Source organism: Schistocerca nitens, chromosome 5 (assembly GCF_023898315.1).
Source record: "Schistocerca nitens isolate TAMUIC-IGC-003100 chromosome 5, iqSchNite1.1, whole genome shotgun sequence".
NCBI classification, from domain to species: Eukaryota; Metazoa; Arthropoda; class Insecta; order Orthoptera; family Acrididae; genus Schistocerca; species Schistocerca nitens.
Window position 1 is genome coordinate 325,419,114 of NC_064618.1, and position 144,179 is coordinate 325,563,292.

The following is a 144,179-nucleotide window of genomic DNA, read 5'->3' on the forward strand; positions in this document are numbered from 1 at the left end:
ACCCTGTATCTCTCCTTCCGCTCAAGTATAATTTTCCGCCACTCCTAATTTTAATTTGCGACAGATATATGAGATTTTAGAAATAATAACTATAAAATGTACATAATGTTGCAATACAGTAATAATCAACTGCTTATTAAACTAACAAACATAAAATGTTTTAGTATAATAACAAGAATTTTACATAAGTTCTCTGTACATCGCTTTAGCATAACGTTCAAGAAATAGCAGTTCATACACATATAACATTTGAAATCACACACTGAAAATTTGAGAAGTACAACTATCACGCAATTAATGTAAGAAATTTAATAGCAACAAATTCTAATAACTTTGTAATCAGCTGAGGTAGTCACTATGGAGACAGAGGGTCTGAACCCTTCAGTGTTGTAGATCTTATTAAAACATTTATTTGACCAAGATCACAATATACAAAACAGTGGTCACAGCCCCTTAAATGGTTTCTTCACATTGGTATGCAAACATGTGGTGTCTAAATCAAGAGATAGGTAAGACAATTTATGATTATAGTTTTGACACCCTCAAGGCAATGTCAACTTATATATACAATATATTTAAGTGAGGCATATTGTAGAAATATCGTTATAGTAATTTGAATACGACATAAGATAGTCATAATACCCAATCACAGTCAAAGTTTAACAGACCTAGGTAGCCTGCAAAAAAATAAATAAATAAATAAAATAAAATAAATAAAACATTTTCAAATCCATGATGCGTAGGCTGCCCTGCACAACAGGCATGTTGTGGGAGTAGTATTGGCCTGCTTTACTGACCAGTTCTGCAGCGGCTACATATGCAAATGGTCACAGTTGGGAGAATGTTAAGATAGGTAGAGAAGGGGGTGAACACATTGCTGACATCATTACATTTGGTGTTGGAATAGCTGGTGACACTGAGTGACATCGAAGGGTGGCTATTGCATCATCATTTCAACATACTGAGGGGTAACAAACTATTTTTGATATTTTCCAATGTAACTGAGTTGCGCATGCAATGTCTAATTCCCTGGCTTGGAGGGCTGGATGGTGGGATCAGCTATTAAAAGGTGATTCAATTTAACTGATTTTATAGGGCACAATAAGGAAACAGATGCCAGTTTGCGCCCATTTAGGTGTATGCAGTGTAACTTGTTAGGGGACAGTGTTCCATACATCCAGTCAGTTATAGTCATTTGTTTGAAGTTTCTGAGACCTGGATATTCCATTATGAAATGTAGAGAATGCCCATGGTTGGCACTCATTCATAAGAATTAGACGTTTTCACTGTTAAGAAATGTGACTGTGGTGTTGGTATTGTTTCCTTCCTGTTATAATGTTTTTTTTTGTTTTATTGTGGATACGGCTTCTGCAGTGAGCAAACCAGTGGTAGAAGGGGTTATCACTACAGAGGCGGTTCAGACCTCTTTAAATCAGATGGTAAAAATGCAGGCAGGTAATACGAAGTTACGCAAGGAGACAGATGCATTGAGACAGGATAGGTTCTCGCTCAGTACGCCACTATCCATCTTAGATGTAAGTATCGCTACCATAGTTTCTCCTTTTCTGGTAGGGCAGAAGAGGATGTTTTAGCATTTATATACAACTTATTAACAACCGCTAAGCTGGGTTGTTGGTCGAAGAAGCATTGTTGCATTTTGCCATCTTACGTTTAGTGGGAGATGCTGAAATATTCATGATGCATCAGAAGAAGTTGAGGAACACTCAGACATTCGAAATTCTAAGTGCATGTTGGGTACAGCGATATAGGACGAAGAATAGTTACGTGTATTACAAGGAGCAGCTGAACAATGGTCCGCAAAAATTGTGTGTGTGTGTGTGTGTGTGTGTGTGTGTGTGTGTGTGTGTTTGTGCAAACACGCGCGTTTGCATGTGCATATGCGTCAAAAATAGTCTAAAACAAGCAATGTTGCTGTCGAAGCAGTACTTTTCCTAGTTGCAAGACTGATTCAACGCAATCTCTGTGATAGTTCACTCCTATCGACTAAGTTAGGGAAGGGCGGGGATGGGAGGGGGGAGGAGGGGCAGGGGAGGTTGAAACGTAAAAGCAATCAAAAATTAATGATATTAACTGTCGAATTAACGAAACAACGCCTGTAATAAGCTTGTAGACACAAACAAACGTATCCATTGTAGTAGACTTAGGTTGTATCAAGTGAACATGGAGCGCAGAGAACAATGCATTAATAGGTATCTTATGTAAAGAATATTTTCTCCTCTTGTAAATACTATAACCTTGTAATAAATCTAAAATTATGCTTTTGTACACTGTTAAACAAGTTGACTTTTTCATAACACATGAGGATTTGCAGTATTTAAAGCTGTACAAGATATGAATACCAGCATCTGAAATTAGTTGTGGATAAATTAATCGTTCAATGCAAAGATATAAAACTGCAGCCGGCCACGGTGGTCTAGCGGTTCTAGGCGCTCAGTCAGGAACCGCGCGACTGCTACGGTCGCAGGTTCGAATCCTGCCTCGGGCATGGATGTGTGTGATGTCCTTAGGTTAGTTAGGTTTAAGTAGTTCTAAGTTCTAGGGGACTTATGACCACAGATGTTGAGTCCCATAGTGCTCAGAGCCATTTGAACCACATAAAACTGCAACCGCTCAATTTTTTTCAAATAGTTATTTATTTATTCTATAAACTGGTTTTCGAACCTTTTCAGGCTCAACTTCAGATGGTGTACAGGAAGTTAAGTAGCTATTTCAAGCATTATTTTGGGTACTGGCTCTGTGACAAGAAAATGGAATATGGTTTAATGCATCGCAATGGGTATTATTTTCCTGCCAATTTGGATCCAAAATTTAGTTTTGTACTTACTGCGACTGTGTACTATAACTCTGGCTTATTCTACTCCTTGGCATTCATGTTAATTCCAATCTTGATAAAGTATTTGCTCATAAATTGACTATATTACATGTTAATATAAAAATAGAAATAAGACACCAGATCATTTGAAGTTTGTTCTTGTAGTACTTTATTTATATACTTTATTTTGGTCTTTCATGTTAACACCAGTTTTGACTAAAGTATTTGCCCATACATTGACTTTAATACAATCAAAATAATAATAGTAATAATATCTCTGAGCAAAGTAGGCCTACGTCATATCTTTGAGTGAAGATTGTTTGTAACAAGTAGCAGTTCTATATCACGTGCTGGATGCTGACAAAGTTTCGTTATCACAGTATATATGCCTACATATTCCGCAAAAGTGAGTGATGTGGTACTAGCTGGCCATCACACAGGAAGCAGACAGATGGATATTAAGCACAAAAGCAGCAGTAAGTACAGAACTGTCGCAGTTAGCACAAAACTAAATTCTGGATCCAAATCGGCAGATGCATTGAATATGTCCCATCTTCTTGTCACAAAGCCAGCACCCGGCGTTATACTTGAAATAGCTATGTAACTTCCCGTACACATCTGAAAAGGTTAGAAAGCTGGTTCATGGAATGAATAACTAATTATTTGAAAAAAAAGTGACTGGTTGCAGTTTTATGTATTCGCATAAATAAACAGTGTTGGGTTCTCAAACATCCGTAATGGATAAGCTTAATTAATCGTTCACTCGAAAAAATTTCGTTTTGTTACAGTGTTTTCCTCTTATTACCAGTTATTAACAGATAGCTCTTTATTATGTTTCAGTTTTGTGTTGTATTCATCAAAAAAATTCTCTTGCTCAAAATCCAAGTTCGCAGAAAGCGAACCCTCTATCACCGAACAGTCGTAGCTTGTACAAGGTAACTAGCTGGTACGCGTTGATCGTCTGTGTTCACATGCCGTTATCTCTAAAACAATTAATATGGGCAGCACAATATGAAAAATGTAATAAAAGTTTATTAAAATAAGTATACAGAATACTCAACTTTGAGCGTTGAAGTTGAGTTTCGCTGGAATTTAAGCACTAACGCTAATCTAACCTAACAAACTGAAAGTGAACTGTCTATAGATGGCCACTAGGAACTTCGGTATTCAACAGTTTGAGTCTGACTCAAAACAGTATGTTTAAATGCGCTTCACACTTGACACGATCTCTCGTTTATAGGAACTGGCTATCGCAGCGGCAACGGACGATCAGCATGTTGTGATTTGCTTTTGACACTAGGCATATTTTATTAAATGAGGTTATTTTTTCTTCCAAACGAATTCTGTAGCGTAATATATGCTCAAGACAGATGGGCACTGTTAGGCACTTGTCGAGAACGCTTCTTCAGCGTGCCCATTCCGTGGAATCCGTGGGTGGCATATATGACCTTTGACGTGTTTAATTGGTCCTGGAGTTCCGGATATCGTCCAGTGTGGAAAGCATAGATGCAGTAAAACGTCATAATAAGGGGAGGATCCGCAACTGAGATTCGAATGATAGTAAGGTTTATTAATTATTTATTTGTAATGTAAGACAGTACCTCTCGATGTGATGGACCGAGACGAAAATTTTTATGTAAACATAGATAGTTTTGATATTTTGAAGAAGCAGCAAAAAAAAAAAAACAAAAAATAATAATAATAAGTCGACGAAATTTGAATGATAATAGTAGTAATAATCAAACAATTGATGACACTATCGTCAAACGATCGTAGTCGAATAACTGCTGCTGCTGAGGTCAGACAGTAGTATTCAGCTGACTTTGCATTGCACCGAAGTTTCAGTCGAGTTCTAGGCACAACTAGAGTCAGTAGCACCGCCAGTAATAATATTTGTTATAATTTGTAATGATTTGACACTTATATTAATGATATAACCTAATTCGGGATTTCGTTTATTTTGGAAATTGATAAATAAGATTTCCTAAAACCCAGAATTTTATAGGACTTCCTTTATTACTCAAACCAATAAATAAGATCTGCTAGCATCTCAGAATCTAATGATTTCTTGACGACTGCATCCAGCCTCTTATTTCAGCGATACCTATCGAAGCAATCTTTTGCAGGGACATCACGAATAAAACCGACAAGTGACTTTAAGCTACATAGAGTGGATTTGGCGAACTACAAGCGAGAGAGTGAGCAACCAAACTAAGGTCCTCTAGACAACGCTTACAGAGACGTGAGTCCGGCGCACGAGTAATGTGAATAGTGACAGTATATATATATATATATATATATATATATATATATATATATATATATATATATATATATATATTAAGCTGAGCCGTCACATTCATGAATTATTATTACATGTAGTAACCCATTCCATCCAAAAGTAAATTCCTCCTTCACCATATATATATATATATATATATATATATATATATATATATATATATATATATATATATATTTTAAGCTGAGCCGTCACATTCATGAATTATTATTACATGTAGTAACCCATCCCACCCAAAAGTCAATTCCTCCTTCACCATTGTGTTTCGCATGTGAAGTATCCCCATGTAGTTCCTGTATATACATATATATATATATATATATATATATATATATATATATATATATATATAATATGGTGTCAAACAAATGGGTGCGATGATATCCACATAATAATATTAATGGCAGAGATGGTTCTCTCAAACCTCTCGTAAAAAAAAGGCACAGAATTCATAATTGCATTGTGTTCTGTAGTTCCTTAAAAAGGAAAACCTTCGGTGATGTGAAATGAATCAAAGTACACATTAACAAAAGACAAGCGACTTGTAGGAATTTAATTTTCTTCCTTGGTCTTCCTGTATCTTTCGTCCCTATAAGTCGGTAGTCTATAAACGGTCTGACTATTCTTTCTGTCCCTATTCTTTCAATATGGTTCTTCCATTCTGTTATCTCGTTTTTTATTCTTTCACTCATACAAAATATGTTAATTCTTCCCTGATTTCAGAACTCTTTAATTGATCTCTCAGAATACATCTTTCTATTTTCCTCAAAAATTTCGTTTCAGATAATCGTATCCTTGTTTTGTCTTTCTTGTTATCGTCCAGGTCTCACTTCTATATGTGTACGTAGGTGATACCATTACTTTGTAGAATACTGTCTTTGTGCTTGCTTGATTTCATTGGATAATGTTCTATGTATAGTGCAACATTTCATTCGAAACTTTTTTAACTTATTGGCAATATCATTATCATATTCATAATTTACATCACATAATAATAGCTGAAAGTGAGATACTTTTTCTATTGATTTTTCCATTTAGCGTTATTTTAGACCCTACCGGGTATTTTCCTCTAAAACCTATAACTTTGATTTTATTGTCTAATATTTTCAAGTTAGAGTTTCTCTGTTGGGTTCACGAAATTTAATCGGTAGTTTATATTAACAATGAACGTCCAGTATCCTGCTAAATATTATTTTTGCTACGCCAGTTAAATGCAACGTACTACATTAGCAGGAAAGACTCCCCTTTCGAAAGAGCTGCTGCTCCCTCAGTTATATTAAACAGTTGCGATAACCTTCTACTGCTAGTTTAACAATTGCTTCATTACACCAGTAGACTGCAAAGCAAATAGTTATCTACATTTGTAACAACATACACCCATATCCATTATCCTCCCATTTGTCGTGCAGTTTTACAATGAGCACTGCTACTTACCATTTAGCAGACAGGAACTTCCAATCCTTGAATTTAGAAGAAGCTTAAGTGGGGCAAGTAGCACGGAACCTAAGCTACTGGCCAACGGAAATATATAATGTGGTTCGACATGTCTACTTTTATACTGTTCCCTACCAAAAACTTGTTTATTATGGAGTATATCACGAGAAGTGTACACACAGAACAGTTTGATGAGAAAGAGGTCTTCTCTGGACTCCAACGTCGCTAGATCTGAATTTCATCAAGCCATTTTCGAATATACCGAGAAAGCATTTTCCCCTCCTCTGGCATCTCTCATGAATTTTAAGCAGCTTCTTTGCAAAAAATGCTACCAAATCCTGTCGGTTAGAGTCTACGATTTACATGCATCGATTCCCGCAAGAACTGCGGCTCTTCTTGATGCCATTTGTGACTAACAGCCTGTTATGTTAGTTGTGATTATTTAGTTCCACTTCTGCATAGACACTGAACATTTTTAAGTAAGTTTGAATAATTTATAGTATTACATCCTGTCACAGTAATAGTACAACAGTAAATTTCTGGTTCTTCTGAAGGGCATCCTGCGCATCTCCTCACAGATTATCTATCACCTTTCAAAATGGTTCAAATGGTTCCGAGCACTATGAGACTTAGCATCTGAGGTCATCAGTCCGCTAGACTTAGAACTACTTGAACCTAACTAACCTAAGGACGTCACACACATCCATGCCCGAGGCAGGATTCGAACATGCGACCGTAGCAGCGGCGCGGTTCGGGACTGAAGCGCCTAGAACCGCTCGGCCACAGTGGCCGGCTATCTATCACCCTTGAATTGTTTAAATCTCAGAAGAAAAATTTTGAGTCAGGTGTTCGTTGTTGTCTTGCTTTCATAATTTTCAGAATTTCGGTTAACAATTGCATAAATATTTCTTGTGTTTGCTGTTATGCAGCTTCAATAAATTGTATGAAATCATATTGATGTAGTAGTGATCCACCAGAGCTGCCTTTTTGTGTTATTTACCGCTTTCGAAATGTGGTGCTACAGAGGAATGCTGATGATTAGATGGGTAGATCACATAACTAATGAGTAGGTATTGAATAGAATTGGGGAGAAGAGGAGTTTGTGGCACAACTTGACTAGAAGAAGGGATCGCTTGGTAGGACGTGTTCTGAGGCATCAAGGGATCACCAATTTAGTACTGGTGGGCAGCGTGGAGAGTAAAAATCGTAGAGGGAGACCAAGAGGTGAATACACTAAGCAGATTCAGAAGGATGTGGGCTGCAGTAGGTACTGGGAGATGCAGAGGCTTGCACAGGATAGAGTAGCATGGAGAGCTGCATCAAACCAGTCTCAGGACTGAAGACCACAACAACAACACACCGAACCTTCCTGGCAGGTTAAAACTGTGTGCCCGACCGAGACTCGAACTCGGGACCTTTGCCTTCCGCGGGCAACTGCTCTACCATCTGAGCTACCGAAGCACGACTCACGCCCGGTACTCACAGCTTTACTTCTGCCAGTACCTCGTCTCCTACCTTCCAAACTTTACAGAAGCTCTCCTGCAAAGGTCCCGATTTCGAGTCTCGGTCGGGCACACAGTTTTAATCAGTCAGGAAGTTTCATATCAGCGCACACTCCGCTGCAGAGTGAAAATCTCATTCTGGAACAACACACCGCTTACGGCTTCGAGCGATGGCTGACTCTCAAGCGGTACCTAGGTACAATCAAGCTATTGTCAGCACATATTTGTAAAAAGACTGAATTTATGTTTAAAGTTCCCTGGAAGCCTCTAGGTGCTCTCATTATCAAACACAAGTTTTAAGCAAACGCTAGTTTTTCACGTACCTCGTTAGCAAAAGTAGAAAGAAAGAAAAAAGAACAATTCCTCACGCTGCCATTCACGGAAAATATTTCTTAAAAAATAATTAACTCATTTCGTAATACTGATGCTCAAATTAGCTTATGCACAGAGAATAATCTAGGAATCAAGATAATTCACAGAACAGACAAAGCTCAAATTTACGATCAATCAGAACATATAAAATTAAATGCAACGACTATCTAGTGTAAATTTACTACAGGATACAAAGAGCACATAAACAAATCCAAAAACAGTATGTATGGACGAGAAAATCGACACTTCACAGTAGATATGAGCCCTGTCCTTTCAATTATTCATAGAGTCGAAACAGAGAATTTTGAAGGAAATAGGAATCTATACACATTTGGAAAAAAATCTGAATAACAACTGAAACGAACAATTGGAACTCAAAAACAAAAACTATATTGAGACTTTCAACAAAATTATTATTGGTTAGAGACAATTCGGAACAAAACAACCCTTTTCATATCAATTGATTTTAATCAAAGATATGAATTTAATACCAAACCATATCTCTGATACACAAATCGATAATGTAATAATCATGCTCAAATATGACAAAACAAAAGAAGCTCATATTTGAATAATAACAGTTAAGATCTCGTAACGTAATTAAAAAATTGTAATACAATCAAATATTATACATTTATATACACATACATATACTGGGTGATTAAAAAGTCAGTATAAATTTGAAAACTGAATAAATCACGGAATAATGTAGATAGAGAGGTACAAATTGACACACATGCTTGGAATTACATGGTGTTTATGCAGGATGGCGCTCCACCCCATATTGCTAGACGCGTGAAAGATCTCTTGCGCTCGTCGTTTGGTGATGATCGTGTGCTCAGCCGCCACTTTCGTCATGCTTGGCCTCCCAGGTCCCCAGACCTCAGTCCGTGCGATTATTGGCTTTGGGGTTACCTGAGGTCGCAAGTGGATCGTGATCAACCGACATCTCTAAGGATACTGAAAGACAACATCCGACGCCAATGCCTCACCATAACTCCGGACATGCTTTACAGTGCTGTTCACAACATTATTCCTCGACTACAGCTATTGTTGAGGAATGATGGTGGACATATTGAGCATTTCCTGTAAAGAACATCATCTTTGCTTTGTCTTACTTTGTTATGCTAATTATTGCTATTCTGATCAGATGAAGCGCCATCTGTCGGACATTTTTTGAACTTTTGTAATTTTTTGGTTCTAATAAAACCCCATGTCATTCCAAGCATGTGTGTCAGTTTGTACCTCTCTATCTACATTATTCCGTTATTTATTCAGTTTTCAAATTTATACTGACTTTTTGATCACCCGGTATATTTGTGCTGACAGTAACTTTATTGTGTCTAGGTACCGCTTGGAAATGAACCATCGCTCGAAGTCGGAAACAATAAATGAAATACAAAAAAGCAGCTCTGATGGATCATTATTACACCAGTATTCATTTGTGTAGATGATGCACCAAATCAAAAAAGGAAGGAGGAACTGGGCGTTTTAACAAGACAGTTACTAACAGCTGGAGGTACCTCCGAAACAATCAGGCAATAGTTTCTGCATTATATATGTTTTTCCCTGTTTGTGTTTACAAACGCTGTGATGTGTGGGAAGATGTCGCCGTTGAGTGACTGTAGGAGAACACAAGACGACTTAGACAAAATTTCTATTTGAAGTGATGAATGACACCTTGCTCTAAATGTAAAAAAATGTAACTTAATGCAGATGAGTAGGAAAAGCAATCAAGTAATATTCGAATACAGCATTAGTGGTGTGCTACTTGTCACGTCGATTAAATATATAGGCGTATCGTTGCAAAGGTATATGAAATGGAATCAGCACGTGAAGACGCATGGAAGTATGGAAAGTCATTAGTCTCCTTCGGTGTATTGGAAGAATTTTAAGAAAGTGTGGATCATCTACACTCATGCTCGTAAATTCAGGATAATTGCAGTATGTGGTGCCACACAACGTGGCACAACACAAAACTGGCGCTAATAGCTTAGGCACATAGGGAATACACACAACACAGATCTGAAATTCCACGGTATTGGTGATAAGTTGAGAAAACCGTCTCGAAACACATGTGCTACAAAACGCCACTGTTTCTTGAGCATGTACCCCGACATCAATATGGGATATCATCACCATGCACACGTACACAGGTCGCACAACGGGTTGGCATACTCTGGATCAGGTGATCGAGCAGCTACTGGGGTACAGCCGCCCATTCTTGCATCAGTGCCTGTCGGAGCTCCTAAAGTGTCGTAGGGGTTTGAAGACGTGCAGCGACACGTCGACCGAGAGCATCCCAGACGTGATCGATGGGGTTTGGGTCTGGAGAACAGGCAGGCCACTCCATTCGCCTGATATCTTCTGTTTCAAGGTACTCCTCCACGATGGCAGCTCGGTGGGGTCGTACGTCATCATCCATCAAGAGGAAATTGGGACCCACTGCACCCCTGAAAAGGCGGACCTACTGGTGCAAAATGACGTCCCGATACACCTGACCTGTTACAGTTCCTCTGTGAAAGACATGCAGCGGTGTACGTGCACCAATCACAATCCCACCCCACACCATCAAACCACGACCTCCATACAGGTCCCTTTCAAGGACATTAAGGGGTTGGTATCTGGTTCCTGGTTCACGCCAGATGAAAACCCGGCGAGAATCACTGTTCAGACTATATTCTGAACTCGTCCGTGAACATAACCTGGGACCATTGTTCCAATTACCATGTACTGTGTTCTTGACACCAGGCTTTATGGGCTGTCTTGAGACCAGGGGTCAGTGGAATCCACCTTGCAGCTCTCCGGGCGAATAAACCATGTCTGTTCCGTCGTCTGTAGACTGTGTGTCTGGAGACAACTGTTCCAGTGGCTGCGGTAAGGTCCCGAGCAAAGCTACCTGCAGTACACCGTGGCCGTCTGCGGGCACTGATGGTGAGATGTCGGTCATCTTGTGGTGTTGTACGCTGTGGACGTCCCGTACTGTAGCGCCTGGACACGTTTCCTGTCTGCTGGAATCGTTACCATAATCTTGAGATCACACTTTGTGGCACACGGAGCGCCCGTGCTACAACCTGCTGTGTTTGACCAGCCTCTAGTCGCCCTAGTATTCTACCCATTATAACGCCATCAATATGTGTTCTTTGCGCCATTTTGAACACACAATCACCATTAGAACGTCTGAAAACGTCTGCACACTTACTCGCTGCACCATATTCTGACATGCACCAACAAACCTCTGCGTAGGCCTTTGTGGACTGCTGCTAGTACCACCGTGCGACTACCGCAGGTCAAATGCACAGCATTGTCATACCCTGAGGTGATTTAAACCCGCAAACCGCTCACCAGATCGTTGTTTCACCATGTATCAGCATTATCCTTAATTTATGAACATGAGTGTATAAAGGTAGCAGCGTATAGAATACAAGTGCGACCCATTATTTAGTACCGCTCCAGTGTTTGAGATCTCCACCAGATCGGTTTGAATGAAGACAACGAAGTAATTCAGAGGAGTTGCTAGATTTGTTACTGGTAGGGTCGATCAACTCGCAAGTATTACAGAGATTCTCCGTGAAGTGCGATTACCTGGAGGGAAGACGACGCTCTTTCCACAGAACACTATAATTTAAGAGAACTGGCATTTGAAGCTGAACGCAGAACGATTATACCGCCGCCAATGTACATTTCGCATAAGGGCAACGAAGATAAGAGAAATTAGGACTCGTACGCAGGCGTATAGTCACTTCTTGTTCTCTCGCCATGTTTGCTAACAGAACAAGAAAGGAAATTACTAGTTGTGGTACAAGATACTCTCCCCCACACACCATACGGTAGCTTGCGGAGTATGTGTGCAGACGCAGATGAATATCGTATGCAACAGCTATGATTTTTTTACATGTGATTTCACTTTAATTAACTTCACATGAAACAACAACAAATAAATATTCGCAAAATTTAAAGAACCGCCATGTAATTTATAACCATATACTTTTCAAGATAATCACGTCATGCATACATTTTTATGGTTCTTCACTGAATGAATTGTATTTCAAATGTCTGAGGCTGAATGAAGACGTTACATTGCTGAACTGACAGTGCAACGTGGCTATGACAGTTTAGAATGCTGGTTAGAAACTACGGATAACATTGACCTTAGGAAAAGGCAGACCTTTAGTAGACGAGAATTTTGATGTTTATCCATATAGTAACATCAAAGAAGGAGATACAAGGAAAGTATGCTAAACGTTTCAAGCATTGATTAGAAACGAATGACAATTCTAAAAGAAAAGTTTGGAGCAGTAACTAAGGGTTAATATTTTTATGACTCCTTTTCCAAGATTGAAAACAACGTAACACATTTTTCTAATGCAGGGAAGCTCATAGGTCTAGTTAAATTGAAATCCTGTTCATACACTTTCATCTAACGTCTATCTCATCTTAGAAAATATTGAACATTTGCCCACTTTGTCTTCAACCATATCAAGATTTAATGAGAAAAAATCATAATAAAGATCCAGGGGAAGATTAGATAATAGCAGAAATGTGAAAAATAAGTGGTAAAAGCCTCACCAAAAAGTTCTTACGGATATGTGGCTGGAGCAAACAATCCCTAAAGAACGGCAGTTTACTGTAATCCACCAATTACACGAAAATGGGAATAAAAGTGGTGGAGCGCATTATTGCCATTTACTTATAAAATCCCTTCAAAAATCGCACTTAAAAAGCTTAGAGTACTAACATGCCATCTCATTGGCCAATATCAAGCAGCTTTGCAAAGGAACATCCAGTGTGGAACAGATTCTCAATCTCAAGGCGATCTTACAAATTCGTAAGGGCAGATAGACAGTGATCACCTTTCTAGGCTTCAGAAAAACATGGTTCAGTAGATATATATACACTGTTTAATATATTAGAATAGCTTAAATTGGATAGAAAGACAAGATAGTTGGTTAAAAAAATATTAACTGATACCAACTTAAAATTTAAATTCCAAGTTGATATGTTTGAACCTTTTGATATTAAAATATGGAGACGGACTATCTCCCATACTTTTCAGTCTTGTACTAGAAAAATTGATTTGGACAGGGAGAAAAGAAGTGAAAGGAATAACCAATGGCAGAATGCGTGAAACTAAAATTTATTTGCGATGCTTGGCTTATGCAGTCGAAATAGCTATCTTTATGAACAGGGAAGAGGCGATTAATTCCTTTCGGAAACTCCATGAATTAACAGATAAAAGTGAAGAGAAAATTTCTTATGAGAAAACCCAATACATGGAAGGTTCTCCTCGCTACCTGTGTGGCCAACCCATGTTTACACAATTTGGCAATATATCTCAAAAATCCAAATTTAAATACCTAGGAGAAATCGTCCAGTCCTCTCGACTGAATCGTGATGCTAACAAGAGAGAATCATTAAATTACAAAAAGCTTATAGAATTACATAGAATAGATACAATAAAAAATCAATATCACCTAAAGTAAAATTAAAACATTACATCACAGTAGTCATATCTCGAGCGTTATATGCATCAGAGACTGTAATCATTGGAAGTAGGTCATTAACTAAAGACACAGAAAAAATTACTAAGGAAAAATTTTGCTTCGGTTTGTGTTGTCGAATCAGGATGAGACGGAAGACTAATGAGTTAAACTATCATCGGTTTAAAGCGAAACCAAGTGTCACAGCTAAGAGAACATGGTCAGAAGAACGCAAGAAAAAAGATGATGAAGAGATTTTGGAAGAGGAAGAAAGCAAGAACTGATTAGCACGTACGTTTCTGCACGAGCGAATTTCATGATGGTTTTTGAGAGGCTAGCAACCGGTTGCAAAGAAATGCTGAGCCTGCCGTGGGAATGATGCGAGTGCACTTGTCCGCTGCTTTTTCTTTCAACATGCGCTCTGTCAGATTGGAAGTTCGGATCCAATGCTCTTGTCAGAATGACAACCTACTGCTAATGCATCCACTGCTTCTATTTATACGGTAGGCCATGCTTTTATCTTTATAAGTTGCTGCATATTATAACTGCTTACAATACTATATTTCAACGTAGTAATAATAATAACAATAAGTAATAATTATAGTAATATTACGTAACTGCAAAATATATTATTTATCACTAGCAATATTATTTCTGAGAATGAATGCATATTTATTAGCGTACGACTAGAGAAAACGAGAGTGAATACTACACAAACAATATTTAACTCTAAGAATATTTTACAGCTTGGTTTTAAAAAAAGAGGGCTACGGGAAGAGCAGAACAGTTAGAGCGATCATATTTTTTGTTTGTTTTTAATTTACGAATTAGGCCAGCTATGGACCGCATACAACTTAACACTTAGGGTGTTTCTTTTTCTTTCTTTCTTCCCAGTATTTCTTCATTTTCTCTCCAACGACTCGTCTCTGCTCATCTGTCCACACTCTCTTGGGTCGAGGTTTTGGCTCATCTTCTTCATAGTTTGCGTTTTCTATCAAATAACCGATGATGGTCGACGTAGAGAGTATATAAAATGTAGACTGGCAATGGCAGGGAAAGCGTTCCTGAAGAAGAGAAATTTGTTAACATCGAGTATAGATTTATGTGTCAGGAAGTCGTTTATAAAAGTATTTGTATGGAGTGTAGTCACACATAACTAATGAGGAGGTATTGAATAGGACTGGGGAGAAGAGGATTTTGTGGCACAACTTGACTAGAAGAAGGGGTCGGTTGGTAGGACATGTTCTGAGGCATCAAGCGATCACCAATTTAGTATTGGAGGGCAGCGTGAAGGGTAAAAATCGTAGAGGGAGACCAAGAGATAAACACACTAAACAGAGTCAGAAGGATGTAGGTTACAGTAGGTACTTGGAGATGAAGAAGCTTGCACAGGATAGAGTAGCATGGAGAACTGCATCAAACGAGTCTCAGGACTGAAGACCACAACAACAAAAAACTACATCAGTAGCCTGAAGTGATTCCTGTCACGTATTATTTATTCTGTAACACCTATTTTGTTGGCATCTTTCTTTACTGCTTCTATCCATCCTACAGTTTTTTTCAGCTTACTAAAGTAATTAAAAATTTTCTTTTTAAACCGTGTTTCTTCCATTCTTTTTAAATGTCCATAAAATTCTAGCCGTTTCTTCCTCATTGTCTCTGTGATCTTTTATGTATTTTTGGATAAATCTTAATTTCTCCTTTTAATCCACCTATTTTCATTCTTTTCCTCAGGACCCAGAATTTTTCTTAGTATTTCTCTCTCTCTCTTTTCTAGTTCTCTTAATTCGACTTTCTTATTCAATGTTAGGCACTCTGATCCATATCTTGCTTGTGTCCTAATAACTGAATTATAATGTCTAATCTTCGTTTGTATGGATATAGATTTCTTATTTTAGTAGTTTTTTGTTAATTTATATGCAAATTCTAACTTTTTTATTCTTTATTTATTGTTTTATTCAGTCCATTGGCTTGGATCCACTCCCCAAAGCATTTGAATTTATCGACCCTTTTAATTTTTGCATACTTTGTTTTCATAAAGTTTTCTGCACTATGTTTGTGTTCTATGTACTCGGTTTTCTCATAGGCTATTTTTAGCCCAGTCTTTTCAGCAATCTCGTGTAACAGATCAAGCATAAATGTTGTATCTGTTCTGTTTTCAGTTATCAATGGCATATCATCCGCAAAGGCTAAACATTTCACTTCTAATTTGTTCTTTCCTTGGCCCATGCTTATACACTTTGTGCCTCTGTTTTTTAATGTGCTTTCCCATGTGTTTACTATTTTATCTAAAAGTAAGTTAAAGAGAATTGGGGGCAGTCTATCTCCTTATCGAGCTCCTGTTTTGATTTTGAATGGATCAGAAATTTCGCCTTGAAACTTAACCCTTCATGTTGTATCTGTGAACGTTTGTTCAACAAGTCTTCTGGTGTTTTCGTCTATCCCTGATTCATAAAGTATCTGGAATAGTGTTTGTCTGTCAGATGAGTCGAGGCCTTCTTGAAGTCTACCAAAGTAATTACTGTATTGTTTTTAAATTAAGAATCTGTTCTGCACATGATCTACCTCTTCTGAATCCTGCTTGATAATCTCGTATCCTGCTTGTTCTTCTGTTCTATTTAAAAGTGCTTTAGACAGTATTTTGTATGTTACTACTAACAAGGATATACCCTTGTAGCTGTTGGTGTGTGTTTTATCTCCTTTTTTGTGGAGAGGAAGGATCAATGCTTGTTTCCAGTCACTGGGTATGATTCCTTTTGTCCACATGTCTTTAATTAATTTGTGAATTTTCTGCCATGCGGATAAGCCCCCTAGTTTCCACATTTCTGCTATTATCCCATCCTCTCCTGGTGTTTTGTTATTCTTCAATGCTTTGATAATATTTTCGATTTCTTTTACTGTAGGTGGTTCCGATGGTGAATTTTCATGTTATGGTTTTTGAAATTGTAATCTGTCAGTAGACTCTTCACAATTTAATAAATTTTCAAAGTATTCAGCTAAAATTTGGCGGTACTTTTTATTGATTAAAACCATTTTTCCATTTTTAACATTCAGCTAAAATTTGGTGGTACTTTTTATTGATTAAAACCATTTTTCCATTTTTATCTTTAAAATGTAAACTTGGTGACTGGAATCCTGTTAAAGCATCCTTGAAAGTCTTATAGAAGTCTCTAGTGTTGTTCCTTTTAAAGTCTAAATCCATTTGTTCTAATCTGTCTTTGTCATGTTTTCTTTTCACTGATCTGATGATTTTTACTGTATTTTTCCTTTCTTCTGTATGCTCTTCCTAGTATTCATGTTTCTTATTACTGTTCCATTTTTTCGATACCTTTAGTCGACTGTCAATTGCTTCATCACATAGCTCGTTCCACCATCTGTGTCTTAGTATTCTTCGTGGTTGTCCCATTTCTTTAACTGACTCCACCATTGTTTCTTTAATTTCCTTCCAATCATCTATTTTTCTTGCGTTTAACGTATCACATAATTTGTCCTGATTTTGAGAGAGAAATTTAGTGTTTACTCTTGGAAATCTTTTTGGTTTTGGTTTAGGTATCTTCGGTTGGAACATGGTCTTTATTTCAGTCAGATGATGGTCTGAGTCTATGTTTAGGCCCTTTCTAATTCTGACATCCAAGTTTTCCTTGTAGTTACGAGTTGTTATTGTCACATGGTGTAATTGATATTCACCTTGATTTGGATTAGGTAATACCTACGCTTTTTTCTTTCTTGCAAGTTTCCTGAAAAATATTGACATTAGTTTTAGGTTAATTTGTTTACAAAAATCTATGAGTCTTTCCCCATTTCTGTAAGTTCTTTCATGTGCTGGATAATCTCCAACTAATGATTTACATTTTATTTATTTGCCAACTTGTGCATTAAAGTCACCCATTACAATTTTGATTTGTTCTTTTGGATGTTGCGTGTTCTATCATTTCCCAAAAATCTTACCCTTTGTCAACATTTGTTCTGTCATGTTGTTTGATGGGTGCATGTGCATATATAAAGGTGTGAAGTTTATTGCCTGACTTGAACGTCAGAAATGAAATTCGTTCTGATGGGGAGCTAAAATTAGATATTGATTCCGTAAGTTGCTGTTTGACCATAAATGCTGTCCCTAATATAGTCGTATTATGGGAAATTTTAATGGATTGTTTTCCTCTGTAGATTCTGTATCCATCTGACTCAAATGCATTGTCATCTAGTTACCTTGTTTCTTGAAGTGCTAATATAAGTATGATGCGTCGATTGAGTGTCCCTTAGGTGTTTTAGTTTTCCAACTTTATAAGTGTGTTGATGTTCAGAGTCCCCAGTAGGTGTTTTTACTTGGGTCTTATCTTTGAAGAAGTTCTAAGAAGCTCCGACTCTTCCTTACATGATGTTCTAGGCTCTCCAGAATCGAAAGGCCTTGTTGCACTGCGATGGAACATTGGTTACTTCCTGGAGTAGTTTTCCTTTTGAAATTTACAATCATATCTTAGGTTAAAGTTTAGTTTGGGGAAAGATAATTAAACCTTTCCATGATAAAAAAATTTCAAGCATTAGTTTAGAATTATAAGTGAGGCCACCACTAACATGTGGAACAGTCGCCTTTTGTAGCCACTCACTGTGGGAACAGACGCTACACTGTCTCTCCTAAGAGTCGTCAGGCGCATTTTTTCTAGTGCTTCGGCAGATATATGTAATCTCGTTTTTGTAGCTAGTGTCATCCAAACAAATTCTGCTCATCACGTCTTTCGTACGACGCCCAGCGTCGACGGAATGCTTCAGTTTGTTTCCCGTTTCAAACGAAGTTATTTTTAAATCGGAATTTTGCTTTCTCCTTCGATAGAGCGCTGCCAGACTGGTCTAGCGGGATATTCGTATTACCGATATGAATTAACAGGAACAGTAGAACACGAAAAACAACGAGTACTCTAGCAGCGACAGACCAGCGCGCTTCTGCATGGCGGCAGCAGTCAGCGCGGGGCTGTCGCGGCCGGATTACTCATTATTCCTCATGTTTTACTGTCCCCTGTTAATAGATATTGATAAACGAATATCGCACTAGAATATATGAAAGTAGTATCTGTTCCAGAAAGAATAGATACCACTGATGACCGTGCAGCTTCTCTAGAATGAAATGATAATTAAATCGACACCCTAGCTGCAAACAGACGTCGGTGTACACCACTGCGGACATGCTGAAAATGTGTGCCCCGTTCGGGACTCGAGCCCGAGATCTCCTGCTTACACGTCAGACGCTCTATCCATCTGAGCCCCCGAGGGCACAGAGGATAGTGCGCCTGCAAGGACTTATCCGTTGCACGCTCCCGGTCGGGGCACACATTTTCAACATGTCCGTAATGATGTATATCAACGCCTGTTTGCAGTTAGGGTGTCGATTTGATTATCATCGCACTAGAATAACTTGGGACCACTCTGTCGAATGGGCACGTAAAATTCCACTTTAAAAATAATTTTGTTTATAACGAGAAACTAATGGACACTTTCTATCGACGCTGGGTGTGGCATGAAGGACGTAATGAGCAATATTTGTATGGGCTGACTGCATCTACACGTTGCAAAAACAAAATTGCGAATATGTGCCAAAACTCTAGAGAAAATGCTCCTGACGACTCATTGGAGAGGCGTGTGTGTTGGTGTGCTCTGTAATGGCATCTGAGCACGTTACTGTTCTACCTCTCGCATAATAATCAGCTTTTTGTGTTTGAAATCGATTTGATTGTCAATTACTAATCGAAGATGACTTTGAAACTTCCTGGCAAATTAAAACCGTCTGCCGGACCAAAACTCGAACTCAGGACCTTTGCCTTTCGCGGGCAAGTGCTCTACCATCTGAGCTACCCAAGCACGACTCTCGACCCGTCCTCACAGCTTCAATTCTGCCAGTACCTCGTCTCCTACCTTAAAAATTTCACACAAGCTCTTCTGCATACCTTGCAAAACTAGCACTCCTGAAAGAAAGCATATTGCGGAGACATGGCTTAGCCACAGCCTTGGGGATGTTTCTAGAATGAGATTTTCACTCTGCAGCGGAGAGCACTAGCCCGCGAGAGGCAAAGGTCCCAAGTTCGAGTAGCGGTCCGGCACACAGTTTTAATATGCCAGGAAGTTTCATATCAGCGCACACTCCGCTGCAGAGTGAAAATCTCATTCTGGTAAGATGACTTTGCCCCAACAACCCTGCTGCCAATTCATTTCCAATTTTTAGAGACATTTCTTGCAAAAGTGGAGAGCTGAAGCCAATCATACTTTAACAGAAACAAAATTAACGTTTAAAGATTTCCCTGATAACAGACCAACTTGTCTATCCATTTTGGAAAGGAGTACTAAATTACTGTTAACAGTAACACTAGTTTTGAGAAGACAAATATCTATTCACGTTCTTCCGAAGAATGCCATTTTGAGAAGGATACGAAATGACACAAACAGGTTTCTTCGTTATTTTTCTTAGATTCTCCTCTAACGTGCTGTCTCTCGTCTACTTTGCAAAGAATGATACAGAAAGAGAAGTGCTTAAAAGTTAAAAGACTGTCTTTTTTCGTGCAGTACTAATAGTTGTGAAGATATTGTTTGACTCCCTATGTATGTGCAGAGCGAAGATGGTTCAAATGGCTCTAAGCACTATGGGACTTAACATCGGAGGTCATCAGTCCCCTAGACTTAGAACTACGTAAACCTAACTAATCTAAGGACATCACACACACCCATGCCCGAGGCAGGATTCGAACCTGCGACCGTAGCGGTCGCGCGGTTCCAGACTGTAGCGCATAGAACCGCTCGGCCACTCCGGCCGGTTTTATTTGTATAATCAGCGGTGTAGTCACATGTGTTTCCGACGCCTCTGTAAGCTTTATCCGTGTATAGTACTTAATCTTTCGTCAGTGGTTCAGAAAAAGCAGACTAGCACTGGAAAAAAGGGCATCCTTGGCCAAGAGAAGTCTCCTAACACCAAAGGTAGGCCTTACTTCGAGAAAGAAATTTCTGAGAATGTATGTTTGGAGGACAGCATTGTATGGTAGTGAAACATGTACCTGGAAAAACCGGGACAGAACAGAATCGAAACATTTGAGACGTGGTGCTACAGAAGAATATTAGAACTTAGGTGGACTGATAAGGTGAGAACGAGGAGGTTCTGCCCAGAATCGGCGAGGAAGGGAATGTATGGAAAACACTGATAAGATGAAGGGACAGGATGGCAGGACATCCGTTAAGATATCAGGGAATAACTTCCATGGTACTAGAGGGGCTGTAGAGGATAAAAATTATAGAGGAAAACAGTGTTTGGAATACATCCAGGGAATAATTGAGGACACAGCTTGCAGGTACTACTCTGAGATGAAGAGGTTGACACAGGAGAGGAATTCGTAGCCGGACGCATCAGTCCAGTCAGATGACTGATAACTCAAAAAATATAAATAAATAAACAGCTTTTCATACAGCCGTCATCTTTGGACCTCGTCGGTCTGGACACAACTGAAACAGTTGCTTTCTTTGAGACATTTCATCTGACTCACCACTCTGCTGCAGCCATCTGTCATTGTAGGGCAAAACGTCTATTGTGCTCCAGAATAATTTCTCTCACTGCAACTATAGTTATAATGAACCGTACGACTCGTCAAACGTTTGCTGTGTTCCGCAATATGGACGCTGCTCTTACTATAACATGCATCTTGTAGATCCACTATAGCTATACATTTCGTAGAGGATAATTCACCGGTAATAATAATTTAACATGCTGAAGCAACATGACGCGAGACGAGGAAAACGCGCTTAATGCGCACTGATAATGAAAGCAGGGTCATGGACGTGAACGGAAAGTGATAAAAGTCGTGCACGGAAAATGATAGAAATTGTGCTGGCTGTCATCTCGTGAAATACTATTTCAAACAGACCAACCGCCATATAGCAGATAAGTTGTACATCTGCGCAGCTTATGTGTGTGTCAACTTCTACTGGTAACACACTGACTAACAGAATGACGAAAAAATCCACCTGCTTAATAGCTTGTTTGCCCTTCTTCGGAACGAAATACGTCACTGATTCTGCGTATCAGGGACCCGACACGTTGTTGATAGGTTTGTGAAGGTATATGTCATTAGATGTCTACGCACAGGTCATGTATTCGCGTAAATAACGAAGATTTGCGTACGCAGTGATGGCGCCCGACAGCGATCCAAATCGGGTCCATAGGGTTTACATCAGGTGAATTCTGTCGCCGATACATGAACGTGAGTTCACTATAATGCTTCTCAAACCACTGTAGCACGGTTCTAGCTCAGAGACACTGACAATTATACTACTGAAAGACGAAGTCGCCTTCGGGGAAGACATCAAGCATGAAGGGATGCAGGTGTCAGCGTTTCTTCGTTTACTACCACTCGTCCCATGCAAGCGCAGGAGAATGTCTCCCATAGCATAATACTGCTCCCACTAGCCTGGGTCAGAGGCGCGCAGCTCGTTTCGAGCCGCCGTTCACCTCGCTGACGACTTTTGTGGAGACGACAATCGAGCTGGTGTAGCAAAAATGTGATTCACTGAAGAGACGATTTGATTCGATTCATCGACGGTCGAATGCCGTTGGTCCTGTGCCCACTGCAATCGTAGCTGACGATGTCGTTGGGTCAACATGTGAACACGCAAGCGTAGTCTGCTGCGGAGCTCCATGTTCAACAGTGTACGATGAACGGTGTGCTCCGAAACAACTGTGCTTGAACCAGCATTTTGCTCTTCCGGCAGAGATGCCACAGATCACCATGTGTCTGTAAGAGAAGGCATAAAGCGCCCGGTGGCAGTTTCACTGTTCGTCTGCCACCTTCCGTAGATGCTCATGATAGTTGGACATGGACATTCGACCAGCTTCGTGATTTCCCTAAATCACTCCAGGCAAATGCCGGGATGGTTCCTCTGAAAGGGCACGGCCGACTTCCTTCCCCATCCTTCCCTAATCCGATGAGACCGATGACCACGCTGTCTGGTCTCCTTCCCCACAACCAACCAACCAACCAACCAGCTTCGTCTTTTACGAGATACGAGTACACAGGTTCTGAATAATAATAATCTGCCCTTTGTCAAAGCTGCTTATCTCTATAGATTTCCCAATCTGCAGCCCATATCTTCGCTATGGTGATTTCCCGTCCGTGTCTACTCCGTTTGCATACATTTGTCTCCACGTCACATGCCCGCATGGCCACCAGACGGAGCCAGCAGCGCGTTGTGCAATGATCCCAATGTTTTCATTCGTCTGTATAACCTGCTCACATCTTAAGCGTGCATTAAAAGACAAGGAAAGGTAGATATGAATGACAATCGGCAGGCGGAGTATAATATGTGCACCCATTATTATTTGGTGGTGGGTGCGACGAATTTATATTGTACTCAACGGCATATACCGACTGCGAGAATCGGGCGTTCCGTGCCACGAATGCATCTCTGTGTCTTACCGAACCAAAGATTTTGTTTTAAGGACCCTTTGAGAAGGAAATGGAGAGATCGGAGGTGTGAGAGGACGAGAGAGATTGTATTGTTGTGAGACGCCATTACAGTATATAGTAAATGTTCAAATAGTTTTTTTGCACAAAATAAAATCCAATAACTAACATCAAGTATTCAAGGTGTGTATATCTCCATGCCGAAATTAGTTAATTGTTACAGTACAGGTATTACAAGACGTAGATCGCTCGGAGGTGAAGTTGGGAACTATAGTGCGAACCTGCATTTTCCACGGTCAGAATTCGTCGAAAGATTATCTCCGAATTAATAAACTTTAACTTGCTAAATTGTTGGACCTATCATCCAGACTCATCAAACAACGTGGCACGCAGTTGTGCCGAACGATCTGCGTAGCGAGTAAAGGTTTTAGAGATTTCAGGTGGAGCAAATAACGACGAGGAATTTCCGCGAGATCGCCACTGCGAAGTACATCTCTTCCTCTCCTGTGGTATCTCAAACGAAATATTAATATTTTTCAGGAGAGTAAAGATAAAAGGAAATAAAGAACTAAGCTAAACCAACTAAAACCAATAACTAAACCAATAATTAAAATAAAACCACATATAAAGAATATTTATTTATAATAATAAATAAATAAAGAATATTTTTAATTAGCTAACCAATAAAAATAATATATTAAAATCGTCATGTCATAAAACGAAACAATTTACGTGCTTACGTTACTATCTTGCAGTGTTCTTCTTCTGAGAGTTTTAACCGCTAGTTTCCGAAGTGAGCTGCCCTATTTATTATGGTTCATAAGTCGTGTGACAATCGACATTACTGTTCTACAACACTATTGGACAGGTCACTCAAGGGCGGGGACTTCCAGGTGCATTAACTGCTCCGTTCTGCAGAATGCGGATGTTACTCTCCACGATGTCGATAAGCTTTGTTGTAAGTTATTCTGTCGTCCAAATAACAGCCTAGCAGTCTGTGTGACACAATACACGGAACAAGAAACAAACCACTAAACGACAAGGAAATCCATCAAAACAGAAATATCTGAAGTAATCTTGCTGTTTACTAGTCGTTCTTACCTTAAGTACACACTGATGTGCCGAAACATAATGAGACTGAAATTTAAAACTTTCCCGGCGTACATATTGTTCCACAAAATTTCGCGAGAACTGCCGGATGTTTGTAACTTCCTGCCACAATATTTCGATGCAGAGTTTTCTGGGCATCTTCAGGTGATACTGATGAAAACTCCCTGAGCTCTGGTATTTAAGGCCCCGCCGGCACATGCGAGGTGAATTCAGACGACTGGATTCCATGCCGAATTCAGTTGAAAACCGCCGTCACGATTAATAAGAGACACACTGTCAGACAGCTGTATTTCCACGGATTCATTAATAATAGAACTCCAAAAGTTAGAAATATGGGTCACAATTTTTGTCTCATTGTAGCTCATGACATGACTACTGGAAATACAGTGTTAGGTGACGGCAGACTTACAAGGCTGAAGAAGGCGAGTAAGCCACTGATGTTCTACAATGCGATCCTGCACAGTTCGCGTCGTTCGGCCTATATAAGATTTGCCGCATTCACACGGAATCCTGTAAACAGCTGCCTTGCGCAGCTCTAGGTCGTCTTTGACAGATCCCAACAGCGACGAAATTTTTGCAGGAGGGCGAAAGATTGCTTTCACTTTATATTTTCTTTGTATGCTGCCTATTTACTCTGAAATATTACCAATATGTGGTAAATAGGCAGTAGTTTTAAAGACCTCTTCCTCTTCTTTGCTCCGTTGTTTACAGGTCTGCAGCGCTCTCTCCACTTACTGGGACCCATTCTTCAGAAATACATTCTGCAGGTGCTCTACTTACGTTTGCAAACTATCGGTGACAGAGATGACGTAGGCTCGGTGAATCAATGTCTTCAAACACCCATCGTTTGTGCCGGATGGTGACAACTAGTGAGTGCAAGTAAAGGTCTGTATGAGTGGGCTTTTTATATACTGAATGACCAACTGTGCCATCGCTCTTACGTCGCACCAAGACGTCTAAAAACGGCAGGCAACCCTCCTTCTCCAACTACATAGTGAATTTTATGTTCTCGTGTATGAAGTTCAGACGTAGAAACTCTCGAAGACGATCCTAACCATGTGGTCAAACTATAAGAGTATCATCAACATATCTCCATAATACTGTTGGTTTAAAAGTGGCTGAGGCGAATGCTCGCTCATCAAAATCTTCCATAAAAAGATTGTCCACCGTAGTCTGCGAGGTTCTATGATGCAATCGCGGGAAGACAATCGAATTGATATCGATGCGGTGAGTTTTCACCACGGAGGACGCGCGGCGCAGCAAAATCGAACGCGCTCAAGTAGGGCAGGCGCAATGCCAAGTGAATCCACTATGCGTGTGCCGGCGGGGCCTTAAATACCAGAGCTCAGGAAGTTTCCGCCAGTATCACCTGAAGATGGCCAGAAGACTCTGCGCCGAAATATTGTGGCAAGAAGTTACAAACATCCGGCAGTTCTCCCGAAATTTTGTGTAACAATGAGACTGAAACTTCTTGGCAGGTTAAAACTGTGTACTGGACTGACACTCGAACTCGGGAACAAGTGCTCTACTGGCTGAGGTACCCAGACACGACGTACGACACGTCTTCACAACTGTACTTCCACCAGTACCTCATCTCCTATCTTCCATACTCCACGTTCTCCTGCGAAACTTGCGGGACTAGCACTCCTAGAAGAAAAGATATTGTAGAGATCTGGCATCATTAGCACTTTCTTAATAGCGTCTTGGTCCCACTTTGAAACTCGCTAGAGCAGCGTCTATGTAGCATAGATCCGACAGTCAGTGGTAGGTTTCCGGAGATATGTGTCATCAGATGTCTTGCAAGGGTCACGTAATATCTGTAAATTACGGACTGGTGGCATGCTATCGCGAATGTGACGCCCGATAGCTTCCTGGACAATATCCATCGGTATCAGTTCAAGCTATTTTTGTGACCAACACACCAACATGGTCCAAATGGCTCTGAGCACTATGGGACTTAACATCTGAGGTCATCAGTCCCCTAGAACTTAGAAGTACTTAAACCTAACTAACCTAAGGACATCACACACATCCATGCCCGAGGCAGGATTCGAACATGCGACCGTAACGGTCGCGCGGTTCCAGACTGAAGCGCCTAGAACCGCTCGGCCACTCCGACCGGCCACACCAACATGACTTCGCTATCGTGCCACTCAAACCTCTGCAGCAATATTCTGCTCTTGTGATCTGGACCGTTATCCTACTGGAACACGCTATCACCATCGGAGAAGACAACAAGATGACGCAATACATGTGGTCCGAAGTCAACATCTGTCACAGTGTCATTACCACCACAGGGCCCATCGAAACCCGTTGCAGTCCGCAGCTCGTGGTCGTGCGGTAGCGTTCTCGCTTCCCACGCCCGGGTTCCCGGGTTCGATTCCCGGCGGGGTCAGGGATTTTCTCTGCCTCGTGATGACTGGGTGTTGTGTGATGTCATTAGGTTAGTTAGGTTTAAGTAGTTCTAAGTTCTAGGGGACTCATGACCATAGATGTCAAATCCCATAGTGCTCAGAGCCAGCCAAACCCGTGGCATAATAATGACCTATGGCCTGCGTCCATGGTGCAGCGTACGTTTCGAATAGTCATCGGCTGTCTGACGGCATGTCCTGACCGATCGTAGACCTCGGGTAGCAAGAAACGTGATTCGTCCGACTATAGGACACGTTTCTGATGATACACGGTGAAATCTCGATGATCCCTTGCCCACTGCAGTCATAATTGGCGATGTCGTTGGGTTAACGTGGCATCATGTTGAGGTTTTCTACTTCGGCCTGCTGTCCAAATATCAAAACTGATCTATTACCTGTAGTGTCTCATTTCCTAATCTAATTCCCTCAACATCGCCCGCTTTAACTCGACTTTTGCTGATGTTTATTTTATAACGTCTTTTCAAAACTTTACCGGTTTCGTTCAACTGCTTTTCGAAGTCCTTTGCTATCTCTGACAGTTTTATGGATTTATTTTTATGTGCTATCATCGCATGCAAATAAAATAGAGCTTTGTAAAAGAATAAAGTTCACCCCATTTACATCAATCATAGCGTCACGCAGTAGGGTAATGAAAACAAGTTCCAGGCAAAAGTTAGTTAATTTTTAAGCGTAGTATGACATTCAATAAAAGGTGGAGGTCCATAAAGTAAGAAAGTAATATTGACCCCATTTTCACCAACTGCAGCGCCATGTAGGGCGAAATTTTTACGGTTACCTTGCGACCCTACTGGCCTACAGAAAGTTTGTCTGAAACACTTCCTCGACGTGGTGGGGCTGCTGGCGTCGCCTTTCGAATTCTTGGCGCCACTAGCTCGATCAGTCGTGTGATGTCCCTCTGGTTTGAGGCCACTAAGATTTTTGCTCGAAGTTTTTGTGGGGGACGGGGTGTGTTGTGGCGTGGCGAGTTGGGGAGTGGTGACGGAGCGTGTGAGAGGTCCGCCCGGAGAGTAAAGCGAACACTTGCGCAAGCGTCTTGGGCACGGAGCCCGGAGAGTGGTTGCTGGGCATACAATATCTGTGGACCGATTTGAACCCGTGGCTGACTTCGAGTGCCTTCTTCGTGCGTAGCCTGGCCAGCCATCTCTGGGACGTGGCACATCGGAAGATAGTTGAAGCCAGTTTCGCTGTGCTGAATTCTGGGCTCCCTTTGGAACCGGCAAGCTTCAGCTTCTATTCGTGAACTTCAGTTTATCTTTGGTTTTGAGGTCTTAACTGTTATTTTCTTATGGATACCTATAGGTCTGTTGCGATCATGGAGATTTCTTAGCTGATCTATTTCACCACCAGTTGGTTCCTTGATTGTGGCTGCTGTTTGCTTTTGCTGAGTCGATGCTGGCCTTAGTTGTTCGTCAACAAGATATCTTAAACTGTGTGAGCCGATGGTGTTTCCTGAAGTGGACCGGTAACGTGTTTCTTCTATAGTGTGGCCGGATCCCCGTCGTCACGCAGTACCTAGATGTTTGGATTTTAGCCGACCTTCCTGAAGGAGTCTTCGAATGCCAGATAATAGCCTTTCTCTCGTAATACGGCCGGGTGCCGATTTAGAGATACCTTCGACCGTTGCAGACATCATCACTCTGATAATTATATTGACTTACGAGGTGCCTGCGTCTCAAAATTTGCAATTGCTGATGCTATGTAATTGGGTTCGGCAACCTAGGTTTCTTTCGGGCATTTCGCCGTCGTTCTAGAAGCGGTATCTTGCAATGACGCGGGTATACCGTTGAGCTAGTTATTGTGGCTTTCACGTAATTAACCTTGCTGTGTTAAAATCTCTTTTACCGGTCTGTACGCAACGAAAAGGGCCTTGGAAGGCCGGTCCTCTCGTTGTAACCTTTCTTGGCCTTCCCATTTGGTGTAGTCTTGTGCTCCGTGCGTAAAAGCCTTCTCGTGCACCCCTTGTGAGGAGGCAATTCAATCTCTTGATTACCTAACTGAAGTTGTTACCAAAGAAGGCCTGCCTGTTTTCTATTTGATGATTTTACTTAACCGAAATAGGCCTGCATGTTCTCTGTTTGGTAATCTTACTTAACTGAAGCTATTATTAAAGAAAGCCTTTCTGTTTTCTATTTGGTAATTTTTCTTAATTGAAACTCTTATCATTGAAGGCCTGCCTGTTCAAAAAAATGGTTCAAATGGCTCTGAGCACTATGGGACTTACCTGCTGAGGTCATCAGTCCCCTAGAACTTAGAACTACTTAAACCTAACTAACCTAAGGACATCACACACATCCATGCCCGATGCAGGATTCGAACATGCGACCGGAGAGGTCGCGCGGCTCCGGACAGTAGCGCCTAGAACCGCTCGGCCACCCCGGCAGGCGAAAGCCTACCTGTTCCATTTTAATTAAATTAAGATCTATTTCATGATTTGGGGTAGCTGAAACTCTTAATAATCAAGGCCTACATGTTTTTATTGCCCTATTATTGAGATCTGATATCTTACTCAATCTGTGTTGTAATTAACTGAAACTCTGAAACTTCCTGGCAGATTAAGACTGTGTGCCCGACCGAGACTCGAACTCGGGACCTTTGCCTTTCGCGGGCAAGTGCTCTACCATCTGAGCTACCGAAGCACGACTCACGCCCGGTCCTCACAGCTTTACTTCTGCCAGTATGTCATCTCCTACCTTCCAAACTTTACAGAAGCTCTCCTGCGAACCTTTCGCCTTACATCCCTTCACCCATAATTGTAGGTTTCAGCTTAATACACTACTGGCCATTAAAATTGCTACACCAAGAAGAAATGCAAATGATAAACGGGTATTCATTGGACAAATATATTATACTAGAACTGATATGTGATTACATTTTCACGCAATTTGGGTGCATAGATCCTGAGAAATCAGTACACAGAACAACCCCCTCTGGCCGTAATAACGGCCTTGATACGCCTGGGCATTGAGTCAAACAGAGCTTGGATGGCGTGTACAGGTACATCTGCCCATGCAGCTTGAACACAATACCACAGTTCATCTAGAGTAGTGATTGGCGTATTGTGACGAGCCAGTTGCTCGGCCACCATTGATCAGACGTTTTCAATTGGTGAGAGATCTGGAGATTGTGCTGGCCAGGGCAGCAGCCGAACATTTTCTGTATCCAGAAAGGCCCGTACAGGACCTGCAACATGCGGTCGTGCATTATCCTGCTGAAATGTAGGGTTTCACAGGGATCTATTGGAGGGTACAGCTACGGGTCGTAACACACCTGAAATGTAACGTGCACTGTTCAAAGTTCAGTCAATGCGAACAAGAGGTGACAGAGACGTGTAACCAATGGCAACCCATACCATCACGCCGGGTGATACGCCAGTATGGCGATGACGAATACACACTTCCAATGTGCGTTCACCGCGATGTCGCCAAACACGGATGCGACCATCATGATGCTGTAAACAGAACCTGGATTCATCCGAAAAAAATGACGTTTTGCCATTCGTGCACCCAGGTTCGTCGTTGAGTACACCATCGCAGGCGCTCCTCTCTGTGATGCAGCGTCAAGGGTAATCGCAGCCATGATCTCCGAGCTGATAGTCCATGCTGCTGCAAACGTCGTCGAACTGTTTGTGCAGGTGGTTGTTGTCTTGCAGACGTCCCCATCTGTTGACTCAGGGATCGAGACGTGGCTGTACGATCCGTTACAGCCATGCGGATAAGATGCCTGTCATCTCGACTGCTAGTGATACGAGGCCGTTGGGATCCAGCACGGCTTTCCGTATTACCCTCCTGAACCCACCGATTCCATAGTCTGCTAAGAGTCATTGGATCTCGACCAACGCGAGCAGCAATGTGGCGATACGATAAACCGCAATCGTGATAGGCTACAATCCGACCTTTATCAAAGTCGGAACCGTGATGGAACGCATTTCTCCTCCTTACACGAGGCATCACAACAACGTTGCACCAGGCAACGCCGGTCAACTGCTGTTTGTGTATGAGAAATCGGTTGGAAACTTTCCTCATGTCAGCACGTTGTAGGTGTCACCACCGACGCCAACTTTGTGTGAATGCTCTGAAAAGCTAATCATTTGCATATCACAGCATCTTCTCCCTGTCGGTTAAATTTCGCGTCTGTAGCACGTCATCTTCGTGGTGTAGCAATTTTAATGGCCAGTAGTGTAGTAGAACAAATATTTTTCTAGATATTTTCCTGCAAAGATTAAAATGGGACAATGTATACATATGGCTCTACGCCGGATTCCAGGAGATATAAGACCATGAGAACGACTTAATGATCGATGGGTGAAAGACATTAGAAATCGTGCAGAGGAAACGTTAAGTTCTGTGTAAGAAGTCTCGATCCTGTAACTGATATCCAATGACTAATGTTATTCCTAGCTTTCATAATTTTTAATCATCACAAATTAAGTATTTCTGCTCATACAGTAGAGTATCATTTATTTATTTTGATACTTGCAGTATACGACATGCTAATATACGAGCACTGTTCAATAAAGAATAACTATAATTTTTTATCGTCATAATTTCTCGCGCTAAAATTTAGTCTTATGGTACTCTGTTAGCTTAAGGTGCGACAAACACGCCGTAGTAGTTTCATCGTTGGGACTCCTGGTTCCCGCCTGTGAGAGGCAGTCAAGGTCAGACATGTTCAGTATTGGCTACCGCTGCAATGGAGGCAATATGCGAGGAACAATACACGGATTTGAAATTCTGATTTCGTCTCAACATATCTTCAGCTGAGGCCTATACAATGTTACAGAAGGCCTATTGAGAGTCTGTTCTTCCCTAGAGCACAGCTCGAAGGTGATTTAAAAATGTTCAAATAGGGGAGACAATCAATTTCATAGGAAAGTTGATCCGTGCTCCAGTTACTGCTCTTACGGAAGAAAACATCAATACTGCTGCTGTCAGAGTGAGAGAGGATAGACGAATGACCTTAAGAACACTTTCTGAAATACTGAACATTTCATTGGGTGCCACCAAAACGCTGGTGACAGAAAGATTGCACCTGACGTGTTTGTGCGAGATGGGTTCCAAGACTGTGGATTCCCGAACAAAAGGTCCTTTGCGAGCAGGTCTGCATGCAGTTAAAGTTGATGTTAGAGGAAGATCCGGAGTTTCTTTCAAATGTCACCACTGCTGATGAAACTTGACTACATCATTTTTATCATGCAAGCAAACAGCAAAGCATTTGTCATGTATAAAAAGAAGCAACTGATTTTTATTTACAATAATCGGGATGACCATGGATTGGGGATATTAGTAAATTCTTTAAATTGAGATAATGAGTGTCAAAAGTTAATTTTTATAAGAAAGATTATTATTAAGAGATTTTTTAAAAACATTTACATGGGGCTTGATATAACAATAGTACACGTGTGCGAGGCTGCTTTTACCTTATACTCCATCGCTCAAGCACCGCCATCGCTCTCCACGACTGGCCCAGCCAACTCGATACACCAGACTCCCAGCTACTACTTACTCCTACTGGCACTGCTATTGCTGTGGCCAACACTGCTCTCTGGTCTGAGATTCTCTTATAGCTTACATATCGCAGGCAGCGCGTGAGCAATCCATCGAAATTATATCTGCTCGATTGCGCTAGCAATAAATTCCTTAGTCATGGACCTCTTACAAGTTCTTGAAGGTTCGACGATTTCTGTCGGACGAGGATGTGCAGCAGGCAGTTAGGGACTTCTTCACGCAACGGGACACAGTGTTTTACTAACCGGGTATCTTCAAAGTGGTGCGTCCGTTGGAGGATTGCCTCAATACTCATGATTTTGCCCGATTCGTATACCGATTAAGGATTGTACGGCCTTCGAACGGAAACTTTTTGAAGGCTCCTTATATATAATTTTTTCTGTTATTTATTTATCAAGAGAAGAAATTAAGAGGGTCAATAAATGAAAACGAGACTGAAAGGAAAAAATAACTAAACTGTTTTTTATCTCCATGAGCGTTAATACATCTATGCCATTATGAGACAAGACGGGACAGTCAAAGCCTTCATGGAAAAATGTGTGGCATTATCTATGGAACCATGATTGTACTCAGCTGTGCGCCTGTTCTTCCGAAGCAAATGGACGGCCACGAATGTTTTGCTTCAGGGTTCCAAAACTATGAAAATCGCATGAGGAGAGACAACCTTGACAATATGTGGGCTCCTTGCATTTGGTAGGCTGCTGTAGTTCCGCTGGGAGCCCTTACACATTGAAATGTCCCCTTTCGAAAATTATAAATTACTGTGCTGGTAAACCTCTTACGTTATTTGATTTTCAAACAGCTGAGCAAAACTGAACGTGCAGAGACATTTCTCTCTTTACTTATTCTGATCATCAATAAACTGACACACGATATCTTTAGCGCAACGCAATCTGACTTTCAATTATCCCTACAAAAGAATGGCCCTGACTAACAAAAACCTATACCTTTCATGAATCACTTACCTCACAAAAATCTTCGTTACTCGAACTACTGCAATACAGCGAGTGCCAATACTGCCAGCTAAATAAAAGGTTCTAATGGTTCAAATGGCTCTGAGCACTATGGGACTTAACATCTGTGGTCATCAGTCCCCTAGAACTTAGAACTACTTAAACCTAACTAACCTAATGACATCACACACATCCATGCCCGAGGTAGGATTCGAACCTGCGACCGTAGCAGTCGCGCGGTTCCGGACTGAGCGCCTAGAACCGCTAGACCACCGCGGCCGGCAAAAGGTTCTAACTACGGAAGGCATTGACTACTGATAGGCATAGTCAGCAAATGAAAGATTTTGATAGAGAACAAAGAATGTATTTACCAGTCCGCAGCTCGTGGTCCTGCGGTAGCGTTCTCGCTTCCAGCGCACGGTGTCCCGGGTTCGATTCCCGGCGGGGTCAGGGATTTTCTCTGCCTTGTGATGACTGGGTGTTGTGTCTTTCATCATCATCTCACCATCATCGACTCGCAAGTTGCCGAAGTGGCGTCAACTAAAAAGGACTTGCAATACGGCGGCCAAACTCCCCCGCATGGGGCCTCCCGGCCAACAATGCCATACGATCATTTCATTTCATTTCAATGTATTTACCTTACTAATGTTCAAAAGTCATAATATATATATCACTTCATGACATCCAGGCTTACAAATTTCCTTTTTGTGGCGGACACACGTCCAGATCGTCCGCTCTCAAAATTCTGCCATCTCTCTCCCCACATCCACCACTGCTGGCGGCTCACCTCCAACTGCGCAACGCTACGCGCTGTTCACATCCAACTGCCCGTCACTACAATAGCAAATATTCCAACAATGCAAACCAGCCACAGACTGCACACAGCACAGTCAGTGATTTTCATACAGAGCGTTACGTGGCGTTACCAATATAGAAACCTGAACAGCCTACTTACAACATCCTCCGTACACCCCAGATTTCCCCCCACGCGAGTACCACATTTTTTGAGCCCTGAAAAAAGATATTCGAGGCCGTGGATTTGGTTCGGACGAAGAGTTACATGCCTGGGCACAATCATAGTTCCGTAGACAATTGCAAACATTTTTCCGTGAATGCACTGACTGTCTTGTCTTACACTGGGACAAATCTGTTAAAAGTTATGGCGATTACGTTTGAAATAATAAATAGTTTACTTAGTTTTTTTTCCCACCTGTCTCGTATTCATTTGACTACCCTTTTTATTTGGTGAGTTTACTGTGAAGAATGATGACAAATTATGACACTAATGTCAAGGCAATGTGTTTCGTGAACGAACTAGCTGACGAAGGCACACTTGGTGAGTGCAAGGAGACTTTGGTGTCCCTTTTCTTAGTTAAGAACAAGTACACTACTCGCCATTAAAATTGCTACACCACGAATATGTGCTACAGACGCGAAATTTAACCGACAGGAAGAAGATGCTGTGATATGCAAATGATTAGCTTTTCAGAGCATTCACACAAGGTTGGCGCCGGTGGCGACACCTACAACGTGCTGACATGGGGAAAGTTTCCAACCGATTTCTCATACACAAACAGCAGTTGACCTGCGTTGCCTGGTGTTGTTGTGGTGCCTCGTGTAAGGAGGAGAAATGCATACCATCACGTTTCCGTCTTTGATAAAGGTCGGATTGTAGCCTATTGCGATTGCGGTTCATCATATCACGACATTGCTGCTCGCGTTGGTCGAGATCCAATGACTCTTAGCAGACTATGGAATCGGTGGGTTCAGGAGGGTAATCCGGAACTCCGTGCTGGATCCCAACGGCCTCGTATTACTAGCAGTCGAGATGACAGACATCTTATCCGTGTGGCTGTAACGGATCGTGCAGTCACGTCTCGATCCCTGAGTCAACAGATGGGGACGTATGCAACACAACAACCATTTGTACCAACAGTTCGACGACGTTTGCAGCAGCATGGACTATCAGCTCGGAGACCATGGCTGCGGTTACCCTTGACGCTGCATCACAGAGAGGAGCGCCTGCGATGGTGTACTCAACGACGAACCTGGGTGCACGAATGGCAAAACGTCATTTTTTGGATGAATCAAGGTTCTGTTTACAGCATCATGATGGTCGCATCCGTGTTTGGCAACATCGCGGTGAACGCACATTGGAAGCGTATATTCGTCATCACCATACTGGCGTATCACACGGCGTGATGGTATGGTTACACGTCTCGGTCATTTCTTGTTCGCATTGGTGGCACTTTGAACAGAGGACGTTACATTTAAGATATATTACGACCCGTAGCTCTACTCTTCATTCGAACCCTGCGGAACCCTACATTTCAGCAGGATAATGCACGACCGCATGTTGCAGGTCCTGTACGGGCCTCTCTGGATACACAAAATGTTCGACTGCTGCCGTGGCCAGCACATTCTCCAGTTCTCTCATCAATTGAAAACGTCTAGTCAATGGTGGCCGAGCATCTTGCTCGTCACAATACGCCAGTCACTACTCTTGATGAACCGTGGTATCGTGTTGAAGCTGCATTGGCAGCTGTACCTGTACACGCCATCCAAGCTCTGTTTGACTCAATGCCCCGGCGTATCAAGGCTCTTATTCCAGCCAGAGGTGGTGGTTCTGGATACTGATTTCTCAGGATCTATGCACTCAAATTACGTGATAATGTAATCAGATGTCAGTTCTAGTATAACATCTTTGTCCAATGAATGTCCGTTTATCATCTGCATTTCTCTTTGGTGTAGCAATTTCAATGGGCAGTAGTGTATTAAAAGTTATGGCGATTGCATTTGAAATAATAAATAGTTTACTTAGTTTTTTCCCCACCTGTCTCGTATTGATTTGACTACCCCTTTTATTTGGTGAGGTTATTGTGAAGAATGATTGCAAATTATGACACGAGTGTCAAGGCAATGTGTTTCGGGTACAAGCTAGCAGTCGAAGGCACGCATGGTGAGTGCAAGGAGACGTTGGTGGCCCTTTTCTTAGTTAGGAACAAGTATACAGAGCAGTTCCCGGTGAACGAGGCAGGTCGCAGTTTTGAGTGCATTCCGATAAACAGTTTTAATCTGTTAGGAAGTTTCAAACAAAAATTTAATTACGTAACTTTATTTCTTGTAGTTGATAGTTAAAACTTTACGACTAGCCTTGGCACATAACCTGCGGAATGGCTGAGGTTTGTACTAATATTATATGCCATATTATTAATCCAATGGTGTGCGCAGTTCTAGTGCTCAGATGTCGCGTAAGGCGGCACGGTGGCTCCTGAACTTGGTGCAACGTGTGACGCCTCTCAGTTCGCGGAGCGCCGTGTGCCCGCGCGGCACGTGGGCGCCGCCGCGTTATATATTGGCGAAAAGCAGGAGGGGCCGGCCGGCGCGCTCTTTTTTATTCCTCACTTCGCGTTCCGCGGGTGGCGGGCGGTCCGGCGCGGAGCGACAGCCGCCGCCGGAGCTGCCACTGCCGCCGCCGCCGCCGCCGCCGCCGCCGCTGCCCGCGCAGGGGCGTCGAACCGCGGAGTGAGCGCGCGCCAAGGCCGGGCCGATGACCGCCCGCAGGTGGCGGAGCCCGCGCTGGCCGCGCCCCACACCGCCGCAGAGCGGACCCGCGCCAGGGGGTAGCGCCAGTACCGACCCAGAGGAAGGCCTCGGCGCTTGTTGGTGACGTCACGTCAGCTAGGCACGGCGAACGCCAGGTCTGTTGCAGGGAGAAACACCTGGGCGTGCTTATCACTATAAATTTCTTACTTTTGGACAAACTGTTTGGTGTTGTTTTGGATTCTGCAGTTTTACTTAGATGAAAGATTTTCTTACTATCGTGAAGCTACAAATGAACATCGTAGTTCTGTATTACTGAATCCTGTCGAAACAAACGTAGATCAACATGAGAAGATGCTTTTCCCCATTGCAAGCTTCGGAAATTTTACATTCAAGAAACTATATTTACTTGATCCATTTTGTTATCGAAACTTACCCCAACCCCCTTACAATTAACTCGTTTCTTTTATTTATTTATTTTCGTTTGACATTGTCACTGGAAATGTGAACTAATTTACATGTGTAAATGTCCAATTGTTGCCAGTCATTAGATTACAGTCGGTTTCAACGAAAGGAATTCTAAACAGGAAACAAAATAGCTTCAAACATCGAAAATACTGCTGAGCTTAAACTTTTTTAAACATGCACATTCGAAAAGATAAATATTCCCCTCTTGCAACTTAAAGGATAAATTTTTTAACATAAAAAAATTTTATTTGATAAAACAAGTATCTCTCTTTTGCCTCTTCTTCTGTCCCCCACCCCCTCCCTCAACGTGTACAATCGCAAGATATTTCATAACATTCAGTGCTCCTCACCCCATAGACAACCAAGATACTTAAAGAAGAGCACCAATATGTTCACAGTTTCTTGTAAAAGCAACCCAGTACAAACGTAACTTCCTCAGATTTACAAATAAGGTAAAGAAGCACGAATTCTGTTGCTGCTGGACCATGAAATTGTTTTTGTATGTCAATCCTTAAAACAGGTGGAAATTTAAGTTCAGGAGTACACTATTTGTTAAGAAGTGTAATGAATTGCACAATTAATTGGTTGCAGAAATCTCTCAGAACAATGTGTGTTGGTCAACTACCGCCAATAGTTTCACATTTTCCTGTGTCAGAGAGGGAGACACCACCATTATGAGCATGCCTGCAACAAACCTGGCGTTCGCCGTGCCTAGCTGACGTGACGTCACGAACAAGCGCCGAGGCCTTCCTTTGAGTCGGTGTTGGTAGCGCGCCAGCAGCTGTGTCAGGGGCACGCCTCAAAGTTTTAGTCACCGTCTCCAAAAAAGTCAAGCTACTCTCATACGAATCCATTCAGCTCGCCGCTTTTTTCAAATTTCCAAATTAGACTGCGACTACTGTACCCATTCCAAATCGGTGGTTTTAGATCAGAACCGAAGTGAACCTGCCCCCTAGCCGCAACTGCCAAGGCTGCGGCTTTCACATCCCCCCTCCCCCACCCCTTCTCCCGTAAAACTATGTTTTTCCATTCTTTTTTCTACACAGGGTTAGCAAATTTTACAATTCTACTAGGCAACCCGCCTATGCTTGGCAATTACTAAATATGTATGTGAATTGGATACACATCCTAAACCTCTTCCCACCTTCTCTTTGCCCATCTCCTTCCCCCCCCCCCCCCTCTCTCTCTCTCTGTCAATCTTCTCCTCCAACCCTCACTCTCTCAGTGCATCTCCTCCTCTCCCCTGTCTCTGTCCATCTCCTCCACCCCACCCCCCTCTCTCTACGTCCATTTCCTCTGCACCCTCCCCTCTCTGTCCTCTAACCCCTTTCTCTGACCTTCGGCATTTCTTTGTTGTTACTGCAAACGAAGCCCTGATTGGGATTTGAAATAGCTGAAAGTTAATACATACATTATTTACGATTTAGTTTTTTTAATTTCTTGTTTGTGTGATTACTAGCCACAACACAGCGTTCTAATAACTGTGCAATGTAGAGTTTTACCGTCTTTAGTATGGACAAGGACTGTGGTTGCTGCGTTCAGATGCGAGCTGACAACGGTGATCTTTCGCTCACAGCTTCAGGTGGTGCACGCTTCAGTCACATAGCTTCAGGGTGCTGCCGATGGCCATCCCAGTGGGGACCGGACGTGGGGATCCGTGGACGCTCGTCATGTCACAATGTCCTCCGATCGGCCCAATACTGCGGGTGCCCCAGGTATGCCCGGACTCGGACTGACGCCACCACCCATGGTTGAGTGGGAGGTTGTTCCAAGATGGGGCAGGCAACTAAAGGTTCTCCTGGGGGCGATAATAGGGCATCCCCAGTTCATCTGAAGAACAGATACGGGTGCTATCTGTGGCTGACGAAGTCACTGAGCCAGATACAGTCGCCCATCCTGTTCCAGAAGAAGCCTCTCGGCCCTGTAAGGTCTGGACATTCACAGAGGGAGGAGTAAATAGTAGCTGGGAGCTCCAAAGGTGTTGGGTGCGTAATGAGGCCGTTTAGACATACGGCTGCTAAGGATGGGGAGGAATTCTGTGTGCATACCGGGAGGCTACTCACGTTGGTACTAACGATGTGTGTCACTTTTAAATGGAAGAGCTTCTCTCTGGTTTCGGGCGGCTAGCTGAAGTGGTAAAGACTGCCAGTCTTGTTTGCGAGCTGAAGGCGGAGCTCACCATCAGTAGCATCGTTGTCAGAATCGGACATGGTCCTACAGTACAGAGCCAATTGTAGGGTAAGAATCAGAGGCTCAGACGGTTCTGCGATAGTGTAGGCTGCAGATAACTCGACTTTCGCCATAGGGTGCTGGGTTTGTCGGTTTCCCTTATTAGGTCATGGGTCCACAAATCGCAGGAAGCTGCTGCACTTTTAGTGGGGGCAGTGTGGAGGGAACAGGGCGGTTTTTTGCGTTGCAAGTTCTCGGAAAACAACGGGAAGCGTGTCAAAAATGGTTCATTTGGCTCTAAGCACTATGGGACTTAACATCTGAGGTCATCAGTCCCCTGGACTTAGAACTAATTAAACCTAACTAACCTAAGGACAACACACACATCCATGCCCGAGGAAGGATTCGAGCCGGCCGCGGTGGTATAGCGGTTCTAGGCGCTCAGTCCGGAGCCGCGCGACTGCTACGGTCGCAGGTTCGAATCCTGCCTCGGGCATGGATGTGTGTGATGTCCTTAGATTAGTTAGGTTTAAGTAGTTCTAAGTTCTAGGGGTCTGATGACAATAGATGTTAAGTCTCATAATGCTCAGAGCCATTTGAACCATTTGAAGGATTCGAATCTGCGACCGCAGCAGCAACGCGGTTCCGGACGGAAGCGCCTAGAACCGCTCGGCCACAGCAGCCCGCGGGAAATGTGTCAATCTAAAAGTGTGCAGAGGGAAACAGAGGAGGGTAGACCTAGAAACAATCGACATTGGTGTTGTAAATTATCGTAGCTGCGTTGCGAAAGAACCAAACCTCCAAGAGCTGGTAGAAAGCTCTGACGCTCAAGTCGTTATAGGTACGAAAAGCTGGCTAAAACCGGAAAGCCGGCCGGTGTGGCCGTGCGGTTCTAGGCGCTTCAGTCTGGAACCGCGTGACCGCTACGGTCGCAGGTTCGAATCCTGCCTCAGGCATGGATGTGTGTGATGTCCTTAGGTTAGTTACGTTTAAGTAGTTCTAAGTTCTAGGGGACTGATGACCACAGATGTTAAGTCCCGTAGTGCTCAGAGCCATTTTAAAACCGGAAATAAGTTCAGCCGATTATTTTACAAATGACCTAACTATGTTCAGAAAGGATAGATTAAATACAGTAGGTGGTAAAGTATTTATTCCTGTCAAGAGTAGTTTACCTTGTAGTGGAATTGTAGTAGACATTTCCTGTGCGTTAGTATGGGTAGAGATAATACCTGATAATCGGAATACATTAATAATTGATTCCTTTTACCGAAGCCCCGACTCAGAAGATACAATTGCTGGACAGTTCAAAGAAAACTTGAATCTCATTTCAGATAGGAACCCTACTCGTACAGTAATTGTTGGTGTTGACTTCTATGTACCCTCGATATGTTGGCGAAAATATGTGTTTAAAGACGGTGGTATGGATGAAAACGTCATTCGAAGTCGTACAGAGTGCGTTCTCGGAAAATTATTTTGAGCATTTAGTTCGGGAACTCACCCGAAGTGTAACTAGTTGCGAAAACATTCTTGACCTCTTAGCAACAAATAATTCTGACCAGATAGGGAGCATCATGACAAATACAGGGATTAGTGACCACAAGGTTGTTGTAGCGAGGCTGCATACCGTAACCTCCAAACCCACCAAAAAAATAGACTCAAAATACATTCATTTTAAAAAGCAGATAAATTCGCTTCACGCCCTCCTAAGAGACAGTCTCTACTCCAACCATTGTCGTTTAAAGGGGGCTCTGAGCAGTATGGGACTTAACATCTGAGGTCATTAGTCCCCTAGAACTTAGACCTACTTAAACCTAACTAACCTAAGGACAACACAAACATCCATGCCCGAGGCAGCATTCGAACCTGCGACCGTAGCGGTCGCGCGGTACCAGACTGAAGCGCCTAGAACCGATCGGCCACACTGGCCGGCCATTGTTGTTTAAATTCAAAGAGATAGTATCGACGACAGTTGAGACATATATATCAAATAAATTAATAAGATATGGCACTGTTCCCCAGTGGCACATAAAACATGTCCGAACACTATTGCAGAAGCAACGAAAAAAGCACGCCAAATTTAAAAGAGCGCAAAACTCCGAAGATTGGTGAAGTTTTACAGAAGATCGAAATTTAACGACAACTTCAGAACGAGACGTTTTAATACGCTGAAGAGCCAAAGAAACTGTTACACCTGCCTAATATCGTGTAGGGCTCCCGCGAGCACGCAGAAGTGCCGCAACACGACGTGGCATGGACTCGACTAATGTCTGAAGTAGCACTGGAGAGAACCGACGCCATGAATCCTGCAGGTCTGTCCATAAATCCGTAAGAGTACGAGGGGGTGGAGATCTCTTGTGAACAGCACGTTGCAAGGCATCCCAGATATACTCAATAATGTTCATGTCTGGGTAGTTTAGTGACCAGGGGAAGTGTTACACTCAGAAGCGTGTTCCTATAGCCGCTCAGTAGCAATTCTGATTGTGTGGGGTGCCGCATTGTCCTGCTGGAAATGCCCAAGTCCGTCGGAATTCTCAATGGACATGAATGGATGCAGGTGATCAGACAGGATGCTTACGTACGTGCCACGTGTCAGAGTCGTATCTAGACGTATCAGGGGTCCCATGCCACTCCAACTGCATACGCCCTACATCATTACACAGCTTCCACCAGCTTGAACAGTCTCCTGCCGGCATGCAGGGTCCATGGATTCATGAGGTCGTCTCCATACCCGTACACGTCCATCCGGTCGATACAATTTGAACCAAGACTCGTCCGACCAGACAACATGCTTCCAGCCATCAACAGTGCAACGTCGGTGATGACAGGCCCAGGCGAGGCGTGTAGCTTTGTGTCGTGTTATCATCAAGGGTACAGGAGTGGGCCTTCGGCTCCGAAAGCCCATATCGATGATGTTTCGTTGAATGGTTCGCACGCTGACGCTTCCTGATCGCCCAGCACTGAAACATCCAGCAATCTGTGGAAGGGTTGCACTTCTGTCACGTTGAACGTTTCTCGTCAGTCGTCGTTGGTCTCTTTCTTGCTGCCTAAGCGATGTCGGAGATTTGATGTTTTACCGATATGCACTGTGCACTCGTGAAATGGTCGTACGGGAAAATACCCACTTCATCGCAGCCTCGGAGATGCTGTGTCCCATCGCTCGTACGCCGACTATAACACCACGTTCAAACTCACTTAAAGCTTGATAACCTGCCATTGCAGAGGCAGTAACCGATCTAACAACTGCGCCAGACACTTGTCTTGTATAGGCGTTGCCGACCGCAGCGCCGTATTCTAACTGTTTGCATATCTCTGTATTTGAATACGCATGTCTATACCACTTTCTTTGGGACTTCAGTGTAGTTTTTACAGCGAATCTCTGTCTCGAAATCTGGCAAAAAAAAAAAAATCTGGCTGTATGTAAAGTACACCAGTGGCATGGCAAAATCAATACCTTCACTGCGTGATAACAATGGTGATGTTACTGACGACACTGCCACCAAGTCAGAGTTACTAAACACAGCCTTCCGAAATTCATCCGTCAAAGAAGACGACGTAAATATTTCAGAATTCGGATCAAGAACAACTGCCAACATAAATAAATTTGAAGCAGATATCGTCGGTGTAGCAAAGCAATATAAATCACTTAACAAAACAAGGCCTCTGGTCCAGATTGTATACCAGTGAGGTTCCTTTCAGAGTATGCTGATACAATAGCTCCATACTTACAAGGGAACCTCCCCATCGCACCCCCCTCAGATTTAGTTATAAGTTGGCACAGTGGATAGGCCTTGAGAAACTGAACACACATTAATCGAGAAAACAGGAAGAAGTTGTGTGGAACTATGAAAAAATGAGCAAAATATATAAACTGAGTAGTCCATGGGGAAGATATGCAACATCAAGGATAATGCTAGCATCGCAGCGTCGTGGTCCCGTGGTTAGCGTGAGCAGCTGCGAAACGAGAGGTCTTTGGTTCAAGTCTTCCCTTGAGTGAAAACTTCAATTTTTTATTTTCAGTTTATGTGACAAACTATTATGTTTTCATCAGTTTTTTGGGAGTCATTATCACATCCACAAGAAAACCTAAATCGGGCAAGGTAGATGAATTTTTTTAGCCATTCGCTAAGTGTACAAGTTAGGTGGGTCGACAACAAATTCCTGTCATGTGACGCACATGCCGTCACCAGTGTCGTATAGAATATATCAGACATGTTTTTCTGTGGAGGAATCGGTTGATCTATGACCTTGCGATCAAATGTTTTCGGTTCCCATTGGAGAGGCACGTCCTTTCGTCTACTAATCGCACGGTTTTGCGGTGCGGTCGCAAAACACAGACACTAAACTTATTACAGTGAACAGTGACGTCAATGAACGAACGGACAGATCATAAATTAGCGAAAATAAAGAAATTAAAATTTTCACTCGAGAGAAGACTTGAACCAAGGACCTCTCGCTCCGTAGCTGCTCACGCTAACTACGGGACCACGGCGATACTGGACTGACGCGCTCCTTGATGTTACCTATGTTACGCATGGACTACTCAGTTTGTATATTTTGCTTATTTTTTCGTAGTTCCACATACCTTCTTCCTGTTTTCTCGATTGATCTTTGTTCAGTTTTTCAAGGCCTATCCACTGTGCCAACTTATACCTAAATCTGAGGGGGGTGCGATGGGGAGGTTCCCTTGTTAGTAATCATATACAACCGCTCGTTCGTCGGAAGATCCGCACGTAATGACTGGAAAGTTCCACAAGTTTACATCAATACCAAAGAAAGCAGTGGGATTCTGAAAAATATACTGTGTTAGAACATTATGAATTACTTTCAAGAATACGATTTATTAACATATAGTCAACACGGATTTAGAGAATGCTGTCGTGAAACACGGTGTGATAAGTGTTATCGACACGGATCTTCAAGTGATTCCGTATTTTTAGATCGCAGAAGGAATTTGACACCGTTCCTCGCAAGCGACGTCCAATCAAATTGCGTGCCTATGGAGTATCGTCTCAGTTGTGCGACTGGATTCATGCTTTCATTCAGAAAGATCACATTTAGCAGTAATTAACGGAAAATCATCGAGTAAAACAGAATTAGTATCTGGCGTTCCCCAAGGAAGAGTTAAGGGCCATCTGCTCCTTGCTAATCCATATAAATGATTTACGAAACAATCTGAGAAGCCATCTTAGGTTGTTTGCAGTGATGCAGTCATTTACCAACCAGTAAAGTTATCAGAAGATGAAAACCAATTGCAAGACAAGATATCTGCTTGGTGCGAAGAGTGACAATTGACCTTAAATAGTGAAAAGTGTGAAGTCATCCACTAGAGTACCGAAAGAACACAAAAATGAAAATCTCCACTCGAAACAACCTAATCCGCAAACTAGCGGCGACACAGTGGAGCTTACATCCACAAATTATTCGCTCTCCTGCAATGGCACTGAGCTTTTCTACTGCCGAATATGCTTCCGCAGTCTGGTACAGGTCATCTCATGCCAGACAAGTAGACACTGCTCTCAACGAAACCTGCACATCGATCACGGGTTACTTAAGACCTACCCCAACTAGTAAGCTGTACTACCTGGCTGGAGTAGCGCCAACATGGGTACGCAGAGCAGAGGCTGCCAACAAGGAGAGACTGAAAGTGGAACAGACCAGTGCCCATCCACTGCACGGACATAGTCCACCACATCAACGGCTGAGCTCGCGAATGAACTTCCTGAGGACATCCGAAAAGCTCACCATTTCACCAGAGAAGGTAAGGATGGAGTTTTGTAAGAAATCGACGCTCCACCTGCACGGATGGATGCCTGAAGCTGAAGAGCTACCACCTGGACACAGTGAAAGCTGGCTGGTGTGGAAATCTTTAAACAGATTACGACCAGTAGTATATATATATATATATATATATATATATATATATATATATATATATATATATATATATGTGTGTGTGTGTGTGTGTGTGTGTGTGTGTGTGTGATAGATAGATATTGATGTGTATAGCTACTGTAAATTTGTATGTTTCTGATTCGAGAATAATAATAAAAGCCCAAAGAAATCCGCTAAATTTGGATTACACGATAAACTCACAAATCTAAAGGCTGTAAATTCAGTTAAGTACTTAGGGTTTCAAATTAAGAATAATTTCAATTCGAACGATCACAAGCATAATTTAGGGAAAGCAAACCAAAGGCTGCTGTTTATTGGCAGAACAGTTGGAAAGTTTAACAGGTCTAGTAAAGAGACTGCCTAAACCACGATTATCCGCCCTTTTCGGGAGTACTTCTGTGTGGTGTGGGATTCGCTGTGGTGTGGGATTCGCATCAGGTAGAATGGACGGAGAAAGATCGAAAAAGTCCAGAGTAGGACAGTTCGTTTCGTATTATCGCGAAATAGGAGAGAGAGAGAGTGCCACGAATATGATATTGGAATTGGGATGGCAGTCATTAAAACAAAGGCGTTTTGCGTTGTGGCAGAACGTTCTCACAAAATTTCAATAAGCAACTTTCCCCTCAGAGTTAGATGAACTTTCAGAATTCACAGTTAAGTGCCTGACGGAGGGTTCATCGAACTCTGAGGAGAACGATGCTGATTGCAATTTCGTGAGAACATTTTGCCACAACGAAAAAAGCCTTCGTTTTAATGACTGCCATCCCAATTCATATTCGTGGCAATCTCTCTCCTGCTTCGCGATAATACGAAACAAACTGCCCTACTCTGGACCTTTTCGATGTTTCTCCGTCCCTCCTATCTGAGGCGGATCCCACTGCACCGAAATACATCACATAGATGTAGATGGTATCTTCGGTAGATGGGGCATTGCTGTACAGGGTATGAGAGACCTCTCCAACTGATGGATCTTTCAGCACAGAATTTTCTTCAATGACAGAATTTCACATAGTTTTAATCTGTGAATTTGTAGGATTACAAAGTTTCGGAAGATCCAGATTGCGTAGTAGTATTCTAATCATAAGCCAATAAACCATAAACAAAACTTTCCTGTTTTCTGTAGAACCTAAAGCGCGGAAGAAAACAACGCGCGGTCTCTCATCAGTTCTGATGGTAGCTGAAACTGACTGCGAGAAAGAAATCGAAACCACATATTTTAAGAGCACAGCATTTTTCTTTCTCGCAGTCGGCTTTAACAGAAAACGTGTACATTATAGTTTAAAAATATAAGGGGTTATCGGATGTGTAAATAAAAATCAGTTCTGATAGTGTCATTTGGACAAATTTTCGAGGTTGTTAGTGCTAATGTTGCTCAATTCAAATTATGTAGCAGATGTTCGTTGGAGAGTCATATGCAGTTGAAAGACTACTTTGAGGAAACGCTCTGTTTTTAAATATTACTGACATATTTATTTAACAAATAATAGCCCATGTCCTTCCGAAAGTTCATTAGAGCATCGTTGACAAATCTGAACCCAGGTACTTTTCGATATTTTTGCTAACAACGACTTGTCTTTAAACAGTAGCATAGATAAGTAGGTTTAACAAATATGAAGCATTACTGAGAAATACACAATATGATCAAATGCATAAGGACGCACCCATGTAATAGGGAAATGACAACCAGTTGCGACGAAGACCGCACCCACCAGTATAAAAGAACGAGGGGAGTACAGCGTTGTGAGCAGAGAAGCAGGAGCAGCACATTGGGTCTGCCGGGAGAGGTCAATGCTTCTTCTGACGTGGACCAGTCCGTGGATGTCACCTGAGTGACAAATCTATCATGGACATTTCATCTCTCAAAACTATCCAAGTCGACTGTTGTTGACGTGTCTGTGAAGTGGAAACGAGAAAAGAACAAGACCAGGCAGACCTCAAGTCGAGACGGACAGGGACCGTCGAACATTGCGCAGTGTCTTTATAAAAATCGCATGAAACCAGCTGAAGGAATCACTCGTGAGTTCCAAAGTGCTACCAGCTGCCTAGTTAGCACAGTGACTGTGCATAGGAAGCTAAAAGGAATGGGGCACAATGACCTAGCAGCTACTCATATGAGCCACACATGTCTGCAGTCAGCGATAAGTGACGCTTGAGGAGGTGTAAAGAGCGACTCAACTGTAAAAAATTGGAAATTTTTTGTAAGTTCCTATGGGACCAAACCGCTAAGGTCATCCGTCCCTAGGTCTACACACTACTCAATCTAACTTAAACTAACATAGGCTAAGAACAACACACACACTCATGCCCGAGGGAGGACTCGAACCTGCGACGGGGGTAGCCATGCGAACCGTGACAAGGTGCCCTAGACTGCACGGCTACCCCGCGAGGCCGCTCCACTGGACAGTGCATGACTGAGCACGAGCGATTTGGAATGACGAATCTTGCTATACCGCGAGGCAGTCCCATGGAACGGTTTGGGTTTGGCCAACGCCTGGATAACGTTACCTGCCATCATGTGTAGCGCTAATACTGGAGCCGGGAGGAGGAGGTGGTGTTACGTTACGGGGTTGCTTTTTTGTGGATAGTGTTTGTCTCCGTATTGCACTTAAGAAAACGCTAAATGCGGAAGGATATGAATACATTTTACAGCATTGTGTAAACTGTTCAGAGACGATGGTTATTTGTGTCAGCATGACAATGCACGCTGTGATAAAATATCATCTGTGAGGCGATGGATTGTCGACAGCAACATTCATGAAGTGGGCTGACTCACCCTGGGTTCCAACGGAACACCTTAGGGATGAGTTAGAACATCGACCTCGCTTCATACTCCAGCGTCCAAAATCACTGCCCTCGCACCTTTTGGCTTTTGAGGATCAATGGTCTGTCACTCCTCCAGACATTCAGACGCATATATGGTATCTGTTCTTTCGGACATACCTTAATATATATATAGTTAAGGTTCACCGGCCATTTGACCATCTTCTTCTGTGCGGATGCACAAACAGTGTTCGAACTCTTACGGGAATCGGCAGTAAAGCCGCGAGTAATGAGTATGATGGGCAGGGGCACTATGAATATAGTGCAGGACAATCAGTTGCGAATGTGGGTCTCACGGGAGGGGTGGCAGAGATAGGTCCCTGCAGTCGCACTCTCTTCTGTGTCGTCGATGGTTCAGAGCTCCCCAGTATCATTTTATTCCATTGCACTTGAGCCCCTCATCACTGGTCTTACCTCTAGACTGCAGGGTCTTACTTTAGGTGATTGCATCTTTCACTGCAGGGCTTATGAGGACGAACTCCTCTTTCTCAGCTGCTCTTCCACGGAACTCAATGACGCCATCCAATGGATCCAACAGTATGGACGTCTTTCTGGTGGCATTCTTAATGTCCATAAATCGACTATGATGCACAATGGGCGCGACCTCCCGGCTATGGTACCGACCTCACTCCCGGTCAGTACCACCCTTCGTTACTTGGGTATCGAATTTACGAGCTTCACACACCGCACAGTGGCCCTCGCTTACCAGCGGCTTTTGCAGTCGATTCAGCACCATGTTCACGGTCTAGTGCACCGTGACTTAAACCAACTCCAACGTGTGTCCAATGTCAACACCGAGCGAGGTGGCGCAGTGGTTAGCACACTGGACTCGCATTCGGGAGGACGACGGTTCAATCCCGCGTCCGGCCATCCTGATTTAGGTTTTCCGTGATTTCCCTAGATCACTTCAGGCAAATGCCGGGATGGTACCTTCGAAAGGGCACGGCCGATTTCCTTCCCCATCCTTCCCTAATCCGAGCGTGTGCTCCGTCTCTAATGACCTCGTTGTCGACGGGACGTTAAACACTAATCTCCTCCTCCTCCTCCTCCATTGTCAACATGTAAGTCGCCCCTAAACTGGTACACGTTGCCCAGATCCTCCCAATGCCGTTACTCCTTGGCCGCCGCATCCAATTAGCCTTTGGATATTTCGTGTCAGCAGGGGCACTTTTCAAAGTCCGCTACAGCACTCTAACAGTGCCTCCTGCAAAAGGTAGCCTCGGACTCGTCAACGTGCGGGCACGATCTTCTGCACTCTTTGTCCATACTATGTTGCGGCACTGGCGGGGGCCGGTCCCGTCCTTAACACGCAGTCTCTTAGATATCGTCCGACCAGCTTCTCTCGATCCACCGATCAATGTGGCACCTATTTCTTCATAATTCTACCATGTCGCCAATTGTTTCATAGAACTCAGTTATGTTCGAGCCGATCTTCCAGTCACCCGTCCTCCCCGTACAAAAGATTATCATCGTTTGTTTATGCTGTCCAACCCTTGCGACTCCATGGTGTTACAGCACCCTGACATTAACTGGCGAACGGTTTGGGGGTGTGTGCATGCACCCTTTTTACCGTCGTCTGTGTCTTCACTCTGGTACGTTGTTATAGTCTATGGCAAATTCCCGACTAATAGTCGGCTTTATCGCACAGGACTGGCCACCTCCCCACTCTGCCCTGATTGTCAGCTCGAAGCCACCGACGAGCACCGTCTTACGTGCCCCCTCAAACGAAACGTATGGCTCCTCATCCAACGAATCGTGGGATTTTACCCCCGTGCCCCGCCAACGACGGTAACCCCAGATTTCTTGTTGTTGCCCCACACATTTCACTACCCTCTTGCTAAGCACCATACACTCATCTGGTTTCGAGGACAGGCTTTAGAATACCTCTTTCAGAGTGGTCCCCATACAGTCCTTGACTTCTGGTACAATGTTGTGACCGCGCATAGCACCCTCACCCGAAAACCATCTTACCGACAAACTTTTGCCGGTTATCTCCGCAGCGTCTTCCTTGACCCCCCTCAAAGTTGGGGTGTGCTTTGCCTACCCGTCACATGATGCAACACCCTTATCCACGTTCTCATGCATCGGAAAAAAGGAAGAAGACAGAATATGTTATATTTAATGTTTTTCTAATATTTTAACTAAAAATCATTTGTGTATGTTTGAATGATACATTGAATAACGCTTGCATTTTGTATCTATATGTATTGTTAGTTTGTTCAATAAAGATTATTGAAAAAGAAATGATCAGCGCAAAAAAAGAGGGACAGAGCGTCTGCCATGCAAGCAGCAGATCTCGGGTTCGATTCTCGGTCGGGGCACACATTTTCAACTGTCCGCGTTGACTCATATCAACGCCTGTATGCAGTTAAGGGTATTCATTTCATTGTAATATTAAAGCTGTCACAAAAGCGAATGGTGGACACACCAGTCATTAACGTCCTCTAACAGGTTTCCGGATACTTTTGATTAGTTAACGTATTTTTTCATCTAATCTCTTATTATAGACTGCCATGATATACAAATTACTGGAGATAAAAGAATGGGGAAATTTAACAGCAGAATCAAAGATAATTCTGTATTTTTTTTAATATTATTGTTTTATTATATCATAAATTATATAGAAACAATTTATACAATTTAATAAGAGACCGTAAGTGCTTTTTTATAGGCGTTTAACTCGAAAAATGCTATTTGTGCGAGGTAGTTGTCGCAAAATGTTCCCCGGTAACGCCCGCACTAGGACAGCCGAGGACTCTGTAGTTCCTAAATCCCTGGTCACCTGGTGCTTTGCTTCTTTGTCTCAGGGTCATTTTCTTTTTAGTTTTTACGACTAGTAGAGCGTGCCATCTTATAGCTTTATGCAGGAAATTACAATGAAATTAATACCCCTAGCTGCACACAGGCGCTGATATAACTCAACGGGGACAGTTGAAAATGTGTACGCGACTGGGATTCGAACTCGGGATCTCCTGCTTAAATCGCAGACGCTCAACCATCTAACTTCTAACCATTTATTTTTTTTATCGTTCGGTTTGGTCGTTGCGGACGTCACATGACACCCGTTAAAATTCGTTTGTTGACCGAGCGCGCTGAGCTACCGTGCCGGCTCCATCTGAGCCACCGAGGACACAGAGGATAGTGCGACTGCTGGGACTTATCTCTGGCACGTCTCCAGTGACACCCACATTCCGAACTTATTGTCCCGCACTATATTCATAGTGACCCTGCCCATTATACTCATTATTCGCGGCTTTTTTGCCGATTCCCGTAAGAGTTCGGGGCACTGTTTGTGCATTCGCACAGAAGAAGATGGTCAAATGGCCGGTGAGCCTTATATATATATATATATATATATATATATATATATATATATATATATATATATATATATATATATATATATATATATATATCTTGTTGTTGTGGTCTTCAGTCCTGAGACTGGTTTGATGCAGCTCTCCATGCTACTCTATCCTGTGCAAGCTTCTTCATCTCCCAGTACCTACTGCAACCTACATCCTTCTGAATCTGCTTTACGTATTCATCTCTTGGTCTCCCTTTATGATTTTTACCCTCCACGCTGCCCTCCAATACTAAATTGGTGATCCCTTGAAGCCTCAGAACATGTCCTACCAACCTATCCCTTCTTCTAGTCAAGCTGTGCCACAAACTCCTCTTCTCCCCAATCATATTCAATACTTCCTCATTAGTTATGTGATCTACCCATCTAATCTTCAGCATTCTTCTGTAGCACCACATTTCAAAAGCTTCTATTCTCTTCTTGTCCAAATTATTTAAGGTCCATGTTTCACTCCCATACATGGCTACACTCCATACAAATACTTTCAGAAATGACTTCCTGACACTTAAATCTATACTCGATGTTAACAAATTTCTCTTCTTCAGAAACGCTTTCCTTGCCATTGCCAGTCTACATTTTATATCCTCTCTACTTCGACCATCATCGGTTATTTTACTCCCCAAATAGCAAAACTCCTTTACTACTTTAAGTGTCTCATTTCCTAATCTAATTCCCTCAGCATCACCCGACTTAATTCGACTACATTCCATTATCCTCGTTTTGCTTTTGTTGATGTTCATCTTATATCCTCCTTTCAAGACGCTATCCATTCCGTTCAACTGCTCTTCCAAGTCCTTTGCTGTCTCTGACAGAATTACAATGTCATCGGCGAACCTCAAAGTTTTTATTTCTTCTCCATGGATTTTAATACCTACTCCGAATTTTTCTTTTGTTTCCTTTACTGCTTGCTCAATATACAGATTGAATATCATCGGGGAGAGGCTACAACCCTGTCTTTCTCCCTTCCCAACAACTCTCGACTCTTATAACTGCCATCTGGTTTCTGTACAAATTGTAAATAGCCTTTCGCTCCTTGTATTTTACCCCTGCCACCTTCAGAATTTGAATGAGGGTATTCCAGTCAACATTGTCAAAAGCTTTCTCTGAGTCTACAAATGCTAGAAACGTAGGTTTGCCTTTCCTTAATCTTTCTTCTAAGATAAGTCGTAAGGTCAGTATTGCCTCACGTGTTCCAGTATTTCTACGGAACCCAAACTGATCTTCCCCGAGGTCGGCTTCTACTAGTTTTTCCATTCGTCTGTAATGAATACGTGTTAGTATTTTGCAGCTGTGGCTTATTAAACTGACTGTTCGGTAATTTTCACATCTGTCAACACCTGCTTTCTTTGGGATTGGAATTATTATATTCTTCTTGAAGTCTGAGGGTATTTCACCTGTTTCATACATCTTGCTCACCAGATGGTAGAGTTTTGTCAGGACTGGCTCTCCCAAGGTCGTCAGTAGTTCCAATAGAATGTTGTCTACTCCGGGGGTCTTGTTTCGACATAGGTCTTTCAGTGCTCTATCAAACTCTTCACGCAGTATCGTATCTATTTCATCTACATCCTCTTCCATTTCCATAATATTGTCCTCAAGTACATCGCCCTTGTATAGACCCTCTACATACTCCTTCCACCTTTCTGCTTTCCCTTCTTTGCTTAGAACTGGGTTTCCATCTGAGCTCTTGATATTCATACAAGTGGTTCTCTTATCTCCAAAGGTCTCTTTAATTTTCCTGTAGGCAGTATCTATCTTACCCCTAGTGAGATAAGCCTCTACATCCTTACATTTGTCCTCTAGCCATCCCTGCTTAGCCATTTTGCACTTCCTGTCGATCTCATTTTTGAGACGTTTGTATTTCTTTTTGCCTGCTTCACTGGCTGCATTTTTGTATTTTCTCCTTTCATCAGTTAAATTCAGTATCTCTTCTGTTACCCAAGGATTTCTACTAGCCCTCATCTTTTTACCTACTTGATCCTCTGCTGCCTTCACTACTTCATCCCTCTAAGCTACCCATTCTTCTTCTACTGTATTTCTTTCCCCCATTCCTGTCAATTGTTCCCTTATGCTCTCTCTGAAACTCTGTACAACCTCTGGTTCTTTCAGTCTATCCAGGTCCCATCTCCTTAAATTCCCACCTTTTTGCAGTTTCTTCAGTTTTAATCTACAGGTCATAACCAATAGATTGTGGTCAGAGTCCACATCTGCCCCTGGAAATGTCTTACAATTTAAAACCTTATATATATATATATATATATATATATATATATATATATATATATATATATATATATATATATATATATATATATATATATATACTCCTGGAAATGGAAAAAAGAACACATTGACACCGGTGTGTCAGACCCACCATACTTGCTCCGGACACTGCGAGAGGGCTGTACAAGCAATGATCACACGCACGGCACAGCGGACACACCAGGAACCGCGGTGTTGGCCGTCGAATGGCGCTAGCTGCGCAGCATTTGTGCACCGCCGCCGTCAGTGTCAGCCAGTTTGCCGTGGCATACGGAGCTCCATCGCAGTCTTTAACACTGGTAGCATGCCGCGACAGCGTGGACGTGAACCGTATGTGTAGTTGACGGACTTTGAGCGAGGGCGTATAGTGGGCATGCGGGAGGCCGGGTGGACGTACCGCCGAATTGCTCAACACGTGGTGCGTGAGGTCTCCACAGTACATCGATGTTGTCGCCAGTGGTCGGCGGAAGGTGCACGTGCCCGTCGACCTGGGACCGGACCGCAGCGACGCACGGATGCACGCCAAGACCGTAGGATCCTACGCAGTGCCGTAGGGGACCGCACCGCCACTTCCCAGCAAATTAGGGACAATGTTGCTCCTGGGGTATCGGCGAGGACCATTCGCAACCGTCTCCATGAAGCTGGGCTACGGTTCCGCACACCGTTAGGCCGTCTTCCGCTCACGCCCCAACATCGTGCAGCCCGCCTCCAGTGGTGTCGCGACAGGCGTGAATGGAGGGACGAATGGAGACGTGTCGTCTTCAGCGATGAGAGTCGCTTCTGCCTTGGTGCCAATGATGGTCGTATGCGTGTTTGGCGCCGTGCAGGTGAGCGCCACAATCAGGACTGCATACGACCGAGGCACACAGGACCAACACCCGGCATCATGGTGTGGGGAGCGATCTCCTACACTGGCCGTACACCACTGGTGATCGTCGAGGGGACACTGAATAGTGCACGGTACATCCAAACCGTCATCGAACCCATCGTTCTACCATTCCTAGACCGGCAAGGGAACTTGCTGTTCCAACAGGACAATGCACGTCCGCATGTATCCCGTGCCACCCAACGTGCTCTAGAAGGTGTAAGTCAACTACCCTGGCCAGCAGGATCTCCGGATCTGTCCCCCATTGAGCATGTTTGGGACTGGATGAAGCGTCGTCTCACGCGGTCTGCACGTCCAGCACGAACGCTGGTCCAACTGAGGCGCCAGGTGGAAATGGCATGGCAAGCCGTTCCACAGGACTACATCCAGTATCTCTACGATCGTCTCCATGGGAGAATAGCAGCCTGCATTGCTGCGAAACGTGGATATACACTGTACTAGTGCCGACATTGTGCATGCTCTGTTGCCTGTGTCTATGTGCCTGTGGTTCTGTCAGTGTGATCATGTGATGTATCTGACCCCAGGAATGTGTCAATAAAGTTTCCCCTTCCTGGGACAATGAATTCACGGTGTTCTTATTTCAATTTCCAGGAGTATATATATATATATATATATATATATATATATATATATATATATATATATATATATATATATATATATATATGACGCAGACCTCTTATACAGTACCCACGGCCCCCACTGTGCAGCAGAACTGTGCTGGGCTGCGTGGCGTTGTTTTGTCTGCTCTTTAATATTGTATTTTAGTTAGTTACAGCAATTATACTTATTTTCAAAGAAAAATACATGAACCTGGAAGCGGGAAATTATAAATTTGTGGCACATATTATGGACGGACGAAAAAGACGACAGGAAACAGTAGGCAGTAGGTACAGGTGTTCCTTCGCCACCACTAACTAGGGAAGAGGATTTTATGTTGAAATTAAAGTACAGCGTCGCCGTTTGGTTGTAGCCGTCTTAGTATTATCCGCGTGGACATTGTTGTATCTAGACCATACAGCCTAGACACAATGCTGTAGCCGATAGGGCACGCAAGGCTAACGCAGACGGGCGTGAAGTCTGGAACATGAGAACTTATCAATGAATAAGAAGAAATGTACGTAGATGCTTGTTACTTAACTTTTAATTAGTCCTTGGAATACATCTCTCTTGAATATTAGTAAGCTATAGGCACTGATACAAATGGCGCCTTGCTAGGTGGTCGCCAGTTAACTTAGCAGAGGGCTATTCTACTGTCTATCTCTCGGCAAATGAGAGCAAGGCTTAGCACGTCCAATCGCTAGCTATGTTGTCCATACAACTGGGGACGAGGTCTCCTCAGTCTCTCGAGACCTGCCTTGTGGTGGCGCTAGGTTTGCGATCCCACAGTGGCGACACGCGGGTCCGACATGTACTACAGGACCGCGGCCGATTTAAGTTACCACCTAGTAAGTGTGGTGTCTAGCGGTGACACCACAGACATCACTCCTTGGGAAAACTAGATTTGTTCACTCCATGCGGATGTTACCTAATGTCTATATTGGTGTTGTTTGTTAACGTGCTGTGTGTGTTAATGTTTGTTAGGTTACAAAGGACCTACTACGACTACCGGGCAGTGGCGGATACAGAAAAACCTCAAGGAGGAGGCGCTAAAGATATCTTGAGCTATCTTTACCTTTACCGTAAAAACGATAATCAAGTCACATGCAAAGTTTAAGAAAGTTTTATTTAAATTGATTATACACATATACAAAACAATACCATCTTATGATGTAAAAAAGTTACAGATGTGGTTGTCTTCCTTAAAAGATGAATTCTATGCGGCTGTTCTTCCTGGCAAATTGGTTAGTTACATCGTCAATAGGACAATCAATGTCAGGGTGAGTATTGAACAGAACTAAGCCATTAAGTCGTTCCTCCTCCATTGTCGAGCTCAGCCATGTCTTTGTACGCCGCAATGTTGAAAAACTTCTTTCTACTGTAAAAAAAGATGCAGGTAGACAAGCAAATATTTTGTACAGCGTGTGGAAAGTAGGATGGACAGATCTAGGACAAACAGACAACGCTTGCGTAACAGAATCACGATCATTAAGGGCGTTTATGCTCGTTTGCTTCTATTGAAGGATCTCTCCCATGACACTCTTTTATCATAAAGAGTGATTCTTCTTCAAAGAACGGTAGTTCAGTTAAGCACTGATTCGATTTATGTGGCACATCATTACCGTCATGTTTTTGTAGTTGTGAGGGCAAAAGTATGTTGAATTTTAAATGACAGTGCTCCATAGGAAAGTACAACTACTCGATAACTCGATTCAGTCGAGTCGACTGACGAAAGAAACGAACGAATAGCGTGCGGGCTGACTGGCGGGAGCGGCGCGGGTGGCAATGCGGGCAGCCCTGTGGTGGGCGGGGGGGGGGGGGGGGAGGGGGGGTGGGTCCGAGGGAATGGAATGGGGGAGGCCGCGCCCACCATATGCATCCACCACTGCTACCAGGTAACGGTGATACATCCAGCATCGTCCATGGTGACTAGGCAGCTAAAGACTGGCACACACCTGCAACATTTCCCATTTCCGCTTCTTCCTCTGTGCGGCCGGCTTTTTCAGTGGTTGTGAGCAGCCGCGGAACCGAGCGTGCCGTGATCGTTGTGATGTTCAAAATATCGCGCAATATACTGAAAACTGATCCATTACTGATTTTCATTTTTTCGGCTATCACGTCGACTGTGATTCCCGGTTCTTAACAGAGGCCTGGTGTGTCACTTCGTTATTTGTTATTCAGACCTGCCGGAGCACACTGGAAGCATCTGCGCTATCTATCGTCAGTCTACATCTACATCTACATGGATACTCTGGAAATCACATTTAAGTGCCTGGCAGAGGGTTCATCGAACCACCTTCACAATTCTCTCTTATTCCAATCTCGTATAGCGCGCGGGAAGAATGAACACCTATACTTTCCGTACGAGCTCTGATTTCCCTTGTTTTATCGTGGTGATCATTACTCCCTATGTAGTTCGGTGTCAACAAAATATTTACACCCTTTGTAATTCGGTGTCAACAAAATATTTTCGCATTCGAAGGAGAAAGCTGGTGATTGGAATTTCGTGAGAAGATTCCGTCGCAACGAAAAACGCCTTTCTTTTAATGATTTCCAGCCCAAATCTTGCATCATTTCTGTGACACTTTCTCCCATATTTCGCGATAATACAAAACGTGCTGCCTTTCTTTGAACTTTTTCCTTGTACTCCGTAAGTCCTATCTGGTAAGGATCCCACACCGCGCAACAGTATTCTAAAAGAGGACGGACAAGCGTAGTGTGGGCAGTCTCCTCAGTAAGTCTGTTACATTTTCTAAGCGTCCTGCCAATAAAACGCAGCTTTTGGTTAGCCTTCCCCAGAACATTTTCTATGTGTTCTTTCCAATTTAAGTTGTTCGTAATTGTAATACCTAGGTATTTAGTTGAATTTACGGCTTTTAGATTAGACTGATTTATCGTGTAACCGAAGTTACACCATAAGATGGCGTATTGTTGGCGTGCACTTCCCGTTACTCAGCTCGGGCTGTTGCAGCGTTGTTTCCCTTCAAGTGCAGAAAGCAAATTACAGCACGATATTCTACTTAATCGTCGCTCCACCGTTTCGATCTGGCTCTTTTAGCGGCGTGTTATTGTGCTGTGGATCGTTGTTTTCAGTAAATGGAAAGACTGTAAACATGTACCCCCCAAAAAAGGCGAAACATTACTACAATGAATTTTCACTCTGCAGCGGACTGTGTGCTCATTTCTAACTTCCTGGTAGATTAAACCGTGTGCCAGGCCGGGATTCAGACCTGGAACATTTCTCTTTTGCGACAAAGTGCTTCAACGAACGAACTACTAAAGCATGAACTTAAAACTCCTCATAGCGTTGCTTCCACCAGTACTTTTCTCTTACCTTAAAAGTTTCATAGAACTCCTCTATAACTTGTGGGACCAGCACTTCTGGAATTGTGTGTGCACTACGAAAGAGAGGAGAAAACTAAACGAAATTTTTTGTGTTGAGAGCGTGTGATGTTATTTCATCGATCGCAAAATCAAGTCAAATAAACAGTGAACTTGGTAGTATGAGCCCACTTATTAACATGACATTGCTCCCCTCCCTCTCCCCCCCCCCCTCCCCCAAGCCCGTCTGGCCTTGATGCGTGCAATGATTCGGTTGAGAAAAGTATTACGAAGCTGTTGTATGCTCTCCTGAGGAAAGTTGGTTCACAACTGTTTAAACTGGTTCTTGATATCATGGGTGTTGGCCAACACACGTTCTATTGGGGAAAGATCAAAATGGCTCTGAGCACTATGGGACTTAACATCTATGGTCATCAGCCCCCTAGAACTTAGAACTACTTAAACCTAACTAAGCTAAGGACATCACACAACACCCAGTCATCACGAGGCAGAGAATATCCCTGACCCCGCCGGGGGGAAAGATCTGGGGCTTTTATGGCCACAAGAGTATCTCAACATCACACTGATAGTTCATAGAGACACGTTTCATGTGTGGATGAGCGTTGTCCTGTTGAAAAGTGGTTGGTTGGTTGGATTGGGGAGTAAAGAGACCAAACTATGGGGCCATCGGTTCCTTGAAAAGTCGCACAACCGTCGCATGAGAAGTGATCCATGAGGATGCAGGATGTCGTTGATGTACCGATCTGCTGTCAGTTTCCTCAGTCACTCACAACCAGCCGTGAACTGATCAACCAGGATACTGCAGAACCGCAATTTGTGGCTGAACACATTCCGACACCACTAATCAGCAGTCCATGCTTCCGTCATAGTACCACTCCCCAGCAACCCGCTTATGGGACGATAATTCCTTAGTCTGCTGCTGCTAGTCTCTGAGCAATGATGCAGGACAAGATAGAATGTTGCAGGGAGTCCATTACTTATTCTAAGATGGCAGACGCAGCTGGGGAAGGCTTACAATGTGCTTGATCCACAATACAGCGATCCTCTCTTGTGGTGGTCAGATGTTGTCAACTGGAACCTTGACAAGTTTGCCTGCCATCACATACCCACCCCCTGGGGCTCGCCACTCTTTGGAGGGTTCGTGCTTGGCTACCACAGGGCCCCAGCCTATACAGCGTTCTTTCTCTTCCGTGCTGCATGCCTATCCTCTTACTATTCTTTTTCCCCTCCCTTGGAAAACATGTCTGGGGTGTTATTGGGAATGTTCTACATTCTGTCGCTGACGTCAGAACAGTCTCACCTTTGTTTTTCGCTCCCTTTTCCTTTGTTTCCCTTCTCCTCTCGTTCCTCCACTTCAGCGTTTGAGGTTCCTCTTTCTCTTCTTTCTCCCTATGCGATCCTGAAGGCCGGCCCACGTGCCTGAGGCGTAACAGGTGACTGGGTAATGGGTAATTCCCAGCCCCCAGTCGACAGGTAGGGTTCGCACAGGCCAGGCCCAGGGAGGGGTGATTGCCTGAGCTACCTTCCCAAATTTCCGACTGGTCCCTCTGTCAGATGTTCGGGTGGTGTGACCTGAGGTGAGAACAATCACCTAAGGTGGGTGTGCCCCCTTGTGAAGAGGGCCACCACTTGGAAGGAGCGCCATTGGAGACGCTGGCAATCATGGAGGATTTCCTCGTGATAAGTCGATCATCTTCCCACTCAACGTCTACAAAACGTAAACGTAATGAGGCTAATGATTCAAAGACCCTTCCCGCTGCACCACGGTTCCTTGCGGTCTCACATACTGAAGACGGTCAGTCCTTTGCCATAGTAAATCTGTTTGTTATTCAGAAATGTGTTAATGCAAATGCTGGCCCTGTGAAATTCTGCTCTCGTTTACGTAATGGCACTTTGGTTTTGGAGACCACTTCTGAGTCCGAAGCAGAAAAACTACTTGCTGCCTCGCTTCTAAACGGCTACCCTGTTTGTGTCGAGGCCCATAGAACTTTGAATTCTTTAAATGGTTCAAATGGCTCTGAGCACTATGAGACTTAACATCTGAGGCCATCAGTCCCCTAGAACTTAGAACTACATAAACCTAACTAAGCTAAGGACATTACACACATCCATGCCCGAGGCAGGATTCGAACCTGCGACCGTAGCAGTCACATGGTTCCGGACTGAAGGGCCTAGAACCGCTCGGCCACACCGGCCGGCATTGAATTCTTCCCGTGGTGTAATTTACATCAGGATGCTCGACAGTCTAACTGAGGCCGAAATCCAATCTTACCTATCTGATCAGGGTGTAATGCAAAGGCAGATTCCTCCTTAGTGCCCACCTGCACACTCTTTCTCACTTTTGATAGAGTGGTGCTTCCGTCCAAGATCAAAGCAGGCTATGAAATTATCACAGTCCGGCCGTACTTTTCGAACCTGATGCGCTGCTACCAGTGTCATTGTTTCAACCGCACTAAAACGTCTTGTCGACCCCCAGCCAAATGTGTCACCTGTGGTAGGGATGCGCATGAGGGCTTTTGTCCACCTACTTCTCCCCGCTGTATCAACTGTAATGGCGTCCGTGCCGCCTTCTCTCGGGAACGTCCCTTGTATCTTGATGAGCGGGCTGTTCAAGAGATCGGGGTAAAGGAAAAAGTGCCTTACCCAGTCACTCGCAAGTTACTGGCTAGTCGCAAACCCTGCGTTCTCCCGTCTGATACTCACAGTTCTGTTCTTATTACCCCTCGCCCCGTGAAGGACATGGCCACACAGACATGCGACTTCAAATTCAGCTCTGGGGTTGTGAAATCGCTAAGTCTCAAGGTAGCATCGCCATCCCCCAGTCCAGCTGTGCAACAAGCCATCAAACTCTCACCTCAAGGGGCGGAGCCACCAGCTACGCAGTCAGTAGACCGGAAAGGCAGAAGGAGTACTCCTGTAAAGATATCCTCTGTTTCTCCAGCCAAACAACACCCGAGTCATCCTCTAACTGGAAAGGCTCGAAGAAGTCCACCAAAGGCAAACGGTCTTCTTCACCTCTTCGATGGTGTCGCCATGTGATACCTTAGCCTAGCTCGCCTTCGTGTCGCCGACGCGCACCAACAACCGTTTTTCAGCATTGAACTCCGCAGACCGACCGCACAAGTAAACTGATGCTTCTGTGGACCCCATGGAGCAGGATCCTCCGGCTTCTGTGCACTGTAGTAGCTACTCTACAACGGCTGTCACTCGGCAGCCACCGAGGTGACATCCCTAAATCTCTTCCTCATCATGATGACTCTCCTCCAATGAAAAGTTCACACCCTTCAGTACCACAAAGAGGATTTATGGCTGCATTTAGCATTGCAGCGTCCCCTTGTACTCTGCCTTCACGAAACGAAATTGCGCCCTTACGAGCGCTTTGAGCTTTCACATTTCTTACCGTTTCGCTTTGACCTTCCCCCTGAGGTCGGCATTCCATCTCCGACCCTGCACCCAGCTGTCCTTTCTGTAGCCATCCGTTAACGGTCAGACATTTCCTGATCCTCTGCCCCTATTTTAGCCACTTACGTTTCAGGGTCGGGCTGCCGCCTGCTTTGCCGGACATTTTAGCGGATGACGTGCGAGCTTTGGTTCGCGTTTTAAGTTTTTTTAAAAAGCAGTAATGTGACAAGAGAGATTTGATTTCTACCTGGTGACTCCGGTGTCTTGTCGACGTCTTTTAGATACTCTTCCGTAACGTCTTGATGTTTTAGATTTGTTTATTCTTGCTTTTTGTATTGGACCTTGCAACGGTTTTTTACCCTCGCAGACCCAGCATTCTATGGTCCTATACTGGGCGCTTATGACCTTAGATGTTTTGCGCCCTAAAACCCCACAAAAAAAACTAACCTCTGCCGTGCACTTTTCAATGGATTTGTAGACGTAGATGTAGAAATTATACTGTTCACTAGTGACGTAGATAACGAATGCTCAATGTCACTTGCAAAATTTGCTTCTGGATTCCCTCTGCAAGTTGAAGCATGATGTTTGTGACGTCACAAGACATCACTCAGCCGTGGCAGTTAGGAAAGTAGTTGTTTCAGCTTAAAAAAAAAAAAATTGACATGTTCCACATCCACGAGGATCTCCTCAGCACGGATCTATGGAACGAAAACTAACCTAATCTAATCTAATCTCTAGTGTGAACAGAGTTCCAGCTGTGGAAGCACCACTCCGTAACTGTGCTGTCGATGAGAGCATCGCGACACCTGCACTGGCGCGAGTCGGCGAGCGAGACCAGGTGGACGTATCAGCTGGAACTGGGAGTACGACCACTGCTGACTTGTCGATGGCCAATAACAAGAGTGTGCTGTCCGAACAGCGGAAGTGTGGCACACTCATTGCTGGGCTGTAGAGTCGTCTGTTCCTGGCGGTTTCTGGGAGGTACGACTCGGGACAGCGTCTCGAGCTTAGTGAGTGTTTTGTCATGCAGCACTTCGCTCAATTCTTGTACAAGCTGATAACTCTCCCTTACACGATCAGCATCGCATAGGCAGGAAAGAGCAGACCATGTTATTAGTGTGTACAGATTCTTAGTCTCTGCATGTATGAACAGTTATTACTTCGTACCTATTAGGCATTTTTGTAATAGGTTACGCCTAATTCTGAGCAGTCCACAGCTCGTGGTCTTGTCGTAGCCTCCTCGCTTCGCGAGCACGGAGTCCCGGGTTCGATTTTCGGCGGGGTCAAAGATTTTCACTTGCCCAGAGATGACGGGTGTTGTTGTGTTATCTTCATCATCATCATTTATCCCCATTACGGTAGGAGGAAGGTAACAGCAAACTACCTCCATTAAGACCTTGCCTAGTGCAGCGGTGAGGGTCTCCCGCATCGTTCCCCTACGGTCTGTTCAAATGGTTCAAATGGCTCTGAGCACTATTGGACTTAACAGCTGAGGTCATCAGTCCTCTAGAACTTAGAACTACTTAAACCTAACTACCTAAGGACAGCACACACATCCATGCCCGAGGCAGGATTCGAACCTGCGACCGTAGAAGTGACGCGGTTTCGGACTTAAGCGCCTAGAACCGCTCGGCAACCGCGACCAGCTCCCTACGCTCTGTCAAGAAGCATGGGACTTCATTTCCATTTCCAATTCTGAGTACCTGTATTGTAATCATTCCGGCCAGCTATGCAGTAGTACTCAATGATTCCTTGAGTTATGTTATTGTACCTTGCGCCAGGGAATGCAAGCATGTATAAGGAAAGCGAACGCTTGGCATATTTTAGTGCCTTCGATCTAGTCATATTGAATTACCACTGTGGTTTCTTTTGCAATAAGTAAGATGTGAACCTGGCATATTCTCGTTAATGTTGTTACCCATAACGTCGGTTTTGAGTCATCAAATCGTTCTTAATCTGATATGTGTTTTTAAATTGTTCTCATCCTGTGCATTTTTATTGTGCTATTTGTTTTTTTACAACATGATTATTGTCTTTGGAGCCTGTTACCTGGTTTTGGATTTTAATTAATTGTGATGGTTCTTGCATTTTGTCTTGACTGAGAGGGCATTAGTCTATTACTGAGCATCTGCTGTTATTCAGCCAATTGTTGTTAGATTTTAGCTCATTCTTCTAATAAGTTTCTTTTTTAAGATTGCTTGTAATATAAAATCTCTGTCATGTTGTTTCATAAAAGTTTTAAAATTATGATCACTCACCGCTCAACCCAGATCCAACACTTCCTGTTGCATCATAATGTTGGTGTCTGACAATTTTATAGTTATCTTTGTTGTTTGAATTCCCTGACATATTAAACTCACCTTCTGGACTGGGTCTCAGATCCGAACCTCAGTTTAGTCAAATAGAATTTGAGGGTGGATCGTTGTTTCACCAACACCCAGGCTACGTTAAAGACAAAGATTATCAAACGCTTTGCGACTTTCTCGAGAGCTTTTCTGGTTATTCAGATATTATTCTGCAACTGCCATTTTCTTCTGACCCCACATCTCTCTGTAGCGGTGACCCACAAGTCTCTTTAGTATTAGAGAATCCGGGAATTTAAAGGTCAATGTACAGTACACTGATAATTTAAATATGATGTGGGCTCTTCCTCGGAGAAAAGAACAGTCAGCGTCTGTAATGGCTCCACTCTGGTAATAGCACAATTAGCAAATTGAGAACTTGACGCAGAACTGTGCTTACTCCACGTTTCCAGAAAGAGATGGAACGACCCTCTGGAAGGAGGAAGAGGAACAAGGAATGAAGGAAGATTAGGGCGTGGCGTTTCGTCGACGATGGAATAATTGGAGGACAAGCTGAAATAGGGGAAGGAAATCGCCTTGATCTTTACAAAGAAACCATCCTATACTAGTTTTAAGTGGTTTAATGAAACCGCAGAAAGGCTAAATGTGGACATACAGATGGAGAATTAACTCCTATCTTTCCAAATACGATTTCATTGCGCCGCCTCGCTCGGCGAGAGGGGAACGAGTCAGCAAGTAACAGTATTTAAGGAACCTCAACCCTTTGATATCGCTTTCTGAACTGTGCAGTGCTTGCAATAAAAATTTACTTTACACACAATAGAAAGTGTATTGTTCGTTATGTTTTGTCACTGTCAACTCGCCCGCATGAGATCACGTCGCTTCCTTCTTTAAAGCATTTTCACCTTTAGACTGAAAAAATAAGTGTGTTTTTTGTGTTACCTATTAACTTTCTTAAGAAATGTCTACTTTCACTGTGAATATTTGGTAGATGTCCGGTGAGTATTCCTTCAGTGCCCACGTAATCACTATTTTCACTACAAAAAAGCTGCACCACACGCAGACTCCACATAAGACAATCCTCAAAGAGAAAATAATAAGGAAAAAATCAGAAAGGCATACATTTATACTTGGTTTATTAATAAACAGTAGAAGCATATATTTTAAGCCCGGAGCTCATCTCACATACATATTCATTGCACGCAAGATTGAGTAGGTCTTTGTCCCTCTTCTATGTAAAACACTTATAGTAATCAAACAGCTTTCCCTCCTATTAAATGCTTAACTAGGCAAGAGAAAATGTATAAAACAGCACTTCCTATACAAGGTTCAGCCTGGTAATAGACTGCAGTGATTGTCTTTGACCTGGACATAATACCATAGTAAACTTTTCGTGCACGAAGTACTATGATCTTGTTATAAGGTAAAGGAAAATTTTATAGCAGAAACTAGAAAGAATAGATCAAGAAACTTTGCATCGTAGAAAAATATACTGAGCACGATAAACACTCTCAAATCTTACACAGCCCTCTCCTTTCATTATGTTATGTCAGAATGACACACAGTAATAGACAGTGGTCGGTTATCAGTTTTTATATTTCATAATTCGAAAACTAAGCACCAAAATCATGAATGTCACTGTTGTTTTTAAACTGGTCCATGTTGTTGAGAACAAATTTCATTACTGAGTAAATGTACTGTGAGGCTGTTGCAACAATTCCCAATTTTTTAAAAAGATGCCTACAAGATGTGCGACTATGAACCCCACACATTATTCTAACCACTTTCTTTTGAGCAGTGAATACTTTTTGTCTAAGTGGTGAGTTATCCCAAAATATTATCCTGTATGACATCAGAGAGTGAAAGTATGCAAAGTATGTAAGCTTACTAATTTCTATATCCTCAGAACTGGCAGTTTTCTGATTGCAAAAGTTGCTGTACCCAATTGCTTTAGAAGATCCAAAATATGAATTTTCCAATTAAGATTCTCACCTATATGTGCACCCAAAAACTTAGTATGCTCTACCCTGTCTACTGACTTTGGTTGATGTGTTATATTTATTGAAGGAACTGTACTTTTTGCAGCAGAATATTGGATGTACTCTGTTTTTTCAAAGCTTAGAGCAAGCCCATTTCCAGAAAACCAATTAATGACTTTTCCAAATACCTTATTTGTTTCATTTTCAATTGGAGTTTCTTTTACTGGATTAATAATGATGCTTGTATCATCAGCAAACGGTGTCAGTCCACCTTCCTGTTTCATATAGGAAGGGAGGTTGTTCACATATATCAAGAACAGAAGGGGACCCATGATTAAACCCTGAGGAACACCTAATGTAATTTCACTCCAGTTAGATGAAGTGCAAACTTACTTAAATCACTTGACCCATATAAGGAAACTTTTTGCTTCCTGTTCTGTAGGTATGACTTAAACCACTCATATGCTATTCCATTTATACCATATAATTGTAATTTCTGTAACATAATGTCATGGTTCACACAATCAAATGCTTTGGACAAGTCACAGAAAATTCCTCTTGGTGACATTTTACTATTTAAAGACTCTTTTATGTGGACAGTGAAATTGTATATTGCTGTCTCAGTGGAACATCATTTTGGAAATCCGAGCTATGATTTACTAAGTATCCCATTACTGTTTAGATGGCTAACTGCTCTTGAGTACATTACTTTCCCAAATATTTTTGAAAATGCTGGCCAACAATTATTGACATCTATGGTGTCCCCCCTTTTGTAGAGAGGTCTGACAATGGCATATTTTAACCTGTCTAGAAAAATACCTAGATTTAAGGATGCATTACATATGTGACTCAGAACATCAGCTGTAATTGCTCCACATTGTTTTAATATCTTATTAGAGCTGTCATCTACTCCAACAGAACATTTATTTTTCAAAGATTTAATAATTTTACTATTTCACAAGAGGTTGTCAGGTGAAAGTTAATCTGCCTAAATTTTTTTCAAAACAAACTCTCCCATGTACTGCCTGGCTTTTTATTTTGAACTGTTCTCACCAATTTTATCTCCTACACTTAAGAAATGGTTGTTAAATACATTAGCTACTTGTGTACTGTTAGTTAGGATGGTCTCGTTCACTTTAATAGTAATACTACCTACCCCAGTGGTTACTTTTCCTGTCTCCCTCCTAACAACATTCCATATTGATTTTATTTTACTGCTGGAGTTGTTAATTTCTTCTCTAACATACATATTTCTTGATTTCCTTACAACTTTTCTCAGTATGTTACAATAATTTTTATAGTGTAAAACTACTTCTGGATCTTTACTAGTTCTTGCTGTCTCATAGTTTTCTTTTCCTTTCTGAAGGCACTTTAATACCTGTAGTAATCCAAGATTTCTTTGAAAAGTGAGTGGTGTTACATTTAGTAATTTTCTTTGGGAAACAATGTTTAAAAAGAGGTATAAATTTATCAAGAAATATGTTGCATTATCATTAGCATTTGGCTCATTATATTCATCTCCCCAATTAACATTTCTTAAGCTTTCTCTGAAGTGCTCTGTAGATACCGGGTTGAGCGACCTCATACTTTTATTTAATGGTTTCCAAACAGCACACGCTGTTAAGTGTTGTAAGTTAATCAGTTATCCGTCATGGTCTGACAATCCATTTACCACAGGGAAAGCCTTTGTTCGTTTTACATCCTCTTTCTGTACAAATACATTATCTATTATTGTGCTGCTGTCCTGAGCTATACGTGTATGGAAATTGATCACTGATTCTAAGTTATACGTTGTTAATATCACTTCTAGGTCTCTTTTCCTATCAGAATTACTTAGAAAGTCTACATTGAAATCACCAGCGATTAATAACTTCTTCTTTTTATCTGACAGACAGCATAATAAGGAGTCAAACGTTTTTATGAACAGCTCCCAGTCTCCTAATGGGGACCTGTACACTGTTGCTAATGTCAATACTACATTATCTAGCTGACGTTCACACGCACAAACTTCAAAGTGCTGATCAACACAAAATTTGCTTACTTCTACAGTTTTGCATTTATACCCTTGTTTTATGAAAATGGCAACTCCTCCTTTATCCATCCTAGATCTACAAGTTTAAGATGTTAAATTGCTGAAACTATCCATGCCCACAGTTACATGGTGTTCAGACAGACAGAGTACATCAATATCATTCTTATTTTTGAGATCATCTAAACACACTAATAGCTCATCTACTTTAGTTTTTATTCCCCTGATCTTTTGATGAAGTAAGTTGATACTGCCCTTAGCTTTACCCCTATTTATTGTACATGAAGTTTCTTTTATTGTATTTATCTTGATTGTCATCTTGTCTGGACTTTGGCTTTAACCTGAAAGACCTGTCTGCCTGGACCCATTAACCACAGGGATCACCACTTGTGTGACTGTGAGCCCCCTTGCAGTTTCTGCTAATAGGGAAGCTAATTTATTTTTCCCCATCCTATTCAGTAGCTAGTTTGTGTGTGGACATGGTGAGTGTAGCATTGTCCGAGGATGAGTGAGAATATAGACAAGATTGATGAAGAGTATGACGAAGCTATTGATGAGGCTGTGAAAGGAATTGTAAATTATTTAAGTGAAGAGCTTCATGAAATATTAACTAAGATAGCTCGTTCTGGGCTAAAGACTGTGTGCGCCGTAGAGATCAGCTGGGAGTTACGTCTACAGTACTATGGGAACTTGCCGAGGAGGACCATCTAGAAAGAAGACAATTATGAAAATGAATGTGGAAAAATTTGACTAACTCTATAATTTAATTGAACACAAAATATAAAAAATAGATACGCAAATGGGATATCCAGTACCTGCCGTCGAAAACTAGAGGCTACTTTGCTATTTTAATCACTAGTGGCAGATACCAAACTCAGTCCATCATGTTTCGATTACTGTGCAACACCATTTCAATTTTTATGCCAGAATTACTTACAACTGTAACTACAGCGTTACAAGAATAAATGAAGGTAAGATCTCACAAGTTATTGCTAGCTAACAAGTTGATTTATAGTATACGATAGATGAAAAATCAAGAGTGGACCTGTCTTTTGTATCGTGTACCAAACATATTTGAGAAGAGGTACACATTCTTGGTAATACTGGTGCGTTAAAAGTAAATAAATGCGGAAATGTGCATATATATTTTGCGGTTGTCAAATGGTGGAAGTAGAGAGGATATAAAATGTAGAGTGGCAATGGCAAGGAAATCGTTTCTGAAGAATAGAAATTTGTTAACATCGAGTATAGTTTTAAGTGTCAGGAAGTCGTTTCTGATGGTATTTGTTTGGAGTGTGGCCATGTATGGAAGTGAAACATGGACGATAAATAGTTTGGACAAGAAGAGAATGGAAGCTTTTGAAATGTGGTGCTACAGAAGAATGCTGAAGATTAGATGGGAGGATCACATAACTAATGAGGAGGTATTGAATAGGATTGGGGAGAAGAGAAATTTGTGGCACAATTTGACTAGAAGAAGGGATCGGTTGGTAGGACATGTTCTGAGGCATCAAGGGATCACCAATTTAGTATTGGAGGGCAGCGTGGAGGGTAAAAATCGTAGAGGGAGACCAAGAGATCAATACACTAAGCAGATTCAGAAGGATGTAGGTTGCAGGAGTTACTGGGAAATGAAGAAGCTTGCACAGGATAGAGTAGCATGGAGAGCTGCAACAAACCAGTCTCAGGACTGAAGACCACAACAACAACAACAACAGCAATTACCGACAACTATGCCAGCCACACCAGAGGTTATCATTTAATAAATTTATTATTAAATATTAGGTATGGAACAAAAATTGTTTATCAGGCAGTGAAATTTTACTGTAAATGTCAGTGACGAAAATCTCCTCCCACTATAGTTTTTTGTCACCTGAATCACCGGCGTTGGACAAGGTTCCGGATAACATAGGAATAGTTGATCGTTGTGGGGCTTCCAAAAATTCGACTTTCTCTTTTGTCAGCTTTGACTGAATATGGTCCTGACATGTAAGGCCATTTTTCAAGGGTGGTCCCTCAACTGAGCTGCAACGTATTTCCCAAATAAGTCAACCTCGACAGCTGAGGTCTATTTAAAGTTGAATAATTCTCAGATATTCGTATTTTTTTCTGCAACTTCTCAACAGCACTGTCAATTTTTGTCAACTTGCTCACAAGCCCGTTTTTGTTTTCATTTTTTAAATTATAGGGCTACCAATAATTAAATCTCACTCACAACGTTCAATGTTTCGGTTAGTGTATGTATGCACTTGTAAATTTTTGTTTCTAATTAATATTTCTTTTTTTAGGCTACGCAAACATCGGAGGAATGCGAAAAAATACAAAAATTTTGAAACAATTGGAATTTTTCTTTCTGTTGTGCTGTTGACGGAAAGCACGTGGCCATAAAGCGTTTTCCTAGGAGTTGCTCTGAGTTTTACAACCACGAAGGAGGTTACAGCATTATACTTTTGGCTTTAGTAAACGCTGATTGTAAGTTTCTATACACGGATGTGGGAACCAATGAAAGAGTCAATGCCACAAGATTAATCCGGTTATCCTCGCTTAAGTCAGTCTTAGACAATAGTACATTAAATTTTCTAATGACCAATTTATTCTGGGTGCTGGCGCCTTCCCATTGCCAGCGAACTTAATGACGCCCATTTCCAAACGATATTGAACGTATATTCAACTATTGTTTATCACATGCATTCAGAGTGGTGCAAAATACGTTTCGTATAATGGCAGCAAGATTTAGAATTTTCGGAAAAGAAATCGACGTCGATTTAGAAACTAAAAAATGGTTCAAATGGCTCTGAGCACTATGGAACTCAACTGCTGTGGTCATAAGTCCCCTAGAACTTAGAACTACTTAAACCTAACTAACCTAAGGACAGCACACAACACCCAGCCATCACGAGGCAGAGAAAATCCCTGACCCCGCCGGGAATCGAACCCGGGAACCCGGGCGTGGGAAGCGAGAACGCTACCGCACGACCACGAGATGCGGGCGATTTAGAAACTAACTTACAACTCTACAGGACCCCCTCACTGCTCCAAACATGCAACAAATAAGTACCATCTGATGAATCGCTAGGCGATTCGAAACCTGCAATTGAAAATAAAAATTGAAGAATAAAACAAAAGTAATTTGTGAAAACCGTAGATCTGATTGTAGAGTGCACACGTACTCTCCACAACTGGTTGCGAACATCACCACCAACGTATTTCGAAAGAGTGTGGGTTCATCATGAAGTCCTGACACTGGAGTTTTTCAACCCACCCAGTAGCGTTCAACTGGGAAAGAATTACCGTCACTGAGAGGGGCTCGCTCGACAAATAAATATTCGAAAACTGCTTCGTAAACGAGGAAGAAACTGGCTCAGTACTTCAGTGGCGAAGGACGAGTGTCTTGGTAGATGAAGGCAATTGGTATCTAACGGGTAGCACAGACCTACTACGTTATAGACGAACTTTGTAAAATAAATTGTTCTGAACATCTTACTAGTGTTACTGTTCAGTGAATCGCAAAGTTTTCTTAAATATTAATAGTTGATAACACTAACAAAATTGGGAAACGTTTTGAAACACAGAGGGTTCGTTTTGGGAGTCCTTTGATATATCCTAGTGTCTTATTAAATGACATTCTCTGGAGAGTGTTTTCATTTGAAGTAATTGTTATTATCATTTTCTTCTTGTGTGTTCGAATATGTTTTGCTTTCGTACTATTTCAGTAAGTCACAGAGGCGGCCGATGTGGCCGAGCGGTTCTAGGCGCTTCAGTCTGGAACCGCGCGACCGCTACGGTCGCAGGCTCGAATTCTGCCTCGGGCATGGATGTGTGTGATTTCCTGAGGTTAGTTAGGTTTAAGTAGTTCTAAGTTCTAGGGGACTGTTGACCTCAGATGTTAAGTCCCATAGTGCTCAGAGTCATTTGAGCCATTTTTAAGTCACAGAAATTATGTGACCTAACATCAAGAAAGGTGAAAATTAATTGAATATCTGTTTACTGACTTACCTGTGCTCACGGATTTGATTTTACACGCTCAGACATTAACAACCGAAAACCGATTTCTCAAGAAACCGTCGTCTGCAGTGAACCAGTACGCAGATGTCAGCCACACCTGCTCCGCTCGTCTTTGATGAAATCACCTTCGATAGTTCACCGCTTTACGTTGTATTTATAACCTTTATACAGGCTATCGAAAAAAGCATGTCGGGAACTGTGATCCCTACTCCCAGTAAGTTGCTCTATAACTTCATCATAGAACTCTCGCTCTTCGCCTTGTTGGCATAATCACAATGACTTATATTCTATAATAGTTTGTAGTTCATGTAAATTTCAAAATAAATATATATTGTCCGCGCTGTGTTTTATACTAGCAGTTGGTTCTGACTGCTGTTCTTCGGGTATTGAAGACATTTTGCAAGGGAAGTATGAGACGCATAATGGTAGTTCCTCCCTCAAAAGCGTCTAGCGCTCTACTAGTGGCCAGTACCTTTTAAGACACGTTAAGTAATGGCTGCCACTAGATCATAACCATGTTACTGGTCCTCTATCATCCACTAAACTCAAAACTGCTTGAGTTTGCTGGCCGCTAGTAGCTTATTTGGCGGTAGTTCGGCAGAACCATTACACACGGGCACTGTGGAGGGACAGATGCTAGCAGCCAGTATTGGCTGCGGTATTTCTACTGTCCGCCACTACTGTCCCTATGTGCAGGGGGCTTAACAGTCGTGTCTTTTCATCTACTGTGATTGATGGATTCTTATAGAGTTGATACTGTTTTGCACTGGTGCTTATTTCGCAAACACCATAATCGCATTCTGCGACATACATCATCTGCAGTATTTTGCGTTCCCCTGCATCCAAGGCATTTCTGACTTGCTGTGTTATTGTCCATGTTTCTGATCCAGATATAACCACAGGTTTTATAATCGTTTTGTAAAATGTCATCTTCAGATGTTTTAAAACGTTGAAGAATCGCACTATGTTAAGGGAGCTGTAATACCACTTGTTACCTATAGCTACTCTTGACTTTATCTCTGTTGCTACCATATTCTATTGGGTAACAGTTCCTCCCAAACACTTGAACTGATTTACTCTTTCAAACCCTAAAAACAGCTCAACGCCTCCCCACCTTGTTTCGTTTCGGGTGGTGGTCATATTTTTCGTTTTTACCTTGCTTATGACCAATCCAAGTGCACCTGCTTCGCGTTCCAAAACTACATAGTCTCTGTTTCCCCCAAGCATGGCTATGTCTTCTGCATATGCCATATTCTGAGTTGTGCTGTTGAAAATAGTACCATCTGTCTTGTTTGGTAGTTTTTGCGCGACAGCCTCCAGAACCAACGCAAATAACGTCGCTGATACAGAATCTCCTCGCTTAAATCCTTGAAAGATCGAAAAATTATTGGAATATTTGCCATTAGCTTTTATTTTGCATTTGATGTTGCTCAGGGTCATTTTTACGAGTTTTAAAGTTGGTACCTCCACCTCCCGTAACGCATTGAAAAGGTCGTGATCGTACCTCACTATTGGCGGAAAATGTGCGACAGCGTCAAACTCCTTTCAGAATTCTAGGAAAACTCTACCTGACAGTTCACCTGTTTTCTAGCTGTTCACCTACATCTACATTTCCCATGATATTGCGTTAATTACGTTATGTTTCTCCGATTTAGTGTTATTTTTTTATTTTTCTCTAATGTACAGAAACATGTTTGCTCTGAACACGTGAAACATGTATACCTGCGCAAAGATTTATATTCGGCTATGGCGATGATGATTCCGAGACGGGTCTTTGTCCAATGCATTGGCTGTGTCACCTGGGAACCCCATTCACTCTTGCTGGCGTCTCGAAACCCTAAGTTTATTGCCCGACTGTTTGACCTGTGACGCGTGTGCTGTTTAGGCGCCATCTACTCAACAGCCCCGCTGAGGAGCGCACCTGTTTACAGCAAACCAAGTCGTTACCTCCTGAGGCCTTCTTCGCGCTTGGCGGAATGCGATGATACTTTCTTAAAGATACGGAGTGCAATTCTGCATTCATCTCGTGACATCACCACTTAGGCATTCCTGCTCCGACACTGCGAAGAAGAGTATCCGTAGAAAACAACCTTTACATTCGTAAACACTCCGGCGCCATGTGAAACCGGTATTCGGCGGCGGTGCACGATACCTGTGTGAAAACAAACAAGCCGCAGAACACTGTTTACATTCAGCGGAACTTTTTGGATATTGAAGCGCTTTTTTTATCTCGTATTTTTTAGTTTTTATGTTACGTACAAAGCAGTACAGAGTACAAAGGTTAAAAAATAAATCGTAAATGGACAAAACGCTAGTACGTGATTTCTCCAAGTTTGACAGTAATTAAAGGGGCCTCATTAGCCTCCAGCGACTGGCATAAGTATGTCATCGATAATACGCTAGTGTTTTTCCATATAATATACAGCATCCTTCCTGTCTTTATTGAGCGATTATGGAGTTCCCATAAGATGAGCTTTTGCTCACCCTGGACCTGGATGTCACTTATAACTTCGCAATGTCGCCTTAATGTAGGACAAAATAACTTATGTGCGCCATTCTGCATGAGTTTCTGTGTGTTAACTGTTTGGTGTTCCTTCAGAGTCAGGAAGGTCTAACCAGATCATCAGCGTCCTAAACTGTAGTAGTAATTCATTAATCTGTTTTGTGGAAAAGATTCACGTCTGACTTGCTCCCCGTCTCGCAAGCTTGTAACCTACACTTTACGTAATACACGTCATTGCCCTAAATAATAACTATGTAGAAGTTGCACCGTAGTACTTGTACCTCTCTGTTGTTCGCCTACTTTTGGTTGGCTCAAATGGATCTGAGCACTATGAGACTTAACATCTGAGGTCATCAGTCCCCTATAACTTAGAACTACTTAAACCTAAGTAACCTTAGGATATCACACACATCCATGCCCGAGGCAGGATTCGAACCTGCGACCGTAGCGGTCGCACGCTTCCAGACTGAAGCGCCTAGAACCACTCTGCTACTGCTGACGGCCTACTTTTGGTGAACAAAAAATATGCTACATGTGTCAACTGTTAGTAACGGGTGCATTAATTCAGTCTCGATTCACAGCCTCTGAAATGTGCCACAAACACTATGTCAGAGATATTGCCCTCCATTTTGGCCACAGAAGCAAGTGAGAACAGTACGAAACAATCTGTAACCCCACCCAGGATACCTGATTCTTTCAAGAATCGAGCTCCCATGTATAAAACAACTTCAAACGTCTGATTGCAGGTAGTCTTTCATGCATCTCAAAGTTCATGACGTCGTATCTCTTGAACTATATGTTGTACAATGATTCAACTTTGCAAGTACATACAGTAGTATATGTGGATACTGCCTGCAAAACTATATGTTGTACAATGATTCAACTTTGCAAGTACATACAGTAGTATATGTGGATACTGCCTGCAAAACCGTTGCAGATAGGGTAAGTAGCAAATAAGTAATAAATGAAAAGGTTGCACAAACCTGTCCTATCTCCCACGTGCCGGCCGACCGCACACACCTGTGATTCCTGCAATGTTGAAACGTGCGGATACTCCAATTCGAGGTGATCGACGGATCGCAAACCCTGGACGTGTCTATTATTAGTGCTGACACACTTGCCCACTTGTTGGGGTTCTCAATGGTGTACGCCCGCTGGGTTCCTTGACGCCTAACAGAAGAGCATAAAGAGCAACGAAGGAGCATCTGTGCGGGGTTACCTGCGCGTTACAGGCTGATCGTGACAATTTTTTGTCGAACATCTTCAAAGGCGATGAAGCATGGGTTCATCGCTTCGAATTGGAAACAAAACGACAATCCATGGAGTGGCGCCACATCGCCTCTCCTCCAAAGAAAAAGGTCAAAGCCGCACCGTCAGCCGGCAAAGTCATGGCGACGGTTTTCTGGGACTCCAAAGGGGTTATTTTGTTTGAGGTCCTCCATCATGGTGCAACTATCAACTCCGAAGTGTATTGTGCTAGCCTCACGAAATTGAAGAAACGACTTCAGCGTGTTCGTCACCACAAAAATGCAAACGAACTTCTCCTTCTCCATGACAAGGCGAGGCTTCACATAAATCTGTGCACCTGGGAGGAGCTCACAAAACTTCACTGGGCTGTTCTTCCTCACCCGCTTAAAAGCCCGGATCTCGCACCTTTGGACTTCATCTGTTTGGCCCAATTGGGATGCAGTCTGCGGCGCAACAGGATGTGGATGATGGAGAGGTTATTGATGCAGCAAAACGTTGGCTCCAAAGTCGGCCAGTAGAGTGGCGTGTGGGCGTCGCATTGAATGTAGATTATGTTGAGAAACAGGGTTTTTTAGCCAGAAACGATGGGACTAATGTAGTGTACTGGACTCTGAATAAAACCAACCAGCTTGCAGGAAAAAATTGTAAGATTACTTGTTGAATACCTCTCGTATGATGATGTAGGGCATAACCCAGATGGCCATTGTCGGCGAGTGTGGTGACGACCAGAGGAGAGATCGCATTCTTCCGATTCTTTGGGGAGGCAAAGCGGTGTGACTCCTGGCCTCATCGTGTGGGAATCCATGGGGTACGTCTTCATATCGCGGCTGCTAGTGGTAGAGAAAACTGTGATGTCACAAGAGTAAGTCACGGACATCGCACATAGTCGTGTGTTACATCTCATGCGATAGTACAGAAGGGCTATTTTTCAACAGGACAATATTCCTCACATGGGGTGCGCGTTTCTATGAACTTGCTGCTTGATGTAAACGTAGTCCCGTGGCCAGCAAGATGCCCAGATCTATGCCTTCCCCATTGGAAGATGTTTGGGGCCAGCTTGAACATTAATCCAGACCCTTTGCATTTCCAGGGTATCAAGGGTCAGTTACAACAGTTATAGCAAGTTCGTCTCGGGAGAGGCTGCAACGGCTTCATGACACCCTTACCAACCGAATCGGTGCGTGCATGTAGGATGTTAGTAAACATTGTTGTTGTTGTTGTTGTTGTTATGGCCTTCAGCCTAGAGACTGGTTTGATGTAGCTCTCCATGCTACTCCATCCTGTGCAAGCTTCTTCATCTCCCAGTACAAGCAGTAAAGGAAATAAAAGAAAAAGTCAGAGTGGGAATTAAAATGCATGGCGAAGAAATTAAAACTTTGAGGTTCGCCGATGACATTGTAATTCTGTTATAGACAGCATTGGACCTGGAAGAGCAGATGAACGGAATGGAAAGTGTCTTGAAAGGAGGATATAAGATGAACATCATCAAAAGCAAAACGAGGGTAATGGAATGTAGTCGAATTAAGTCGGGTGATGCTGAGGGTATTAGATTAGTAAATGAGACACTTAAAGTAGTAATGAGTTTTGCTATTTGGGGAGCAAAATAACTGGTGATGGTCGAAGTAGAGAGGATATAAAATGTAGACTGGCAATGCAAGGAAAGCTTTTCTGAAGAAGAGAAATTTGTTAACATCGAGTATAGATTTAAGTGTCAGTAAGTCGTTTCTGAAAGTGTTTGTATGGAGTGTAGCCATGTATGGAAGTGAAACATGGACGATAAATAGTTTGGACAAGAAGAGAATAGAAGCTTTCGAAATGTGGTGCTCCAGAAGAATGCTGAAGATTAGATGGGTAGATCACATCACTAACAAGGAGCTATTGAATAGAATTGGGGAGAAGAGGAGCTTGTGGCACGACTTGACTAGAAGAAGGGATCGGTTGGTAGGACATGTTCTGAGGCATCAAGCGATCACCAATTTAGTACTGGAGGGCAGCGTGGAGGGTAAAAATCGTAGAGAGAGAGCAAGAGATGAACACACTAAGCAGATTCAGAAGGATGTAGGTTGCAGTTGGTACTGGGAGATGAAGAAGCTTGCGCAGGATAGAGTAGCGTGGAGGGCGGCATCAAACCAGTCTCAGGATGGAATACCACAACAACAACAACAACTAGTAAACATTAGTGGTGCGTCAAACAAAGAGGAGTGCTGCAAGCATACGTAAAACTTGGCTACAAACATAACTACCTCAACCTGGAAAATTCGCCAGCAGACGGCACTTCCAGATGTAAGCGGACGTCAGACACAAACGTTGGAAGTAAGCCAAAGGCGTCTGGCATAATACACACTCATTTTTAGTAGGTGCTAAGTCGAAGTATCTTCAATAACTTGAACGAAGTTAGGAAAGACAGAAATATCTTGCGCAGAAGCAGGACAATCAGACAATAAAGCTGAAGCAAAGCACTTCATTAGCTGAAGGTCAGGCGATGGAAGCGTTGATAGCTGTAAGGTCTCTGTTACTAATTGTCGCACCCACGTGGAGTAGGTTCAATTAAGTTCTCGCTTGCTTTTTAAATGAGACGCGCCCCCTGCCTCATTGTATGTAAATAGAGCATATCTTATAATGCACTGAAAATCTGTACCGTTTCTCAGGACTGAACAGATTGCAGAGCAAGGTCGGCACGTAACCTCTCTAGTCAAAATGACTAAGAATTCTTTTACATGGAAATCGGATTATTACATGTTGTTCGATAAAAAGTGTCACTTTCAAAAGTATAATAAAAAATATACTATAATTAACTCTTTTTAAACTTCTATGATGTTAGAAGATATCCTCAGAACTAGTTATTACATTTCGAAAGCGTTATCTGTGCTTTGATTACCACACATGTACCCAGTATTAATACTTACATTCGAGTGCATTTATATTAATAATGAATGATATTGCCACTAAACTTCCTCCACGGCGATCTTCGAAATGGATTTATTTATAGTGGCAAATCGTAAAATGCCTTGTCAAGCCCATAAAACTCACTCACGTGCAGAAAAGCATGCGAGCACCTAGTTTTAGAAAACAATGTCGCCTTGGTTTGCAACAGGCCATACCAATACATAAAATTCTAGTCGGCATTATTTAAAAGAATTCACTCTTCATCATACGTAACATATCTGATAAATGAAACATATTTTCATTTATTTCTGCATTTAGTCATAGTAAATCTTCCAGAATTTATCTTGTTTCATATTATGTCGAAACATTTCCTTCCTATTTGTGGTGATGCACTATACGAAATGTACCTGGAAAGCTTCGCAAGACATACTAGTTTATGTTTCTTTGAATTAGTACTCCTGTTTTTCCAATTCTCTTTTACCAGTTGACCACTTTAATCGCCTTAAACCAATATGAGCTCCTCAATCACATAGAAATTCTACGCAAAGCATACAAGTTATTTTTTAGAAGCGAGTCTAATGCACACTGGACTATAGTTTTTTTATATATACTCTCACTCACAGACAACACATCTCCATCACTTTAAAACGCTCTTGCACTGTAGTGGGACTATGTGTTGCATGGGGGCTCGAGGATATTTGCTTCTGATGATACGATACGACCCACTATTTCTCCTGACAACATGCGCTACACTTACCAACGCAGAAACCCTATGAGAGAAGTAAGGCTAAAATCAGCCCTCTGGAGTTTTTCTGAATCGCCGGGGTCTTCTCACACGCTTGTTCTAAAAACTGATTCATTGTCTGCCAGTCATTGTGAAATATCTTATAGGAGAATCGCTCGTCAATTTTTTCTTCCATCGCGATGCACAATGCTAATTAATGAATAGCTGTGGAAAAAACTGATGTGAAGAACTCACTTCTTTCTCACAGTGTATTTATAGATTGGTACAGGCATAAACAGAAGTGGTTCAGCTGTAACGTCACACAGTAAAATTATCTTGCTGCCCAATGTACGAGAGAGTGCTGAAAAGTAATACCTCCGAATTTTTTATTCTGTTCGAAATATCGGTTGAGGTGTCATACGTCATGCATATTACTCGGTCAACTTTCTTGCGTTCCTGACGCAAGCTGCAACGCTTTGCCGCTAGAGGGCTCCGAATTGTGCTTGTAAAGTGGCGGTGTTTAACATAACTATGTCGGTGCGTGAGAAACAGCATTCCGTAATCGAGTTTAGGAATCGAAGAGTTCGTCCATACATGGAGCACATTTCCGTCAGCATGACAATGCCAAACCGCACTCGATCGCTGCTGCATCTGCAACAATCCGAAGCCTTGGGTTCACAGTCGTCGATCATCTTCTATGGAGTTCCGACTTGGCTCCATCCGATTTTCATCTGTTTCTAAAACTTAAAGAACACATTCAAGGACTTCACTTTGATAGTGATGAAGCGGTGCAAGCGGAGGTGAGGTTGTGGCTCCGTTAACAAAGTCAAACATTCTATAGCGACTGTATCAACAGACTCATTTCCGGTTGGGGAGAAATGTATTCGTCGTCAGGAAGACTATGTTCAGAGCTAAATATACAAACACGAAGATTGAAGATGAAAAATGTTAACAACATTTCTTTTATTTAAAAACTTTAAGAGTTTATCCATAAAAAAATCGGAGGTATTATGCCCTCTTAGTAGTGATCCGTTCCTCGATTTGTCACTGAATCTTTTGCAAACATAAGGGTATGAACTAGAACAAACAGAAGACCTAATGGCATCAGGTGGATGGCAGATGCTAGTCCATCCCTTCATTCCCCTCTCCCTCTCTCCGTCCATCTTCTCCTCCTCGCCCTCCCTGTCCATTTCCTTCTCCTGCCTCTCTCTGTCCTCCTCCTCCACCCTCCCCCCCCCCCCCTCTATCTCAAGCCGCTCTCTGTCCACTTGCTCCTCCCCACCCTCTCTGTCCATCTGCTTCTCCTCTCTGTCCATCTCCTCTTTCCCCCTGTATCCGACTCCTCCTCGCCTCCATCTGTGTCTATATCTTCCTCACCCTCTTTTTCCTCCTCTAAGTCCGTCTCTGCCACCCCCTCTCTTTGTCTATCTCCTCCCCGCCCTCTCTCTGTCCATCTCTTCTTCCCCTTCCTCTCTCTGCCCATTTCATTCTCTTCCCTTTCTCAGTCAGTTTCCTCCTCCCCCTCTCTTTATCTTTTCTTCTCCCCTCTCTCTGCCCATCTCCTCATTTTTCCTTTCTCTGTTCATCTCCTTCTCTGCCATCCCTGTCCCCATCTCCTCCTCTTCCCTTTTTGTCGATTTCCCCTCCTCCTCGTTCTGTTCCTTTCCTCATCCCCCTAACTGTGTCCATCTACTCCTTCTCTGGTTCTCTATCTCTCTCCACGTTATCACCCCCTCCCCAATTGGAGGTTGCTGGTTCTTATCCCCACAGTATTTTTTACAGACGGTAATCAGTATGCGTGTCGAGTATCATTGAAATCGATCTTGCAATTTAGGAGGAGTTTCTTACCCGTGGATTTGCCAGTGTATGGACATGTCACACACACAAAATTTCACCTGTCTAACAAATTTCGCACTACAGTTCCGTTTTCATGCGGTTAAGTTCTTATAACATCATATATATTGAACTATGGGTGGTACAGTGATACAATTTGGCAGGTACATCCAGTGGAATATGTGACTACTGTCTGCGAAATAGTTGCAAATAGAATGAATAGCAAAAGGTAATAAATCAAAACGTCATGCAGCAGTTTTTCATGGATCTCAATGTTTGTGACGTCATATCTCCTGAGCTACCAGTATGTGTCGTACAATGACACGTTTTTGCAAGTATAGCCAGTGGTGTATGCGTATACTGTCTGCAAAATGTGTCGCAAACGGAATTAGGGAAGTAATAAATTAAAAGGTCATGCCTAATGCGGCAGTTTCACTGCGTGACCAAGAACGAAGTGCTCGAATTAAAAAGAGTGTAAGACAGGGATGTAGTCTTTCGCCCCTACTGTACTGTAGTAACCAATAAACTTTTTTGCTTTCATCATTTTGTGGGGAGTGTCAGCGAAAAAAAGTCTCATAAGGGTTTGAACGTTTGTTGCAAGTCACTAAGTGCTCTCATTCTGAAATACTCGAAGAATATAGTGTAGCTATTTGTGCGTTGTGAACTACAATCCTTTTTCACCCCCATACCTACCCCACTAAAAAGTAGATGGTTCTTTCCCCGAAGTGGTTCTTTCTAGACTGTATGTTTACCAAGTTTGGTTGAATCGGTCCATTGTTTTAGGAGGAGTCGTGGAACTTACATACATATCCACTTTTATAGCACTGCATTTTTGGATTACTTAGATAGACAGCGCTTGCTTTCATCAACGACTTTTTAATGGGTGTAGCAAAAGAAAATCAAATCTGAGTAATTGTAACAAATATCCCACCAAGCATGAAACTATGTAACGCAACGTGGCTTATAGCCCCGTGTAGTCTTCACAATGTAAAATGGTGCACGATGTTTGAAATTCTGAGGAGGAATATAGGGGTAAACTATAAGGATAATGTACAACGTGTACAAGAGCCGAGAGGGAATAATAAGAGTGGAAGACGAAGAACGAAATGTTGGGACTAAGAAGCCTGTAAGACAGGAATGTAGTCTTTCGCTCCTACTGTTCAATCTACACATCGAAGAAGCAGTTATGGAAATGAAAGAAAGGGTCAAGAGTGGAATTAAAATGCAAAATGAAATTATATCAATAGTAAGATTCGCTCATGACATTGCTATCCTCAGTGAAAGTGAAGATGAATTACAGGATCTGCTGAATGGAGTGAACAGTCTAATGACTAAGAGTATGTATTGAGAGTAAATCGAAGCAAGACGAAGGTAATGAGAAGTAGTAGAAATGAGAAGAGCGAGAAACTTAACATCAGGATTGATGGTCACGAAGTAGATGAAGTTAAGCAATTCTGCTATCTAGGCAGCAAAATAACCCATGATGGACGGAGCAAGGAGAACATCAAAACCAGACTAGCACTAGCAAAAAGGGAATTCCTGACCAACAGAAGTCTACTAGCATCAAACATATACATTAATTTGACGAAGAAATTTCTGAGAATGTATGTTTCAAGCATAGCATTGTATGGTAGTGAAACAGGGACTGTGAAAAAACCGGAGTAAAAGAGAATGGAAGCATTTGAGATATGGTGCTACAGAAGCATGTTGAAAATTAGGTGGGCTGATAAGAAATGATGAGGTTGTCTGGAGAATCAGAGAGGAAAGAAACATATTGAAAACACTGAAAAGTAAGAGGGTTGACTGAAAAGTAATACCTTCACCTTCGTAACTCTTCAACAGTTGGAAGCATCGGTATGCGGCTTGTTCCGTAGCCTCTTCTCTACAGCTCCAGTTGGCGGTAAGCCTTAGCATTGAACGGTTGTGTTGTTACAGTATGGAACCCTGCGCAGACAGTCGGTCAAAGCGATTTAAGCAACGTGCAGTTATCGATTTCTTGAAAGCAGAGGGTGTCACCCCAAAAGGAGATTCATCAGAGAATGAAAGCAGTTTATGGTGATTGTGTTGATGTGGGTACTGTGCGTCGCTGGGCGAGTAAGTTTAAAGATAGTGATGTGGGAACATCTGACCTGCGTGACAAACAAAGAGTAGGACGTCCTGTGACAGCAACCACCGAGTTTCACAAGCAAAATGTTGACAGACTGATTCAGGACGATTGCCGTATGACTCAGAGAGAAGTTGCAAGCACAATCGGGATTTCACAAGAACGTGTAGGTCACATTATTGCTTTGCTTGACTATCGGAAGATCTGTGCACGATGGATACCCCGGATGCTGTCTCCTGAAATGAAAGCGCACAGACTGAAATTTGAAAGGAACTCCTCTCGAGTTACGAGAACGAAGGTGACGCCTTTTTCCATTCAATTGTGACAGGAGACGAAACTTGGGTACATCATTACGACTCGGGGACAAAACGTCAGCCTATGGAATATCGACACACAGACTCGCCCCAGAAAAAGAAATTCAAGACGCAGCCCTCAGCTGGAAAAATCATGGCCACAGTGTTTTGGGACGCAGATGGTGTTATCCATGTTGATTTCCTTGATCATGGAAGAACAATAAATTCAAAGCGTTACATCATAATGCTGCGGACTCTGAAGCGACAGAAAACAAGGGTCCGAAATAAAAAGGGAAATTTATTTTCTGCAGCATGACAATGCCAAACCACACACTTCACGTGCCACCACAGCAGAACTTCAGAGACTGAATCTCGCCACCATACGGCATCGTCCATACAGTCCAGATTTAGCATTGTCTGACTTCCATCTGTTCCTGATAATGAAAGACGATCTGCGGGGACATCATTATGTTTCTGATGAAGACGTTTAGAGAACTGTGAGACTGTGGTTGCGGAACCAAGAGTGTTGACTTCTTCGGTGACGGCTTCAGAAAACTTGTTCATCGTTGGCAGATATGTATCCAACTGGCTGGTGATTATGTGGAAAATTGAATATTGGTAATTAAAAATCGCATTCTAAGGCTTATTTCTGCGTTTGATTTATTAAAATATTCCCATCCAAGCCCAATTAACGAAGGCGGAGGCATTTATTTTCATTCAACACTCGTAGAAGGGACAGGATGACAGGATATCTGTTACGACATCAGGGAATAACTTCCATGGTACTAGAGGGAGCGGTAGACGGTAAAAACTGTAGAGGAAAACAGAGATTTCAATACAGCTAGCAAATAATTGAGGTCGTAACTCCGTGATGAAGAGTTTGCGCAGAAGAGAAACTCGTGTGGACCGCATCAAACCAGTCGGAAGACTGATGACCCAAAAGAAAAAAGTCTTGTGGACATGCCGGCCCAGTCCGTTATGGGCATCCAACAGACAAGTTTTCCGTAGAATAAATAGCTGTGACTCTGTGCCGGCCGTTGTGGCCGAGCGGTTCTAGGCGCTACTGTCTGGAACCGGGTGACCGCTACGGTCGCAGGTTCGAATCCTGCCTCGGGCATGGGTGCGTGTGATGTCCTTAGGTTAGTTAGGTTTAAGTAGTTCAAAGTCCAGGGGACTGATGACCTCAGTTGTTGAGTGCCATAGTGCTTAGAGTCAAAACATATGGCATACAGAATTCCAACACTTAAGAAAATTAAACAACCTGCACCAGCCAACGCAAGTCCCTGGTACATACACAGGGTGGTCAAAAACAGTCTGAAAAGCTTTAAGGGTGCTGCAGGACAGATTATTCCGAGAAATAACTGTTAGTAAAAAACTTTGATACGTTGTATCGTTCCCTAGTTAATTAGCATTGAAGTTGGCCGGTCAGGAAGTTGCGGGCGCAGATTCAAGCGACCAACCAGATGCAGTGTCAGTTGTTCTCATAGCTTAGATGGCAGCGTACGAGACTGCTCAGCCTTTGTCTTCGGTTCGATCCATAATACTGTCGCACTTCCAATTTTTGTATCGTTCTCTTGTTCGATTTTAGGAAACCAAACGGAGAACACGTTTGGTGACACCGTCTCTGGCGGGCCGCTTGAATTTGCACACGATGGTCTGATTGGCTATGTTCAATGCCATTTAACTCGGTAACGGCGTACATATCGAATTTTTTTCTTAGCAATTATTTCTTAGCACAACCTACCCTGCAGCACCCTTGCAAGCTTTTCAGATTGTTTCTGATCAACTTCTATTTAGCCATGTCATCTCGCTAACTGCTCTCAGACTTTTTTCTTAAACTATTTTTTTTCAAATTTCCGTAGCTACCACACATATCTTCTTCATAATCTGTCTTGCATATTCCACTCTTTGTCTGTTCTTAGAATTTTTCTCAATTTCTTACTCCTTCCGGCTCTAATGTAATACTTCCCGGATCTATCAGAACGTGTGTTTCTCAACCATTCCTTTCTTTGACAATATTTGTTTTTTATTGACTTCTTTCACTTTCTGATATTTCTAGTGCCTCTTAATTAGTACTTCAAATATTCATTTGATGTGTAACGTCCTTCAACAGGCCGTATTTCACTTGGATCCAGTTTCATCTTCGGACGACCCATAGTCAACATGCAAGCCGCACTGTATTTCAAAAATACATTTTTAGCTACTTCTCTCATATCGCATATCAATGTTCGATGCCAGCAAAGCTGCCACATACTTCTTGGTATGCTACGTAGTATTCCTGTCATGTTTCGTGCTTGATCCCAGTACATCAACAATTTCTCTTCGATATTTGGCTGCGAAACTTACCACCTTTGAGCCGAGTCGCTGACTGAGTTCCGGGATCTCCAGATGTGTCTGTTTACACGCGGATATACTAGAACCACTTAGTTCAAAGCTGTACTGTGAATTAAAATGCGAATGTGTCACAGATAAAACAGTTGTCACAACAGCGCCAGCCACGGACAGAACGTATGCGTCAGAAAATGTTGCAAGCGCTGTGTCTAAACACACATGGTAGCTGAAAATCAAGAGTGTATATCAATTAGGTGACTAATCATTAAAACTGGTATCAGGTGACAGGATGTCAGTCTGCTTGACTGTTTCCTGTGGGGATATCTAAAGTCACTTATGTATCAGACCCCAGTGCCTGCCCGCCCTCGGTAGCTGAGTAGACGCCGGCACGGTAGCTCAGCGTGTTCGGTCAGAGAGCTGGTTGGCCTCTGAAATAAAAAAACTGAGTGAAAGGACCAACAACGAACTTGAACGGATGTCATGTGTCGTCCGCAACGACCAAACATAACAAAAAAAAGTGGTCATTGCGACAGAATCTCAATCCTAAGGACCCGGGTTCGATTCCCGGCTGGGTCGGAGATTTTCTCCGCTCAGGGATTGGGTGTTGTGTTGTCCTAATCATCATCATTTCATCCAAAAAAAATGGTTCAATGGCTCTGAACACTATGGGACTAAACTTCTAAGGTCATCAGTCCCCTAGAACTTAGAACTACTTAAACCTAACTAGCCTAAGGACGTCACACAGATCCATGCCCGAGGCAGGATTCGAACCTGCGACCGTAGCGGTCCCGCGGTTCCAAACTGTAGCGCTTAGAACCGCTCGGCCACCCCGGCCGGCTCATTTCATCCCCATCGACGCACAAGTCGCCGAAGTGGCGTCAAATCGAAAGACTTGCACCCGGCGAACCGTCTACCCGATGGGAGGCCCTAGTCAATCGACCCTGGTGCCTGTGATGTGAGTCGAAATACACCAGGGATATTTGTCAGGGTGCGTCAGAATCTTGTTCGTCAATGTCATGCTTGCATTGAGATTTATGGCCGCCAGTTTCAACATATTTTGTAAGACACAGTACGAAAGGTAAGATCATTGTGTCAGTGATGGTATTTGCAGTTAACTAATGTAAATAGAGGAGTACACAGTAATGCGATTTTATTCCTATTATCTCCTTAAGCTGGCTTCACCGACTCAAGGTTCCCTACCTCTAATTGTTTAGTGGAGCATCCTATATGTCATGTTAAATTTTTGCACGCTCTTACGGACACGCCCTGTATACATTTTTGAATACTGCCTGCATAAAAGTGTTTTGTTATTTGGGTGCTAAGCTAATCATTACAAGGGATTGAGGAGCACGGTGGTCTGAAATTGGTGAACTTTCTCTCAATTTTGCCAGATAGCTGAGATATCGGAAACTTCATTGCATTAGCGTTGGCGCCATAGTAATCCTATGGAACGCTCGTCCCATGGCTCAAATCTTTTTCGCACTATCTACACTCCAGGTCAGTGGTAGTGTACCTGGTCCCTACCGCTCACTAGTGGGTGACCCAGCTTTCATAATGTACCTCATGTGGTGGGCTTTTTAAAAATATTTTCGTTAGGTTTTCATAAAATTTCGACACAAAGTATTTGGTATATAATGTAAAGTTACCTCCCTGCTTTATAAATCACCTATACAGTGGAACCGGTGGACGGTTAGAAAATTTTAGCACTATCAGAGCTACAGAAGTGGGCAGCGGGGATAAAAGGTTGATACACCTGCTCCAGATGAACGCAACTACTGCGTGGAGAGCTGGGGTTACCTACCTCTGGCCGTTGGCCAAGGCCTTGTAATACAGGTATGCGTAGCTCGGCGAATTTAGGTTATTTTACATGACAAAGGTGGACAAGCATGCTACTGGATGTGCTGCCATAACGTTCGGGCTGATCGGTATATGTATGGGTACTTTCTGGACATTTGTAGCTAAGTGTATGATATAGTGAAGAACGCTTAGAATTGTCAGCAGACACAAACAGCAGTCATACTAATCATATAAGTCGTAAATGTGAAGAAGCAAGGTCTGCAAAAAGATAAAGTTTTAACTTCTTCTCAAAAATAATTTTAATTTGAATAGGTGTGACGTATTAAGCAGCGAAAGGTTCATTACTGTTCGTTTTACTGTAGGCAATAAATCCCGTAATGCAACCAGAGCAGACGCGGCTCGTGGTTTCCATATCGTGGAAGGCTGTGACATTTATCGGTCGGAACTAAACTAGACCTCGGGCTACGCTACAGATCAGTCTGTCGCCACAACTAAAATTTAGGTGGGGAGGGAGGCAATATCACTAAATAATGTCAAAAACTAACTCCAAGATACATCTACATCTACATCTCTGCCTGGCAGAGGTATCAGCAAACCATTTTCACAATAATTCTCTATTATTCCAATCTCGAACAGCGCGCAGTAAAAACGAACACCTATATCTTTCCGTGCGACCTCTGATATCCTTTATTTTATTGTGATGATCGTTTCTCCCTCTGTAGGTCGATGTCAACAAAATATTTTCGCATCCGGAGGAGAAAGTTGGTGATTGAAATTGCGTGAGAATATTCCGCCGCAACGAAAAACACCTTTCTTTTAATGATGTCCACCCCAGATCCTGTATCATGTCAGTGAAACCCTCTCTGTTCCGCGGTAATGCAAAACGTGCTACTCTTCTGTGAACTTCCTCGATTTAATCCGTTAATCTTATCTGGTAAGGATCCCAGACCGCGCAGCAACACTCCAAAAGAGGACGGACAGCGCTGTGTAGGCAATTTCTTCAGTAGATCTGTTACATTTTGTAAGTGTTCTGACAATAAAACGCAATCGTTGGATTGCCTTCCCCACAATATTTTCTTTGTGTTCTTTCAAATTTAACTTGTTCGTAATCGTAACTCCTAGCTATTTAGCTGAATTTACAGCCTTTAAATTTGACTGATTTATTGTGCAAACAAAGTTTAACTCTGATTTGATCCATTATAAATGGTTTCTGAAAGCCTGCGACTGTAGATACAATAGGTTTGTTTATAAATAAATAAATCTTCTGCTACCAGTCACGATTTTTCTTTATTTTACTATTCGCACGACGCGTTTCGAGAAATAATTCTCATTTTCAAGTGCGTTTTTTTGATGTGTGTTAAGCCATTTCTTTTGATGTTGTCAGTGTGTGTGAGTCTGCTTCATTTTGTTGACTTTTACTGTAATACATAAGAAACGCGATTTTTAGTTGGGTATCAATTCTTTCTGTGAGGTTAGTGGCTAAAGTTTGAGAACAATTTGTACTTACAGTTTTTCTAATGGTCCATTTGTGTAGAGTCTCACACACACTTAACATCACACACAACTTGTACACTTTACACATCGAAAATATCTTATATAAACAAAACAGTTACAGAGATCTTCTTACAGGTAGTTCACAGAGATAACATTATAGGTCTTCCACAGATTATGATATGCTTTTGTACAGAGGTTATTTATCTTAACAGTTTGATTTTACAATTGTGCTTATTTATATGTTTTACTATTTTTATTTAAGTATATTATCGAAACATCTGAAGAAATTCACTGATTCACTTTCAAGTTTTTCATTTAATATTTTATCTTCATATTTTCTGTAATGTGAATATATCTCCAGTTCTTCAAGCAAATCCATTTTATGTCCCTTATTTAGTCGGTGGAGTACTTTGACATTTTGCTCTATTTTTCCATTTTGCTCTTGAAAGTTCAAATAGGGGAGACAATCAATTTCATAGGAAAGTTGATCCGTGCTCCAGTTACTGCTCTTACGGAAGAAAACATCAATACTGCTGCTGTCAGAGTGAGAGAGGATAGACGAATGACCTTAAGAACACTTTCTGAAATACTGAACATTTCATTGGGTGCCACCAAAACGCTGGTGACAGAAAGATTGCACCTGACGTGTTTGTGCGAGATGGGTTCCAAGACTGTGGATTCCCGAACAAAAGGTCCTTTGCGAGCAGGTCTGCATGCAGTTAAAGTTGATGTTAGAGGAAGATCCGGAGTTTCTTTCAAATGTCACCACTGCTGATGAAACTTGACTACATCATTTTTATCATGCAAGCAAACAGCAAAGCATTTGTCATGTATAAAAAGAAGCAACTGATTTTTATTTACAATAATCGGGATGACCATGGATTGGGGATATTAGTAAATTCTTTAAATTGAGATAATGAGTGTCAAAAGTTAATTTTTATAAGAAAGATTATTATTAAGAGATTTTTTAAAAACATTTACATGGGGCTTGATATAACAATAGTACACGTGTGCGAGGCTGCTTTTACCTTATACTCCATCGCTCAAGCACCGCCATCGCTCTCCACGACTGGCCCAGCCAACTCGATACACCAGACTCCCAGCTACTACTTACTCCTACTGGCACTGCTATTGCTGTGGCCAACACTGCTCTCTGGTCTGAGATTCTCTTATAGCTTACATATCGCAGGCAGCGCGTGAGCAATCCATCGAAATTATATCTGCTCGATTGCGCTAGCAATAAATTCCTTAGTCATGGACCTCTTACAAGTTCTTGAAGGTTCGACGATTTCTGTCGGACGAGGATGTGCAGCAGGCAGTTAGGGACTTCTTCACGCAACGGGACACAGTGTTTTACTAACCGGGTATCTTCAAAGTGGTGCGTCCGTTGGAGGATTGCCTCAATACTCATGATTTTGCCCGATTCGTATACCGATTAAGGATTGTACGGCCTTCGAACGGAAACTTTTTGAAGGCTCCTTATATATAATTTTTTCTGTTATTTATTTATCAAGAGAAGAAATTAAGAGGGTCAATAAATGAAAACGAGACTGAAAGGAAAAAATAACTAAACTGTTTTTTATCTCCATGAGCGTTAATACATCTATGCCATTATGAGACAAGACGGGACAGTCAAAGCCTTCATGGAAAAATGTGTGGCATTATCTATGGAACCATGATTGTACTCAGCTGTGCGCCTGTTCTTCCGAAGCAAATGGACGGCCACGAATGTTTTGCTTCAGGGTTCCAAAACTATGAAAATCGCATGAGGAGAGACAACCTTGACAATATGTGGGCTCCTTGCATTTGGTAGGCTGCTGTAGTTCCGCTGGGAGCCCTTACACATTGAAATGTCCCCTTTCGAAAATTATAAATTACTGTGCTGGTAAACCTCTTACGTTATTTGATTTTCAAACAGCTGAGCAAAACTGAACGTGCAGAGACATTTCTCTCTTTACTTATTCTGATCATCAATAAACTGACACACGATATCTTTAGCGCAACGCAATCTGACTTTCAATTATCCCTACAAAAGAATGGCCCTGACTAACAAAAACCTATACCTTTCATGAATCACTTACCTCACAAAAATCTTCGTTACTCGAACTACTGCAATACAGCGAGTGCCAATACTGCCAGCTAAATAAAAGGTTCTAATGGTTCAAATGGCTCTGAGCACTATGGGACTTAACATCTGTGGTCATCAGTCCCCTAGAACTTAGAACTACTTAAACCTAACTAACCTAATGACATCACACACATCCATGCCCGAGGTAGGATTCGAACCTGCGACCGTAGCAGTCGCGCGGTTCCGGACTGAGCGCCTAGAACCGCTAGACCACCGCGGCCGGCAAAAGGTTCTAACTACGGAAGGCATTGACTACTGATAGGCATAGTCAGCAAATGAAAGATTTTGATAGAGAACAAAGAATGTATTTACCAGTCCGCAGCTCGTGGTCCTGCGGTAGCGTTCTCGCTTCCAGCGCACGGTGTCCCGGGTTCGATTCCCGGCGGGGTCAGGGATTTTCTCTGCCTTGTGATGACTGGGTGTTGTGTCTTTCATCATCATCTCACCATCATCGACTCGCAAGTTGCCGAAGTGGCGTCAACTAAAAAGGACTTGCAATACGGCGGCCAAACTCCCCCGCATGGGGCCTCCCGGCCAACAATGCCATACGATCATTTCATTTCATTTCAATGTATTTACCTTACTAATGTTCAAAAGTCATAATATATATATCACTTCATGACATCCAGGCTTACAAATTTCCTTTTTGTGGCGGACACACGTCCAGATCGTCCGCTCTCAAAATTCTGCCATCTCTCTCCCCACATCCACCACTGCTGGCGGCTCACCTCCAACTGCGCAACGCTACGCGCTGTTCACATCCAACTGCCCGTCACTACAATAGCAAATATTCCAACAATGCAAACCAGCCACAGACTGCACACAGCACAGTCAGTGATTTTCATACAGAGCGTTACGTGGCGTTACCAATATAGAAACCTGAACAGCCTACTTACAACATCCTCCGTACACCCCAGATTTCCCCCCACGCGAGTACCACATTTTTTGAGCCCTGAAAAAAGATATTCGAGGCCGTGGATTTGGTTCGGACGAAGAGTTACATGCCTGGGCACAATCATAGTTCCGTAGACAATTGCAAACATTTTTCCGTGAATGCACTGACTGTCTTGTCTTACACTGGGACAAATCTGTTAAAAGTTATGGCGATTACGTTTGAAATAATAAATAGTTTACTTAGTTTTTTTTCCCACCTGTCTCGTATTCATTTGACTACCCTTTTTATTTGGTGAGTTTACTGTGAAGAATGATGACAAATTATGACACTAATGTCAAGGCAATGTGTTTCGTGAACGAACTAGCTGACGAAGGCACACTTGGTGAGTGCAAGGAGACTTTGGTGTCCCTTTTCTTAGTTAAGAACAAGTACACTACTCGCCATTAAAATTGCTACACCACGAATATGTGCTACAGACGCGAAATTTAACCGACAGGAAGAAGATGCTGTGATATGCAAATGATTAGCTTTTCAGAGCATTCACACAAGGTTGGCGCCGGTGGCGACACCTACAACGTGCTGACATGGGGAAAGTTTCCAACCGATTTCTCATACACAAACAGCAGTTGACCTGCGTTGCCTGGTGTTGTTGTGGTGCCTCGTGTAAGGAGGAGAAATGCATACCATCACGTTTCCGTCTTTGATAAAGGTCGGATTGTAGCCTATTGCGATTGCGGTTCATCATATCACGACATTGCTGCTCGCGTTGGTCGAGATCCAATGACTCTTAGCAGACTATGGAATCGGTGGGTTCAGGAGGGTAATCCGGAACTCCGTGCTGGATCCCAACGGCCTCGTATTACTAGCAGTCGAGATGACAGACATCTTATCCGTGTGGCTGTAACGGATCGTGCAGTCACGTCTCGATCCCTGAGTCAACAGATGGGGACGTATGCAACACAACAACCATTTGTACCAACAGTTCGACGACGTTTGCAGCAGCATGGACTATCAGCTCGGAGACCATGGCTGCGGTTACCCTTGACGCTGCATCACAGAGAGGAGCGCCTGCGATGGTGTACTCAACGACGAACCTGGGTGCACGAATGGCAAAACGTCATTTTTTGGATGAATCAAGGTTCTGTTTACAGCATCATGATGGTCGCATCCGTGTTTGGCAACATCGCGGTGAACGCACATTGGAAGCGTATATTCGTCATCACCATACTGGCGTATCACACGGCGTGATGGTATGGTTACACGTCTCGGTCATTTCTTGTTCGCATTGGTGGCACTTTGAACAGAGGACGTTACATTTAAGATATATTACGACCCGTAGCTCTACTCTTCATTCGAACCCTGCGGAACCCTACATTTCAGCAGGATAATGCACGACCGCATGTTGCAGGTCCTGTACGGGCCTCTCTGGATACACAAAATGTTCGACTGCTGCCGTGGCCAGCACATTCTCCAGTTCTCTCATCAATTGAAAACGTCTAGTCAATGGTGGCCGAGCATCTTGCTCGTCACAATACGCCAGTCACTACTCTTGATGAACCGTGGTATCGTGTTGAAGCTGCATTGGCAGCTGTACCTGTACACGCCATCCAAGCTCTGTTTGACTCAATGCCCCGGCGTATCAAGGCTCTTATTCCAGCCAGAGGTGGTGGTTCTGGATACTGATTTCTCAGGATCTATGCACTCAAATTACGTGATAATGTAATCAGATGTCAGTTCTAGTATAACATCTTTGTCCAATGAATGTCCGTTTATCATCTGCATTTCTCTTTGGTGTAGCAATTTCAATGGGCAGTAGTGTATTAAAAGTTATGGCGATTGCATTTGAAATAATAAATAGTTTACTTAGTTTTTTCCCCACCTGTCTCGTATTGATTTGACTACCCCTTTTATTTGGTGAGGTTATTGTGAAGAATGATTGCAAATTATGACACGAGTGTCAAGGCAATGTGTTTCGGGTACAAGCTAGCAGTCGAAGGCACGCATGGTGAGTGCAAGGAGACGTTGGTGGCCCTTTTCTTAGTTAGGAACAAGTATACAGAGCAGTTCCCGGTGAACGAGGCAGGTCGCAGTTTTGAGTGCATTCCGATAAACAGTTTTAATCTGTTAGGAAGTTTCAAACAAAAATTTAATTACGTAACTTTATTTCTTGTAGTTGATAGTTAAAACTTTACGACTAGCCTTGGCACATAACCTGCGGAATGGCTGAGGTTTGTACTAATATTATATGCCATATTATTAATCCAATGGTGTGCGCAGTTCTAGTGCTCAGATGTCGCGTAAGGCGGCACGGTGGCTCCTGAACTTGGTGCAACGTGTGACGCCTCTCAGTTCGCGGAGCGCCGTGTGCCCGCGCGGCACGTGGGCGCCGCCGCGTTATATATTGGCGAAAAGCAGGAGGGGCCGGCCGGCGCGCTCTTTTTTATTCCTCACTTCGCGTTCCGCGGGTGGCGGGCGGTCCGGCGCGGAGCGACAGCCGCCGCCGGAGCTGCCACTGCCGCCGCCGCCGCCGCCGCCGCCGCCGCTGCCCGCGCAGGGGCGTCGAACCGCGGAGTGAGCGCGCGCCAAGGCCGGGCCGATGACCGCCCGCAGGTGGCGGAGCCCGCGCTGGCCGCGCCCCACACCGCCGCAGAGCGGACCCGCGCCAGGGGGTAGCGCCAGTACCGACCCAGAGGAAGGCCTCGGCGCTTGTTGGTGACGTCACGTCAGCTAGGCACGGCGAACGCCAGGTCTGTTGCAGGGAGAAACACCTGGGCGTGCTTATCACTATAAATTTCTTACTTTTGGACAAACTGTTTGGTGTTGTTTTGGATTCTGCAGTTTTACTTAGATGAAAGATTTTCTTACTATCGTGAAGCTACAAATGAACATCGTAGTTCTGTATTACTGAATCCTGTCGAAACAAACGTAGATCAACATGAGAAGATGCTTTTCCCCATTGCAAGCTTCGGAAATTTTACATTCAAGAAACTATATTTACTTGATCCATTTTGTTATCGAAACTTACCCCAACCCCCTTACAATTAACTCGTTTCTTTTATTTATTTATTTTCGTTTGACATTGTCACTGGAAATGTGAACTAATTTACATGTGTAAATGTCCAATTGTTGCCAGTCATTAGATTACAGTCGGTTTCAACGAAAGGAATTCTAAACAGGAAACAAAATAGCTTCAAACATCGAAAATACTGCTGAGCTTAAACTTTTTTAAACATGCACATTCGAAAAGATAAATATTCCCCTCTTGCAACTTAAAGGATAAATTTTTTAACATAAAAAAATTTTATTTGATAAAACAAGTATCTCTCTTTTGCCTCTTCTTCTGTCCCCCACCCCCTCCCTCAACGTGTACAATCGCAAGATATTTCATAACATTCAGTGCTCCTCACCCCATAGACAACCAAGATACTTAAAGAAGAGCACCAATATGTTCACAGTTTCTTGTAAAAGCAACCCAGTACAAACGTAACTTCCTCAGATTTACAAATAAGGTAAAGAAGCACGAATTCTGTTGCTGCTGGACCATGAAATTGTTTTTGTATGTCAATCCTTAAAACAGGTGGAAATTTAAGTTCAGGAGTACACTATTTGTTAAGAAGTGTAATGAATTGCACAATTAATTGGTTGCAGAAATCTCTCAGAACAATGTGTGTTGGTCAACTACCGCCAATAGTTTCACATTTTCCTGTGTCAGAGAGGGAGACACCACCATTATGAGCATGCCTGCAACAAACCTGGCGTTCGCCGTGCCTAGCTGACGTGACGTCACGAACAAGCGCCGAGGCCTTCCTTTGAGTCGGTGTTGGTAGCGCGCCAGCAGCTGTGTCAGGGGCACGCCTCAAAGTTTTAGTCACCGTCTCCAAAAAAGTCAAGCTACTCTCATACGAATCCATTCAGCTCGCCGCTTTTTTCAAATTTCCAAATTAGACTGCGACTACTGTACCCATTCCAAATCGGTGGTTTTAGATCAGAACCGAAGTGAACCTGCCCCCTAGCCGCAACTGCCAAGGCTGCGGCTTTCACATCCCCCCTCCCCCACCCCTTCTCCCGTAAAACTATGTTTTTCCATTCTTTTTTCTACACAGGGTTAGCAAATTTTACAATTCTACTAGGCAACCCGCCTATGCTTGGCAATTACTAAATATGTATGTGAATTGGATACACATCCTAAACCTCTTCCCACCTTCTCTTTGCCCATCTCCTTCCCCCCCCCCCCCCTCTCTCTCTCTCTGTCAATCTTCTCCTCCAACCCTCACTCTCTCAGTGCATCTCCTCCTCTCCCCTGTCTCTGTCCATCTCCTCCACCCCACCCCCCTCTCTCTACGTCCATTTCCTCTGCACCCTCCCCTCTCTGTCCTCTAACCCCTTTCTCTGACCTTCGGCATTTCTTTGTTGTTACTGCAAACGAAGCCCTGATTGGGATTTGAAATAGCTGAAAGTTAATACATACATTATTTACGATTTAGTTTTTTTAATTTCTTGTTTGTGTGATTACTAGCCACAACACAGCGTTCTAATAACTGTGCAATGTAGAGTTTTACCGTCTTTAGTATGGACAAGGACTGTGGTTGCTGCGTTCAGATGCGAGCTGACAACGGTGATCTTTCGCTCACAGCTTCAGGTGGTGCACGCTTCAGTCACATAGCTTCAGGGTGCTGCCGATGGCCATCCCAGTGGGGACCGGACGTGGGGATCCGTGGACGCTCGTCATGTCACAATGTCCTCCGATCGGCCCAATACTGCGGGTGCCCCAGGTATGCCCGGACTCGGACTGACGCCACCACCCATGGTTGAGTGGGAGGTTGTTCCAAGATGGGGCAGGCAACTAAAGGTTCTCCTGGGGGCGATAATAGGGCATCCCCAGTTCATCTGAAGAACAGATACGGGTGCTATCTGTGGCTGACGAAGTCACTGAGCCAGATACAGTCGCCCATCCTGTTCCAGAAGAAGCCTCTCGGCCCTGTAAGGTCTGGACATTCACAGAGGGAGGAGTAAATAGTAGCTGGGAGCTCCAAAGGTGTTGGGTGCGTAATGAGGCCGTTTAGACATACGGCTGCTAAGGATGGGGAGGAATTCTGTGTGCATACCGGGAGGCTACTCACGTTGGTACTAACGATGTGTGTCACTTTTAAATGGAAGAGCTTCTCTCTGGTTTCGGGCGGCTAGCTGAAGTGGTAAAGACTGCCAGTCTTGTTTGCGAGCTGAAGGCGGAGCTCACCATCAGTAGCATCGTTGTCAGAATCGGACATGGTCCTACAGTACAGAGCCAATTGTAGGGTAAGAATCAGAGGCTCAGACGGTTCTGCGATAGTGTAGGCTGCAGATAACTCGACTTTCGCCATAGGGTGCTGGGTTTGTCGGTTTCCCTTATTAGGTCATGGGTCCACAAATCGCAGGAAGCTGCTGCACTTTTAGTGGGGGCAGTGTGGAGGGAACAGGGCGGTTTTTTGCGTTGCAAGTTCTCGGAAAACAACGGGAAGCGTGTCAAAAATGGTTCATTTGGCTCTAAGCACTATGGGACTTAACATCTGAGGTCATCAGTCCCCTGGACTTAGAACTAATTAAACCTAACTAACCTAAGGACAACACACACATCCATGCCCGAGGAAGGATTCGAGCCGGCCGCGGTGGTATAGCGGTTCTAGGCGCTCAGTCCGGAGCCGCGCGACTGCTACGGTCGCAGGTTCGAATCCTGCCTCGGGCATGGATGTGTGTGATGTCCTTAGATTAGTTAGGTTTAAGTAGTTCTAAGTTCTAGGGGTCTGATGACAATAGATGTTAAGTCTCATAATGCTCAGAGCCATTTGAACCATTTGAAGGATTCGAATCTGCGACCGCAGCAGCAACGCGGTTCCGGACGGAAGCGCCTAGAACCGCTCGGCCACAGCAGCCCGCGGGAAATGTGTCAATCTAAAAGTGTGCAGAGGGAAACAGAGGAGGGTAGACCTAGAAACAATCGACATTGGTGTTGTAAATTATCGTAGCTGCGTTGCGAAAGAACCAAACCTCCAAGAGCTGGTAGAAAGCTCTGACGCTCAAGTCGTTATAGGTACGAAAAGCTGGCTAAAACCGGAAAGCCGGCCGGTGTGGCCGTGCGGTTCTAGGCGCTTCAGTCTGGAACCGCGTGACCGCTACGGTCGCAGGTTCGAATCCTGCCTCAGGCATGGATGTGTGTGATGTCCTTAGGTTAGTTACGTTTAAGTAGTTCTAAGTTCTAGGGGACTGATGACCACAGATGTTAAGTCCCGTAGTGCTCAGAGCCATTTTAAAACCGGAAATAAGTTCAGCCGATTATTTTACAAATGACCTAACTATGTTCAGAAAGGATAGATTAAATACAGTAGGTGGTAAAGTATTTATTCCTGTCAAGAGTAGTTTACCTTGTAGTGGAATTGTAGTAGACATTTCCTGTGCGTTAGTATGGGTAGAGATAATACCTGATAATCGGAATACATTAATAATTGATTCCTTTTACCGAAGCCCCGACTCAGAAGATACAATTGCTGGACAGTTCAAAGAAAACTTGAATCTCATTTCAGATAGGAACCCTACTCGTACAGTAATTGTTGGTGTTGACTTCTATGTACCCTCGATATGTTGGCGAAAATATGTGTTTAAAGACGGTGGTATGGATGAAAACGTCATTCGAAGTCGTACAGAGTGCGTTCTCGGAAAATTATTTTGAGCATTTAGTTCGGGAACTCACCCGAAGTGTAACTAGTTGCGAAAACATTCTTGACCTCTTAGCAACAAATAATTCTGACCAGATAGGGAGCATCATGACAAATACAGGGATTAGTGACCACAAGGTTGTTGTAGCGAGGCTGCATACCGTAACCTCCAAACCCACCAAAAAAATAGACTCAAAATACATTCATTTTAAAAAGCAGATAAATTCGCTTCACGCCCTCCTAAGAGACAGTCTCTACTCCAACCATTGTCGTTTAAAGGGGGCTCTGAGCAGTATGGGACTTAACATCTGAGGTCATTAGTCCCCTAGAACTTAGACCTACTTAAACCTAACTAACCTAAGGACAACACAAACATCCATGCCCGAGGCAGCATTCGAACCTGCGACCGTAGCGGTCGCGCGGTACCAGACTGAAGCGCCTAGAACCGATCGGCCACACTGGCCGGCCATTGTTGTTTAAATTCAAAGAGATAGTATCGACGACAGTTGAGACATATATATCAAATAAATTAATAAGATATGGCACTGTTCCCCAGTGGCACATAAAACATGTCCGAACACTATTGCAGAAGCAACGAAAAAAGCACGCCAAATTTAAAAGAGCGCAAAACTCCGAAGATTGGTGAAGTTTTACAGAAGATCGAAATTTAACGACAACTTCAGAACGAGACGTTTTAATACGCTGAAGAGCCAAAGAAACTGTTACACCTGCCTAATATCGTGTAGGGCTCCCGCGAGCACGCAGAAGTGCCGCAACACGACGTGGCATGGACTCGACTAATGTCTGAAGTAGCACTGGAGAGAACCGACGCCATGAATCCTGCAGGTCTGTCCATAAATCCGTAAGAGTACGAGGGGGTGGAGATCTCTTGTGAACAGCACGTTGCAAGGCATCCCAGATATACTCAATAATGTTCATGTCTGGGTAGTTTAGTGACCAGGGGAAGTGTTACACTCAGAAGCGTGTTCCTATAGCCGCTCAGTAGCAATTCTGATTGTGTGGGGTGCCGCATTGTCCTGCTGGAAATGCCCAAGTCCGTCGGAATTCTCAATGGACATGAATGGATGCAGGTGATCAGACAGGATGCTTACGTACGTGCCACGTGTCAGAGTCGTATCTAGACGTATCAGGGGTCCCATGCCACTCCAACTGCATACGCCCTACATCATTACACAGCTTCCACCAGCTTGAACAGTCTCCTGCCGGCATGCAGGGTCCATGGATTCATGAGGTCGTCTCCATACCCGTACACGTCCATCCGGTCGATACAATTTGAACCAAGACTCGTCCGACCAGACAACATGCTTCCAGCCATCAACAGTGCAACGTCGGTGATGACAGGCCCAGGCGAGGCGTGTAGCTTTGTGTCGTGTTATCATCAAGGGTACAGGAGTGGGCCTTCGGCTCCGAAAGCCCATATCGATGATGTTTCGTTGAATGGTTCGCACGCTGACGCTTCCTGATCGCCCAGCACTGAAACATCCAGCAATCTGTGGAAGGGTTGCACTTCTGTCACGTTGAACGTTTCTCGTCAGTCGTCGTTGGTCTCTTTCTTGCTGCCTAAGCGATGTCGGAGATTTGATGTTTTACCGATATGCACTGTGCACTCGTGAAATGGTCGTACGGGAAAATACCCACTTCATCGCAGCCTCGGAGATGCTGTGTCCCATCGCTCGTACGCCGACTATAACACCACGTTCAAACTCACTTAAAGCTTGATAACCTGCCATTGCAGAGGCAGTAACCGATCTAACAACTGCGCCAGACACTTGTCTTGTATAGGCGTTGCCGACCGCAGCGCCGTATTCTAACTGTTTGCATATCTCTGTATTTGAATACGCATGTCTATACCACTTTCTTTGGGACTTCAGTGTAGTTTTTACAGCGAATCTCTGTCTCGAAATCTGGCAAAAAAAAAAAAATCTGGCTGTATGTAAAGTACACCAGTGGCATGGCAAAATCAATACCTTCACTGCGTGATAACAATGGTGATGTTACTGACGACACTGCCACCAAGTCAGAGTTACTAAACACAGCCTTCCGAAATTCATCCGTCAAAGAAGACGACGTAAATATTTCAGAATTCGGATCAAGAACAACTGCCAACATAAATAAATTTGAAGCAGATATCGTCGGTGTAGCAAAGCAATATAAATCACTTAACAAAACAAGGCCTCTGGTCCAGATTGTATACCAGTGAGGTTCCTTTCAGAGTATGCTGATACAATAGCTCCATACTTACAAGGGAACCTCCCCATCGCACCCCCCTCAGATTTAGTTATAAGTTGGCACAGTGGATAGGCCTTGAGAAACTGAACACACATTAATCGAGAAAACAGGAAGAAGTTGTGTGGAACTATGAAAAAATGAGCAAAATATATAAACTGAGTAGTCCATGGGGAAGATATGCAACATCAAGGATAATGCTAGCATCGCAGCGTCGTGGTCCCGTGGTTAGCGTGAGCAGCTGCGAAACGAGAGGTCTTTGGTTCAAGTCTTCCCTTGAGTGAAAACTTCAATTTTTTATTTTCAGTTTATGTGACAAACTATTATGTTTTCATCAGTTTTTTGGGAGTCATTATCACATCCACAAGAAAACCTAAATCGGGCAAGGTAGATGAATTTTTTTAGCCATTCGCTAAGTGTACAAGTTAGGTGGGTCGACAACAAATTCCTGTCATGTGACGCACATGCCGTCACCAGTGTCGTATAGAATATATCAGACATGTTTTTCTGTGGAGGAATCGGTTGATCTATGACCTTGCGATCAAATGTTTTCGGTTCCCATTGGAGAGGCACGTCCTTTCGTCTACTAATCGCACGGTTTTGCGGTGCGGTCGCAAAACACAGACACTAAACTTATTACAGTGAACAGTGACGTCAATGAACGAACGGACAGATCATAAATTAGCGAAAATAAAGAAATTAAAATTTTCACTCGAGAGAAGACTTGAACCAAGGACCTCTCGCTCCGTAGCTGCTCACGCTAACTACGGGACCACGGCGATACTGGACTGACGCGCTCCTTGATGTTACCTATGTTACGCATGGACTACTCAGTTTGTATATTTTGCTTATTTTTTCGTAGTTCCACATACCTTCTTCCTGTTTTCTCGATTGATCTTTGTTCAGTTTTTCAAGGCCTATCCACTGTGCCAACTTATACCTAAATCTGAGGGGGGTGCGATGGGGAGGTTCCCTTGTTAGTAATCATATACAACCGCTCGTTCGTCGGAAGATCCGCACGTAATGACTGGAAAGTTCCACAAGTTTACATCAATACCAAAGAAAGCAGTGGGATTCTGAAAAATATACTGTGTTAGAACATTATGAATTACTTTCAAGAATACGATTTATTAACATATAGTCAACACGGATTTAGAGAATGCTGTCGTGAAACACGGTGTGATAAGTGTTATCGACACGGATCTTCAAGTGATTCCGTATTTTTAGATCGCAGAAGGAATTTGACACCGTTCCTCGCAAGCGACGTCCAATCAAATTGCGTGCCTATGGAGTATCGTCTCAGTTGTGCGACTGGATTCATGCTTTCATTCAGAAAGATCACATTTAGCAGTAATTAACGGAAAATCATCGAGTAAAACAGAATTAGTATCTGGCGTTCCCCAAGGAAGAGTTAAGGGCCATCTGCTCCTTGCTAATCCATATAAATGATTTACGAAACAATCTGAGAAGCCATCTTAGGTTGTTTGCAGTGATGCAGTCATTTACCAACCAGTAAAGTTATCAGAAGATGAAAACCAATTGCAAGACAAGATATCTGCTTGGTGCGAAGAGTGACAATTGACCTTAAATAGTGAAAAGTGTGAAGTCATCCACTAGAGTACCGAAAGAACACAAAAATGAAAATCTCCACTCGAAACAACCTAATCCGCAAACTAGCGGCGACACAGTGGAGCTTACATCCACAAATTATTCGCTCTCCTGCAATGGCACTGAGCTTTTCTACTGCCGAATATGCTTCCGCAGTCTGGTACAGGTCATCTCATGCCAGACAAGTAGACACTGCTCTCAACGAAACCTGCACATCGATCACGGGTTACTTAAGACCTACCCCAACTAGTAAGCTGTACTACCTGGCTGGAGTAGCGCCAACATGGGTACGCAGAGCAGAGGCTGCCAACAAGGAGAGACTGAAAGTGGAACAGACCAGTGCCCATCCACTGCACGGACATAGTCCACCACATCAACGGCTGAGCTCGCGAATGAACTTCCTGAGGACATCCGAAAAGCTCACCATTTCACCAGAGAAGGTAAGGATGGAGTTTTGTAAGAAATCGACGCTCCACCTGCACGGATGGATGCCTGAAGCTGAAGAGCTACCACCTGGACACAGTGAAAGCTGGCTGGTGTGGAAATCTTTAAACAGATTACGACCAGTAGTATATATATATATATATATATATATATATATATATATATATATATATATATATATATGTGTGTGTGTGTGTGTGTGTGTGTGTGTGTGTGTGTGTGATAGATAGATATTGATGTGTATAGCTACTGTAAATTTGTATGTTTCTGATTCGAGAATAATAATAAAAGCCCAAAGAAATCCGCTAAATTTGGATTACACGATAAACTCACAAATCTAAAGGCTGTAAATTCAGTTAAGTACTTAGGGTTTCAAATTAAGAATAATTTCAATTCGAACGATCACAAGCATAATTTAGGGAAAGCAAACCAAAGGCTGCTGTTTATTGGCAGAACAGTTGGAAAGTTTAACAGGTCTAGTAAAGAGACTGCCTAAACCACGATTATCCGCCCTTTTCGGGAGTACTTCTGTGTGGTGTGGGATTCGCTGTGGTGTGGGATTCGCATCAGGTAGAATGGACGGAGAAAGATCGAAAAAGTCCAGAGTAGGACAGTTCGTTTCGTATTATCGCGAAATAGGAGAGAGAGAGAGTGCCACGAATATGATATTGGAATTGGGATGGCAGTCATTAAAACAAAGGCGTTTTGCGTTGTGGCAGAACGTTCTCACAAAATTTCAATAAGCAACTTTCCCCTCAGAGTTAGATGAACTTTCAGAATTCACAGTTAAGTGCCTGACGGAGGGTTCATCGAACTCTGAGGAGAACGATGCTGATTGCAATTTCGTGAGAACATTTTGCCACAACGAAAAAAGCCTTCGTTTTAATGACTGCCATCCCAATTCATATTCGTGGCAATCTCTCTCCTGCTTCGCGATAATACGAAACAAACTGCCCTACTCTGGACCTTTTCGATGTTTCTCCGTCCCTCCTATCTGAGGCGGATCCCACTGCACCGAAATACATCACATAGATGTAGATGGTATCTTCGGTAGATGGGGCATTGCTGTACAGGGTATGAGAGACCTCTCCAACTGATGGATCTTTCAGCACAGAATTTTCTTCAATGACAGAATTTCACATAGTTTTAATCTGTGAATTTGTAGGATTACAAAGTTTCGGAAGATCCAGATTGCGTAGTAGTATTCTAATCATAAGCCAATAAACCATAAACAAAACTTTCCTGTTTTCTGTAGAACCTAAAGCGCGGAAGAAAACAACGCGCGGTCTCTCATCAGTTCTGATGGTAGCTGAAACTGACTGCGAGAAAGAAATCGAAACCACATATTTTAAGAGCACAGCATTTTTCTTTCTCGCAGTCGGCTTTAACAGAAAACGTGTACATTATAGTTTAAAAATATAAGGGGTTATCGGATGTGTAAATAAAAATCAGTTCTGATAGTGTCATTTGGACAAATTTTCGAGGTTGTTAGTGCTAATGTTGCTCAATTCAAATTATGTAGCAGATGTTCGTTGGAGAGTCATATGCAGTTGAAAGACTACTTTGAGGAAACGCTCTGTTTTTAAATATTACTGACATATTTATTTAACAAATAATAGCCCATGTCCTTCCGAAAGTTCATTAGAGCATCGTTGACAAATCTGAACCCAGGTACTTTTCGATATTTTTGCTAACAACGACTTGTCTTTAAACAGTAGCATAGATAAGTAGGTTTAACAAATATGAAGCATTACTGAGAAATACACAATATGATCAAATGCATAAGGACGCACCCATGTAATAGGGAAATGACAACCAGTTGCGACGAAGACCGCACCCACCAGTATAAAAGAACGAGGGGAGTACAGCGTTGTGAGCAGAGAAGCAGGAGCAGCACATTGGGTCTGCCGGGAGAGGTCAATGCTTCTTCTGACGTGGACCAGTCCGTGGATGTCACCTGAGTGACAAATCTATCATGGACATTTCATCTCTCAAAACTATCCAAGTCGACTGTTGTTGACGTGTCTGTGAAGTGGAAACGAGAAAAGAACAAGACCAGGCAGACCTCAAGTCGAGACGGACAGGGACCGTCGAACATTGCGCAGTGTCTTTATAAAAATCGCATGAAACCAGCTGAAGGAATCACTCGTGAGTTCCAAAGTGCTACCAGCTGCCTAGTTAGCACAGTGACTGTGCATAGGAAGCTAAAAGGAATGGGGCACAATGACCTAGCAGCTACTCATATGAGCCACACATGTCTGCAGTCAGCGATAAGTGACGCTTGAGGAGGTGTAAAGAGCGACTCAACTGTAAAAAATTGGAAATTTTTTGTAAGTTCCTATGGGACCAAACCGCTAAGGTCATCCGTCCCTAGGTCTACACACTACTCAATCTAACTTAAACTAACATAGGCTAAGAACAACACACACACTCATGCCCGAGGGAGGACTCGAACCTGCGACGGGGGTAGCCATGCGAACCGTGACAAGGTGCCCTAGACTGCACGGCTACCCCGCGAGGCCGCTCCACTGGACAGTGCATGACTGAGCACGAGCGATTTGGAATGACGAATCTTGCTATACCGCGAGGCAGTCCCATGGAACGGTTTGGGTTTGGCCAACGCCTGGATAACGTTACCTGCCATCATGTGTAGCGCTAATACTGGAGCCGGGAGGAGGAGGTGGTGTTACGTTACGGGGTTGCTTTTTTGTGGATAGTGTTTGTCTCCGTATTGCACTTAAGAAAACGCTAAATGCGGAAGGATATGAATACATTTTACAGCATTGTGTAAACTGTTCAGAGACGATGGTTATTTGTGTCAGCATGACAATGCACGCTGTGATAAAATATCATCTGTGAGGCGATGGATTGTCGACAGCAACATTCATGAAGTGGGCTGACTCACCCTGGGTTCCAACGGAACACCTTAGGGATGAGTTAGAACATCGACCTCGCTTCATACTCCAGCGTCCAAAATCACTGCCCTCGCACCTTTTGGCTTTTGAGGATCAATGGTCTGTCACTCCTCCAGACATTCAGACGCATATATGGTATCTGTTCTTTCGGACATACCTTAATATATATATAGTTAAGGTTCACCGGCCATTTGACCATCTTCTTCTGTGCGGATGCACAAACAGTGTTCGAACTCTTACGGGAATCGGCAGTAAAGCCGCGAGTAATGAGTATGATGGGCAGGGGCACTATGAATATAGTGCAGGACAATCAGTTGCGAATGTGGGTCTCACGGGAGGGGTGGCAGAGATAGGTCCCTGCAGTCGCACTCTCTTCTGTGTCGTCGATGGTTCAGAGCTCCCCAGTATCATTTTATTCCATTGCACTTGAGCCCCTCATCACTGGTCTTACCTCTAGACTGCAGGGTCTTACTTTAGGTGATTGCATCTTTCACTGCAGGGCTTATGAGGACGAACTCCTCTTTCTCAGCTGCTCTTCCACGGAACTCAATGACGCCATCCAATGGATCCAACAGTATGGACGTCTTTCTGGTGGCATTCTTAATGTCCATAAATCGACTATGATGCACAATGGGCGCGACCTCCCGGCTATGGTACCGACCTCACTCCCGGTCAGTACCACCCTTCGTTACTTGGGTATCGAATTTACGAGCTTCACACACCGCACAGTGGCCCTCGCTTACCAGCGGCTTTTGCAGTCGATTCAGCACCATGTTCACGGTCTAGTGCACCGTGACTTAAACCAACTCCAACGTGTGTCCAATGTCAACACCGAGCGAGGTGGCGCAGTGGTTAGCACACTGGACTCGCATTCGGGAGGACGACGGTTCAATCCCGCGTCCGGCCATCCTGATTTAGGTTTTCCGTGATTTCCCTAGATCACTTCAGGCAAATGCCGGGATGGTACCTTCGAAAGGGCACGGCCGATTTCCTTCCCCATCCTTCCCTAATCCGAGCGTGTGCTCCGTCTCTAATGACCTCGTTGTCGACGGGACGTTAAACACTAATCTCCTCCTCCTCCTCCTCCATTGTCAACATGTAAGTCGCCCCTAAACTGGTACACGTTGCCCAGATCCTCCCAATGCCGTTACTCCTTGGCCGCCGCATCCAATTAGCCTTTGGATATTTCGTGTCAGCAGGGGCACTTTTCAAAGTCCGCTACAGCACTCTAACAGTGCCTCCTGCAAAAGGTAGCCTCGGACTCGTCAACGTGCGGGCACGATCTTCTGCACTCTTTGTCCATACTATGTTGCGGCACTGGCGGGGGCCGGTCCCGTCCTTAACACGCAGTCTCTTAGATATCGTCCGACCAGCTTCTCTCGATCCACCGATCAATGTGGCACCTATTTCTTCATAATTCTACCATGTCGCCAATTGTTTCATAGAACTCAGTTATGTTCGAGCCGATCTTCCAGTCACCCGTCCTCCCCGTACAAAAGATTATCATCGTTTGTTTATGCTGTCCAACCCTTGCGACTCCATGGTGTTACAGCACCCTGACATTAACTGGCGAACGGTTTGGGGGTGTGTGCATGCACCCTTTTTACCGTCGTCTGTGTCTTCACTCTGGTACGTTGTTATAGTCTATGGCAAATTCCCGACTAATAGTCGGCTTTATCGCACAGGACTGGCCACCTCCCCACTCTGCCCTGATTGTCAGCTCGAAGCCACCGACGAGCACCGTCTTACGTGCCCCCTCAAACGAAACGTATGGCTCCTCATCCAACGAATCGTGGGATTTTACCCCCGTGCCCCGCCAACGACGGTAACCCCAGATTTCTTGTTGTTGCCCCACACATTTCACTACCCTCTTGCTAAGCACCATACACTCATCTGGTTTCGAGGACAGGCTTTAGAATACCTCTTTCAGAGTGGTCCCCATACAGTCCTTGACTTCTGGTACAATGTTGTGACCGCGCATAGCACCCTCACCCGAAAACCATCTTACCGACAAACTTTTGCCGGTTATCTCCGCAGCGTCTTCCTTGACCCCCCTCAAAGTTGGGGTGTGCTATGCCTACCCGTCACATGATGCAACACCCTTATCCACGTTCTCATGCATCGGAAAAAAGGAAGAAGACAGAATATGTTATATTTAATGTTTTTCTAATATTTTAACTAAAAATCATTTGTGTATGTTTGAATGATACATTGAATAACGCTTGCATTTTGTATCTATATGTATTGTTAGTTTGTTCAATAAAGATTATTGAAAAAGAAATGATCAGCGCAAAAAAAGAGGGACAGAGCGTCTGCCATGCAAGCAGCAGATCTCGGGTTCGATTCTCGGTCGGGGCACACATTTTCAACTGTCCGCGTTGACTCATATCAACGCCTGTATGCAGTTAAGGGTATTCATTTCATTGTAATATTAAAGCTGTCACAAAAGCGAATGGTGGACACACCAGTCATTAACGTCCTCTAACAGGTTTCCGGATACTTTTGATTAGTTAACGTATTTTTTCATCTAATCTCTTATTATAGACTGCCATGATATACAAATTACTGGAGATAAAAGAATGGGGAAATTTAACAGCAGAATCAAAGATAATTCTGTATTTTTTTTAATATTATTGTTTTATTATATCATAAATTATATAGAAACAATTTATACAATTTAATAAGAGACCGTAAGTGCTTTTTTATAGGCGTTTAACTCGAAAAATGCTATTTGTGCGAGGTAGTTGTCGCAAAATGTTCCCCGGTAACGCCCGCACTAGGACAGCCGAGGACTCTGTAGTTCCTAAATCCCTGGTCACCTGGTGCTTTGCTTCTTTGTCTCAGGGTCATTTTCTTTTTAGTTTTTACGACTAGTAGAGCGTGCCATCTTATAGCTTTATGCAGGAAATTACAATGAAATTAATACCCCTAGCTGCACACAGGCGCTGATATAACTCAACGGGGACAGTTGAAAATGTGTACGCGACTGGGATTCGAACTCGGGATCTCCTGCTTAAATCGCAGACGCTCAACCATCTAACTTCTAACCATTTATTTTTTTTATCGTTCGGTTTGGTCGTTGCGGACGTCACATGACACCCGTTAAAATTCGTTTGTTGACCGAGCGCGCTGAGCTACCGTGCCGGCTCCATCTGAGCCACCGAGGACACAGAGGATAGTGCGACTGCTGGGACTTATCTCTGGCACGTCTCCAGTGACACCCACATTCCGAACTTATTGTCCCGCACTATATTCATAGTGACCCTGCCCATTATACTCATTATTCGCGGCTTTTTTGCCGATTCCCGTAAGAGTTCGGGGCACTGTTTGTGCATTCGCACAGAAGAAGATGGTCAAATGGCCGGTGAGCCTATATATATATATATATATATATATATATATATATATATATATATATATATATATATATATATATATCTTGTTGTTGTGGTCTTCAGTCCTGAGACTGGTTTGATGCAGCTCTCCATGCTACTCTATCCTGTGCAAGCTTCTTCATCTCCCAGTACCTACTGCAACCTACATCCTTCTGAATCTGCTTTACGTATTCATCTCTTGGTCTCCCTTTATGATTTTTACCCTCCACGCTGCCCTCCAATACTAAATTGGTGATCCCTTGAAGCCTCAGAACATGTCCTACCAACCTATCCCTTCTTCTAGTCAAGCTGTGCCACAAACTCCTCTTCTCCCCAATCATATTCAATACTTCCTCATTAGTTATGTGATCTACCCATCTAATCTTCAGCATTCTTCTGTAGCACCACATTTCAAAAGCTTCTATTCTCTTCTTGTCCAAATTATTTAAGGTCCATGTTTCACTCCCATACATGGCTACACTCCATACAAATACTTTCAGAAATGACTTCCTGACACTTAAATCTATACTCGATGTTAACAAATTTCTCTTCTTCAGAAACGCTTTCCTTGCCATTGCCAGTCTACATTTTATATCCTCTCTACTTCGACCATCATCGGTTATTTTACTCCCCAAATAGCAAAACTCCTTTACTACTTTAAGTGTCTCATTTCCTAATCTAATTCCCTCAGCATCACCCGACTTAATTCGACTACATTCCATTATCCTCGTTTTGCTTTTGTTGATGTTCATCTTATATCCTCCTTTCAAGACGCTATCCATTCCGTTCAACTGCTCTTCCAAGTCCTTTGCTGTCTCTGACAGAATTACAATGTCATCGGCGAACCTCAAAGTTTTTATTTCTTCTCCATGGATTTTAATACCTACTCCGAATTTTTCTTTTGTTTCCTTTACTGCTTGCTCAATATACAGATTGAATATCATCGGGGAGAGGCTACAACCCTGTCTTTCTCCCTTCCCAACAACTCTCGACTCTTATAACTGCCATCTGGTTTCTGTACAAATTGTAAATAGCCTTTCGCTCCTTGTATTTTACCCCTGCCACCTTCAGAATTTGAATGAGGGTATTCCAGTCAACATTGTCAAAAGCTTTCTCTGAGTCTACAAATGCTAGAAACGTAGGTTTGCCTTTCCTTAATCTTTCTTCTAAGATAAGTCGTAAGGTCAGTATTGCCTCACGTGTTCCAGTATTTCTACGGAACCCAAACTGATCTTCCCCGAGGTCGGCTTCTACTAGTTTTTCCATTCGTCTGTAATGAATACGTGTTAGTATTTTGCAGCTGTGGCTTATTAAACTGACTGTTCGGTAATTTTCACATCTGTCAACACCTGCTTTCTTTGGGATTGGAATTATTATATTCTTCTTGAAGTCTGAGGGTATTTCACCTGTTTCATACATCTTGCTCACCAGATGGTAGAGTTTTGTCAGGACTGGCTCTCCCAAGGTCGTCAGTAGTTCCAATAGAATGTTGTCTACTCCGGGGGTCTTGTTTCGACATAGGTCTTTCAGTGCTCTATCAAACTCTTCACGCAGTATCGTATCTATTTCATCTACATCCTCTTCCATTTCCATAATATTGTCCTCAAGTACATCGCCCTTGTATAGACCCTCTACATACTCCTTCCACCTTTCTGCTTTCCCTTCTTTGCTTAGAACTGGGTTTCCATCTGAGCTCTTGATATTCATACAAGTGGTTCTCTTATCTCCAAAGGTCTCTTTAATTTTCCTGTAGGCAGTATCTATCTTACCCCTAGTGAGATAAGCCTCTACATCCTTACATTTGTCCTCTAGCCATCCCTGCTTAGCCATTTTGCACTTCCTGTCGATCTCATTTTTGAGACGTTTGTATTTCTTTTTGCCTGCTTCACTGGCTGCATTTTTGTATTTTCTCCTTTCATCAGTTAAATTCAGTATCTCTTCTGTTACCCAAGGATTTCTACTAGCCCTCATCTTTTTACCTACTTGATCCTCTGCTGCCTTCACTACTTCATCCCTCTAAGCTACCCATTCTTCTTCTACTGTATTTCTTTCCCCCATTCCTGTCAATTGTTCCCTTATGCTCTCTCTGAAACTCTGTACAACCTCTGGTTCTTTCAGTCTATCCAGGTCCCATCTCCTTAAATTCCCACCTTTTTGCAGTTTCTTCAGTTTTAATCTACAGGTCATAACCAATAGATTGTGGTCAGAGTCCACATCTGCCCCTGGAAATGTCTTACAATTTAAAACCTTATATATATATATATATATATATATATATATATATATATATATATATATACTCCTGGAAATGGAAAAAAGAACACATTGACACCGGTGTGTCAGACCCACCATACTTGCTCCGGACACTGCGAGAGGGCTGTACAAGCAATGATCACACGCACGGCACAGCGGACACACCAGGAACCGCGGTGTTGGCCGTCGAATGGCGCTAGCTGCGCAGCATTTGTGCACCGCCGCCGTCAGTGTCAGCCAGTTTGCCGTGGCATACGGAGCTCCATCGCAGTCTTTAACACTGGTAGCATGCCGCGACAGCGTGGACGTGAACCGTATGTGTAGTTGACGGACTTTGAGCGAGGGCGTATAGTGGGCATGCGGGAGGCCGGGTGGACGTACCGCCGAATTGCTCAACACGTGGTGCGTGAGGTCTCCACAGTACATCGATGTTGTCGCCAGTGGTCGGCGGAAGGTGCACGTGCCCGTCGACCTGGGACCGGACCGCAGCGACGCACGGATGCACGCCAAGACCGTAGGATCCTACGCAGTGCCGTAGGGGACCGCACCGCCACTTCCCAGCAAATTAGGGACAATGTTGCTCCTGGGGTATCGGCGAGGACCATTCGCAACCGTCTCCATGAAGCTGGGCTACGGTTCCGCACACCGTTAGGCCGTCTTCCGCTCACGCCCCAACATCGTGCAGCCCGCCTCCAGTGGTGTCGCGACAGGCGTGAATGGAGGGACGAATGGAGACGTGTCGTCTTCAGCGATGAGAGTCGCTTCTGCCTTGGTGCCAATGATGGTCGTATGCGTGTTTGGCGCCGTGCAGGTGAGCGCCACAATCAGGACTGCATACGACCGAGGCACACAGGACCAACACCCGGCATCATGGTGTGGGGAGCGATCTCCTACACTGGCCGTACACCACTGGTGATCGTCGAGGGGACACTGAATAGTGCACGGTACATCCAAACCGTCATCGAACCCATCGTTCTACCATTCCTAGACCGGCAAGGGAACTTGCTGTTCCAACAGGACAATGCACGTCCGCATGTATCCCGTGCCACCCAACGTGCTCTAGAAGGTGTAAGTCAACTACCCTGGCCAGCAGGATCTCCGGATCTGTCCCCCATTGAGCATGTTTGGGACTGGATGAAGCGTCGTCTCACGCGGTCTGCACGTCCAGCACGAACGCTGGTCCAACTGAGGCGCCAGGTGGAAATGGCATGGCAAGCCGTTCCACAGGACTACATCCAGTATCTCTACGATCGTCTCCATGGGAGAATAGCAGCCTGCATTGCTGCGAAACGTGGATATACACTGTACTAGTGCCGACATTGTGCATGCTCTGTTGCCTGTGTCTATGTGCCTGTGGTTCTGTCAGTGTGATCATGTGATGTATCTGACCCCAGGAATGTGTCAATAAAGTTTCCCCTTCCTGGGACAATGAATTCACGGTGTTCTTATTTCAATTTCCAGGAGTATATATATATATATATATATATATATATATATATATATATATATATATATATATATATATATATATATATGACGCAGACCTCTTATACAGTACCCACGGCCCCCACTGTGCAGCAGAACTGTGCTGGGCTGCGTGGCGTTGTTTTGTCTGCTCTTTAATATTGTATTTTAGTTAGTTACAGCAATTATACTTATTTTCAAAGAAAAATACATGAACCTGGAAGCGGGAAATTATAAATTTGTGGCACATATTATGGACGGACGAAAAAGACGACAGGAAACAGTAGGCAGTAGGTACAGGTGTTCCTTCGCCACCACTAACTAGGGAAGAGGATTTTATGTTGAAATTAAAGTACAGCGTCGCCGTTTGGTTGTAGCCGTCTTAGTATTATCCGCGTGGACATTGTTGTATCTAGACCATACAGCCTAGACACAATGCTGTAGCCGATAGGGCACGCAAGGCTAACGCAGACGGGCGTGAAGTCTGGAACATGAGAACTTATCAATGAATAAGAAGAAATGTACGTAGATGCTTGTTACTTAACTTTTAATTAGTCCTTGGAATACATCTCTCTTGAATATTAGTAAGCTATAGGCACTGATACAAATGGCGCCTTGCTAGGTGGTCGCCAGTTAACTTAGCAGAGGGCTATTCTACTGTCTATCTCTCGGCAAATGAGAGCAAGGCTTAGCACGTCCAATCGCTAGCTATGTTGTCCATACAACTGGGGACGAGGTCTCCTCAGTCTCTCGAGACCTGCCTTGTGGTGGCGCTAGGTTTGCGATCCCACAGTGGCGACACGCGGGTCCGACATGTACTACAGGACCGCGGCCGATTTAAGTTACCACCTAGTAAGTGTGGTGTCTAGCGGTGACACCACAGACATCACTCCTTGGGAAAACTAGATTTGTTCACTCCATGCGGATGTTACCTAATGTCTATATTGGTGTTGTTTGTTAACGTGCTGTGTGTGTTAATGTTTGTTAGGTTACAAAGGACCTACTACGACTACCGGGCAGTGGCGGATACAGAAAAACCTCAAGGAGGAGGCGCTAAAGATATCTTGAGCTATCTTTACCTTTACCGTAAAAACGATAATCAAGTCACATGCAAAGTTTAAGAAAGTTTTATTTAAATTGATTATACACATATACAAAACAATACCATCTTATGATGTAAAAAAGTTACAGATGTGGTTGTCTTCCTTAAAAGATGAATTCTATGCGGCTGTTCTTCCTGGCAAATTGGTTAGTTACATCGTCAATAGGACAATCAATGTCAGGGTGAGTATTGAACAGAACTAAGCCATTAAGTCGTTCCTCCTCCATTGTCGAGCTCAGCCATGTCTTTGTACGCCGCAATGTTGAAAAACTTCTTTCTACTGTAAAAAAAGATGCAGGTAGACAAGCAAATATTTTGTACAGCGTGTGGAAAGTAGGATGGACAGATCTAGGACAAACAGACAACGCTTGCGTAACAGAATCACGATCATTAAGGGCGTTTATGCTCGTTTGCTTCTATTGAAGGATCTCTCCCATGACACTCTTTTATCATAAAGAGTGATTCTTCTTCAAAGAACGGTAGTTCAGTTAAGCACTGATTCGATTTATGTGGCACATCATTACCGTCATGTTTTTGTAGTTGTGAGGGCAAAAGTATGTTGAATTTTAAATGACAGTGCTCCATAGGAAAGTACAACTACTCGATAACTCGATTCAGTCGAGTCGACTGACGAAAGAAACGAACGAATAGCGTGCGGGCTGACTGGCGGGAGCGGCGCGGGTGGCAATGCGGGCAGCCCTGTGGTGGGCGGGGGGGGGGGGGGGGAGGGGGGGTGGGTCCGAGGGAATGGAATGGGGGAGGCCGCGCCCACCATATGCATCCACCACTGCTACCAGGTAACGGTGATACATCCAGCATCGTCCATGGTGACTAGGCAGCTAAAGACTGGCACACACCTGCAACATTTCCCATTTCCGCTTCTTCCTCTGTGCGGCCGGCTTTTTCAGTGGTTGTGAGCAGCCGCGGAACCGAGCGTGCCGTGATCGTTGTGATGTTCAAAATATCGCGCAATATACTGAAAACTGATCCATTACTGATTTTCATTTTTTCGGCTATCACGTCGACTGTGATTCCCGGTTCTTAACAGAGGCCTGGTGTGTCACTTCGTTATTTGTTATTCAGACCTGCCGGAGCACACTGGAAGCATCTGCGCTATCTATCGTCAGTCTACATCTACATCTACATGGATACTCTGGAAATCACATTTAAGTGCCTGGCAGAGGGTTCATCGAACCACCTTCACAATTCTCTCTTATTCCAATCTCGTATAGCGCGCGGGAAGAATGAACACCTATACTTTCCGTACGAGCTCTGATTTCCCTTGTTTTATCGTGGTGATCATTACTCCCTATGTAGTTCGGTGTCAACAAAATATTTACACCCTTTGTAATTCGGTGTCAACAAAATATTTTCGCATTCGAAGGAGAAAGCTGGTGATTGGAATTTCGTGAGAAGATTCCGTCGCAACGAAAAACGCCTTTCTTTTAATGATTTCCAGCCCAAATCTTGCATCATTTCTGTGACACTTTCTCCCATATTTCGCGATAATACAAAACGTGCTGCCTTTCTTTGAACTTTTTCCTTGTACTCCGTAAGTCCTATCTGGTAAGGATCCCACACCGCGCAACAGTATTCTAAAAGAGGACGGACAAGCGTAGTGTGGGCAGTCTCCTCAGTAAGTCTGTTACATTTTCTAAGCGTCCTGCCAATAAAACGCAGCTTTTGGTTAGCCTTCCCCAGAACATTTTCTATGTGTTCTTTCCAATTTAAGTTGTTCGTAATTGTAATACCTAGGTATTTAGTTGAATTTACGGCTTTTAGATTAGACTGATTTATCGTGTAACCGAAGTTACACCATAAGATGGCGTATTGTTGGCGTGCACTTCCCGTTACTCAGCTCGGGCTGTTGCAGCGTTGTTTCCCTTCAAGTGCAGAAAGCAAATTACAGCACGATATTCTACTTAATCGTCGCTCCACCGTTTCGATCTGGCTCTTTTAGCGGCGTGTTATTGTGCTGTGGATCGTTGTTTTCAGTAAATGGAAAGACTGTAAACATGTACCCCCCAAAAAAGGCGAAACATTACTACAATGAATTTTCACTCTGCAGCGGACTGTGTGCTCATTTCTAACTTCCTGGTAGATTAAACCGTGTGCCAGGCCGGGATTCAGACCTGGAACATTTCTCTTTTGCGACAAAGTGCTTCAACGAACGAACTACTAAAGCATGAACTTAAAACTCCTCATAGCGTTGCTTCCACCAGTACTTTTCTCTTACCTTAAAAGTTTCATAGAACTCCTCTATAACTTGTGGGACCAGCACTTCTGGAATTGTGTGTGCACTACGAAAGAGAGGAGAAAACTAAACGAAATTTTTTGTGTTGAGAGCGTGTGATGTTATTTCATCGATCGCAAAATCAAGTCAAATAAACAGTGAACTTGGTAGTATGAGCCCACTTATTAACATGACATTGCTCCCCTCCCTCTCCCCCCCCCCCTCCCCCAAGCCCGTCTGGCCTTGATGCGTGCAATGATTCGGTTGAGAAAAGTATTACGAAGCTGTTGTATGCTCTCCTGAGGAAAGTTGGTTCACAACTGTTTAAACTGGTTCTTGATATCATGGGTGTTGGCCAACACACGTTCTATTGGGGAAAGATCAAAATGGCTCTGAGCACTATGGGACTTAACATCTATGGTCATCAGCCCCCTAGAACTTAGAACTACTTAAACCTAACTAAGCTAAGGACATCACACAACACCCAGTCATCACGAGGCAGAGAATATCCCTGACCCCGCCGGGGGGAAAGATCTGGGGCTTTTATGGCCACAAGAGTATCTCAACATCACACTGATAGTTCATAGAGACACGTTTCATGTGTGGATGAGCGTTGTCCTGTTGAAAAGTGGTTGGTTGGTTGGATTGGGGAGTAAAGAGACCAAACTATGGGGCCATCGGTTCCTTGAAAAGTCGCACAACCGTCGCATGAGAAGTGATCCATGAGGATGCAGGATGTCGTTGATGTACCGATCTGCTGTCAGTTTCCTCAGTCACTCACAACCAGCCGTGAACTGATCAACCAGGATACTGCAGAACCGCAATTTGTGGCTGAACACATTCCGACACCACTAATCAGCAGTCCATGCTTCCGTCATAGTACCACTCCCCAGCAACCCGCTTATGGGACGATAATTCCTTAGTCTGCTGCTGCTAGTCTCTGAGCAATGATGCAGGACAAGATAGAATGTTGCAGGGAGTCCATTACTTATTCTAAGATGGCAGACGCAGCTGGGGAAGGCTTACAATGTGCTTGATCCACAATACAGCGATCCTCTCTTGTGGTGGTCAGATGTTGTCAACTGGAACCTTGACAAGTTTGCCTGCCATCACATACCCACCCCCTGGGGCTCGCCACTCTTTGGAGGGTTCGTGCTTGGCTACCACAGGGCCCCAGCCTATACAGCGTTCTTTCTCTTCCGTGCTGCATGCCTATCCTCTTACTATTCTTTTTCCCCTCCCTTGGAAAACATGTCTGGGGTGTTATTGGGAATGTTCTACATTCTGTCGCTGACGTCAGAACAGTCTCACCTTTGTTTTTCGCTCCCTTTTCCTTTGTTTCCCTTCTCCTCTCGTTCCTCCACTTCAGCGTTTGAGGTTCCTCTTTCTCTTCTTTCTCCCTATGCGATCCTGAAGGCCGGCCCACGTGCCTGAGGCGTAACAGGTGACTGGGTAATGGGTAATTCCCAGCCCCCAGTCGACAGGTAGGGTTCGCACAGGCCAGGCCCAGGGAGGGGTGATTGCCTGAGCTACCTTCCCAAATTTCCGACTGGTCCCTCTGTCAGATGTTCGGGTGGTGTGACCTGAGGTGAGAACAATCACCTAAGGTGGGTGTGCCCCCTTGTGAAGAGGGCCACCACTTGGAAGGAGCGCCATTGGAGACGCTGGCAATCATGGAGGATTTCCTCGTGATAAGTCGATCATCTTCCCACTCAACGTCTACAAAACGTAAACGTAATGAGGCTAATGATTCAAAGACCCTTCCCGCTGCACCACGGTTCCTTGCGGTCTCACATACTGAAGACGGTCAGTCCTTTGCCATAGTAAATCTGTTTGTTATTCAGAAATGTGTTAATGCAAATGCTGGCCCTGTGAAATTCTGCTCTCGTTTACGTAATGGCACTTTGGTTTTGGAGACCACTTCTGAGTCCGAAGCAGAAAAACTACTTGCTGCCTCGCTTCTAAACGGCTACCCTGTTTGTGTCGAGGCCCATAGAACTTTGAATTCTTTAAATGGTTCAAATGGCTCTGAGCACTATGAGACTTAACATCTGAGGCCATCAGTCCCCTAGAACTTAGAACTACATAAACCTAACTAAGCTAAGGACATTACACACATCCATGCCCGAGGCAGGATTCGAACCTGCGACCGTAGCAGTCACATGGTTCCGGACTGAAGGGCCTAGAACCGCTCGGCCACACCGGCCGGCATTGAATTCTTCCCGTGGTGTAATTTACATCAGGATGCTCGACAGTCTAACTGAGGCCGAAATCCAATCTTACCTATCTGATCAGGGTGTAATGCAAAGGCAGATTCCTCCTTAGTGCCCACCTGCACACTCTTTCTCACTTTTGATAGAGTGGTGCTTCCGTCCAAGATCAAAGCAGGCTATGAAATTATCACAGTCCGGCCGTACTTTTCGAACCTGATGCGCTGCTACCAGTGTCATTGTTTCAACCGCACTAAAACGTCTTGTCGACCCCCAGCCAAATGTGTCACCTGTGGTAGGGATGCGCATGAGGGCTTTTGTCCACCTACTTCTCCCCGCTGTATCAACTGTAATGGCGTCCGTGCCGCCTTCTCTCGGGAACGTCCCTTGTATCTTGATGAGCGGGCTGTTCAAGAGATCGGGGTAAAGGAAAAAGTGCCTTACCCAGTCACTCGCAAGTTACTGGCTAGTCGCAAACCCTGCGTTCTCCCGTCTGATACTCACAGTTCTGTTCTTATTACCCCTCGCCCCGTGAAGGACATGGCCACACAGACATGCGACTTCAAATTCAGCTCTGGGGTTGTGAAATCGCTAAGTCTCAAGGTAGCATCGCCATCCCCCAGTCCAGCTGTGCAACAAGCCATCAAACTCTCACCTCAAGGGGCGGAGCCACCAGCTACGCAGTCAGTAGACCGGAAAGGCAGAAGGAGTACTCCTGTAAAGATATCCTCTGTTTCTCCAGCCAAACAACACCCGAGTCATCCTCTAACTGGAAAGGCTCGAAGAAGTCCACCAAAGGCAAACGGTCTTCTTCACCTCTTCGATGGTGTCGCCATGTGATACCTTAGCCTAGCTCGCCTTCGTGTCGCCGACGCGCACCAACAACCGTTTTTCAGCATTGAACTCCGCAGACCGACCGCACAAGTAAACTGATGCTTCTGTGGACCCCATGGAGCAGGATCCTCCGGCTTCTGTGCACTGTAGTAGCTACTCTACAACGGCTGTCACTCGGCAGCCACCGAGGTGACATCCCTAAATCTCTTCCTCATCATGATGACTCTCCTCCAATGAAAAGTTCACACCCTTCAGTACCACAAAGAGGATTTATGGCTGCATTTAGCATTGCAGCGTCCCCTTGTACTCTGCCTTCACGAAACGAAATTGCGCCCTTACGAGCGCTTTGAGCTTTCACATTTCTTACCGTTTCGCTTTGACCTTCCCCCTGAGGTCGGCATTCCATCTCCGACCCTGCACCCAGCTGTCCTTTCTGTAGCCATCCGTTAACGGTCAGACATTTCCTGATCCTCTGCCCCTATTTTAGCCACTTACGTTTCAGGGTCGGGCTGCCGCCTGCTTTGCCGGACATTTTAGCGGATGACGTGCGAGCTTTGGTTCGCGTTTTAAGTTTTTTTAAAAAGCAGTAATGTGACAAGAGAGATTTGATTTCTACCTGGTGACTCCGGTGTCTTGTCGACGTCTTTTAGATACTCTTCCGTAACGTCTTGATGTTTTAGATTTGTTTATTCTTGCTTTTTGTATTGGACCTTGCAACGGTTTTTTACCCTCGCAGACCCAGCATTCTATGGTCCTATACTGGGCGCTTATGACCTTAGATGTTTTGCGCCCTAAAACCCCACAAAAAAAACTAACCTCTGCCGTGCACTTTTCAATGGATTTGTAGACGTAGATGTAGAAATTATACTGTTCACTAGTGACGTAGATAACGAATGCTCAATGTCACTTGCAAAATTTGCTTCTGGATTCCCTCTGCAAGTTGAAGCATGATGTTTGTGACGTCACAAGACATCACTCAGCCGTGGCAGTTAGGAAAGTAGTTGTTTCAGCTTAAAAAAAAAAAAATTGACATGTTCCACATCCACGAGGATCTCCTCAGCACGGATCTATGGAACGAAAACTAACCTAATCTAATCTAATCTCTAGTGTGAACAGAGTTCCAGCTGTGGAAGCACCACTCCGTAACTGTGCTGTCGATGAGAGCATCGCGACACCTGCACTGGCGCGAGTCGGCGAGCGAGACCAGGTGGACGTATCAGCTGGAACTGGGAGTACGACCACTGCTGACTTGTCGATGGCCAATAACAAGAGTGTGCTGTCCGAACAGCGGAAGTGTGGCACACTCATTGCTGGGCTGTAGAGTCGTCTGTTCCTGGCGGTTTCTGGGAGGTACGACTCGGGACAGCGTCTCGAGCTTAGTGAGTGTTTTGTCATGCAGCACTTCGCTCAATTCTTGTACAAGCTGATAACTCTCCCTTACACGATCAGCATCGCATAGGCAGGAAAGAGCAGACCATGTTATTAGTGTGTACAGATTCTTAGTCTCTGCATGTATGAACAGTTATTACTTCGTACCTATTAGGCATTTTTGTAATAGGTTACGCCTAATTCTGAGCAGTCCACAGCTCGTGGTCTTGTCGTAGCCTCCTCGCTTCGCGAGCACGGAGTCCCGGGTTCGATTTTCGGCGGGGTCAAAGATTTTCACTTGCCCAGAGATGACGGGTGTTGTTGTGTTATCTTCATCATCATCATTTATCCCCATTACGGTAGGAGGAAGGTAACAGCAAACTACCTCCATTAAGACCTTGCCTAGTGCAGCGGTGAGGGTCTCCCGCATCGTTCCCCTACGGTCTGTTCAAATGGTTCAAATGGCTCTGAGCACTATTGGACTTAACAGCTGAGGTCATCAGTCCTCTAGAACTTAGAACTACTTAAACCTAACTACCTAAGGACAGCACACACATCCATGCCCGAGGCAGGATTCGAACCTGCGACCGTAGAAGTGACGCGGTTTCGGACTTAAGCGCCTAGAACCGCTCGGCAACCGCGACCAGCTCCCTACGCTCTGTCAAGAAGCATGGGACTTCATTTCCATTTCCAATTCTGAGTACCTGTATTGTAATCATTCCGGCCAGCTATGCAGTAGTACTCAATGATTCCTTGAGTTATGTTATTGTACCTTGCGCCAGGGAATGCAAGCATGTATAAGGAAAGCGAACGCTTGGCATATTTTAGTGCCTTCGATCTAGTCATATTGAATTACCACTGTGGTTTCTTTTGCAATAAGTAAGATGTGAACCTGGCATATTCTCGTTAATGTTGTTACCCATAACGTCGGTTTTGAGTCATCAAATCGTTCTTAATCTGATATGTGTTTTTAAATTGTTCTCATCCTGTGCATTTTTATTGTGCTATTTGTTTTTTTACAACATGATTATTGTCTTTGGAGCCTGTTACCTGGTTTTGGATTTTAATTAATTGTGATGGTTCTTGCATTTTGTCTTGACTGAGAGGGCATTAGTCTATTACTGAGCATCTGCTGTTATTCAGCCAATTGTTGTTAGATTTTAGCTCATTCTTCTAATAAGTTTCTTTTTTAAGATTGCTTGTAATATAAAATCTCTGTCATGTTGTTTCATAAAAGTTTTAAAATTATGATCACTCACCGCTCAACCCAGATCCAACACTTCCTGTTGCATCATAATGTTGGTGTCTGACAATTTTATAGTTATCTTTGTTGTTTGAATTCCCTGACATATTAAACTCACCTTCTGGACTGGGTCTCAGATCCGAACCTCAGTTTAGTCAAATAGAATTTGAGGGTGGATCGTTGTTTCACCAACACCCAGGCTACGTTAAAGACAAAGATTATCAAACGCTTTGCGACTTTCTCGAGAGCTTTTCTGGTTATTCAGATATTATTCTGCAACTGCCATTTTCTTCTGACCCCACATCTCTCTGTAGCGGTGACCCACAAGTCTCTTTAGTATTAGAGAATCCGGGAATTTAAAGGTCAATGTACAGTACACTGATAATTTAAATATGATGTGGGCTCTTCCTCGGAGAAAAGAACAGTCAGCGTCTGTAATGGCTCCACTCTGGTAATAGCACAATTAGCAAATTGAGAACTTGACGCAGAACTGTGCTTACTCCACGTTTCCAGAAAGAGATGGAACGACCCTCTGGAAGGAGGAAGAGGAACAAGGAATGAAGGAAGATTAGGGCGTGGCGTTTCGTCGACGATGGAATAATTGGAGGACAAGCTGAAATAGGGGAAGGAAATCGCCTTGATCTTTACAAAGAAACCATCCTATACTAGTTTTAAGTGGTTTAATGAAACCGCAGAAAGGCTAAATGTGGACATACAGATGGAGAATTAACTCCTATCTTTCCAAATACGATTTCATTGCGCCGCCTCGCTCGGCGAGAGGGGAACGAGTCAGCAAGTAACAGTATTTAAGGAACCTCAACCCTTTGATATCGCTTTCTGAACTGTGCAGTGCTTGCAATAAAAATTTACTTTACACACAATAGAAAGTGTATTGTTCGTTATGTTTTGTCACTGTCAACTCGCCCGCATGAGATCACGTCGCTTCCTTCTTTAAAGCATTTTCACCTTTAGACTGAAAAAATAAGTGTGTTTTTTGTGTTACCTATTAACTTTCTTAAGAAATGTCTACTTTCACTGTGAATATTTGGTAGATGTCCGGTGAGTATTCCTTCAGTGCCCACGTAATCACTATTTTCACTACAAAAAAGCTGCACCACACGCAGACTCCACATAAGACAATCCTCAAAGAGAAAATAATAAGGAAAAAATCAGAAAGGCATACATTTATACTTGGTTTATTAATAAACAGTAGAAGCATATATTTTAAGCCCGGAGCTCATCTCACATACATATTCATTGCACGCAAGATTGAGTAGGTCTTTGTCCCTCTTCTATGTAAAACACTTATAGTAATCAAACAGCTTTCCCTCCTATTAAATGCTTAACTAGGCAAGAGAAAATGTATAAAACAGCACTTCCTATACAAGGTTCAGCCTGGTAATAGACTGCAGTGATTGTCTTTGACCTGGACATAATACCATAGTAAACTTTTCGTGCACGAAGTACTATGATCTTGTTATAAGGTAAAGGAAAATTTTATAGCAGAAACTAGAAAGAATAGATCAAGAAACTTTGCATCGTAGAAAAATATACTGAGCACGATAAACACTCTCAAATCTTACACAGCCCTCTCCTTTCATTATGTTATGTCAGAATGACACACAGTAATAGACAGTGGTCGGTTATCAGTTTTTATATTTCATAATTCGAAAACTAAGCACCAAAATCATGAATGTCACTGTTGTTTTTAAACTGGTCCATGTTGTTGAGAACAAATTTCATTACTGAGTAAATGTACTGTGAGGCTGTTGCAACAATTCCCAATTTTTTAAAAAGATGCCTACAAGATGTGCGACTATGAACCCCACACATTATTCTAACCACTTTCTTTTGAGCAGTGAATACTTTTTGTCTAAGTGGTGAGTTATCCCAAAATATTATCCTGTATGACATCAGAGAGTGAAAGTATGCAAAGTATGTAAGCTTACTAATTTCTATATCCTCAGAACTGGCAGTTTTCTGATTGCAAAAGTTGCTGTACCCAATTGCTTTAGAAGATCCAAAATATGAATTTTCCAATTAAGATTCTCACCTATATGTGCACCCAAAAACTTAGTATGCTCTACCCTGTCTACTGACTTTGGTTGATGTGTTATATTTATTGAAGGAACTGTACTTTTTGCAGCAGAATATTGGATGTACTCTGTTTTTTCAAAGCTTAGAGCAAGCCCATTTCCAGAAAACCAATTAATGACTTTTCCAAATACCTTATTTGTTTCATTTTCAATTGGAGTTTCTTTTACTGGATTAATAATGATGCTTGTATCATCAGCAAACGGTGTCAGTCCACCTTCCTGTTTCATATAGGAAGGGAGGTTGTTCACATATATCAAGAACAGAAGGGGACCCATGATTAAACCCTGAGGAACACCTAATGTAATTTCACTCCAGTTAGATGAAGTGCAAACTTACTTAAATCACTTGACCCATATAAGGAAACTTTTTGCTTCCTGTTCTGTAGGTATGACTTAAACCACTCATATGCTATTCCATTTATACCATATAATTGTAATTTCTGTAACATAATGTCATGGTTCACACAATCAAATGCTTTGGACAAGTCACAGAAAATTCCTCTTGGTGACATTTTACTATTTAAAGACTCTTTTATGTGGACAGTGAAATTGTATATTGCTGTCTCAGTGGAACATCATTTTGGAAATCCGAGCTATGATTTACTAAGTATCCCATTACTGTTTAGATGGCTAACTGCTCTTGAGTACATTACTTTCCCAAATATTTTTGAAAATGCTGGCCAACAATTATTGACATCTATGGTGTCCCCCCTTTTGTAGAGAGGTCTGACAATGGCATATTTTAACCTGTCTAGAAAAATACCTAGATTTAAGGATGCATTACATATGTGACTCAGAACATCAGCTGTAATTGCTCCACATTGTTTTAATATCTTATTAGAGCTGTCATCTACTCCAACAGAACATTTATTTTTCAAAGATTTAATAATTTTACTATTTCACAAGAGGTTGTCAGGTGAAAGTTAATCTGCCTAAATTTTTTTCAAAACAAACTCTCCCATGTACTGCCTGGCTTTTTATTTTGAACTGTTCTCACCAATTTTATCTCCTACACTTAAGAAATGGTTGTTAAATACATTAGCTACTTGTGTACTGTTAGTTAGGATGGTCTCGTTCACTTTAATAGTAATACTACCTACCCCAGTGGTTACTTTTCCTGTCTCCCTCCTAACAACATTCCATATTGATTTTATTTTACTGCTGGAGTTGTTAATTTCTTCTCTAACATACATATTTCTTGATTTCCTTACAACTTTTCTCAGTATGTTACAATAATTTTTATAGTGTAAAACTACTTCTGGATCTTTACTAGTTCTTGCTGTCTCATAGTTTTCTTTTCCTTTCTGAAGGCACTTTAATACCTGTAGTAATCCAAGATTTCTTTGAAAAGTGAGTGGTGTTACATTTAGTAATTTTCTTTGGGAAACAATGTTTAAAAAGAGGTATAAATTTATCAAGAAATATGTTGCATTATCATTAGCATTTGGCTCATTATATTCATCTCCCCAATTAACATTTCTTAAGCTTTCTCTGAAGTGCTCTGTAGATACCGGGTTGAGCGACCTCATACTTTTATTTAATGGTTTCCAAACAGCACACGCTGTTAAGTGTTGTAAGTTAATCAGTTATCCGTCATGGTCTGACAATCCATTTACCACAGGGAAAGCCTTTGTTCGTTTTACATCCTCTTTCTGTACAAATACATTATCTATTATTGTGCTGCTGTCCTGAGCTATACGTGTATGGAAATTGATCACTGATTCTAAGTTATACGTTGTTAATATCACTTCTAGGTCTCTTTTCCTATCAGAATTACTTAGAAAGTCTACATTGAAATCACCAGCGATTAATAACTTCTTCTTTTTATCTGACAGACAGCATAATAAGGAGTCAAACGTTTTTATGAACAGCTCCCAGTCTCCTAATGGGGACCTGTACACTGTTGCTAATGTCAATACTACATTATCTAGCTGACGTTCACACGCACAAACTTCAAAGTGCTGATCAACACAAAATTTGCTTACTTCTACAGTTTTGCATTTATACCCTTGTTTTATGAAAATGGCAACTCCTCCTTTATCCATCCTAGATCTACAAGTTTAAGATGTTAAATTGCTGAAACTATCCATGCCCACAGTTACATGGTGTTCAGACAGACAGAGTACATCAATATCATTCTTATTTTTGAGATCATCTAAACACACTAATAGCTCATCTACTTTAGTTTTTATTCCCCTGATCTTTTGATGAAGTAAGTTGATACTGCCCTTAGCTTTACCCCTATTTATTGTACATGAAGTTTCTTTTATTGTATTTATCTTGATTGTCATCTTGTCTGGACTTTGGCTTTAACCTGAAAGACCTGTCTGCCTGGACCCATTAACCACAGGGATCACCACTTGTGTGACTGTGAGCCCCCTTGCAGTTTCTGCTAATAGGGAAGCTAATTTATTTTTCCCCATCCTATTCAGTAGCTAGTTTGTGTGTGGACATGGTGAGTGTAGCATTGTCCGAGGATGAGTGAGAATATAGACAAGATTGATGAAGAGTATGACGAAGCTATTGATGAGGCTGTGAAAGGAATTGTAAATTATTTAAGTGAAGAGCTTCATGAAATATTAACTAAGATAGCTCGTTCTGGGCTAAAGACTGTGTGCGCCGTAGAGATCAGCTGGGAGTTACGTCTACAGTACTATGGGAACTTGCCGAGGAGGACCATCTAGAAAGAAGACAATTATGAAAATGAATGTGGAAAAATTTGACTAACTCTATAATTTAATTGAACACAAAATATAAAAAATAGATACGCAAATGGGATATCCAGTACCTGCCGTCGAAAACTAGAGGCTACTTTGCTATTTTAATCACTAGTGGCAGATACCAAACTCAGTCCATCATGTTTCGATTACTGTGCAACACCATTTCAATTTTTATGCCAGAATTACTTACAACTGTAACTACAGCGTTACAAGAATAAATGAAGGTAAGATCTCACAAGTTATTGCTAGCTAACAAGTTGATTTATAGTATACGATAGATGAAAAATCAAGAGTGGACCTGTCTTTTGTATCGTGTACCAAACATATTTGAGAAGAGGTACACATTCTTGGTAATACTGGTGCGTTAAAAGTAAATAAATGCGGAAATGTGCATATATATTTTGCGGTTGTCAAATGGTGGAAGTAGAGAGGATATAAAATGTAGAGTGGCAATGGCAAGGAAATCGTTTCTGAAGAATAGAAATTTGTTAACATCGAGTATAGTTTTAAGTGTCAGGAAGTCGTTTCTGATGGTATTTGTTTGGAGTGTGGCCATGTATGGAAGTGAAACATGGACGATAAATAGTTTGGACAAGAAGAGAATGGAAGCTTTTGAAATGTGGTGCTACAGAAGAATGCTGAAGATTAGATGGGAGGATCACATAACTAATGAGGAGGTATTGAATAGGATTGGGGAGAAGAGAAATTTGTGGCACAATTTGACTAGAAGAAGGGATCGGTTGGTAGGACATGTTCTGAGGCATCAAGGGATCACCAATTTAGTATTGGAGGGCAGCGTGGAGGGTAAAAATCGTAGAGGGAGACCAAGAGATCAATACACTAAGCAGATTCAGAAGGATGTAGGTTGCAGGAGTTACTGGGAAATGAAGAAGCTTGCACAGGATAGAGTAGCATGGAGAGCTGCAACAAACCAGTCTCAGGACTGAAGACCACAACAACAACAACAACAGCAATTACCGACAACTATGCCAGCCACACCAGAGGTTATCATTTAATAAATTTATTATTAAATATTAGGTATGGAACAAAAATTGTTTATCAGGCAGTGAAATTTTACTGTAAATGTCAGTGACGAAAATCTCCTCCCACTATAGTTTTTTGTCACCTGAATCACCGGCGTTGGACAAGGTTCCGGATAACATAGGAATAGTTGATCGTTGTGGGGCTTCCAAAAATTCGACTTTCTCTTTTGTCAGCTTTGACTGAATATGGTCCTGACATGTAAGGCCATTTTTCAAGGGTGGTCCCTCAACTGAGCTGCAACGTATTTCCCAAATAAGTCAACCTCGACAGCTGAGGTCTATTTAAAGTTGAATAATTCTCAGATATTCGTATTTTTTTCTGCAACTTCTCAACAGCACTGTCAATTTTTGTCAACTTGCTCACAAGCCCGTTTTTGTTTTCATTTTTTAAATTATAGGGCTACCAATAATTAAATCTCACTCACAACGTTCAATGTTTCGGTTAGTGTATGTATGCACTTGTAAATTTTTGTTTCTAATTAATATTTCTTTTTTTAGGCTACGCAAACATCGGAGGAATGCGAAAAAATACAAAAATTTTGAAACAATTGGAATTTTTCTTTCTGTTGTGCTGTTGACGGAAAGCACGTGGCCATAAAGCGTTTTCCTAGGAGTTGCTCTGAGTTTTACAACCACGAAGGAGGTTACAGCATTATACTTTTGGCTTTAGTAAACGCTGATTGTAAGTTTCTATACACGGATGTGGGAACCAATGAAAGAGTCAATGCCACAAGATTAATCCGGTTATCCTCGCTTAAGTCAGTCTTAGACAATAGTACATTAAATTTTCTAATGACCAATTTATTCTGGGTGCTGGCGCCTTCCCATTGCCAGCGAACTTAATGACGCCCATTTCCAAACGATATTGAACGTATATTCAACTATTGTTTATCACATGCATTCAGAGTGGTGCAAAATACGTTTCGTATAATGGCAGCAAGATTTAGAATTTTCGGAAAAGAAATCGACGTCGATTTAGAAACTAAAAAATGGTTCAAATGGCTCTGAGCACTATGGAACTCAACTGCTGTGGTCATAAGTCCCCTAGAACTTAGAACTACTTAAACCTAACTAACCTAAGGACAGCACACAACACCCAGCCATCACGAGGCAGAGAAAATCCCTGACCCCGCCGGGAATCGAACCCGGGAACCCGGGCGTGGGAAGCGAGAACGCTACCGCACGACCACGAGATGCGGGCGATTTAGAAACTAACTTACAACTCTACAGGACCCCCTCACTGCTCCAAACATGCAACAAATAAGTACCATCTGATGAATCGCTAGGCGATTCGAAACCTGCAATTGAAAATAAAAATTGAAGAATAAAACAAAAGTAATTTGTGAAAACCGTAGATCTGATTGTAGAGTGCACACGTACTCTCCACAACTGGTTGCGAACATCACCACCAACGTATTTCGAAAGAGTGTGGGTTCATCATGAAGTCCTGACACTGGAGTTTTTCAACCCACCCAGTAGCGTTCAACTGGGAAAGAATTACCGTCACTGAGAGGGGCTCGCTCGACAAATAAATATTCGAAAACTGCTTCGTAAACGAGGAAGAAACTGGCTCAGTACTTCAGTGGCGAAGGACGAGTGTCTTGGTAGATGAAGGCAATTGGTATCTAACGGGTAGCACAGACCTACTACGTTATAGACGAACTTTGTAAAATAAATTGTTCTGAACATCTTACTAGTGTTACTGTTCAGTGAATCGCAAAGTTTTCTTAAATATTAATAGTTGATAACACTAACAAAATTGGGAAACGTTTTGAAACACAGAGGGTTCGTTTTGGGAGTCCTTTGATATATCCTAGTGTCTTATTAAATGACATTCTCTGGAGAGTGTTTTCATTTGAAGTAATTGTTATTATCATTTTCTTCTTGTGTGTTCGAATATGTTTTGCTTTCGTACTATTTCAGTAAGTCACAGAGGCGGCCGATGTGGCCGAGCGGTTCTAGGCGCTTCAGTCTGGAACCGCGCGACCGCTACGGTCGCAGGCTCGAATTCTGCCTCGGGCATGGATGTGTGTGATTTCCTGAGGTTAGTTAGGTTTAAGTAGTTCTAAGTTCTAGGGGACTGTTGACCTCAGATGTTAAGTCCCATAGTGCTCAGAGTCATTTGAGCCATTTTTAAGTCACAGAAATTATGTGACCTAACATCAAGAAAGGTGAAAATTAATTGAATATCTGTTTACTGACTTACCTGTGCTCACGGATTTGATTTTACACGCTCAGACATTAACAACCGAAAACCGATTTCTCAAGAAACCGTCGTCTGCAGTGAACCAGTACGCAGATGTCAGCCACACCTGCTCCGCTCGTCTTTGATGAAATCACCTTCGATAGTTCACCGCTTTACGTTGTATTTATAACCTTTATACAGGCTATCGAAAAAAGCATGTCGGGAACTGTGATCCCTACTCCCAGTAAGTTGCTCTATAACTTCATCATAGAACTCTCGCTCTTCGCCTTGTTGGCATAATCACAATGACTTATATTCTATAATAGTTTGTAGTTCATGTAAATTTCAAAATAAATATATATTGTCCGCGCTGTGTTTTATACTAGCAGTTGGTTCTGACTGCTGTTCTTCGGGTATTGAAGACATTTTGCAAGGGAAGTATGAGACGCATAATGGTAGTTCCTCCCTCAAAAGCGTCTAGCGCTCTACTAGTGGCCAGTACCTTTTAAGACACGTTAAGTAATGGCTGCCACTAGATCATAACCATGTTACTGGTCCTCTATCATCCACTAAACTCAAAACTGCTTGAGTTTGCTGGCCGCTAGTAGCTTATTTGGCGGTAGTTCGGCAGAACCATTACACACGGGCACTGTGGAGGGACAGATGCTAGCAGCCAGTATTGGCTGCGGTATTTCTACTGTCCGCCACTACTGTCCCTATGTGCAGGGGGCTTAACAGTCGTGTCTTTTCATCTACTGTGATTGATGGATTCTTATAGAGTTGATACTGTTTTGCACTGGTGCTTATTTCGCAAACACCATAATCGCATTCTGCGACATACATCATCTGCAGTATTTTGCGTTCCCCTGCATCCAAGGCATTTCTGACTTGCTGTGTTATTGTCCATGTTTCTGATCCAGATATAACCACAGGTTTTATAATCGTTTTGTAAAATGTCATCTTCAGATGTTTTAAAACGTTGAAGAATCGCACTATGTTAAGGGAGCTGTAATACCACTTGTTACCTATAGCTACTCTTGACTTTATCTCTGTTGCTACCATATTCTATTGGGTAACAGTTCCTCCCAAACACTTGAACTGATTTACTCTTTCAAACCCTAAAAACAGCTCAACGCCTCCCCACCTTGTTTCGTTTCGGGTGGTGGTCATATTTTTCGTTTTTACCTTGCTTATGACCAATCCAAGTGCACCTGCTTCGCGTTCCAAAACTACATAGTCTCTGTTTCCCCCAAGCATGGCTATGTCTTCTGCATATGCCATATTCTGAGTTGTGCTGTTGAAAATAGTACCATCTGTCTTGTTTGGTAGTTTTTGCGCGACAGCCTCCAGAACCAACGCAAATAACGTCGCTGATACAGAATCTCCTCGCTTAAATCCTTGAAAGATCGAAAAATTATTGGAATATTTGCCATTAGCTTTTATTTTGCATTTGATGTTGCTCAGGGTCATTTTTACGAGTTTTAAAGTTGGTACCTCCACCTCCCGTAACGCATTGAAAAGGTCGTGATCGTACCTCACTATTGGCGGAAAATGTGCGACAGCGTCAAACTCCTTTCAGAATTCTAGGAAAACTCTACCTGACAGTTCACCTGTTTTCTAGCTGTTCACCTACATCTACATTTCCCATGATATTGCGTTAATTACGTTATGTTTCTCCGATTTAGTGTTATTTTTTTATTTTTCTCTAATGTACAGAAACATGTTTGCTCTGAACACGTGAAACATGTATACCTGCGCAAAGATTTATATTCGGCTATGGCGATGATGATTCCGAGACGGGTCTTTGTCCAATGCATTGGCTGTGTCACCTGGGAACCCCATTCACTCTTGCTGGCGTCTCGAAACCCTAAGTTTATTGCCCGACTGTTTGACCTGTGACGCGTGTGCTGTTTAGGCGCCATCTACTCAACAGCCCCGCTGAGGAGCGCACCTGTTTACAGCAAACCAAGTCGTTACCTCCTGAGGCCTTCTTCGCGCTTGGCGGAATGCGATGATACTTTCTTAAAGATACGGAGTGCAATTCTGCATTCATCTCGTGACATCACCACTTAGGCATTCCTGCTCCGACACTGCGAAGAAGAGTATCCGTAGAAAACAACCTTTACATTCGTAAACACTCCGGCGCCATGTGAAACCGGTATTCGGCGGCGGTGCACGATACCTGTGTGAAAACAAACAAGCCGCAGAACACTGTTTACATTCAGCGGAACTTTTTGGATATTGAAGCGCTTTTTTTATCTCGTATTTTTTAGTTTTTATGTTACGTACAAAGCAGTACAGAGTACAAAGGTTAAAAAATAAATCGTAAATGGACAAAACGCTAGTACGTGATTTCTCCAAGTTTGACAGTAATTAAAGGGGCCTCATTAGCCTCCAGCGACTGGCATAAGTATGTCATCGATAATACGCTAGTGTTTTTCCATATAATATACAGCATCCTTCCTGTCTTTATTGAGCGATTATGGAGTTCCCATAAGATGAGCTTTTGCTCACCCTGGACCTGGATGTCACTTATAACTTCGCAATGTCGCCTTAATGTAGGACAAAATAACTTATGTGCGCCATTCTGCATGAGTTTCTGTGTGTTAACTGTTTGGTGTTCCTTCAGAGTCAGGAAGGTCTAACCAGATCATCAGCGTCCTAAACTGTAGTAGTAATTCATTAATCTGTTTTGTGGAAAAGATTCACGTCTGACTTGCTCCCCGTCTCGCAAGCTTGTAACCTACACTTTACGTAATACACGTCATTGCCCTAAATAATAACTATGTAGAAGTTGCACCGTAGTACTTGTACCTCTCTGTTGTTCGCCTACTTTTGGTTGGCTCAAATGGATCTGAGCACTATGAGACTTAACATCTGAGGTCATCAGTCCCCTATAACTTAGAACTACTTAAACCTAAGTAACCTTAGGATATCACACACATCCATGCCCGAGGCAGGATTCGAACCTGCGACCGTAGCGGTCGCACGCTTCCAGACTGAAGCGCCTAGAACCACTCTGCTACTGCTGACGGCCTACTTTTGGTGAACAAAAAATATGCTACATGTGTCAACTGTTAGTAACGGGTGCATTAATTCAGTCTCGATTCACAGCCTCTGAAATGTGCCACAAACACTATGTCAGAGATATTGCCCTCCATTTTGGCCACAGAAGCAAGTGAGAACAGTACGAAACAATCTGTAACCCCACCCAGGATACCTGATTCTTTCAAGAATCGAGCTCCCATGTATAAAACAACTTCAAACGTCTGATTGCAGGTAGTCTTTCATGCATCTCAAAGTTCATGACGTCGTATCTCTTGAACTATATGTTGTACAATGATTCAACTTTGCAAGTACATACAGTAGTATATGTGGATACTGCCTGCAAAACTATATGTTGTACAATGATTCAACTTTGCAAGTACATACAGTAGTATATGTGGATACTGCCTGCAAAACCGTTGCAGATAGGGTAAGTAGCAAATAAGTAATAAATGAAAAGGTTGCACAAACCTGTCCTATCTCCCACGTGCCGGCCGACCGCACACACCTGTGATTCCTGCAATGTTGAAACGTGCGGATACTCCAATTCGAGGTGATCGACGGATCGCAAACCCTGGACGTGTCTATTATTAGTGCTGACACACTTGCCCACTTGTTGGGGTTCTCAATGGTGTACGCCCGCTGGGTTCCTTGACGCCTAACAGAAGAGCATAAAGAGCAACGAAGGAGCATCTGTGCGGGGTTACCTGCGCGTTACAGGCTGATCGTGACAATTTTTTGTCGAACATCTTCAAAGGCGATGAAGCATGGGTTCATCGCTTCGAATTGGAAACAAAACGACAATCCATGGAGTGGCGCCACATCGCCTCTCCTCCAAAGAAAAAGGTCAAAGCCGCACCGTCAGCCGGCAAAGTCATGGCGACGGTTTTCTGGGACTCCAAAGGGGTTATTTTGTTTGAGGTCCTCCATCATGGTGCAACTATCAACTCCGAAGTGTATTGTGCTAGCCTCACGAAATTGAAGAAACGACTTCAGCGTGTTCGTCACCACAAAAATGCAAACGAACTTCTCCTTCTCCATGACAAGGCGAGGCTTCACATAAATCTGTGCACCTGGGAGGAGCTCACAAAACTTCACTGGGCTGTTCTTCCTCACCCGCTTAAAAGCCCGGATCTCGCACCTTTGGACTTCATCTGTTTGGCCCAATTGGGATGCAGTCTGCGGCGCAACAGGATGTGGATGATGGAGAGGTTATTGATGCAGCAAAACGTTGGCTCCAAAGTCGGCCAGTAGAGTGGCGTGTGGGCGTCGCATTGAATGTAGATTATGTTGAGAAACAGGGTTTTTTAGCCAGAAACGATGGGACTAATGTAGTGTACTGGACTCTGAATAAAACCAACCAGCTTGCAGGAAAAAATTGTAAGATTACTTGTTGAATACCTCTCGTATGATGATGTAGGGCATAACCCAGATGGCCATTGTCGGCGAGTGTGGTGACGACCAGAGGAGAGATCGCATTCTTCCGATTCTTTGGGGAGGCAAAGCGGTGTGACTCCTGGCCTCATCGTGTGGGAATCCATGGGGTACGTCTTCATATCGCGGCTGCTAGTGGTAGAGAAAACTGTGATGTCACAAGAGTAAGTCACGGACATCGCACATAGTCGTGTGTTACATCTCATGCGATAGTACAGAAGGGCTATTTTTCAACAGGACAATATTCCTCACATGGGGTGCGCGTTTCTATGAACTTGCTGCTTGATGTAAACGTAGTCCCGTGGCCAGCAAGATGCCCAGATCTATGCCTTCCCCATTGGAAGATGTTTGGGGCCAGCTTGAACATTAATCCAGACCCTTTGCATTTCCAGGGTATCAAGGGTCAGTTACAACAGTTATAGCAAGTTCGTCTCGGGAGAGGCTGCAACGGCTTCATGACACCCTTACCAACCGAATCGGTGCGTGCATGTAGGATGTTAGTAAACATTGTTGTTGTTGTTGTTGTTGTTATGGCCTTCAGCCTAGAGACTGGTTTGATGTAGCTCTCCATGCTACTCCATCCTGTGCAAGCTTCTTCATCTCCCAGTACAAGCAGTAAAGGAAATAAAAGAAAAAGTCAGAGTGGGAATTAAAATGCATGGCGAAGAAATTAAAACTTTGAGGTTCGCCGATGACATTGTAATTCTGTTATAGACAGCATTGGACCTGGAAGAGCAGATGAACGGAATGGAAAGTGTCTTGAAAGGAGGATATAAGATGAACATCATCAAAAGCAAAACGAGGGTAATGGAATGTAGTCGAATTAAGTCGGGTGATGCTGAGGGTATTAGATTAGTAAATGAGACACTTAAAGTAGTAATGAGTTTTGCTATTTGGGGAGCAAAATAACTGGTGATGGTCGAAGTAGAGAGGATATAAAATGTAGACTGGCAATGCAAGGAAAGCTTTTCTGAAGAAGAGAAATTTGTTAACATCGAGTATAGATTTAAGTGTCAGTAAGTCGTTTCTGAAAGTGTTTGTATGGAGTGTAGCCATGTATGGAAGTGAAACATGGACGATAAATAGTTTGGACAAGAAGAGAATAGAAGCTTTCGAAATGTGGTGCTCCAGAAGAATGCTGAAGATTAGATGGGTAGATCACATCACTAACAAGGAGCTATTGAATAGAATTGGGGAGAAGAGGAGCTTGTGGCACGACTTGACTAGAAGAAGGGATCGGTTGGTAGGACATGTTCTGAGGCATCAAGCGATCACCAATTTAGTACTGGAGGGCAGCGTGGAGGGTAAAAATCGTAGAGAGAGAGCAAGAGATGAACACACTAAGCAGATTCAGAAGGATGTAGGTTGCAGTTGGTACTGGGAGATGAAGAAGCTTGCGCAGGATAGAGTAGCGTGGAGGGCGGCATCAAACCAGTCTCAGGATGGAATACCACAACAACAACAACAACTAGTAAACATTAGTGGTGCGTCAAACAAAGAGGAGTGCTGCAAGCATACGTAAAACTTGGCTACAAACATAACTACCTCAACCTGGAAAATTCGCCAGCAGACGGCACTTCCAGATGTAAGCGGACGTCAGACACAAACGTTGGAAGTAAGCCAAAGGCGTCTGGCATAATACACACTCATTTTTAGTAGGTGCTAAGTCGAAGTATCTTCAATAACTTGAACGAAGTTAGGAAAGACAGAAATATCTTGCGCAGAAGCAGGACAATCAGACAATAAAGCTGAAGCAAAGCACTTCATTAGCTGAAGGTCAGGCGATGGAAGCGTTGATAGCTGTAAGGTCTCTGTTACTAATTGTCGCACCCACGTGGAGTAGGTTCAATTAAGTTCTCGCTTGCTTTTTAAATGAGACGCGCCCCCTGCCTCATTGTATGTAAATAGAGCATATCTTATAATGCACTGAAAATCTGTACCGTTTCTCAGGACTGAACAGATTGCAGAGCAAGGTCGGCACGTAACCTCTCTAGTCAAAATGACTAAGAATTCTTTTACATGGAAATCGGATTATTACATGTTGTTCGATAAAAAGTGTCACTTTCAAAAGTATAATAAAAAATATACTATAATTAACTCTTTTTAAACTTCTATGATGTTAGAAGATATCCTCAGAACTAGTTATTACATTTCGAAAGCGTTATCTGTGCTTTGATTACCACACATGTACCCAGTATTAATACTTACATTCGAGTGCATTTATATTAATAATGAATGATATTGCCACTAAACTTCCTCCACGGCGATCTTCGAAATGGATTTATTTATAGTGGCAAATCGTAAAATGCCTTGTCAAGCCCATAAAACTCACTCACGTGCAGAAAAGCATGCGAGCACCTAGTTTTAGAAAACAATGTCGCCTTGGTTTGCAACAGGCCATACCAATACATAAAATTCTAGTCGGCATTATTTAAAAGAATTCACTCTTCATCATACGTAACATATCTGATAAATGAAACATATTTTCATTTATTTCTGCATTTAGTCATAGTAAATCTTCCAGAATTTATCTTGTTTCATATTATGTCGAAACATTTCCTTCCTATTTGTGGTGATGCACTATACGAAATGTACCTGGAAAGCTTCGCAAGACATACTAGTTTATGTTTCTTTGAATTAGTACTCCTGTTTTTCCAATTCTCTTTTACCAGTTGACCACTTTAATCGCCTTAAACCAATATGAGCTCCTCAATCACATAGAAATTCTACGCAAAGCATACAAGTTATTTTTTAGAAGCGAGTCTAATGCACACTGGACTATAGTTTTTTTATATATACTCTCACTCACAGACAACACATCTCCATCACTTTAAAACGCTCTTGCACTGTAGTGGGACTATGTGTTGCATGGGGGCTCGAGGATATTTGCTTCTGATGATACGATACGACCCACTATTTCTCCTGACAACATGCGCTACACTTACCAACGCAGAAACCCTATGAGAGAAGTAAGGCTAAAATCAGCCCTCTGGAGTTTTTCTGAATCGCCGGGGTCTTCTCACACGCTTGTTCTAAAAACTGATTCATTGTCTGCCAGTCATTGTGAAATATCTTATAGGAGAATCGCTCGTCAATTTTTTCTTCCATCGCGATGCACAATGCTAATTAATGAATAGCTGTGGAAAAAACTGATGTGAAGAACTCACTTCTTTCTCACAGTGTATTTATAGATTGGTACAGGCATAAACAGAAGTGGTTCAGCTGTAACGTCACACAGTAAAATTATCTTGCTGCCCAATGTACGAGAGAGTGCTGAAAAGTAATACCTCCGAATTTTTTATTCTGTTCGAAATATCGGTTGAGGTGTCATACGTCATGCATATTACTCGGTCAACTTTCTTGCGTTCCTGACGCAAGCTGCAACGCTTTGCCGCTAGAGGGCTCCGAATTGTGCTTGTAAAGTGGCGGTGTTTAACATAACTATGTCGGTGCGTGAGAAACAGCATTCCGTAATCGAGTTTAGGAATCGAAGAGTTCGTCCATACATGGAGCACATTTCCGTCAGCATGACAATGCCAAACCGCACTCGATCGCTGCTGCATCTGCAACAATCCGAAGCCTTGGGTTCACAGTCGTCGATCATCTTCTATGGAGTTCCGACTTGGCTCCATCCGATTTTCATCTGTTTCTAAAACTTAAAGAACACATTCAAGGACTTCACTTTGATAGTGATGAAGCGGTGCAAGCGGAGGTGAGGTTGTGGCTCCGTTAACAAAGTCAAACATTCTATAGCGACTGTATCAACAGACTCATTTCCGGTTGGGGAGAAATGTATTCGTCGTCAGGAAGACTATGTTCAGAGCTAAATATACAAACACGAAGATTGAAGATGAAAAATGTTAACAACATTTCTTTTATTTAAAAACTTTAAGAGTTTATCCATAAAAAAATCGGAGGTATTATGCCCTCTTAGTAGTGATCCGTTCCTCGATTTGTCACTGAATCTTTTGCAAACATAAGGGTATGAACTAGAACAAACAGAAGACCTAATGGCATCAGGTGGATGGCAGATGCTAGTCCATCCCTTCATTCCCCTCTCCCTCTCTCCGTCCATCTTCTCCTCCTCGCCCTCCCTGTCCATTTCCTTCTCCTGCCTCTCTCTGTCCTCCTCCTCCACCCTCCCCCCCCCCCCCTCTATCTCAAGCCGCTCTCTGTCCACTTGCTCCTCCCCACCCTCTCTGTCCATCTGCTTCTCCTCTCTGTCCATCTCCTCTTTCCCCCTGTATCCGACTCCTCCTCGCCTCCATCTGTGTCTATATCTTCCTCACCCTCTTTTTCCTCCTCTAAGTCCGTCTCTGCCACCCCCTCTCTTTGTCTATCTCCTCCCCGCCCTCTCTCTGTCCATCTCTTCTTCCCCTTCCTCTCTCTGCCCATTTCATTCTCTTCCCTTTCTCAGTCAGTTTCCTCCTCCCCCTCTCTTTATCTTTTCTTCTCCCCTCTCTCTGCCCATCTCCTCATTTTTCCTTTCTCTGTTCATCTCCTTCTCTGCCATCCCTGTCCCCATCTCCTCCTCTTCCCTTTTTGTCGATTTCCCCTCCTCCTCGTTCTGTTCCTTTCCTCATCCCCCTAACTGTGTCCATCTACTCCTTCTCTGGTTCTCTATCTCTCTCCACGTTATCACCCCCTCCCCAATTGGAGGTTGCTGGTTCTTATCCCCACAGTATTTTTTACAGACGGTAATCAGTATGCGTGTCGAGTATCATTGAAATCGATCTTGCAATTTAGGAGGAGTTTCTTACCCGTGGATTTGCCAGTGTATGGACATGTCACACACACAAAATTTCACCTGTCTAACAAATTTCGCACTACAGTTCCGTTTTCATGCGGTTAAGTTCTTATAACATCATATATATTGAACTATGGGTGGTACAGTGATACAATTTGGCAGGTACATCCAGTGGAATATGTGACTACTGTCTGCGAAATAGTTGCAAATAGAATGAATAGCAAAAGGTAATAAATCAAAACGTCATGCAGCAGTTTTTCATGGATCTCAATGTTTGTGACGTCATATCTCCTGAGCTACCAGTATGTGTCGTACAATGACACGTTTTTGCAAGTATAGCCAGTGGTGTATGCGTATACTGTCTGCAAAATGTGTCGCAAACGGAATTAGGGAAGTAATAAATTAAAAGGTCATGCCTAATGCGGCAGTTTCACTGCGTGACCAAGAACGAAGTGCTCGAATTAAAAAGAGTGTAAGACAGGGATGTAGTCTTTCGCCCCTACTGTACTGTAGTAACCAATAAACTTTTTTGCTTTCATCATTTTGTGGGGAGTGTCAGCGAAAAAAAGTCTCATAAGGGTTTGAACGTTTGTTGCAAGTCACTAAGTGCTCTCATTCTGAAATACTCGAAGAATATAGTGTAGCTATTTGTGCGTTGTGAACTACAATCCTTTTTCACCCCCATACCTACCCCACTAAAAAGTAGATGGTTCTTTCCCCGAAGTGGTTCTTTCTAGACTGTATGTTTACCAAGTTTGGTTGAATCGGTCCATTGTTTTAGGAGGAGTCGTGGAACTTACATACATATCCACTTTTATAGCACTGCATTTTTGGATTACTTAGATAGACAGCGCTTGCTTTCATCAACGACTTTTTAATGGGTGTAGCAAAAGAAAATCAAATCTGAGTAATTGTAACAAATATCCCACCAAGCATGAAACTATGTAACGCAACGTGGCTTATAGCCCCGTGTAGTCTTCACAATGTAAAATGGTGCACGATGTTTGAAATTCTGAGGAGGAATATAGGGGTAAACTATAAGGATAATGTACAACGTGTACAAGAGCCGAGAGGGAATAATAAGAGTGGAAGACGAAGAACGAAATGTTGGGACTAAGAAGCCTGTAAGACAGGAATGTAGTCTTTCGCTCCTACTGTTCAATCTACACATCGAAGAAGCAGTTATGGAAATGAAAGAAAGGGTCAAGAGTGGAATTAAAATGCAAAATGAAATTATATCAATAGTAAGATTCGCTCATGACATTGCTATCCTCAGTGAAAGTGAAGATGAATTACAGGATCTGCTGAATGGAGTGAACAGTCTAATGACTAAGAGTATGTATTGAGAGTAAATCGAAGCAAGACGAAGGTAATGAGAAGTAGTAGAAATGAGAAGAGCGAGAAACTTAACATCAGGATTGATGGTCACGAAGTAGATGAAGTTAAGCAATTCTGCTATCTAGGCAGCAAAATAACCCATGATGGACGGAGCAAGGAGAACATCAAAACCAGACTAGCACTAGCAAAAAGGGAATTCCTGACCAACAGAAGTCTACTAGCATCAAACATATACATTAATTTGACGAAGAAATTTCTGAGAATGTATGTTTCAAGCATAGCATTGTATGGTAGTGAAACAGGGACTGTGAAAAAACCGGAGTAAAAGAGAATGGAAGCATTTGAGATATGGTGCTACAGAAGCATGTTGAAAATTAGGTGGGCTGATAAGAAATGATGAGGTTGTCTGGAGAATCAGAGAGGAAAGAAACATATTGAAAACACTGAAAAGTAAGAGGGTTGACTGAAAAGTAATACCTTCACCTTCGTAACTCTTCAACAGTTGGAAGCATCGGTATGCGGCTTGTTCCGTAGCCTCTTCTCTACAGCTCCAGTTGGCGGTAAGCCTTAGCATTGAACGGTTGTGTTGTTACAGTATGGAACCCTGCGCAGACAGTCGGTCAAAGCGATTTAAGCAACGTGCAGTTATCGATTTCTTGAAAGCAGAGGGTGTCACCCCAAAAGGAGATTCATCAGAGAATGAAAGCAGTTTATGGTGATTGTGTTGATGTGGGTACTGTGCGTCGCTGGGCGAGTAAGTTTAAAGATAGTGATGTGGGAACATCTGACCTGCGTGACAAACAAAGAGTAGGACGTCCTGTGACAGCAACCACCGAGTTTCACAAGCAAAATGTTGACAGACTGATTCAGGACGATTGCCGTATGACTCAGAGAGAAGTTGCAAGCACAATCGGGATTTCACAAGAACGTGTAGGTCACATTATTGCTTTGCTTGACTATCGGAAGATCTGTGCACGATGGATACCCCGGATGCTGTCTCCTGAAATGAAAGCGCACAGACTGAAATTTGAAAGGAACTCCTCTCGAGTTACGAGAACGAAGGTGACGCCTTTTTCCATTCAATTGTGACAGGAGACGAAACTTGGGTACATCATTACGACTCGGGGACAAAACGTCAGCCTATGGAATATCGACACACAGACTCGCCCCAGAAAAAGAAATTCAAGACGCAGCCCTCAGCTGGAAAAATCATGGCCACAGTGTTTTGGGACGCAGATGGTGTTATCCATGTTGATTTCCTTGATCATGGAAGAACAATAAATTCAAAGCGTTACATCATAATGCTGCGGACTCTGAAGCGACAGAAAACAAGGGTCCGAAATAAAAAGGGAAATTTATTTTCTGCAGCATGACAATGCCAAACCACACACTTCACGTGCCACCACAGCAGAACTTCAGAGACTGAATCTCGCCACCATACGGCATCGTCCATACAGTCCAGATTTAGCATTGTCTGACTTCCATCTGTTCCTGATAATGAAAGACGATCTGCGGGGACATCATTATGTTTCTGATGAAGACGTTTAGAGAACTGTGAGACTGTGGTTGCGGAACCAAGAGTGTTGACTTCTTCGGTGACGGCTTCAGAAAACTTGTTCATCGTTGGCAGATATGTATCCAACTGGCTGGTGATTATGTGGAAAATTGAATATTGGTAATTAAAAATCGCATTCTAAGGCTTATTTCTGCGTTTGATTTATTAAAATATTCCCATCCAAGCCCAATTAACGAAGGCGGAGGCATTTATTTTCATTCAACACTCGTAGAAGGGACAGGATGACAGGATATCTGTTACGACATCAGGGAATAACTTCCATGGTACTAGAGGGAGCGGTAGACGGTAAAAACTGTAGAGGAAAACAGAGATTTCAATACAGCTAGCAAATAATTGAGGTCGTAACTCCGTGATGAAGAGTTTGCGCAGAAGAGAAACTCGTGTGGACCGCATCAAACCAGTCGGAAGACTGATGACCCAAAAGAAAAAAGTCTTGTGGACATGCCGGCCCAGTCCGTTATGGGCATCCAACAGACAAGTTTTCCGTAGAATAAATAGCTGTGACTCTGTGCCGGCCGTTGTGGCCGAGCGGTTCTAGGCGCTACTGTCTGGAACCGGGTGACCGCTACGGTCGCAGGTTCGAATCCTGCCTCGGGCATGGGTGCGTGTGATGTCCTTAGGTTAGTTAGGTTTAAGTAGTTCAAAGTCCAGGGGACTGATGACCTCAGTTGTTGAGTGCCATAGTGCTTAGAGTCAAAACATATGGCATACAGAATTCCAACACTTAAGAAAATTAAACAACCTGCACCAGCCAACGCAAGTCCCTGGTACATACACAGGGTGGTCAAAAACAGTCTGAAAAGCTTTAAGGGTGCTGCAGGACAGATTATTCCGAGAAATAACTGTTAGTAAAAAACTTTGATACGTTGTATCGTTCCCTAGTTAATTAGCATTGAAGTTGGCCGGTCAGGAAGTTGCGGGCGCAGATTCAAGCGACCAACCAGATGCAGTGTCAGTTGTTCTCATAGCTTAGATGGCAGCGTACGAGACTGCTCAGCCTTTGTCTTCGGTTCGATCCATAATACTGTCGCACTTCCAATTTTTGTATCGTTCTCTTGTTCGATTTTAGGAAACCAAACGGAGAACACGTTTGGTGACACCGTCTCTGGCGGGCCGCTTGAATTTGCACACGATGGTCTGATTGGCTATGTTCAATGCCATTTAACTCGGTAACGGCGTACATATCGAATTTTTTTCTTAGCAATTATTTCTTAGCACAACCTACCCTGCAGCACCCTTGCAAGCTTTTCAGATTGTTTCTGATCAACTTCTATTTAGCCATGTCATCTCGCTAACTGCTCTCAGACTTTTTTCTTAAACTATTTTTTTTCAAATTTCCGTAGCTACCACACATATCTTCT